The following is a 143,801-nucleotide window of genomic DNA, read 5'->3' on the forward strand; positions in this document are numbered from 1 at the left end:
TTTAGACCATTATGTTCAAAGAAATTATCAATAGTTACATTCAGGTCAACCATTTTATTGTTCTATTTGCCTCCTCTCTTTTGTTTCCCCCATGTCTCATTTCATGCCTTTTTTTGATTAACTGAATCTTTTTTGGTATCCCATTTTCATTTATCTGTTGGCTTTTTGACTACATCTTTTTAGATATATTTTTTAGTCGTTGCTCTAGAGATTATACAACAAAATCCCAACTTTTCAGTCTATTTACAGTTCATGTTTTACTGTTGCAGGTAAAATGGAAAAGCCTTATAGCCATGAAGATACTCTTAACCGCCCCCCAATTTTTGTTAAAGTTGTTTTGGGTATTATATAAACATTCATTGGGTCCTTCAAAGCTTCAGGGTTCTGCCAATTATCATTTTTCTTCCAACAATCTTTTTTTAAAAATATATATATATTTTAAAGTTTTATTTATTTGAGAGAGTATGAGAGGGAGAGAAAGCATGAGAAGGGGGAGGGTCAGAGGGGCAAGCAGACTCCCTGCTAAGCCGGGAGCCTGATGTGAGGCTCTATCCCAGGACTCCAGGATCATGACCTGAGCTGAAGGCAGTTGCTTAACCAACTGAGCTGCCCAGGTGCACTTCCAACAATCTTGTGTTTTTAAAAACTTAAAACGAAAAAAAAATTCTCTTCTATTTACCCTTCCTGCTTCTCTTTCTTCATTCCTGAAGATTCAAGTTTCCTTCTGGGATCATCGTCCTTTAGCCTGGAAAACTTCCTTTAGCATTTATTTTAACACCGTTCCGCTGGTGACGCATTCCCTCAGGTCCCTTCTTCAGAGAATGTCATTCTTTTGCTTTCATGAAGGAGATTTTCACCGGATGCAGAGTTCTAGGTTTTTCTTTCAGCACTCGAGTGATGTGGTTTCACTGCCTTCCAGCCCCCAGGGTTCTGATATGAAGTCCGTAGTATTTCAAATAGTTGCTCCCCCTGTACAATCTGTTGTTTTCCCTAGATGCTTTCCAGATTTTTCCTTTATCTTTGGTGCTTTTGCAGTTTGCTTTTGATGTGTTCTGTTCTTTGCTTTCACTGTGGTTAAAACTACCAGCATACCTTGTTTTATCATGCTTCACTAAATTACATTTTGCAGACATTGCAAAATTTTTACAGATCAGAGGTTTGCAGCAACTTTGCACCGAGAAAGCCCGTTGGTGCCTCTGGTACCATTTTTGCTATCGCATTTGCTCACCTTGGGGCTCTGTGTCACATTTTGGTAATTCTCACAGTGTTTCAAACTTCCTCATTATTTTATTTGCTGTGGTGACCTGTGACCATTGATCTTTGGTGTCACCTTTGTCATTGTGTGTGGGTGTCCCACACTGAGCCCATATGGGACAGTGAGCTTAATTGATAAATGGGTGTGTTCTGACGGCTCCAGCGACTGGCCAGTCCTCTCTCTCTGTCCTTGGGAGCATGGGCTGTGGATGGGAGTGTCCAACCTACTAGCGTAACACCTGGGGAGGGTTATGCTGGGCATTTTGACATGGCTGACTCAGCGATGTATATCTTCAGAATCATGACATCCTCACTTGGCTGTTTGATCACAGAGACACTTTGACATGGTCTAAGGAAAAACATTTTAAAATAAAATTAGAGCTTACACGGTTGATTTTATTACCTATTGAAGCGAATAATAGATGTCCCTGACTTTAATCCAATCGCTAAAATAGGAGGGTCTGGAATTGGGGAGCCTCTGGGTTGAGGTAGGGGTGAGAAAGATGTGATTGAATCTTTTACAACTTGTATTTCTTGGTGATAAGGCAGCCGTTAAGACTTGGCTGATTTCTTTTTGGATGTTGGGTGAAAACACCCTATATCTTTATGAAAGGCCACTCTTCATTGGGCATCCAAAGGGCAGGCCTGGGGGTCCAGGCACGAGGGGAAACCGAGACCAGGGTGGCCTCATTCTGCCAGAATGGGGGGCTCTGGACCCTCACAGCACTTGCCTTAACCCTCCTGCCCCAGGACATTTTTATTCCCTCCCCACCACCCTACCCCATGCCACACTCTTGGCTGCCTCTCCCCTTGTAGGTTTGCCCAGGAGAGCACCGGGGTGTGGTGAGTGGACACAGACACTGTGCTTTTTCTTTAGACTGCTTTTTTGATGTCTCAGGGTTTTCATGGGTCATTTTTGCCCTTCCTGGAGGCATGTGCTGCGTTGGCAGAAGCAGGAGCTCCGATCGGAAGGCTGCCTTAAATCCCAGCTTTATTGGCGGGAGATGTTGTCTACGGGAAATGTCAGCTTTTGAATCAGGTGGACAGGGGCTTCATGTGGCTCTTGCCACTTAATCGAGCAGGTGAACTTCTCTGAATCTTGGTGCTATGGGCTCAAATGTGTCCCAAATTCATATGTTGTAATTATACTCGCCTTAACCCCCAGTGTAATTATACTCACGGTGGGGGCGTGGGCTAAGGAAGGAATTTGGTTTAGATGAGGGCATGAGCAGGGGAGGGGGCTCATGATAGGATCAGTGCCCTTGTATGAAAAGACACCAGAGAGCTTGGTCATGGGCTCACCCAGCACCCCCTGCCCTCCACCCTGCTGTGTGAGGATGTGATGATAGACAGTTTGCAAGCCAGGGAGAGAGCTCTCCCCAGGGTCTGACCGTGCCAGCACCCTGATCTTGGACCTGCCAGCCTCTAGACCTATGGGAAATTAAACTGGCTGTTGAATACCACCAGGCTGCCGCATTTTGTTATCCTGAGCAGACGAAGATGCTTGATTTTCTTCTCCTGTAAAACGCAGGTTATGATACTTATAGACTGTAAAGCATTTGTACTAACTATATATTCATGACCAGTAACCTTCCAGTTACCAGGCGTTTCTTTCATTCATATCATCACAGTTATTGTGATAATTATACATAACAAGAATTTCATTTTGGGAAAGGAGATGTCCCCCTAAAATGAATGAATTATCAGGATTGACCCAAGTTTTCTTTCTTCGGCAACAAATTCGAAAACAAACTGTGCTTTTGAACTAACAACTTATATCACATGCTTTTCTGCCTTCTTAAACAGTAGTGTAAAGATAACACCTCAAGGTGCGTAACGTTGGTAAGGGTATGGTTTCGTGAACCTGTCTCATGAATTTGTACTTGGGATGTTGAACATTTCTTGTGTGTTATTTGCCGTCTGTGTATCTTCTTTGGTGAGGTGACCAGCTCTTTGACACATTTTTATTGGGTTGTTTTCTTTTAAGAGTTATCCCAGTCTGTGGGCTTTCTTTTTATTCTCTTAACTGTGTCTTTGAAAAAGCAGAAGTTTGAAATTTTACTAAAGTTGAACCCATCAAATTTTCCTTTCACGGATGTGTTTTTTGGTGTTGCTTCTGTGGTTTCAGTGCCGACCCAGAACAGCTCTACACCTGTAAAAGTAATCGATTTTGTTTTTAAAAACCTACAACTCAAGAACTTGAGGCCCAGGTGATTCCACTGGTGAATTCTATCCGATAGTTAAGGAATAAATAATAGCAATTTTATACTAACTCCTTCAGAAAATACAGGAAGAAGAAATACTTGCCAGTTTATGAGCCCAGCATGACCTGCTAACAAAACCTGATGAAGAAGTACGTAAACTCTCAGATCAATATTTTTCCTGAACAGGAGAACATAGGAGGCACATTGTGGAGACAAAAATCCTTCATGTAACTGCATCAAAACAAATCCAGTGGTATGAAAAAGGATACTACATCATAACCAAGCAATGTTTATTCTAGGAATGCAAAGTTGATTTAATACTTGGAAATCAATTATTTTAAGCCACCTTAACAGAGTAAAGAAGAAAACCGTGTGATCATCTTAAAGACATAGGAAAAGCATTTGAGAAAAATCAACATCATTATAATAAAAATGTAGCAAATTGGAAAGAGAAGGGATTTCTTCAATCCAATAAAAGACATTTACCAAAAACCTATAATTTATCTCAAGTCTAATGCTAAAACATGGAGCACTTTCTTCCTAAGATTAAAAATAAGATAATGTTGTCCACTCTGGTCACTTCCGTTCAGCACTGGGAAATCCTAGCCACTGCCAAAAGTCAAGTAAAAAAAAATAAATGAGGCCTACATATAGGGATGGAAGAATTAAAATTGTTTTCATTTTGGGGTAATATGATCATGTATGCATAAAAATCCTAAGGAACCTATGAAGAAACAACTAGAACTGAAACATGAATTGAGCAAATTCAGAGGATAGTTTCATTTGTGTATATGGATTGTCATCCATTTTTTTTTTTCCATATACCAGGAGCAAACAATTAGAAAATGAACTTCAAGAGAGAATTCCACTTGTATTAGTTATAAAAATCCGGGGAGCCTGGGTGGCTCAGTTGTTAAGCGTCTGCCTTCGGCTCAGATCATGATCCCAGGGTCCTGGGATCGAGCCCTGCATCAGGCTCCCTGCTCAGCGGGAAGCCTGCTTCTCCTTCTCCCACTCTCCCTGCTTGTGTTCCCTCTCTCGCTGTGTCTCTCTTTGTCAAATAAATAACTTTTTAAAAAACTTAAAGAAATTTAAAAAACCCATAAAATATATAAGGGGAAATTTAATGGAATATGTGTGAGACCTCTACACTGAAAACCACAAAACATTACTGAGGATATTTAAAGAGACTTAAATAAATTGAGAGAGGTGTCATGTTCATGGACTAGCACACTCAATATAGTTAAGATGTCAGTGCTCCCCAGTTAATGTAATTCCAATCTGTCATGATGAATTTTTCTGTAGAAATTAACAACTTGATTCTAAAATTCCTATGGAAACACACAGGTCCTAGAATATCCAAAGTAATCTTGAACAAGAAAAACAAATTTGGAGAATTTAAACTACCTGATTTTAAAACTTACTATTGAAGTACAGCAATTTCTGGTATGAAGGTTAAAACAGAAGTAGCAAAATCGATTATATCTGTAAAAATTGAAGCAATACACAGACTTAAAAAATATAAAATAGGATGTTAACTATCTAAAATATGGAGGGTGAAGTAAAAATGTTGTGCTTTTAGAATGTGTTTGAACTTAAGCAACCATTAACGTCATAAGGACTGCTATTTACATAGGAAGTTATGTAAGAACATCACGGTAACCACAACCCAAAAACCTAAAATAGTTACAGTTAAAAAAAAAAATAAAAAGGAAGGAACCCATGCATAATGCTAAAGAAAGTTGTCAAATCACGAGAGAACAAGAGAGGAAGAAAGGAACAGAAAACTACCAGAAAACTACCAAAAACAACCAGAAAACCAGGAGCAAATGGCAATAAGTAAATATTTATCAATAGTTACTTTAAATGCAAATGAACTAAATGTGCAAATCAGAAGAGAGGGTGACTGAACTAATAAACAGAACAAAACCCATCTTTGTACTGCCTTCAAGAGACTCATTTCAGACCTAGTGATACATACAGACTGAGAATGAAGGGATAGAAAAAGATACTCCAGGGAAATGGAAGCAAAAGAAAACCTGGGATAGCAGTACTTACATCAGAAAAAAATAGAGTTTATTTTATTTTTTTAAGTAGGCTCCATGCCCAGTGCAGAGCCCAGTGTGGGGCTTGAACTCAGGACCCTGAGATTAAGACCTGAGCTGAGATGGGGAGAGTCTGATGTGTAATTGACTGAGCTACCCAGCTACCCCTAATAAAACAGACTTTAAAACAAAGACTGAATCAAGAGACAAGGAAGGACATTACATAACGATAAAGGAGTTAATCCAACAAGAGGATACAATAATTACAAATATCTGTACACCCAGCATAGGAGTACCTAAATATATAAAGCAGATATTAACAGATGTAAAGGGAGAAATGGACAGAAACACGATAATAGTAGGAGACTTTAACACCCCACTTACATCAACAGATAGATCATTCAGGCAGAAAACCAAAAAGGAAACATTGTCTTTGAATGAGGATTAGACCAGATGGATTTAGCAAACATATACAGAACATTCCATTCCAATACAGCAGAAAGTACATTCTTTCCAAGAACACATGCAACATCTCCAGGATAGATCACATGATAGGGCACAAAATAAGCCTCAGGAAATTTAAGAAGATTGAAATCCTATCAAACATCTTTTCCAACCACGGCAGTATAAAACTACAGCTCACTTACAAGGAAAATTTTGGAAAAAACATAGACACATGGAGGCTAAACATGCCAGTAAACAACTAATGGGTTATCAAGGAGGTAAAACAAACAAACAAACAAAAAACCCAACCTGGAGACAAATGAAAATGGAAACATGATGGTTCAAAATTTTGGGGATGCAGCAAAAGCAATTCTAAGAGGGAAGTTTATAGTGATAGATGCCTGTCTCAAGAAACAAAAAAAATCTTGAGCAATCTAACCCAACACCCTTTACATCTAGAAAAAGGACAACAGAGTCCAGGATTAGTAGAAGGCAGGAAATAAATTAGAGACTTAAAAACATAATAGAAAAGATCAGTGAAACTAAGAGCTGGTCTTAGGCTTATCCTGGTGAGCACTGAGTAACATATAGAATTGTTGAATCGCGGTGTTGTACCCCTGAAACTAATACAAAATTGCATGTCAACTGTACTTCAGTTTTTTTTTTAAAAGATGCTACAGTTTAAGAATTCCTGAAATAGCACTTTCTTGTCCCTGAGGACTCTAGTGGCATATATTCCTGCATTCAAGAGAGTATGTATGCAATACCCAATAAAGATTATCATAGATTTTGCAGTCATTCACACTAAAATGTCCCAAGCATTACATTAATCTTCTGAGGAGACACAAGATGAATCATTAAAACAAAACAAAGATCTGGTTCTTTGCAAATATAAACAACCTTGATAAAGCTTTAGCCAGACTCATCAAGAAAAAAAGAGTGGACTCAAATAAAATCAGAAATGAAGAAGGATATGTTAAACCAACACTACAGAAATACTAAGGATTGTAAGTGACTGCTACAAAAAAAGGATATGCCAACACATTGGACAACATGGAGGAAATGGATCAATTTCTGGAACCATACAATCTTCCAAGACTGAATCAGGAAGAAATAGAAGATCTCAACAGACCAATTATGAGTGACAAAATTGACTCACAGATCGAAAACCTCCCAGCGAACAAAAGTCCGGGACCAGATGGCGTCACGGGTGAATTCTATCAAATGTTTAAAGAAAAGCTAATACCGATCTTTCTCAAACTATTGCAAATAAGAGAAGAGGGAGGAATGTAGATCAGTAGTGGCTGAGTGTTCCTGTTCATGGATAAGGGACCCAACTGCCCAGGGGCTCAGTGGGGGATAGAATTTTGGGGGACAGATGTGTTATACATCTTGATTGTTGACTGTGGTTGTATGATTATATATTATCACCAAAGTTAATCAAACTGTATCTGAGTGTTTTTGACAAACTGAGTGTTCTTGACTACGATTTATACCTCAGTAAATCTGCAGAATAAGAAAATATTTCAAATACACACACAAAAGCTGACCTTTCCAAGTGCTCTCGAGGATATGGATTAACTGTAAACCTCACACACAGTCAAAGTGTAGAATTGTGCAGCCTTTCTGGGAAGTGGGTTGGCAGCTTGTTTTAAACTCACATTCCCGCTTGACTGTCTTCCATTCCTAGGTATTTATTCAAGAGAAATGGAAACATATGTCCACCACCAGCTTTTAATATGCATATTAAGAGCTGTTTCATTCATAAGAGCCCCAAAGTAGAACGAACCTGAATGCTCATCAGCCCCATAGTAACATACAGGCTATAGAGGAAGAGTTGCAAACACAGTGTGCCGAGACAGAGACGCACATCTTTGTGATTCCATCTCCGTAAAGTTTTGCAAGAAGCAAAACTGGTGACTGAAGGACACATGTATCCTTGGCTGGCAGGGAGGGGAACTGAGTATAGAAGAGTACAGGGGAGTTTTGAGGGTGCTTGAAATAGTTGAGATATTGACTACAGTGCTGGCTACCTGTGTGTGCCAAAATGCAACAAAGTATACAAAATGGATACATTTACTTCACCTAAATTTTGTTTCAACAAAGAAGAAAAAAAAAATGCCAACCAAGAGGAACCAGGTTCCTCAAATCGTAGCCTGATACAGATATTCTGTTTAAGATCCTGCAGCCCGATTTGAGACATTCCTCATTAAAAACAGGAAAAAAAAAATGTAGAAGCTTCTTTTTTAGAGAGGGGAAGTTGGCAAATCAAGTCACACTCCTTAGGACTTTGCTTGCTACCATTTAATGGGAACTTTGTATCTCTCTAGAGTCTCTTTGCCTTGGCTCCCAGCACACAGCAATTTGTGAAAGATGGGGAATTGCGTTTTTTGGTTCTAAGAACTCATCATGCTTTCTGCAAAGGCGAGGTTGTCCTTACAATTTCTGGAAATATGAGCAGGGGCTGGCTTTTCCAAGAGGACCACTAAGTCCCTTGTTTCTCCATTCATATCTATTGTACACATAAGAAACTTGACGCTATTGAGATAATTTCCATGGGGGCAAAAGCCTTGTTATTTCAATTACCTAGTGACCGTCATTTAAAGTATTTATTTTATCTAGATAATTGATCCACCAGCCCGCTCTGGAGGTGGCGTAGATCTGCCACCTTTGGAAGTGGGCCCTATTACTGAGGACAGGGACGTGCCTGGCCTAGGTCAGTGTTTCACAAGCATCCTGTTCAAGGTCACCCTCGAGCCGGGCACCTGGGGGGCTGCCATTGTGTCCTTCTGTCACTTGTGGCTCAGGTCACCATGTGTGCGCGGCATGGCTCGTAAATGGGGAAATGGGATTCGAGCCTGGAGTTTGTGACACCTTGCTATGGAAAATAAGTGATGATCCAGAGACAGCCAGGGAAACAGTGCCGCTTTCCTTGTACCTCAAATGCTAGCATGCTTCATCTGCCCACCACAAATTGCTAGCCTGCCCCACATGTCTGTGTCTGGGGATCATGGCCAGGGACAGGCCACATCACCCTCCCACAGCAGCCGGCACAACCTGTCTCTGAAGTCCTTGAGAGTCTGGCCCAGTCTGGCTACTGCACGCCCCCCCCCCCCCCAGCTTTGTAGAAATTGTGCCTCCCAACCTCTCGGCCCACCTGGAAGATCCCTCAATTTTCTTGTGAAAAGACCAACCAAAAGTTCTCAGGGTTTCGGGAGCTTGTGTTACCCCCTCCTCTACCAAGCGCATTTTACACTGGATTGAATTTCCCCTCTTTATGCAGGAATTCAGCCCTGTGCACAAGAATACCACCAGGATCATAAATATTAAGAACAAATTTTTCTTTCCTTTTTTCTCCTGCTTTGCCCCAGCCGTGGTGCAGGCAGCCGAACAAGGCAGGTGTGTAGTTCTGCATGGCTCACGTGGGTTCTGTGGGCTCCCCGTGGGTAGGGGTGCTGGACCGGGTGGTACTTGCATCGCCGAGGCAGGAGAAAGGCTTTTATGCGCGTTCAGAGGCTGGGGTAAGGTTCACGGTCAGGTCATGGCGCCAACATTCTTTTCTCGGCCACAGCAGTCGCGATGGGCCCCAAAGGGAGAACCCCGGGCAGGGGGGCATGGGTCTCGGGAAGCAGAGCTCCAGCTGCTGTGTTTGGTTTCCCTTTGGTCCCAGGGATTTAGATAAAAGGGCTGCTTTTATTGATTGGGGAGCTTGGGGGAGGGAGGAGGCTCTCAATGTCAGCCTTTGCCTTTTTGCTTTTCTAAGCAAACATTTATTGAGCATTTACTGTGTGCCAGGCATCCTGCTAAATGCTTTTCAGGCGTTATCAGTTTGAATCCACAAGACACACCGTTGTTGGAGTCTCTTTTTGGCAGAGGGAGTAAGTACAGCTCAGAAAGTTTAAGTAACCTGCCCAAGGTCACACAGCTTATTAATGGGAGACACTGTGGGCCCTGGAGCCCTCTGTCACTGGGACTATTACACTTGTCCTCTCTCTGTTCTTCTCGCCCTCCCCACTCCATGCCTGCCCCATGCACCTGCTGTTGTGCCACCAGAGTGGTCTTTCCAGAACTCAGCCCTTCTCTGCAGTCATCAGTGGCCTCCCTTTTCCCACGGTGCAAATTCACACTGTGATATGAGCTCCACTTACCTTCTCCTAGGAGACCTACTGAGCTGGGCCCTTTCCACTCTGGGCTGCTGTCCCTCATACTGAGTTGCCCCTCAAGAATACCTGAGCCCAGGCCTCCTGCCTGGGTCTCCAAAGCCCCTCCTGGAAGGGCACTCCCTCCCTGCCAATCACAGCTCCTCTGTCAAGCCCCTGGGGTCCCTGGCAAGTGTGGCCTTGGTAAGATGGGTTTCTGGGGGGTAGGCGGTGTATATTGTTTCTTTCCACCCTGCACAGAGACTGGCCTGTAGGGGTGTTCTGCTAATGCTTCTTGTGCTAACTTGGGTGGGAAAACTTAATTTTAGCCTCTTTGTCGTTGGCATGCAAGGTGCTTCATGGTCTCAGGACTCCTGCAAACCCCTTCCCTGACTGGCATGGGCCCCATCCCTGCCTAGTAATAAAGGTAGAGGAAGAAACTGACCAGTGATGGGAGAGGAAGGTGCTGCTTCTCCGTGGGTGGGTGGGCTGAGGAGGACGAAAAAGATGATGACCTCAGGGCCCACCATCCAGAGAGTAGAATGGGGCCCAGGCCTGGGCTAAGGATCTGGCTGGCTCTGGACTGACATGGGAAATGCTGGGGTAAGATATGGGGATGGCCAGGGATTGACATCAATCCCATGCAGGGGCCCAGTGGGAGGGCAGGTGAGGGCCTTCTGGAAGCACAGGTGTTACCTGGCTCCCAGGAAACCACAGGGGCAGGGATTATCCCATTTAAGATCGCAGAGACAGATGCCATTTGCTGAAATGAATTAGGACCCCAGATGGGTATGTGAGTTGCAAAAAAAAAAAAAAAAAAATCCTCAAAGAGGTATTACTGGGGGATCAGTGTTACCCACTCTCGTTAATGAGCTGATCATGCTTCCACGGGAATGTTCTCACTGGGTCCTAAGGGGAAGTCTCCTGGACCTCAGCCTTCCTCCTCTGTGGCATGAAGTCCCAGCACAGCGACTGCCCGGCCATGCAGGGGATGTCCCAGAGAGAGACTCACCAGCCTGTGCTGTGGTCAGTGGTGAGGGGGCTGCCCCAGGACACAGTGTTCCCAAACCCCTTAACTTCTGCACTCACTCTGCAGGATGGGATAGAACTTGACCCTCCTGGCTCATTGCTTTCACATGATAATAGTTCATTCCCACTTACACCAATTCTGAGTCTTAATAAGAGTTTCTTGGTTGGGGGCAAGTCTCTTGCCATGCCTAACCCACCATGTAGGGTACTGATGGGTTCATTTTGCTCCTGACAACCTTTAGAGCTGCGCAGGGTTGAGGGGGGGAGGAGGTTGAAATTGTAATTTGTGAAATGAAGCAGCTGGGGCTCGTCCTAAGGTCACATAGGTGAGTGGCGGAGGTAGGGGGCAAGTCAGGTTTGGCTTACTGTGAGCACTGTTATCCCGGGCTACCCTGTCAGCCTTGATCTGACCAGCTCAGCCGTCCATCCTCCTTCCCTGGCTCTCCAAACATGCTGACCACAAGGTGTGCCAACCAGGTATTTCTGCAACCTGCTCTCGGTGAGGACCGGTAGATTGTGGCTGGGACAGCCCGACCCTTGCTGAGCTGAGGCCTGTGTGCGGCTAAGGGCACCCTCCTCCGGAAGGCTCTTGGTAGAGGCAGCTTGGGGCAGCCTTGCTTTGTTTATAGTGAGCTCCCAAGCTTGATGGTTCAGAGAAAAACAACAGAGAATGACCATCTGGGTGACGACACCGGCTTGCAGGTGTCTGTTGGGGCTGACACACCCTGGGTTATGTTAGAGGGGCCCACAGGCTGGCTTTTCCACTGAAGGACATCGGAAGGTCATCTGGAGGGTCCGTGGCTTGCTGGCCACTGCGGTGTGAGGGCCAAGGGGCAGGACTGGAGCGTGGGTAAGAGCTCCTACATCTGTGTCCGAAGGCCCAATCCGGCTTCTGATTCTGCTCCTCTCCAGTGTGGGAGCCTGAGGGTGCCGCTTAGCTCTGAGCACCGACGGTGAGGTTGGTGGTGACCGTGAGGACCTGCATGGTGACGATGCCGGGCGCTCCCAGGATGGGCCCGTGGGTGACGGAAAGCAGCCCCTCAATGCTACAAGGGCTTGTGGTTTGCGGGCTTATGGGTGGCTGGCGTGGCCTGGTGGAAGGGAGTCCTCCCAGGCCCCTCCGGCGGGGGTCGGGGTGTGGGGGGTATGGAGGCCAACTGGCCTGCTGACCCCACAGGACAGGTTCCTCTGCAAAGTGGACCTCGCGCCTGGCCTGAGCCCCTTCTGCACGGTAGACACACGGAGATCCTGTTAAGGCTCTGGCGTCCACTGTTCAATCAATCAGGCTAATCTGCCTGGCCCTCGATAAGGGCAGGGATCGGGTTTCAGGGAGATTTTCCTGGGATTACTTCTAGTAGCCGCTCAGTCTAGACGGGCCTCTCAGTTACAGGAGCACAGACAAAGGCGAGCACCGGGAGTGCCCGGCCACAAGGCTGCCCGGAGCCCTGCCATGGGCCGCTCCCTCCCTCCCAGCCCCTGCTGTCTTCCTGGGCGGCCGGGGCAGGGGAGAAGCCAGCTCACTGACTAGGGGCCTCATGGGTGCAAGGAGGGTCCTGAGCCCCTTCAGTGTGCCCAGCAGGGCCCCAAGGTGCCACAGTAATACGAGCAGTTGGTGTCTGTGGTGGCCTCACTCTGTTCCAGGTGCTGTGAAGGGCACAGCTCCCCTTTGTCTCCCTCAGCGGTCTTATGACGGGGTTACTCTTGTGCCCATTTAAAGACGAGGATAGTCAGGCAAGGAAGGTGGAGGTAGGCAGTGGTGGAACTGGGATGTGAATGGAGACTGTAGTTGGGCTTTTTCTGGGAACTCGGGCAGGGACTGGTGGGTGAGAGAAGGCTGCCCAGTGCTGAGGGCATGGGCAGTGACGTCTACCCACCTGCCTCGATTCTGGGTTATTGACCTGGTTTTGCTGCTTGCTCTGGGACTGGGGAGGTCGCTTTGGGATGTCAGTTTGCTCGCCTATAAAATGGGCATGGCAGACAGGGACAGTGCAGGTCAGTCAAGAAGAGCGTGTGGGAAGTGGTTTTGGGAACGGTGAGGGCTCTGCCGCTGCCAGTCCCTGGTTCCTGACTTGCTGTCTGGCCATGAGCGAATGAATGGATGAATCTGAACATCCTTCCTTGTGAGGGAGAATCCGCAAATCCTGCAGTTCCCGCCTCTCCCTCCCCAACTCCCACTGATCCTTGGAAATGTGGGGAGCAGCTCAAGGCTACAAGGGACGGGGAGCTGTGGGTACGATCCCCCTCTCCAGTTTTCCTAGAAGGTGAGCAGATGGCATGTGCCCCCTGACTGCCCTTCTGGGGACATGCAGGTGTGACCCCTCCCACTCAGATACTGCTGTGTCCAGATGGGGTGTGTGTGTGCGCGCTTCTAGGGCTTTTGGAACAGAGCCTAGAGAGGGAGCTTAAAAAAATGTTCTTTGGGGGCTGGAATAGACGCTTTGGTCATGTCTGTGGATAATTGAGGGAGAGGGAGACAGAAACATGGTAGGCTTACATGGCTCTCCATTTTATGACTTACCTGCCTTGGGTTTGAAAGTCTGTCAGTTACTTTCTGGTTCTCTGAATCCGCCCCCATGCCCTCCCACAAAGTTGAAGATCTGCCTCAGGAGAACAAAGCATCACTCACTTAATGGGTTAGCTTTCCCCAGAGCTACAGAACCAAAAATTAATACCTAATAAAGAATAAAAACAGGGGCGTCTGGGTGGCTCAATGGGTTAAGGCCTCTGCCTTTGGCTCAGGTCATGATCCCAGTGTCCTGGGATCGAGCCCCGCATCCGGCTCTCTGCTCAGCGGGGAGCCTGTTTCCCTCTCTCTCTCTGCCTGCCTCTCTGCCTACTTGTGATCTCTGTCTGTCAAATAAATAAATAAAATCTTAAAAAAGAAAAAAATAGCAACATTTGTAAGTTTGACGAGACCCTCAGGCATTGCTCTTCTGTACAAATGGCTTCTATCTCCAAGCGTTTTTTGTTATAAAAGGCCTCAAGTCAAAAATTGACCTTGTATATGAACCTTGGTGGGAGGAGGTTACACAGAGATAGCCTTGGGTGGACTGACATGTGCACCCCTTCCCCCAGTATGGTACAGTTGTCTAACATGTACACTGTGTTCTTCAGAGGGGAGTATACATTGACTGAGAGAGCCTAGCGAAGAGGGAAGAGGAGGTCTGTGTGCAAGGGACATAGGGACAAAGCATGAGGAGCTCATGGAACTTGGAGTTTCAGTGACCTGAGTCTGAGACGTGGATCCAACAGTTCAGCAGCTGCATGAGTTAAGCGGGTCATTTGGCCCTTCTGAGCTGAGCCTCTGCTCATTTCCCATCTGTGAAATGAGGAGAATGGTAGGACTGAGGTCGTCAGGCCATTGTGAAGATTGGTCTGAGATGGCCAGGCATGAAAGTGCTGTGTGAAGAGAACAGCCTTGCCCTTGGGAGGATGAGCATGGAGAGTCATTGGCAGAGCCATTGATCTAGTGGCTGGGCCTTTGTTGTGGGCTCTAGGGGTGTTTAATTTGCCCTGCATAATCAGCCTTGGGTGCCTCGACTCATTTCCATTTTCGCAAATGCATTTAAAATGCCACTGGGCTCAGAACAAATGCCAGTTTAACTCTGTAATGGAGTCTTGAGTTTTCGCTGAGCCATGCATGGCTGCTCCCAGCACGATGAGCAGAATTACAGTGAAATCAGCGTGTGTTCATGGACGTTGACTGTGTGATTAGCATCTCTAGAATTGACGAACCCTCATCTTTTCCTCGGTCCATGAGTGAGTGAGGTCAGGGAAAGAGAGGTGGGAAAGGAGTCTCTGGTGGAAACCAGAGACATGTGCTACAGAAAAGGGAAAATGGTGGCCTTTCTGCCACCCTTTCTCTGTAGAGTCTTGAGTGAATCACTTGGCAGCTCTGGTCTTCAGTTTCCTTAATCGGTCCGATGTGACCATTCCTGTGCTGTCTGTCCACTAGGGTTTTTGGAAGAGCACATGAACATATGTACTGAAAAGACGTTTAAAAACACAGAATCTTGTCCAGATGTATAGAGTTGTTATGGATGGAAGAATAGGGTGTGTGGGCAACACATGACTTGTCAGGTTTTGTAGTTCCAAAGATCGGCTTCTGAGATCTATGAGTGACTTGGAAAATAGGCCAACCAGGCAAATGTTTATATTTCTAGGAGCCCACGCTGTGGGTTTTTTATGATTAATTATACATTAGTCCATTTTCACAAATAGAGCGGTGCGGACAAAATGGTGGCTCTTAGAGGTTGAGCGCTGCATGTAAGCCTTGTCCGTGTCACCTCAGGCTCAGGCAAGGGAGACTATGTGCCCAAATCATTCAGTTAATAAGAAGTGGGATAGCATGTGAGCCCCTGAAATCTGTGGCCCTCTAGTATCGCCAGTAAGTCATTTACAAGTATTTGATCTTTTCTCCCTCCCCTCTTCCTCTCCTTCTTCCTCCCTTCTTCAATAATTGTGTCAAAAAGTCCTTGGGTGTTGGCTGGTCTGGTGGAGTGAGAAGCTTGGCAAATCTTCACCCCCCAGAATAGTGATAAAACTGGACGAAAGTGTCAAAAACCACCATTTAAGTGTCCTAGAAACTCACCAAAATCACACTTTTCTGGCCAGAACATAAAGTGATACATCCAGCTTGAAAACCAATATAAATTTGGCAGTGATTTACACTAAAATACCCCCCCAAAAGTTAAACATAAACTTATTTTCCAACCCAATATCCGCTCTTAGGTATCTGCCTGTATAGATCTCCTTCAACTCACAGTGGGTTGGGTATCCCAAGGATCTCATCCTAAGTTGTCAATAATGTACGTGGCAAGTATGCTTAATACACCTAGCCTACCAGACCGCCTAGCTTAGCCGAGGAGACCGTACATGTGCTCCGAACATGTGCTCCGAACACTAATATTAGCTTCCAGCTAAGCACGATCATGTAACACAAAGGGTCGAACCTCTCATGGCATGTTTGGATACTGCACTGAAAGTGAAAAACAGAATGGTTCTATGGGGAACAGGGTGATCGTAAATTACTGGTGGTTTATCCTCAAGATGGCACGGTGACTGGGAGCTACGGCCCCTCCCCCTGGCCAGCACTGAGAGAGAGTATCATACAGCATATCGATAGCCCAGGAAAAGAGTGAAATACAGAATTTGAAGTCCACTTCCTGATGACCGTATTGCTTTTGGACCATCACAGAGTCGAAAAATCGTAATGTGAACCATCTTAAGTTGGGGACCATCTGTGTTGGTTTTCCATTATTGCTATTGCCGATCACTACAAAGTAAATGGCTGAAAACAACACAAATGTATTATCTTATGGCTTTGGAGGTTAGAGGTCCAAAAGGGGTCTCACTGGCTAATATCAGGGTGTCACCAGGGGTGCATTTCTTCTGGGAGCCTCTTGAGGAGAAACTTGCCAGCTTCTGGAGGCTGTCCACAGGCCCTTGATTCATGGCCTCCTTCTTGCATCTTCAAAGCTGGCAACAGTGGGCTATATCCTTCTCATGGAGTATCTCTCTGACTTTTTCTGCCTCTTCTCCTTTGAAAGGACACTTGTGAGTACAGTGGGTTTGCCCAGGGAACCCAGGGTAATCTTCTTTCTTCGCACCAGCCGATTAGCAGCCTTAGTTCCATCTGCAACCTTAATTTCCCTTTGCTGTGTAACATAACATATTCACAGGTTCTGGGGATTAGGACATGGACTTCATATAAAATAATCCAGGATGACCTTGTTTTCTGAAGGTTGGCTGATGAGCACATTGGTCATCTTTGGAAGCCATTGTTCTGCCCTACCACACTACCCACAGTAAAAGAAAATATGTGTCCACACAAAAAGCTGCATATGAGTATTTTCAGCAGCATTGTACATGATAGCCCCAAACTGGTAGCAGTCAGAATGTCCATCACCTGGCTGATAGATAACAAAGTGTGACATATCTAGAAAATGGGGGTATGATGCATCAGTAAAAAGAGAGCAATGATACACATCCAGTCCCAGATGAGCTTCAGAAACATGATGCTAAGTGAAAGAAACCAGTTGCAACAGATACATAATTCCCTGTATATTTGCCTCTGAAAGAGGCAAATCCATGGAGACAGAAAGCAGAGTGGGCAGGGTGGGTGCCTGGGGCTAGGGAATGGGGCCTGGCTGAAATAGACAGTGGGAAGTTCGTTGGAACGATGGAAGTATGTGCTAAAACTAAATTGTGGCGATGGTTACACAGTTGTATGAATTTACTAAAAAATCACTGAGTGGTATTCTTTAGGCTGGGTTGATTTTATGGTCATTTACAATTCACTAAAGCTCGTTGAAAAAAGAAAGCACTGGGGGCGCCTGGGTGGCTCAGTGGGTTAAGCCTCTGCCTTCGGGCTCAGGTCATGATCTCAGGGTCTCTCTGCTCAGCAGGGAGCCTGCTTCCTCCTCCTCCTCTGCCTACTTGTGATCTCTCTCTCTCTGTCAAATAAATAAATAAATCTTTAAAAAAAAAAAAAAAAAGAAAAAGAAAAAAGAAAGCACTCATGCAGGGCCAACAGGGAAGCTGGCAGAAGTTAAAGGCCACATGAAGAAGGCAGCTCACTGTGGTGGCAGCCTCGTGGTTTGGAGAACTTGGTTATACACACTGGGATTGAGCAGATAAGCGAATACATTGAGAGTGAAGGAGGCTGGTTTTCCCACTGTTAGAGGAGGGAGTTACAGATAAAGGGGAAAGTGAGAATGAACACAGTTATATTGGACTGTAATTGGAGGTATTTGTGTAAACTTGCGGCTTCCGATATTGATAAATGTAGAAATTAGCATGTATGTAAATATTATCCATACATATGGATGTGTATCTACATATATAAATATTGGTGTGCTCTTTCCGCTAGGAAGGCCTAGCAACCAGGACAAATAGCACACTGGTTTGCCCAGATAATGGTTTCTAACACCATGTTCCACTAACGGGGACTAGGAATCCTTGGAGAAATGGCTGATTCCAGGGACAGGGCAGGAAAAGCATGCAACGTGCTAGAAATATTTTCTGCCAGGAAGTCAGGACATGGTTGAAGGGGCTCCCACTAGCGCAGTCTGGGACACTGGAGCATCAGAATAGATCATGATAGTAGTGATGGTTTAAAACCCACAAGAAGGCCATCCGTGAGTCCATTCTGGTGTAAATGATGACGTGTGGGAGAAGAGAAAGCTCACATCATAGTAGAACATCAGCGGACCAATATAGAAGCAGTAATGAGGTTAGGAAAATCTCCCTGCAGCAGTCATTATAATGATAATTATAATATTATAACAGTCATTATATAATAGTCATTATATAACAGTCGTTATAATAATAATTATTATCCAGGCAAAACTAAATAATTAAAGTAGTTTCACATTAAAAATGTTAAAATTTCATCTCTGTGTGAGGGTGTGCCAGGCCTTGTTCTTTGCTCTAATTCAGAACTGACTCAGATGGGAAGCGCTGTTTGATTCTGCCCTGAATGGTCCCAGGCCACTTTTCTCCAAATTTCTTTTCATCTGTGTGGTGCTGTGTTCCTTCTGTCTTCGTGTTCGGTGGGTAACTGTCCCCTTTCTGCTCTTGCCACTGTGTCACCTGCAGGTCTCCTACCTGTCCTAGGCAGTCTGCTCTGGCTGGGACACCACAGGAACAAGCTTGTCAGGGGCTGCGTCCCCTAGTCTTCTGGGACTTGCCATGTGGGGACAGGGCCTGGGCTGTCGTGCGTGGAGTCTGTGGTGTCTCGTTTGTCTGCTCAGATTCCTTGTGGCCTCTTGCCAGCTCCAAAATTGTTCTGCAGAGCTGAGAGTGCCATCACCTTCAGTTTGGGGTCTTTTTGCTTCCGGCAGCGTTGCCTGACAGGTCAGTGTGGGAATGAGCGCGCTCCACTCGACGCCGCAGCCCACAGGTTGCCGGATGTCAGTAGACTGGCCAGCACCAACTGTGGAGTGAAGCGTCCATTGACAGCCACTTGTGGGTGAACGGTGACCTCAGGGGTGCCTTCCAAGAAAACACTACGCAGTGATTCTTCGTTGTTACGAACCGAGTAATGGCCTGTCACACCTCTAGGCCCAGACCATTTTGCCGTTTCTTCGCTTGCCAGTCCACACGTTCCACAAGACTCTTCGTTTGCATGGTGGCTGGGCCCCTTTGAACCCCAGAGCTGTCTCTCTCCTTCCTTCTTGGGGCCTGGGAGGGAGGGAGTTGGGAGAGCAGATCCCCAAGACAGCTGTCCTCTCTGGAGACCACACTGCCAGGGGCACCTTTGGGCGTGAGGATTTGGGCAGCACAGATGGCCCTGGGCTCTGGGAAGCTGTCCCAGGAAGTCTGGTTTACCACACACACATAGATGTTCATCATTCCAGAGCTGGAAATTAGGTTTCTGGACTCATTTTTATGTGCTGTTTATGTTGGCCACTGTCCTTGGAACAACCTTGGCCAGCTGAGGGTTGAGGGAAATCATGCCTTGTCCACTTGGAGAGGGTCATTCAAAAAGGGATGGGCTGGCTGGCCAGGGACTTTTCTGATAGGGTCTGGCATGCCCCTGCTTGGCAGGACTCAGTTCTGATTCGGGCTGAGTGCTCCCTTGGGAGTGGTAGCAGAGGTATTCCCAGCCAGGAGAGGCCCCAGGAGCCTGCTTACATCATGTAGAAGGCACTTTTTTTCCAAGGAACAACCCTCATGAGCCAAGGAGGGTCTGTGGCCTATGGCCTATGGCCTATGCATCAGAGCCTTTGCAGGGCTCTTCTTGCTGCTGCTGCTTCTTCTTTTTTTTTTTTTTTTTAAAGATTTATGTATTTATTTATTTGACAGACAGAGATCACAAGTAGGCAGAGAGGCAGGCAGAGAGAAAGGGGGAAGCAGGCTCCCCGCGGAGCAGAGAGCCGGATGCGGGGCTCGATCCCAGGACCCTGGGATCATGACCTGAGCCGAAGGCAGAGGCTTTAACCCGCGGAGCCACCCAGGCACCCCTCTTCTTGCCTCTTTCAGGCCCTGTCACACGGACTTGAGAAGCCCCACTTTCTGTTTACACCCCAGTACCAGGCCCCGGCACATTCAGCCCTGTGTGAGAGAAAACACAGGCTGGGAGCTAGCGCTCTGGCCTTGAGTCTCGTGTCCGCCAAGAGAATGAGACAGTGTGTGCAAGCATTTCCCCTTTCCCTTTTGGAGCTCAGTGTCCTCATCTGTCATCGAGGGCGCCAGAGCAGAGGCCCTCAAGGTTTTCTTCCGGATGTCATAATACCTGCAGAGACACGTGCCTGGCAATTCTCCACAGGAAAGGGTATAAGTATTTGTTGCCACAGGGAGACCCCTTGGCCTGGAGCTCATCCCGGCAGGGGCTGCATTGCCTCTGCAGGCAACATGTAAGATCTTTCCTTTGTCTTCGGGATTGTGCAGTTTTATGTCTATGTGTAATTTTTGTTTTTTTAAAATACTACTTGGGATGCCCTGGGCTGCCTAGACTACTGAGGCTTCACACCTTTTACCCATTCTGGAAAAGGGTCTGTCAGGATTTATCTCTTCTCTCCTACTCTATTTAGGAAATCTATTGAGATATTTCATAAATAAAGTTTCTCTTTCTTCTATTTAATATTTCAGGGAAATACTGAAACCAGCACCATTTTGCTCATAGATTTCGCTCATAGATCTGTGTGTTGGCTCTGGTGGTTCCACTTCACGCTAAGGGTCAGGTTCAACTCTGGTCCACAGGGCACTCGTCTCAGGACCCAAGCAGAAGGGGCAGCAAGTACCTGGGAGGCCAAGACAGACCGCAGCAGTGCCTTTCACCTTGGCCTATGTCCTGTCTACTCAGATTCCACTGGCCAAAGTACCTTATGTGGCTCAGCCCAAATGAGCGTGTGGAAAGTCAACTTGACTTAAGGAGTGGTGGCTGTTGGCTGAACACTAATGCACTCTACCCCAGCCTGTCCTCTTAGGCACAAAGACTCACTTGAAGACTCAAACAGAAATCTGCTTCCTCCTTCCCCAAGACAGGATGGAAGTTTCATCTGGTCAGTCCAGCAGGCTCAGGATCTTGGGACTGACATATTTCTCTTGGTCCAGAGGCCTGTGAACTGAAGGGATGAGTATTTGCCTCCCTCACCCCTCAAAAAATCCCCTACACAAAATGCAGTTGAAGAGCAGGGACAAAGTAACCACAATTATCCTTCAGTTATCCCTGAAAAGAGGAGAAATGGGAGGCACCAAGCAGTGGTCCAGGGTAGTCTTCCTCCTGGGAAAATGCTGTGAGATCCTCTTATCATGGGCTTAGACAGTGTTCCTGGATGAGGTCCTGGTTCTGCTCTCTCGGTGTACCAGCTGGGTCCACAGCAAAAATACCTCCTGACTGGGGGTCTGGGTGGCTCAGTGGGTTAAAGCCTCTGCCTTTGGCTCAGGTCATGATCCTAGGGTCCTAGGATCAAGCCCTGCATCGGACTCTCTGCTCAGCAGGGAGCCTGCTTCCTCCTCTCTCTCTGCTTGCCTCTGCCTACTTATGATCTCTCTCTCTCTGTGTGTGTGTGTCAAATAAATAAAATCTTAAAAAAAAAAAAAACCCTCCTGATAAAATAAAATTTAAAAAAACAAAAACAAAACAAAAAACCTCCTGATAGCCTGATAGCTCCAGTGGCTCACAGCAAAAAATTTTTTTACTCAGGGGTCTACAGGTCTTCTGTTCTGCTCCAGGCTGTGGGTCAGGTTCACGTGGATGTACATGTGGGACCCAAGGTTGAAGGGCGACTGCTCTCTAGGGTATGCTTCTCTCATGCTATGTCCCAGAGTGTGAGCCCAGTTTACAGTTCTTCAAGCATTTCTCTCATGTCTCTGCCCCTGTTCCGTCCTATCTCTGGACCACTTTGTGAGCTCTTTCTTTACATCTTTTCCATTTGAGTAATTCTTGTACCAGCTGTAGTATTTACTGGGTTTCTGATTTCGTTTTTCATTTCTAGAAACTCTAGTTGATCATTTCTCAAGTATGCCTGGTCAGTTTGGAAATTTTCTTTTTCCATTGGGTTTAAGCTCACGGGCCTTATTTCATGTTTCGTTTGTGTAATCTGGCCCTTGGGGGTCAATTTTGCTGCCCTTCCTGCTGACTTTGTCTCATAGTGGCTTCTTTCTTTGGATATTGGGTCATTTTTCATGGTGAGCTCATATTTAGCTGATGGTCATCTGCAAAATTCCCGAGGGCCTGGGCTGAACGTGTGTGTGCTCTGAGAGGTCATGTGAATGCTGCTTCTCGGTGTCCAGCAATGTCACCTGCCTGAGGTCACTTGAAATCTACGTTTCCTTGGAGGTCCCCAGATGGAGGAGATGTTGTAAGTTCACCCGAGTGAAGGCAGGCTTGAGTCATGCCCTCCCATGGGACACTCCCTAGGTCTATCTCCCTCAGAGTCAAGGCTGGACATGGCCACGTTTCCTGATGGTCTCCTTTTCCAGTGAGTGGACAGGAGGGGGTGTAACTTCCAAAGATCTAGGTCCAGACAGAGGTTCCAGTTTAGACCTCCCCTGTGTTGTGGGCCAGAGGTTTTTCTGATTCTGGGATCAGCTGATGCCCCAGGGTAGCTGTGGTTTCAGCACCCACATGGCTCGGGCTTCTTCAGGTTGAGTTCTTAGCCCTGTAGGTTCCCTCCTCCCTCCCTCCCTCTTCCCTTTCCTTCTTCCCTTCCTCCATCCTTCCCAATGTTTCTTCTGTCCTTCCTCTTTCCACCTTTGATTAGTCTTTGCATTTAAATTTCTATTTATTATGTCTGACCCAGCATTTCTGGATGTTTATAGTGGGAGGGTGGCCTGGTGCATTGCCGAGAGCTGGAGGCCTCTCTCTAAAGTACATTCATCTCAGTCCTCCCTAGGCACACTGCATGCCCTGGTTTTTTTTTGTTTTGTTTTGTTTTGGTTTGTTTTTGTTTTTGAGGCCTTGGAGGGCTCAGACCTGAACTCAGCCCAGTGTACCTCCAGGGGAAGGAAAAGACCCAGTTTCTCTGTATGAGGTTCTTGTCAGAGAGAGGACAGAGCACACAGACACAAAGAGGTAAAGAGGAAATGACCACCATGCATTTATTGAGCACCAACTGTGTGCCAGATCCTGCATCAATCAGTGCCATGTCTGTCTCCTCACAGCATCTTACTTGATCAGCACAGCAACATTTTGAAAGGCTTGGAAATGTCAAGCAAGATACACACGGTGTCATATCAAGCCAGTAGCCCAGACTGAGAAGCCAGGTGTACCCCCTTCTCCCTGTGCTGTTCTTCTTCAGAGGACAAAGTACAGGTGGGCCTGACTGTCTAGGGCAGGTGCGTGGGAAGCTCCAGGGCCCTTCCAGAACCACTCTGCATGCCTGTGCCTGTGAGTGTGTATGTTGAACGTTGTGGTGGGCATCAGTGAGTAGGGGCTTAGGGAGGATTCCCCTTCCCTTTTCATAATAGTTGTAGACATTCCAAAGGAATAGATCTTAAATGGAGTGCAGGGTTACTGTATTATATGTGAGGGCAGAGGGCTGTGGTATGATTGGGGCTGGAGGGGCTATCAAGGTGCAGTCTTTGAAGCCTGCATCGGGAGCTTCTGGTGACCCAAGCACGCACACTTGGGTTGAAAGACAAGCGTGTAGGTGTCAGTGGGGACTTGGCCATGAGGCCATGTTCCAGATTCTTCACAGATCTAGCAGCTATGTTGCTGGGTCACTCCCAAACACTTATCCACCAGGACTCGCTGGACCCAGGACCTCTGGTTGGTTGTGTTTTTAATGCAAAGTCAGTCCCAAGGATGGCAACTTCAGCATACTAGTCCGAACTTCAGTCTTCTCTCCCAATCCAGTGGTGATTGCTTGCACATTTTCCAGTGAGAAAGTCCCGTTTCACGTCCTCTCCCTGGCACTGCCCCCGGCCTCCATGCAGCCACTGAGCAGTAAGACTCTAGCAGATGCTGGGGGCAGAACAGGAAGAAGCTCCTCCTCAGGGCACTCAGGGGCCTGGTGCCGTGTTCCTGCCACTGTCCCAGTCCACAGGGGCAGGAGACTGTCATGAAGGGGTGGGCTCTGGGACAACTCAGATGCCTCATGCAGAGCCTGGAGCTGACCATCTGTTGCAAAGGGCTTCCTGGCGTAGCTGCGTGCAAGCTGGGACCTCTGGGTGGGTTTCTGGAATGGGAGGGGACCCCCAGGGGAAGGTTGACAGCAGAGCAATCCAGAAAGTAGCCACTGAAGTCAGGCAGACCTGAATTCAGGTTCTGGCTCTGTCAACTTGCTTGTGATCTCGGGCAAGTTCCTTAACTTCTCAAAGCCTCAGTTTCCCCACCTGTGAGAATAGGAGTAACAACAGTCTGTGTTGCTGCTGAGGGCCTTGTGGACAGGGCCCAATGCATGGTGAGCAGACAGGAGAGGCTACCTGTGGTTGCCATTGCTGTTCATGTTGAAGGTACCCTGGAGTCCCAGGTACTGGGTGGTGGTGGCTCTGGTCAGAGTGACAAGAGGAGAGTCCGGATGAAAGAGCCCAGGCATTTTGAGTTTTGGTGTAGAAACTGAGCGGCTGGTGTTGGTGTGGTTGTGGCTCTCTCCAGCTCTGGGAGGAGGCCATCTGTAGGCCCAGGGGGTGGTGACTTCTCAGCTGAAGGGGAATGACCGCTCCCCCACAGCTCTCTCTGGAAACCTGGCAAGTGAAACCCATGCTCCCCACTCTGATTGGTTGGTGTGCCCTGTCCTGCCACATGAGTCTTCCTGAGGGGCCAGGGAGGCTGCTGTCAGGCACCCATGCCTCCATGTGACTTGGCTTTGTGGTCTGATGCTCTTCAGCCAAGTTTCTCCAGGGACTTCCTGCCTCTTCCCTTGCTACTGGCTGGCGCTTGAGGTGGTCATCTTCATGAGCATGCTTTCCTTCAGGATTATGTCTCACAGCACATCGGGAGCAAAAAGAAGGGCGGGTTATCGTGACTGACACGGAGTCACGACTTTTTCCTATGGAGTCACGACTGTGAGCTTTGTGGCCACACTTTCTCTCCCTTCGGTTGCTTGCTTCAGTAAGTTCTGGCTCTGAGTCCGTGTTCCAGAGAGCAGAAGCTTCCAGAAAGGTGAGAGCCAGCCGAGAGATGGGCACTGTGTGCCGTCGGGGAACCTCGGGGAGAGCTCACTCCACGTTAGTGACTGTATAGAAAGCCATACTGGCCACAGGATCTGTGAGTTTTTCTCAGAAATTCCTTTGGCTTTGGGGTCCTCATGGAGCAAGCACTAAACCACCACCTTCCCCATGGTTTACGGAAGTGAGCCTTCTACTGGCAACGGGCTTTGTTAAGTGGAACTATCTGGTTGTGTGGCTGCACAAGGAGGGGTGAGGGCGGAAGTGGACAGTTTGGGGGGTTTTGCTTTATTTAAGGTCTCAGGAACCTTCCATGAACAGGCCAGCCTTTGCCCATAGAGCGTTTCCTCCCAGGAATCCACACATCCCTGGAAATAACAACCTAAGAAAGCTAATCAGCTCTCTATCCAAAGAGGAACCGAGCACAGATAATTACCACAGCACTGAAGCATTTCAAGGCTGTTATAAAGAAGGCTAAGGCAGTGACAAGAAGGCAGATGAACTGAGACATTGCTGCCTAATCCCCAGCACAGACACAGGACTGGTCACTGCTCTGGAGCAGACCCTCTGTCCCCGGGCCTCAGTTTCTCTCTCTGCTACCTAGACATTGCCCATGGCTCCATCCACTCCAGACTTGTAGCATTCATCGACTCCAGGCTTGAACATGACTCTAGGCCCATGCTTCGCACGGCTTCCCACGGAAGAGTCCTTGATCCATCCAGAAGCAAAGAGAAACTATTTTGTGAATGATTGAAAAAAAATTCTCTTAGAGAGTAAGAATTCCATGGGGTGGTTAGTAGGCAGGCCTCGGGATTTGCAGAGAGATACCAAGCATCCAGATAACTCCAGACCAGGATGTGGCAGAGGGATGCCAGCTCTTTGAAGGGGCTGCCAGGCAGCCTTGGCTCCTGCCTGCACTCCCTCTCCACTCTACCCCTTCCAGAGTGCACAGCCAGAGGGCTCCTGTCCACCTGGCCTCCGCGGCTGGGGTGCTACAGGGACTGGCTTCTTGGGAGCCACAGTTAAAAACTACCCCTGCACTTGAGGGTTTGATCTCCCGCAGCAGATGATGAATTGGCCCCAGGCACTGAACCAATTCCCCAAAGCACTGGAAACATCATAGCCCAACCTCTGTCTGCCATCGCTAACTCAAAGGAAGAAGCAACACTCAGTCACAATGCTGAAATAAAAATAATTCTTTCATAGGTTTGCTGAGCACCAAATTCTAGGTAGGTTTCTGGACCCTAAGTTTTTCTCACTGATTTAGGAACCTGCTTGCCTCCCAGGCCTGGGATGCTTTGCATGCCAGTGTTGATGGTTGTGGCCTGGAGTCTAAAAGAGCTGGGACTGAATCCAGCTCCGTGACTGTCTCCTGTGGGACCTTGGGTAAGTCAATGAACGTTCTTGGTTCCCTTGTTATCAGAAAGAGGAGAATGGAATCTTCTGTGCAGAGCCGGCCGTTACGGCACTAAGCTGCCATTTATGGAGTGTTTGCTGTGTGCGGGGGACATGTACCGTGTCATTTAATATTTGCAGTAATCTCATGGTGGGGGGCGGTGGAAGGGTAGTATTATTCCTATTTTATAGATAACTTGTAAGCTCTGAGAGACCAGGTGACGCACCCAAGACCACAGCTGGTACACAGCACAGCTGGGACTGGAATCTAGAAGTTGACGTGAATTCCTGCCCTTTGAAGGCCTTGCACACCTTAGGGGCTCAGTAGGCACAAATGAGTGAACAAAGAGAAGAGAGCTGCGTGCGTTGTCTCTAACCCTGACTCCGAGGACCATGTCGGGCCTCGGGCATGAACCCAAGATTCCCGTGACCTGGACGCGATGGCAGGCAGGCTGACGGCCACTTGGGGATTGCTCCAGGGCAAGGCAGGGCAGGAGAAGGCCCTCGGGGGGTGCCCAAGCAGACTCTTCCTCTTCCTCCTGGGGCAGGCTCGCCTCTCTGAAGACTGAGCCCAGATCCTGGATCCTGGAGGCCAGCACAGGGTTGCTGAGATTTAAGGAGTAAGTTCAAAGCAGAAAGGAAGCTCTCTTAAAAATGAAGGGCAGTGTGAGTGTCGGGGGCCAACGGAGGATGGTTGAGAATTCCTAGTAAAACTTTACGGCTTCCGCATCTCTGCTCCTCTAAATTTTCCCATGAAAACTGCACGTCTGGGGGGCCGTCTCGGCTGAGTGAGGGCAGGAGCCACCCATCAGCCGGGCCAGGCAGGGCTTTCCGGCTTCATTAGTGGCCGCACACGGCCCTGGTGGACGGTGGCCTACTAATTGGGGGCCACACCACAGGCCCATGGTGGGGAGACACGGCTGGCCGTGCCGTTGGGGGCTGGGATGGCCTTCCTGTGGCCTGCCCGCCCTGCCGGCCGGCATCTGCTCAGAGGAAGCTCTGCTCTTGTCCCGTTTATGCATATTGACTTAGTGGAGTGCAAACACGTTAAAAGTTCACTTTCTCCTTTATAGGAGTCTATAAAAAGGCTCTTAAACTGGAGTCCCAGGGCTTGAGCGAGACAAACGTGGGATCGGGCCTTGGGGAGGGTGCCGTCTGTCCCCCGGCCTTCAGCACAGAGGTTTGAGCCCATTTTAGCCGTTGCTTCAGCTTGAAGTCTGGAAGCCCCGGCTTGGCTGGCCGGCTGCAGAGGACTCGTGCCCTCGGGCGCGGGGCTCCAGATGTTTGGCTTCTGGTGAGTCCCTGCGGAGGGCTGGCCGCCCTTGTGGCCCACTGGGGTGTAAGAGCCAGAGAGGTGGCTTGCCCGGGGCCTGTGGGGGTGTCTGAGATCCTGGTATCTCTAAGCGAGCACAGGAGAGGAAATGTCCCAGGTTCCCCGTGACTGGCTAAGTGAGCTTCGTGATAATTGTCCCTGGTGACTTGGATCCGAGGATGGCCTGCTGGGGTGAGGGAGAGGGCGGAGGCCCAGGTTGGAGTTGTGCCCCTGGAACCACAGAGCCCACGGCAACCCCCCGTCCATATAAAATATTCCCTCTAAAGAGTGACTTGGTAACAGGTCATAAGCCCTGGGGTCAAGCCTTGGGGGGCGATTTGCAGGCTTTGGGAAATGACTTTTCTCCTCAGTCCTTAGTTTCTCCATCTGTCAAGTTGGGAGCCTGTCCTTGCTCCACCTGCCTGCCTCTTGGGGTGGCCGTGGGGCTACAGTGGGAGAGGAGTGTTTGGGAATGGTGGGAGAGATCTGTAGAAGGTGGCCCTGGCTTGGGGTTCAGCACCTGGCGCTCCTTTGTTCGGTGCACAGCTGACAGATGGGTCAGTGAATGATGCTGTCTCACCCCAAGGGCCTAGCTGGTCACCCTGTCTGGCTCACTGGGTCTCAGTGTTTTCCATAGCCGCGGCTTTAGGCAGGAACTCAGGAGCTGGTCCTGCTCACAGGCACACACCCTGGGGTGTCCCCCTGACACCTGCCGTCCCTTTGGTCCTTGCTGACCTGATCCCTGCCTAGGGCTGGGCTCACTGAAGGCATTTGGTAGCACAGCTGAGGTGTCCATCCATTATCTCCCTACCTGGTGCCTAGGCCTGGTGAGCAGGTCCCTCTGGGCACTGAGGGTGGTGGGGGTGGGGTGAGGGCAGCCCCCAGCTGCCAGCAGCAGCCTTCACAGGCCTGTCCCGTGCAAGGAATTCCATACAACAACCAAGGGCGAGATGAGCCTCGACCCAGGCTGAGATAGGTCGGAGCTCTCCTGAGAGCAGAAAGTGTTCAAAGCCAAGGGAAAGGCAGAAGGGAAATGGAAACCTTCTGAAAAGAATAGCCAAACCTCTGGGAGCAAATCTCATCAAGGCATAGGAGGTTAACGTGGGTTCTGTCCCTGAGGGGCAGGCTGGCTTTGAAGTCCGAGCTGGTCTTGTCTCTCTACCTTGTGTCAATTCCTTAGTCTCCCTGAGTCCATTTTGTCATGAGTAAGTTGGGGATATGTCACTAACTGTAGAATATCTGGGGGGCTTCAATGCAAGAATGTGAGGCAGCCAGCACAGGGCCTAAAACAGAACTATCCAGGGGCGCCTGGGTGGCTCAGTGGGTTAACGCCTCTGCTTTCGGCTCAGGTCATGATCCCAGGGTCCTGGGATCGAGCCCCGCATCAGGCTCTCTGCTCAGTGGGGAGCCTGCTTCCCCCCATCTCTCTGCCTGCTTCTCTGCCTACTTGTGATCTCTGTCTGTCAAATAAATAAATAAAATCTTTAAAAAAAAAAAAAAAAAGAACTATCCAGTACATGGATATTACTGTTTCTGTCACCAAGATTAGCAATCACTGTCTTTATCACTTTTGGTAGCCTAGAACCATTTGCTGGTGGCCATCCCCGGTCATGCTTTTTGCTCCATACACTAAATTAAATGGTATGAAAAGCTTGGGGTGTCTTTCTGGAGAGCTTCACAGACAGGTTCTAGAACACTGTTACCCAATACACAAGCCACCCACCATGCTGAGCACTTAAAATGTGACAAGTGAAAATGAGGAACTGAATTTTATATTTTACTTCATTTTAATTTAAACAGCCTTATGTGGTTAGTAGCTATCATATTAGACAGCACAGTTCTAGAAGGTTTCCTGCAAACTTGCCTAGCTCTTCTCTGAGCCGTGTTAGTAGCAGATGGAGAAGCGTTTGTCAATAATTCCGGCACCTTCCACTACATACAGTAAAGACTGGGTTAGACTTGTACATGGTATCGATAACCACCTGGCCAGGGTCCCTTGAACTTGGCCCACATAGAGATAAGCTGGCTAACTCTCAAACGCGGACCACAGCCCGAGTTTGGGTGTGGACCTGCCATGGTTAGAAGTAACATTTATGGGAATCCAAGCATTAGAAAGAAGTAGTTCACATTTCTTCACGTTTTTGTCCCTGACACTATGCTGCCAGCTCTCTTTTACAGAGAGGAGACCACATCCCCAAGAGGTGGGGTGACTCACCTCGCCCCCGATCCCCTCCGTGTTCCTCACCCACAGAAACAGAGGAGCAGCCAGTTTTCACACTGGCAGAATGCCATAGTACAGCTCAAGGTCATGGGCTGCGGAGCTGTTCTCCCGGGCAGAACAGGGAGTAGCTTCCCATTTTATAGCTGTGAGAATGGAGGCGCAGAGGGGCCAGAGGACCTGCCCAGAGTCCCCAGAGCCTTGGTCCGTCCGCCAGGGGCAGGGATGGTGCTCAGGGCCTGCCGGTCTCTGAGCCGGCTTCTCCCGTCACCGGAATCCTTGCCGCCGTGTTCCGACTTCCTGCGGACGCTGCCAGAGTGGACAGGCCACACCGTAGGGCAAGTCTGCACCAATGGGAGCCCGGGCTGGGCCCTGAGTGGGGTGGTCCTGCCTCAGCAGAGCGGGTGTATTGGTGGGGGGGGGAGCTGACAGCTGACAGCCTTAATAGGCACATTGTCCCCTTGCTGCCGAGAGTGCCGCCCGGCCACTTCCTCACACGCGGTGCGCTGATGAGCTCATGTCTGAGGCTGCGGGCGGCACAGGGCAGCCGGGCTTGGCTGCAAGGAGGCCCGGGGCTGGCGAAGCCCGAGCGGGCTGGGGCCGGCAGGGTCGTGAAGCAGAACGTTGTAATGAGCGACGCCGGCTGGATTTATGGGGCTGCGCACGTGCGCCTGGCCTTCCTGCGAGGGCCTCCACACGGGAACAAAAACAAGTCCTGGCTCGAGCTCGGCGCGACTGGGTCTTAACAAGAGCCCACTAATTACTGGAAGGCCCCGGCCGGGTCCCCAGCCTGTGGTGGAGCAGAGCTCGGGGCTGGTTCCTGTGTCAGCGGTGGCTGTGCCAGGGTCCTGGGTCTCTACTAGGGAGGCCCAGCCAGAAGCCCAAGGCCTGCCACTTACTGACAATGGCATTGCATAAGCCACCGACCTCCTCCTCCTCGCTTCTCCTCATCTATAGAATGGGGAGTGTCCCCTTGGAGGCCACTGGGAAACAGCACTAGAGGACGAGCGAGAGCTGACTTCACAGTTTTCCATTCCTAGTTCCAAATCCTGGGTCTGCTAGCTTCTGCTGTGCGGCCTGGCCAAGTAACTTGACCTCTCTGAGCCTCGCTCCCTCACCTAGAAAACAGGGATCAGAATGCTCATTTTGTGGGGTTGTGAGGAGTATTTGACCGGTGAATGCACACTGACTCCTTAGTGAACCGGGCGCTCACGCTGCTGCAGCTTCTCCGTGCACGGTCCCATCTGGCTGTGTTGTGTCTGTTGTTTTCTGCCCTGATCGTGGAAACGGCAGATGGGTTCTTGAAGGCCCTTTGTTGTTGTGACTCTGCCACTGTCCCATGGTGTCTGGGCAGCAGAGGGTCAGACCCATTCTGTCAGGGACCTGTGTGTCCCTGGTGCTCTTTCTGGTGGTACAAGGGCCCGATAATATTTGAATCCAGGCCTTGGGCATAGCAGGCAGCAAGACTTGGCTCTCCTCTCCTGGGACTGGGGCTGTGAGAAGAGGATTCCTGACTTGGGCTTGTGTGCTGGGCCATCAGGAAATACCGCTAGGGGCCCACCAAGGACACCTGTCCTGGGCCAGTACTCTTGCCTGGAAATTCTGTGCGTCCATGCTCGCTGGCATGAAGGCAAGGAGCCCTTGGCTGCAGAAACTCAGAGGTCTCTCTTGAAAGCATTTGCTACCATTTTCCCTGTTTATTGATATCGTGCATTTAGCATCTAGCCAGAATGTTCCTGTGACCACTCCCTTTTTGAATCAAGAGCCAAAGAAAGCAGAAACACCAGATGCCATGAGATCCGGACTGTGGTTAGCAGTGTGGCAAGAGTGTGCTGAGCTGGGGCCTGGTGCCAACATCAGACTCCACTCTGAAGCCACCGTGTGCCCATATGAAGCCAGAGAGCCAGCGGGGTGGTACCCCTGGCTGACTCGTATAGGGCTGGAGTGTCAGCAGTGATCATGTTCTCCCCAGTCTCCTCATTGCCTTCTCTGGGTCAGGCGCTCTGCCTGGTGACTGGTCTTCGAGGTCCTGCCTGGTCCTTCGTGGACTCTGCTGGAGCGGTAATTCATGTAACCACTGAGAGCATGGCCCTTCCCATCCTAGGCCCTGGGGGCAAGGCGCTGAGGGTGCCATAGAGGGCAAAGGTCCTGATCCCTGGCCTCGTGGAGGGCAGGGTTTCCTTCACTTACTGCTACGTGCCCGGGACCTTGTATAGTGCTGGGCCCAGAGGGCTCAAGGGATCTGTGCGGATGAGTGATACTCCCTGTGTGTTGGGAAGACAGGCTTGTCAGCACTGGACAGCTGTCCAGGAGGCACAGGGCTGTGGCTGGGGAGTATGCGGAGTGCACCGAGAGAGGGCATCTAGCCCAGAGTGCAACGGGATCCAGGAAAGCTCCCTGGAGGAGGTGGCAGGGAGGTCTAAGAGCAGAGACATGAAAGGTTGAGCAGGATTACAGACAAAAGGTGTCAAGGCTGTTTCCAGCCTGAGGAACTTTCAGAGCCCTGAAAGGAAGATGAGAGTGGCCTGAAACAGAATCCGAATCGGTGGAAAGAGAGGCAGAGGTGGGCAGGTGAGGCGGGTGAGGCTGAGCTGCCTTCCTCGGAGCCTAAGCCCGCAGCAACTTCGGACGGAAGCCTCTGAACTTGCATGGGTCCCTCTTCTCTTATCCATTCTGCAGATGGAGACGCTGCACCATCCCCGCAGGGGATGGTGAGGACTGAGCCAGCCGCGTGCACGCCTGTGTCTTGCAGGCTGCAAAGGGCTGAGCAGGTGAAGGCTTTGGGTGCTGGGGTGACTGGGGCCCCTTGAGGCCGGGGAGGGTTCAGGTGAGGGTCCCCTGCCAAGCGATGTCCCTCAGGTGTCACGTCACCTCAAGGCAAGCTGTGAGCATCGCCACAGTTGTTTGGATTTGCCCGTAATTACATTGTAGATGCGCCGTCCGTGGCTGTGGACAAGTGTATCCTACGCACTTTGGCCAAGGGCAAGTTCCCCCCCATTGGCCCACCCCCTGCCCACGGTGGCATTGACCCTTTCCGGGATGGGCCAGAGGGCCTGGTGAGCTCTCTCTGGGGCTTGGGCGGTTGCATCGAAATGGACACCAGAGGCAGGACCTCCGTGGGACGTAACGAGGAGCTGCTGGGGTTCAATTATGCGCTGGCCCCGGCGCTGGGCCGTGTGACTGACAGCTCATTACCCCGCTGCCATTTTGGGCAGTGGAATTTAATCTCCCAGATGGGAAGCAAATCAATTTGTCCATCCACTGCAGCTGAGCCTGCTCGAAGTCTACCTTAATTTATTCTCTTAAGCTTCAGAAGCCTGGCCGTGTCAAGGCAGAGAAATAGCGGCTTTCCCGGCCAGCCCAGGCATGGAGTGCACAGGCGGGCATGGTGAGATGCTGGAGCCTGGGGCCTGACCAGACAGCCGTGGTGGTTGGTGGGGGCCGTCAGCCAGGGTCCTGGCGCGGGCAGCTGGGCTCGTCACTGGAAGAGGCGTATGTGGGGATGGGACTGGCATTGACAGCCAAGTCATCGAGACCAAAGTCACCTGCCCCCTGGGCTCAGGGACAGAAGGGACTCCCGCCAGCAAGGCATGTATGATGCGCTTCCGTGTGTCCAAGGGCTGGATTACCCTACGCTGTGGTCATGGGTCTCGTTTTAAGGCTTTGGACACAAGATTTGGCAGGTGTCATTCTGGGACTCTGCGCTTTCTGCCCTCAGTCAAGTGTGGCCAGATGCTTGCAGCCACAGTGGTGACCTTCACCTTGTGACGCTGGGACAGTTTTCAGGGCAATCGGAGGCCTCTTCCCCAGTGATTACATTACCTGTGGCATACGCTCTGGGACCTGTCATGGCTCCCCCTCTACTTTGTTTGCGTGCAGGGCCCCAGCAGACCTCGGAGGGTCTGGCGGTCCCTCCGGAAGGTACTCAAGGGGACTGTTAGCAGAGGTCTGCATTTACACGGCAAAACTGGCCTGAGGAGAAACGTTGGCAGCTTTGTGGGAGACAGATTTCGGGGTGCTCCCGTTCAAGGTGGATGTTTCTCTGCACGTCTTTCAGTGCTGCATTCTGCTGACACAGGGCTCCGGAATCTTCTAGATGTGTGTGAGCGCGTGAGAGAGAGCGTGAGTGTCAGGGGTGTGGGGGGGGTGATCCTCCCTTTGGTGGGAGTAGGGTGTGAGGAGGATGGTGGCTTCCACGGAGAGAGCACTTTCTTTCTGGAGTTGGACAAAGAAGCCCGGCTGAGTTGATTTTTAGAGGTCAGAGAAAGGCCAATCTATTTACACACCTTTGCTGAGGAGCATGGTGGGGCAGTGATGGGGGCCGGGATTAATGAGCAGGTTTATTACCTCCCTGTCAGGAGGGTCATGGGATATTATTTTGATATCAGGGGGCCCCCAGAAGCAAACACAACAGGTTAGATTCTCAATAGAAGAAATGCTGGAGAAAATGGGGGCCTCACCCCTGGCCATTGAGCGTTTCCCTTTCTTCTCAGCCTGGGCTGGGCCCAGGACCCTCCTCCCACCCCAGTGCTTTCAGGGGGATCCCTCTGGGGCCGCACCAAGGCCAGCTCCCAAGATAACGTTGGACGGTGGCGCCAGGCCTGGAAAATTAAACATCGCGGTTGCTAGTGAAGGAAGCAGCCACGCCAGCCCCCAGCCACTGAGGCCTCTGATGGGGGGAGCCGGCCTGCCCAGGGGCACTGACAACACAGCCTGAGTACCAAGTGAGGAAACTGCCTGAGGACTGCCTGCCCCCGGCCCGGCCCGGCCCGGCCCAGGCGGGTCTTCCAGCCTTAGGCCCCAGGGCTGGACCGGGATTGGCGAGGCACTGCACGACAGATTGAAATGACTGTGCATCTCTTGTTTTTCGGTCTTCGCTTCCCGCCTTTTCTCTGTCAGGGCAGACTGTGGCTGTGACCAAAGGTAGTCTGGCTGACCCCTGAACAGGAAGAAGGAATTCTGCCAAATGGACAGAGACACGGACAGAAAGCCCCACATGCCAGGGATAGGGCCAGGGAGCAGAGGCTGCACGTGGGGTTCAGGTCTGGGCTTCTCAGCCCCCAGCAGACCCTGTGGCTCCCCTAGCTGGGCCTGCAGGCCTATGTGACATCTGGCTACTTACCACCCATCCCTCGTTCCCTCGGCCTAGGAGACCGCGGCCCATCCTAGGAGGCCCTGGCGTCTAGGTCATCTGCTGCACAGAACCTTCCCTGCACGCTGGGCCAGTGAGCACAGCTCCCTCCTGAGTCCCTGCCTGTCCGGCAAGCATGGCTCCGGGTCTCCCACTCTGCTGGACAGAGGCACTGTCTAATCTGCCTTTACAAGAGGCCTCAATTTGAGGGCTCTTTTAGAGTAGGTACCCAGCAAATCTCGCTGGGCCCTAGATTGCTTTAACTACATTATTTCTCTTCATCTGTCCTCAGACACGTCTGTTTATGCCGCCAGGGCTGGCCACAAAGGACCTGTCAGTGTATAGGCAAGAAGGCCTGCCTAACCCGAGTGAAACTTCGTGGCGCATATCAAAGGAGAGGCCACCTTTGGGGGTTCAGATAGAGTGGGGAGAGCTTTGTAAAGTCTGACAGCTGGGTTCGAATTCCAGCTCCAGCCCTGAGGGTTGCGTGGCTTTGGGGGAATATGTGTCGCCTGGAGAGAGGTGTGTCGTATTTCTCTCATCTGTAAAATAGGGATAGTGTTACACCGTCGCGGGGTTGCGGTGGGAAGTAGCAGATATGGGTGGAGAGGACCGGTGTGCGCGGGGTACACACACAGGAGTTATTATTATGGGTCACTTGGGTCCCAGTGGGAGCCATGGAGCTGTGTGAGATCTCAGATGCGGGAGCTGAGGGAGGTGTCTGGATTATGCAGGGCAGAGCTCAGCTGCGGAGGGCTGGGACGGCTCCTCAGAAACAAATTGGGGGGTGTTGTCTGGTTGGTGCCACCACCAGATCGCAGGGCCGCGTGGCCCCCACGTTGCAGAATAATTTCATTTTTGGTAAATTTCATAACTGCCAACCAGTCTTGTGAATAGAGGCGCATGCACATTTCAAGTTTCCCTCCCAGTTACACCAACCTCTTTTTAAAGTAATGAGCTGTTTTCTTTTTTCCCTGTAAACATGAGGCTGACATCAGAGAACAATTTTTGATCCTGGTTTTAAAAGCTAACTGGGTGGTTTGGACATGATGGGAATCCCAGGCAGTTGGCTGGCCTCTTTCCTTCGTTTCACAGAAAAGAATTTCTTCAATGAGCCTACATCTCAGGGGCGAGATGCACTTTGGATTAGTGAAAGTTTAGAAACATTTAGGTGATTATGGTAAATAATTCACACAAATCCTGACAAATGCAACCTACTCTTTTGTGCATGTAGAAGGGCAAGCCGAAACCAGCCCCCTTCCTCTATTTGCTTCCCAGTCCTTTTAGCGCCATCTAGTGGAGGATCCCCGCTAAACACAAGATTTGCTTCTGTGGTCTGTCCTTCAAAGTTGAGGAAATGCAGTCCACATCTAGAAGATTTTAACCCTGAGATTTTTAACCCTGAGTGTTTTAGTCTCTGAGTTAGAAATACCACCCAAATTTCCAAGGAAATGTAGAAAAAGAAAAAGCTGGGGGCATCACGTTGCCTGATTTCAAGCTCTATTATAAGGCCGTGATCACCAAGACAGCATGGTTCTAGCACAAAAACAGACACATAGATCAATGGAACAGAGTAGAGAGCCCAGATATGGGCCCTCAACTCTATGGTCCACTAACCTTCAACAAAGCAGGAAAGAATGTCCAATGGGGGAAAAAAAATCTCTTCGATATATGGTGCTTGGAAAATTGGACAGCTATATACAGAAGAATGAAACTCGACCATTCTCTTACACCATACACAAAGATAAACTCTAAATGGATGAAAGACCTCAGTGTGAGACAGGAATCCATCAATATCCTACAGAACATTGGTAGTAACCTCTTCAACATCGGCCACAGCAACTTTTTTCAAGACACGTCTCCAAAGGCAAGTGAAACAAAAGCAAAATGAACTTTTGGGACCTCATCAAGATAAAAAGCTTTTGCACAGCAAAGGAGACAGTCAACAAAACAAAGAGGCAACCCACAGAATGGGAGAAGATATTCGCAAATGACACTATGGATAAAGGGCTGGTATCTAAGATCCATAAAGAACTCCTCAAACTCAACACTCAAAAAACAAATAATCCAGTCAAAGAATGGGCAGAAGACATGAGCAGATACTTCTCCAAAGACACACGAATGGCTCACGGACACATGAAAAAATGTTCAACATCACTAGCCATCAGGGCAATTCAAATCAAAACCATATTGAGATACCACCTTACAGCAGTTAGAATGGCCAAAATTGACAAGGCAGGAAACGACAAGTGTTAGAGAAGATGTGGAGAAAGGGAAACCCTCTTACACTGTTGGTGGGAATGCGAGCTGGTACAGCCCCTCTGGAAAATAGCACAGAGCTTCCTCAGGAAGTTAAAAATAGAACTACCCTACAACCCAGCAATTGTACTACTGGGTATTTACCCCGAAGGTACAAATGTAGTAAAAAGAAGGGGCACATGCACCCCAATATTCATAGCGACAATGTCCATAATAGTCAAACTGTGGAAGGAGCTGAGATGCCCTTCAACAGATGAATGGATAAAGAAGATGTGGTCCATATATACAATGGAGTATTATGCCTCAAAAGGATGAATACCCAACTTTTATATCAACATGGACAGGACTGGAGAACATTATGCTGAGTGAAATAAATCAAGCAGAGAAAGTCAATTATCATATGGTTTCACTTATCTGTGGAACATAAAGAATAGCATGGAGGACATGAGGAGAAGGAGGGAAAAAATGAAGGAGGGGAAATCAGAGGGGGAGAGGAACCATGAGAAACTATGGACTCTGGGAATCAAACTGAGGGTTTGGGGTGAGGGGATGGGTATTAAGGAGGGTGTGTATTGCGTGGAGCACTAGGTGTTGTCTGTAAACAATGAATCACAAAGCACGACATCAAAAACTAATGCTGTATTGTATGGTGACTAACATAACATAATGAAGGAAGAGAAGGGGGAGGGAGGAAGGAAGGAAAAGGAAAGAGAGAAAGGGAGGAAGGAAAGAAAGAAAAAAGGAAGGAAGGAAGAAAGGGAGAAAGAAAAAAGAGAAGAGAAAAGAAAAGAAATGAAATACCATCAGAGCAACCCGGATTCTCTCTAGCTGCTGATGACAGTGAGTCCTGGATGGCCGTGGTGGGCATCTTGGCATTTGAATCCGGTGGTGCCTTACAAGCAGTGTGATCATTGGCAGGTTCCGTAAGTCCTCGCAGCCTCAGTGTTCTTAGCTGTAAAATGGCTCTGATAACAGACACTGCCCGCAGAACTATCCCTAGGACAGAAAGGAAGGATGCCCACGTGGGGCTCACGACGGCGCGCGGCACGCAGTGAAGGGTCGCTCTTTCCGGCTCCCGTTAGCCCTGATTATTTCTTGTGGGGCTGCGCGCCGCGGGCTCTCCCTGCAGCAGTGACGCTCTGGGGCGAATGGCTGCGGTCAGGCTTGTCCACGCATTCTCATCAAGAAGCAGGAAATCTAGACTCCGTAGAGATCTTGGGGAAGAAAGGTAGAGGTCTTAATAACACCTTACTTTTAGGAGAAACTTGGGAAAAATCATCTTTCAGGTTTTCGTTAGTGGTAGTGGCTTTTTCACTGAAAAGCGTGGTTGTGTGATGGCTCAGAAGGTCTATTTTGAGTTCATTAGGCACAGTTTGGAAAGGAAAAATGGTCCTTTACCTCTGTCCATTATATGCGATGTGCTGCATATTTTCTCTTGGTTAAAGTCTGTTTTAGAAGCAGGCACGTCTTTTTAAAGAGAGAAACAGTCTTGGGGCGCCTGGGTGGCTCAGTGGGTTAAGCCTCTGCCTTCGGCTCAGGTCATGGTCTTAGGGTCCTGGGATCGAGCCCCACATCGGGCTCTCTGCTCAGCAGGGAGCCTGCCTCCCCCCCTGCTCTCTGCCTGTTGCTCTGCCTACTTGTGATCTCTGTCAAATAACTAAATAAAATCTTTAAAAAAAGAGAGAAACAGTCTTCTGCATTGTAGGCAAATTTAGATAAAGGCAAACATACCTTTAGAAGGAAACAGTGTCTGTGTTTTGCTGACCGAATATAGGTTAAAAAAAGTGTAGCTACTCTGGTCCAGCTGGGATCTAACTACAGCTGACCCTTGAACAAGATGGGCTTGAAGTGTGTGGGTCCAACTTAAGCAAGATTTTTTTTTTTTTAAATAAATGCAGTGCAGTACTGTAAATGTGGTTTCTCTTCCCTCTGTTTTTCTTACTAACATTTTTTTCTCCTGCTTTCTGTATTGTAGCAATACAGTATATACTACATGTACAGAATACACTCATTGGCTCTGTTATCAGCAAGGCTTCTAGTCGACGGGAGGCTACTGGTAGGTAAGTCTGGGGGAACTCATTAAGTGTGGATTTTCGACTGTGTGGGGGTTGGTGTCCCTGACCCCCATGTTGTTCAAGGATCAGCTGTCACCTGTATCACTAAACGATAACCCATGGCCTCAAGAAAGTGTTACAAGGTGGCAGCACATCTTGGGGACCTTGGTGGTGGCACCTTACCCTTAGAAGGTCCTCGACAGCAGGTCCAACACAGCCCCAGCAGAAGGCTCGAGGCTTCGGCAGCTCTATTTGGCAAGTGGCCCAGGGACACTGGGCCCATCCATGAGCCGGGGAGACCATCCATGGGGGGCGGAGGCGGGGGAAATGGCAGGAGAGAGTCGGGCTTAGAGTTTAAAGACCTGGACTCGAACACTAGTGCCATTGCTGTCCGCATGGTGTTCAGTATATCTGTTTCCTTATCCATGAACTGGGGAGAATACCCCTCCCCAGGTGTCACAAGGCTGGAAGGAGAGACTTCACAGGAGCTCCCCCTCCCAGCCATCAGGGACTGAAGATGCCCCTGTGTCCGGGCAGTAGTGGCCCTGTGGTGCTTCGGTGGAGGCGGGGCGGGAGGGGGGGAGGATTAGAGAGGTGGGAGGGGGTGAGCAGCTGCCTCGCCCCAGCCCCCCAGTCCTGTGATGAGAGGAGCCCACCTAGGGCTCAGGGGCACAGTAACTTGAAACAAGCCAGTCAAAACAGCAGTTTAACATTTTACTAAATCAATTCACACAAATTCCAAATTGCAAATATAATTAAGGACAACAGATTCTGTTCTGCCTTTTAAATCTTTCATTTTCAAATCCATCATTAAGACAAAAAGTAAACAAAAATTAAGTCGGCTGCAAATTCATGATTTTTCTTCTTGAGGAAAAAAAAAAAACATTATTGTAAAAAGAACGCCACTGGGTGTACAATAAAGCACCACGACACACGGTTATAAAACAGGCTTCCTGGATTCGGCCACAGATAGAAGACACTGCTCTCCCCGCTGTTCTGCGTCAAGCAGGATTTCATTAAAATAAAACTATAAAATCTCCTAGGTTACACTAAAGTCAGACACGGTCTGGAACACAGTGCTTAACAACAGTAATGCCAACTATCAGTGCTAACGTAAAAACATTTTAGAAGGTCAAAAACAATTAAACTGAAACCAAAACCTTATTTTCCCTAGATGAGCAAAATTGGAAATGAAAGGGTTCCCGCCTCCCAACAGGAGTGAAGGGGGATTTTCGTTCTTTCTTTCAGGTCGGAGGCAGGGGCACGGCGCGGGCTGGCTCTGTCGCTCCTCAGCCTAGTTGGCATCCAGCTTGGCCATTTCCTGTACGTAGATGCCTATACTCTCGCTGTCAAAAAGCACGAAATACACCGTCTTGATGGAAGAGGACATTGTTGACACGAAGTAGCTGGAGATGGCCTTCAGGATCAGCTGAGCTGCTGTCTGCTTTGGAAAACCATTCCTGCAGGAGAGAAAAGCGCTCAGCAACCAGAGAGATGATGACTGCCACGGCCCTGCCTCCGTGCTCCCTCCCTCCCAGAGGCCCCCGAGGCTGAAGCCATGTGCCGTGCTTTGCCTCCTGTTGCCTCAATGCCCCTGGAGGAGGACTGTGGGGTCCTGTGGCTGCTCGTACACAGGCCTGAGAAAGGCCCGTGCCTGCCACACCCCGGAACGGCAAGTGTGCAGAGAACTGTGACCTTCAGGAGGATGTCCCATGTGCCCTCAGAAGGGACACACCAGGCTTTCCGAGAGCAACCAGCAGACGGGCAGGATCTGCGTGTGAGGCATTAAGTCTCCCAAGGGTAGGTCGAGCTCCTGTTTCTCCTCGCAGCATCACTGTGACTAGTATGGGGCCTGGCGCATAGCTGTGGGTCACGGTCCGTGGGACAGCGGGACACTAGAGCTTCTCCGAGGGTGTGTGGGGGGGGGACTGTTCTTTATGCACACAGGCAGAAGGCCCCTCACATGGGCCTGAGACCTCACAGTGCCAGGGCTGCTGGCCCGGAATGCCTCCCAGGACACACCAGCTCACACCACCCAAAGGCCAGGGCCCAGGGGAGCTGCGGGTGCAGGGAACAACTCCTGGCCCAGGAGGCCTCTGCTTCTTGAAGGGCAGCATCCGAGTCTCCAGGCCAAATGGCTGTGAATTCACACCTATTTCCGCTTATGACAAATGCCCAGTGGCAACTGCAGAGATAGGTGTGCAGAATTCTCAAGAACTGCAAATGAGGTCTAAAAAGACTGACACCACTTGCTCCAAGGGTGCCTTAGGCTGTTCCTGGTCAACCCTGCAGGCACAGGACCCAGGTGACCCGGGACGGCAGCAGGAATGGAGCAGCTTGCCGAGTCTGGCAGAAGTCATGTGGGCTTTGGAGCCGGGGGCCCTGGGCTCAGATCCTCAGCAAACAGTACTTGGGGTGAGTCTGGAGCCGGGTTTCTTCTTTGGCAGGTCTACAACCTTCAAACGCCCCTGAGCGTGGGCACTGGTGGTAGCCTGAGTGCTGGGCCGGCCTGCCAGCTCTGGCTGCACTTCTCCTTCAGATGTGGAACCTGCTACCAGGTAAGAAGTTCTCTATTGCTTAAGGTGCGGGGTCTCTTGTAACGCTCTGAGCCTTCCTCACTCAGTGTCGGGGAGTTCTGAACCACCTTAGGACTCCGAGCAGCTCAGAGCCACTGGTGAAAATCACTCTGGTGACCCACTTTGCATCAAACAGGGCTTTGCCCAGCTTTGAAGATGGATCCCCAGTAACTTCTAGGTGCTTCACAATGAAGCTTGTTCTTAGCAGACAAAGGCTGTCTGTCACCCAGGGCACATTCCCAGCCTGTGCAGAGTGGCCTTTCGGTGGTAGTAGGGTGTGAGCGATCCCTCACAGCAGGGACCCCCGCCCCACGGTGCGCCCACAGGAGAGCCCGCACACGCCACCCCGCCTGCGAGGCTGAGGGAAGAGCGGCACAGGCGTGCCAGCCAGGGCGGTGCTGTCAGGCCCAGGTTGCTCTGGAGCCGACCCCGGGTGCTCGGGCGACCAGCAGGTGGGAGGGGATGGAGGGTGGTGGAGACCATGCGGAACGAAGGGTTTTGCTGGGAGTGGGGACAACTGGGACCCACATGACAGGTCATTCCCCTCCCACCCGTCATCCCCTCTCAGATCTACAAACTCATCTGGGGAGGCAGCCGTTCTCACACCTGACAGAGAGGCCCTGACAGTTGACAGTTTTCGCAGCATAGGTTGTCCCCAACAAGCACATGTTGGCAAGTGCTTGAGGACCTAAACTTAAGCTTCCGTTTGGGGGAGCGGGTGCTGGGGGCAGGCATCTGCAGGGAGGACATTGCCAGGGTCATGTGTCGACAGGAGTGTTGGGGCAAGTCCACCTCGCACCTGCTGGGGGTGCATGACTGCGTACGGGCTGCCCTTCACCCGGTCCTGCCGGCTTTTGTGCAGATACAGGGTCATGGGGTCACTGGAATAAGGGGTCACCCTTCTGAGTGTCTCCCAAAGAGCAAATATTTATTTTCCTATTGTAAATTCAGCTGCTGCCCAAAGGGGTTGCCAAATGACAGGCCCTCCGTTCATCCCTGGTGAGAAAAGCCTGAGGCAGCGGCAGCCTGCGCCGGTTCTGCAGGAGTGGAGAGCTCGCGGAAGCTGCGGCAGCACAAGGAGGAGCCGGGCTCCAGCCAGGGGAACACTGAGGGCTGCTGGACCACGCAGAGCTTCGTGTGTGGACATGGCTGGTGGGGGTGAGCAGGGCCACGAGGAGTTGATCTCAGCCCTGGAAGTCCGGCTCCCCACAGCAAGGGCTCCCTTCTCTCTGTCTCTACGTCACAGCCAAGGGGAAGCTGGGCTCCGATGAGGATCTGTAGAATGTCCCTGCAGTCTGCTGAGGGGCTGGATGGCTGCAGCCGCCCTCCTCTCACGCTGGCCCAGCCTGCTGGCCCGGGGGCACAGTTCTGTCGGCTGCCCTCACCAACGCTGTGGCTGCTGTGTCCGAGCTGGGTGACAGATGGGGCCGTGCAGATACTCTAGCTCCTTGGCTCTTGCTGACCAAAAGCACATCTGTCACTCCTGCCAGACTCCTGCCCTTTCAGACACAGGCCTTCTCCTCTAGCTTTCCGTCCCCTTCCGCTCTAGACTCCTGAGAAGGGCTGTGTGATGGTCAGTGAGGGAACATTCTTTTCCGTCCCCCTGTATCAACCGTTGTCCATTTTTGCTGGTCTCAGCATTGCAGTGGGCTTGTCCACACGCAGAGTGCTGGGCTCCCCCTGGTGAGTCCGACTCAGCAGGTCCAGGAAACGCGCTCTTCTCCTGAAGCCTACGTGGGCGTTTTAATCTGAGCTCACACGGTGGGCCCCACAGTGACGATCCTCTAAGTGGGGGAGAGAGGTGGGGGTCCGAGTTGTCAGGCCTGGCAGGCCCTACAGCTAACAGAACAGGGCTGCTGGCCGCTCTGAAGCTCACTGCTGGGTATGGGGGAATCGCAGTTGTTTCCAGAAACACCTCCCGTTGACACGCCCGTCTCTCTGTCGTAGGCAGCCATAGCCTCTAGAAGGACGCTAGCCACGGGACTGCTGCTGCTCCAGAATGCACAGGCCACCGGTAGGAGCTTTCCTTATGTTCTCAGGGTTGTGCAGTGGAGCCACAGTTCAAAGTATTTGTAGCAAAACAGAGTCAAAGCGGCTGCTCCCACAGGACCGCCACAGGCACCAGGTCCTGTGCCCACACGTTGGGGGCAGCTGTGGCCCCCCACTCTTCTGGGCCGAGCAGCTGCCCAGGGTGTGAGTCCAGGCCCTGCCCCTGGAGCTTGCTGCCCATCTAGGGCAGTGGGCTGGGGCATCCACGCACATGCTGGCCCAGGAGTCTGGGAGTGGTGAGCAAGAGCCACGCAGGAGGTCCTCTTTCAGTCCCGGTATCTAACCAGTGGGAAGTCTTGCAGGGACTTCAGGAAGGCTCACAGTGTGGGAAGCTGCCTTCCCCCCAGGCCCCGCAACAGTGCTGGCCTCTGCACCTTCCTGGGTGCATGGGGCAGCTCAGAAAGCTGCTGGCAGGTCTGCGATGCCTAGTCATTCTAGAGAGAGGAGGGTCCGCTGGCAGGCACAGTGTGGCAGGGGCCAGCTTCAAGAGACCAACAGCCCACAGGGTGTTGCTCCTCTCCTGGCTTTCTGGCTGCTTGTGTTCCCTGCTGGTTGTTTTTCTGTAATGGTCCTCCCAGCTTGGCCAAGCCTTTGGCCTCCTCCGCCAGCTCTGGCCTGTTGCCCCTGCTGACAGTCACTTTATCTGTCTTCTGGAAAAGACCAGAGACCGTCCCCCTCGCCCCAAGATACAGCAGAGCAAGAGGGGATTGGGGCTTCCGTTCTGGTGTCAGATTGGGGTGTGAATCCCAGCTGCCCTGGGGCAGGGGCATTAACCTCTCCAAGCCTTGTGGGTAGTTGGGTGCCAGCTGGTGATGCCCGGGGTGCTGCTGCTCCCCATAGGCGGGTGTAGCCTCCTGGCCCCACTCGAGCCCTATGGGGCCTGTTAGGGGCTGTGAGTCCAGAGAGGTCCTTAAGTTACTCTGCAGCCAGTGCTTTCGACCTGGAGCAGACTAAGGAGACGGCTGAGCTTCCCCTGAAGTCATTCTGATTGTCTCGGACAGCCCTTCCCAGTGTCCTGGGCGTCAGCTCCCCTAGACTGGGACAAGCGGACCACAGGGGCTGCTGTGATCTGGCACCCTTTGGGCCATCCTGGTCAGGGATGACAGGGGCTCCGTATTGGTTGTCTTTCCATCCCACCTGGACGGCAGGGGTTCTGGGCTCACCAGGGCCACATCAGAGAAGAGGGTTTTGTTCCTCCAGCACTGCCGAGCCCCCACCTTTGATGGGGCATCGCCAAGCATCCCTGTTATTGGGGAGCTCCCCTGTGGGGCTGGCAGTCACACAGGAAGGATTCTAGGCCAGGAGCAGTGGATGCTGGAGACTCTCGTGCAGAGAGGCTGTGTCCTGGGAGATGGAAAAGTCCAGGCCAACTTTCTGGAGGAGACCATCTGGGAGCTTGCCTTGGAAGGCAGGGTAGGATCAAAGGTGGATTCCAGATGGAGTCTGTGCTGGACCAGTCCACCAGTCTGTCTTGGCGGTCCAGAAGAGGGTAGGGCTGGATGGCACAGAAGGTTTGGTGATGCTGGGAAAGTGTGTGTGCCCGCGTGTGGTCACTCTGCTGCCAGGATTAGGTCTCCCGCACCCTGTGCTACTGGGCCATTCCAGGCATGGAGATGGGCCAGGAAGCACAACCAGCCCACTGTGGCCTGTTACTTCTCTCTCTCCAGGGTATTCTTGTTTGAGGCTACTAAGTAATTCTCCCCATTTGGTTTGGTTCTGTCCTATTTCTCTTCTAAGGCTGGTTCCTAGGTTGGAAGGAGGCTGATGTCTAGGCCCAGGCAGGTCAGGGAATTCCAAAGTGGGGTTTCCAAAGTTCCCTAAAATCCACTCCTGTAGAGAGTGCTCAAGCAGTGGGACAATCGTCTGCTGACCAACTGGGACAGAAGGAAGGGGTTCCATGTGCCTCATTTCAGCAGCACTGATGCAAAGGACTTCCCCTCAAATTCTGGCTCTACCCAGTCCAAGCTGTGGCACCTCAGGTACGTGTATTAACCCCTCTCAGCTTCCATTTTTTTCATTTGGTTTTGTTTGTCTGGACTTAATGCCAGTGCTCACCTGGTCGGGTTGTGGGGAGATAATGTAGATCAGGAGTTTTGCACAGTGCCTGGGACTCAAGCAATGCCCATAAGTGGGAGCTTGAGAAAAACAAACTGGCAGTTCTTTTAAGCTCATAAACCTAAGCAGAGTTTAATCTAAGCAGAGTCTAAGCAGAGTTTAATCAAGGCCCCAGAGTACCTCTTCTCTTTATACTACGCCCCCCAGAGATGGGTCGCCCTCAAATATCCAACAGACTGGGGGTATCTGTACATACTGTGACCACAGTGCCCACAGACAGGATGTCCAGAGGCCAGAGGTGGTGACCCTGAGGCCAGCCGTGGCCTCCAGTGGGCTCAAGTGCTTGGCAGTGGGGCCAGCGGGCTGAGGGTGGGCATGCACCGCTTCAGTCATCCTGCCCAGGCTGGGCCGAGGCTGAGAGCAAGGGTTCTTGCTGCTCTTTACCAACGTATTTTCATTTCTATACTGTCTTAATTCCACCGTGACTTTTCTGCCAGAGACCGTGGATGCCACAGACTGTTTTATTTCCCCTCCTGAAACCCACTGTGATTTACTGGCTGGCTGGTGTAATTCCAGTCTCTGCTCAGGAAAGACAGAGCAGCCGTCTTACACGGCTCCGTGGGGCCAGGGGCTGCGCACATGTGCTCGCCTTGGGCATTCTGCCCTCTTGAAAGCTTTCAATTGATTGTTTTTAAAAACTTTTTGCTCTGTGAAAATTGTAGAGAATTATTTTAGGCCTCAATTAAAAGTTCCCAATACCCACATGAAAGAACATGCAATCACTGCCTCCAGTAAAGGCTCCTACTGCTGCTTTCTTCGGAAGCACCTTTCATCAGTGGAGATCCAAGTGCGTCTGAAGCACTAATTGAGCCTCGGAGCCGTCTGTGAGGAAAGGCTGTCCCCAGAGCCCCTTCCCTGATAAGGAAGGCCAGAGAGGCTAACTCATTCAGCAAAGGTCCCACAGCGGCGCGGTGCCCAAGAACAGACCATTTGTCGGAGGGAGACACAGGGGGTCCCAATCTGAGGACACAGGAAGCCTGCCCTGGGCTAGCAAGCTCTGTCACTGGAGGTGTGGGACCCCGGTGAGGAGAGTGCCATTACAAAGCCTGCCAAAGGCAGAAACAGCAAACTGCTCTCTCTGTCCTCCTCGTGGGTTGGGAAGAGGAGTGCTCTGAAAAGAGGAGCTTTCTAGAAAAGCGAGGAAGGAGTCTGAGGAGCAATACTCGGGCTCTCCCGGCGCCGCCTGTGGGGCCCAGGGAAGTCAGCGTGGTGTCGTCACACAGTCCTGCCTTCCTGGGGCACTGGGAGGAGCTGACGGCAGACACCCAGGGAGCTGCACAGTCTGGATGGGATGCCCTAGGTGCAGCCATGGCCAAGACAAAGCCTGGGGTTGGGGCCTCTGTTGGGCCCAAGATATCCACCCTTCAGCCTCTGCAGGCCCGTTTCCCTTGGCCTCAGTGCCCAATCCAGACTGTGAGCCTTCCAGGATGACCCCGTGACAGGATGGGCAGCAGGGCACGACCTCTGCAGCCTGCTGTTACATTCCCAAAGCCCTCTCCCTTCTCAGAGTGCCTCTGATGCTACTAGTGCACACAGCATCTGTCGGGGCTTGCTCAGGGCTGGGCCCAGCCCTGTTTCACGGTTACTTAAGAGCCCACTCAAGCGCACCCCTCCTGAGCTCGACAGCAGGACAGGGAGGCAGAGTGCGCAGGTCTGGGGGAGGGGAAGGACACTTGGGAAAAAAAGTGAGAGGCCGAGAATGGTGCAGTGGTGGGAGGGCGCCCTCCGCACAAGCATCCCAGCATTCATACCTGCCCTGTCCTCCCCACTCACTCCACACCTGGGCCTCTGTCCTGCACGGTTCACTGTCTCAGCACACACTGAGCTCGCTTCCCATGCATCTACTATGATACTGAAAATTTTCTGTTGGCCTCAGGCTTTCTGTCTCACTGCGTCTCTTCAATTGCTGTTCATCATTGCTTCATGTTCGTGTTATTCCCTTCAGATCTACTCGACACATCAGGTGGCCTGAGGACAGCCTCAGCAGACCTTGCACAAGCCACAGCTCCAGGAGGATGGGCCACATGTGCAAATCAGCACATCCACTAACGGCATCACAAGCCAAGTGTCCTTACCTGCCACTGCCAATAGATGGGAACGCGATGGACTTGAGCTTCTTATCATCGGCCAGGGCCAAACAGTTCTTCACTGTCTTTTCCAGAAGTTCCTCACACTTGTCTGCACCCCAGACTGGACTGTTACAGTGGATCACAAACTTGGCCGGCAGGCCATGGCCCGCGCTGACAGCAGCTGGAGAGAACGAAACAGAAACAGTGAGCTCCATCCCTCTGCAAGGCTCACAGCACCTGATGCCTAACCCAGAGCCCTCTGGAGGCTGCTCCCCAACTAGTCGTTTTAAGGGAGACACTGGGCCATGGCCCACCCTTGGAAAGTTGGCGTCAGGATCCATCACCACCATGAATTTTAGCCAAGATGACAGCGAGCTCTCTCTGTACCTTCCCAGAGGCAGAGCCTGGAGCACCTCACTTGACCGAGTATATCAGCAGCCACAAATGTGCCTTTTGGGGTCTCCAAGCCCCATTCCTCCATTCCTCATGTACAGATAATGACAAAGTAGCTAGATTGCCCTGGCACAGTTTAGGAAAAAAGCAACAGGAAAGCAGCTCCGGTCCATGAACCACTAAGCACCATGACGGACAGCTCCAGAGGTGCCTCTTTTCCCTCACCGACCTCCTCAGTGTGGACAGAACTCAGCTCTTCTTCCACGATGCTATTTTCCAGTCCTGCAAGAGCCACTTTGTCTACCTCTCCATGTCCACGCCACAGCCAGCTCTTGCCCTCAGGCTCTCCCCCTTGTCAGATCCAGAGAGCCTGGCCTCCAGTGTGTTCCCCACCCCCAGCCAGGGTGGCATGTCAGCGCAGGGTCTCCCAGAGCAGGTTCCGCAACTCCCGTCCCCCAAGACACACCGCAGAGCCGGGGGTTCTGGGTCCACGGGTGCAGTGAGTACTGCCTGCTCTGTTTCCGCACGGGAGCAAAGGGAGGCCTCCACACGCCGAGGGACGTGGCTGACACAACCTGTCACGGTAGGTTGGGACACTACTAGAGACCAGGAGAGCATGATCTGTGGGTGGCATCTCACGGGGCAGTAGCAACAGTCCAGCCAAGTCACAGGTCTGCATCTGAGTCTTGGCTCTGCTCCCTGACTGACTGGAGAACTCTGGTAGGAAGCGCTGATCTCTGGCAATGAGAGACTGGGGTCTGTCCCTGGGAGAAGTCACAGCCACACGACGTGCGGGAAAAGACTGAAGAAAACATCCTGACAGGGATCACCTTTGGACAGTGGGGAAGGGCTGTGTTTTATACTACCTTTCTATGTTTCAAAGTGCCTTAAAACATCTTGTAAAATAGATGCTAATGCCAAGAACAAAAGGAGTTATTTAAAACAGACATGTCGTTAGCCTCGCTAAATGTAATGGGTTTGCCTCCGCTGTGTGTCAGGTGTCACTAGCTGACCTGGGTGAGTGGTAGCACCAGGACTGCACCTTGTCACAGCTCTACCCAAGGATCACCCAAGGGAAGGACCTCCAGGCTGGTGCAGAGAAGGGCCAGGAAGGGACTGAGGAGAGGCCAGGAGCCCCTGGCTGGGTAGTTAATAATGCAAGCTCCTCCCTTGTCCCATATGGCATTTTGGTGGCAATACCTAGAAGGGCTTGGAAATGCCCTGTACCCTGATGCCATCCCCCTTTGACCCCCTCACGTGCCAGAATCCAGACCAGCAGCAGGAAGAAGGACCTGGTTCTAGCTCTTAGCAATCCTTCTCCCTACACAAGATTCCAAGTCATTTTCTTACCCCCCTGGAATCAGGAGAGGTGGGACTGGCAAATGGAGAATGTCTCTTATCTTTCCCATCAGAAACACAGATGGCTGAATGGAAAGGACTCATTTGCATGTCTCCCTAGCACTTCTGCAGATGGCTCAGTATCACTGTCGACAAGTCTCAACTCTTAGCTTTGCCAAACTCGGCTGCTCTAATTCCTTAAAATGTAAGGTCTAGGCATCAAACATTCAAAAGCTATTTTGAGCAATAAGGAAAAAAGTGGAAGGGCACATTGTACAACCCCTAAGCTCCCCTTGACAGTTTGCATGTGCTAAGCCCACGTCGTAAAGCTGACAGGTGTCCCTGTGGCTCCGGCTCGGAGACAGGTGCCTGTGGTCATACACATCTCAATCCCAAGATGCCTCACAGCCCTGTTCTCCTGATGTGGCATGAACCACACCCGGATAAGTAGGGCGCTTCCCCAGCTCACCTCCAGCAACTTCCAAAGGCCCGTTCTTTTTTCGGAGCTCCAGAACCGCTTCCACAAACTCCTTGCCGCCTTTCTTCTCCAGCGTGTTTCCTAGACAAGGACAGGGCGAGGTCAGACAATCATCCTTGCATCTCGGGGCACAGACAGACACTCAGCATGTCAGGTGATTACAGACTTCAAATGATCTGACCAGCTAAATTTCCATATGGCTGCAAAACACGAACTAAGCCTTGGTGAGGTTATCAAAGTGACACTTGGAAAGGATCCACCACTGGCCAATTGCCCGAGTGGTCATTGCTGTCCACATTTTGACTTGGAGTCATCGGAGATGGGCTGGAGATAGGAGGGACATGGGACAAGCCTGCTGCTTGCAAGCGTGCCTGTCCTGCATGCTTTTCCTTGCTGTGAGAAACCAAATGGTGCTGGCTGTGGAGGCTCAGGCCTCCACTAGATTTTCCTGTCCCTGAGGAGAACCCCCCAAATAGGAGGCTGTAGGGAAAGCATACCGTGCTCCTGTGAGGGAGCCAGGTCTGCCCTTGGCAGCAGGCCCAGAAGCATTCAGACTTGGTCACCTCTGGACCGGCATTATTACCATGCTCCGTTCCTATTTTGCAGCTTTGGCTTCATATGTGAATACAAAAAAAAAAAAAAAATGGCCTCAGACAGTATTTCCTTCATCACACTCATGACTCAGAATCACTTTAGGTAAAGGAAGGCAACATCAGAAGCAGAGCTTAAAGGCGAGCTTGTACCCCATGGAAGGTGACTGCCTGTTCGGGGCCAGATCGCCAGGATTAAATCCAGTGGAGGTAGGCAGCCCCTTTTCTTGAGCTGGGGGTCCTGCTGAGCGTTCAGTTCCTGCTGTGAAGGCAGGTGCCCACACGAGATGGCCAGCGTCTACGTGGCCTGCAGCTTACAGGCCCACAGCGTTCTGAACGAATGACCACATCCTCCTCTCAGGTTTGGCCAGAATGGGGTCTCAGTCTTCCTTCAGCTCTGATTCATCAGTTTTGTACATTTTAAAGTACTTTTCCTCACAAGAGGATGAAATACTCCCCTTAAGATTCACCGTTTATCTTGGAAAATTCTCAGTTGCACTTGGCACGCTGTGATACGTGTCACTCGGCACATCAGAGTGCACCAGCCCAAATTCTCTTTGGATTCTTCACCCTCTCGTGACTGGGTCTGTTTATCTGAGACGAACCTGCCTCCCAGGCAGACTGGCCATGGAGGAGCGAACTAATCCCGGGAAGTATTGGGAAGGGAGAGCACACAGCCCGGGCACCGTCCCCCATCAGCACCGGGGCCAATGGCAGGTACTGACCGGCCGGCCACCAGCAGGTCTGGGCGGTGTGAATGCATATGACCAGCAGGCCGTCATCCCCTCCATCCCCCCAGGGCACTCTCAGATGTCCAGGAGAAGAGAGAGATTAGCATGTGGGATGCTGGGGAGGGAGCCAGCATCCCACATTAGCTAAGATGATACCCTCACGCCTGCGCTGGTCTTGGAAAGCAGTCACGGACGGATGCTTTAAATGGCAGAGGAATCAGGAAGGAAAATACATCCACTCCAAAGACTTCCATCCGCTGGCTGCCGCAGCTGCTGAGCATTTCTGGCCAAGACCAGCATCACAGAAGGTGGAGGAAGAGGCATGAGGGAGCAGGGTCGGGCCTCACAGTCCCTTCCACCCTACAGGAAGTGCAGGCTCTGAGGATACCCCCGGGGGAGTGAGGCCCAATTAGGGGATCACTCAGAAGATCATGCAACGAGAAAAAGGAATCTTTAAGTCTGAATCTGCTGGGTCCCAAACACTGCTGCCCACCGCACCCGGTCTGGCCTTCCTGCTGACCTGCTCTCCGGCTCCAGGGGGGGAAAACAAAGCTGCTCCAAGCGGAGCTATGTTAGGTCTACATTCTCTATCAGACATACTCTTTGGGGGAAAACTGAGAAATTTGGAAGGTAAAATAAAATCCGTACTATATTCAAACTAACAACTCCTTTCTAAAGCATATGGTCTTAAGAAAATGGGCTGATGTATTATTAAAGGTGCTTTATCTTAGGAAGAGTGTTTACTTTAAAATTTTTACTTGTAATTAAATCTGGCTTTAATTAGAAGTGAAACTTGCAAGTTAAAAATGCAATTCCCAAACTTAAAGATTGAAAACCCTAGGTTGCAGGCATTCACCGCGGTCAGGACCGGACCCCTACACACACATAGGTATGCACATGTTCATGTAGACACGCGTGTACTTTGTAACAAGAAACAGGCCCATTTCAAGTGTATTGTCAACACTCATCATGGAAGACTCTTGCTTTTTAGGCTTCACTTCAGGGTTAATCGTGGTAAAGCAATTGGCTTCTTTGCCCCCAAGCATAAACATGTGTTACTCCCATGAGAACAAGAACATTATTTCATGCTCAGAAAGCAGGCATAAGTATCAGTGTTCAAAACAGCCTCAGCGAAAATTTAGGCTTGGACAAATGTCAGGCTAAGCCTGTGGTCTATTTCACTGTTAGAAAGAACTGTGATGGGTAAGAGTTAATCACGGGGCTAAGCATTCCTGCACTGGCATTCCTTCTTCCAGCAGTCTCGGTCTCAGGAATTCACACCCGGGGAAGAAACGGAGCGGCCGTGTCCTAGCTTCTGCTTCCCCCTCACACATCAAAGTGGGAGCTGGCACGAATTGAGGCCATGGATGAATCTGGTTTGTCATGATTTTTGGAAATGTCAAAGGTAGATGGGTTCAGTACTAGTCTGGACTGGTTCACTAGAAACAGCACTGAGGTGGGCTTTGGAAGACCTGGGTTCTGGCACAGTCACTTGGGGTCCTCCTCAGCCAGTAAAGCTGTCTGGACCTGGTGAGGTGCCTGCCAGCTGTGACGGTGTTCATGAGCGATGTGCCACATGACCTTGGCTAAGCTCTGGGGGCCAGGTGACGGACAGGTCACCGAGGCTAATAGTGCCTCCCCTGCCTGTCTCAGTGGGTTGGGGGCAAGCACCTCACAGGGCAAAGTATTAGCACGGTCAACGATTCCAAGGACACCAGTTGTGATCACGGTTCTGGAAGGACTAGGTTCCTTGCATGTTACCCCAGAACTGGTTCCTGCCCCCATCTCAAAGCCCCAGTTGCACCTCTGGGCATCATGAATCCTGCTGACCACACACCTTCCACAGCAAAGAAAGTCCCTTTCCCTTCTCCTTAGGACTGGGGGAGATACTTCTGCACTGGAAGCTTATTTCCATCTCGCCCCAAGTCCTGGACGGCAGGGTGAACCCAGGTCTTAGTCACTCCTGGCAGAAAGATAAGCTCTTCTCTTTACTGTTTATTTTCCTCCAAATAAGTATTTCCCTCCCATCAAGTTTTCATTTGGTTAAGAAAAGGAGTATATTTCTCTTAAGCTGCCTGACTTAGGAGCTCTTTGACTCCTCCAACATCTTGTGAAAGTGGAGTTTAATTGCCTGCAGCCTGATTTCATTTTGGCCTGGAGGCCTTGGCGAATCCCGACTTCCCGGCCAGTGTGTCTTCTCCATCCATGTCCCAGATCCAAAATGCCCAGGAGAGTAATCAGCCCAAATCGCAGTGGCTAGGGCAGACCGGGAACGGCAGGCTTTGCTCGTGACGCTAAACAGAGCTGGACAGCCTCAGACTGCTAACACCGTTTGCACTTCAGTATCTGGGACACTCAGGAAAACCCCGGGAGCCTCGGCCTGCAGGCTGACTGCACTTTTGCCCTGTATTAGAAAGGGCACTGCTTTAGGAAGTGGTGTTCAAATCTACCACCAGCATGCTGTGCTCTGCTCGGGACAGGCACAGCTAGCTACTGGCCAAATCCTAGGTGCATGTGAAGGTGAGACCAGACAGAAAGCACCCATCATAGGGCAGGCACAGACCCAGGTGCCTCTCATCGTGATCACTCTTTCATCAATAGGGAAACTGAGGCACTGAGGACTTAAGTTCCTTGCCCAGCCCTCCTAACCACGAAACGGCAAGGCTGGGATTCAAGCCCCTTCCACCTAGCTCTAACCCTGTGCCTTCCTGCCAAAACATCCAGATGCCCGGACCTCACCGAAGTAGGCTTGGCAGCCTCTCGGCCCACCCCCACTGGCCGCTGAAATCCAAGGTGAACCCAGTCTCCAACAAAGCTGCGCCTCGTGAAGCAAATGCAGGAAGGATGCTGCTGAACCAGTTTCCAAACCAGAAGTGTGCCCATCTGTCTGGGAGCTGCGGGAGGCACCCTGGCGGAGAGCGAGCTGTCGATTTCTGGTGGTCACAGCCCAGGGACGGGGGACCTCGGGAAGGTCAGGACGGCTGGAAGTGTGAAATGAATGCAGCCCTGCATAGCTGTCAAAGGATCAAGCTGTCTGCGGCGGCCGACTGACCATGCACACACACACTGGGCAGCACCCGGCTAGGCATTACCTACTTCACCACCGGTGTAGAAGTCAGTGTTTGTCGGGTGAACGACAGCATCACTGTCGATCGAGGCAATGTCAGCCTGTACAACTTGCAACTATAACAGGTAAACAAATGTATATCAACTGTGTTGGACCGAGACCCACGCACAGGCACATTTACTAAGGCCCAATGGCAGGGCTGGCCTACCTGGTCGATTCCAACATATGAGCCCAAGGGGCAATCAGTCCACGAAGTGTGCGCACATGTGGATGGGGGTGAGGAAGAGGAGGAGGAGGAGGAGGAATATCAAATGTGACATGTTTAAATTAAACATTTGAATGACATGTCCAAAAAAAGAGAAACACACACATGAGATCATTTCCAAAGATTAAAAGAAAGAACAAAACAACGAATGCCCCATTTCACTTCGCAAAAGCCTCTAAAACTGGCACCCCATTGAGAAGACTACTAAAAACATGGCATCTGTTTTAAAAAAAATGTGGACTATCAGGCCAACCACAATGACAAGTTTCTCCATTTTGTCAGCAGCAACATTCAGAGCGGGGGTTTTAGTCTTGGGGCACGCATCGTTTTGTCTGCCTTTGAGGGCCATCTCTTGAAAACCAAGAAAACAGTATGTGTGCATAGAAAATTGCCTTTATCTTCCCCCTCAATGGGTAAAAATATTTTTTCAGGTCTGCCGTTTATTCTAGCCAATCTTATTTTCATGTATTTTACATATAAAAACATACTTTAGGTATGATCCCTGCCTTTTCTAGTTTATGGCTTTTTTTTTTTTTTTTTAAGAAAATATCTGCATGAAGAAAGTATATAGGTGGGAAATAAGTTTGGGCAGGGCATTCTTGAGTCCCGGTTCCCACGTTTCCAGCCTACAATTATATCTGGTTTGTGAGGACTGGGCCCAGGCTCTAGGATGAGCATCTCTGCTGGTAAGAGATGCTGCTACCTGACACAGGTGGCCAAAGGTGGGAACAAAAGGCTTTGAAAACATAACTAGGTCAGCATCAGGCAAGAGGCTGCCTCAGTGGGCATTAGTTCATCTGCTGCTACTGGCAAGGCTCACAGCTAGGAGGACAGGAGCCTTCACTGAGACCCTGAGTGGACAGTTCCTCTGTGCAAACATCAAGCCACAGACTGGGACACCTGAGCGGTACCTCTTCCCTTGCCCTGAGCTGGGCAGACACCATGGCTCTGGGGCAGAGCTTTCCTCTGTAGGAACTCCCTCAGAGATGTTCAATATTATCCTCTAATCAAATAATTATTCATGAAGTTGGCATGCAGTCATATACTGTTTTCGGTCATAGAAAATCCTGAGTAAGTGGTAAATTTGGGGGAAACCAATTTGCTGGTGGATTAAAGCCAATGATGAACCGATGCAGTTTAACTGGCTCTTCAAGTGCGTCTACGCTTTGTCATTTCTAATTAAGGCTTAAATGGAGAAACTATCATTTTGTAGCAACCTGAGATTTTTCAGTTCTAAAAAAAAAACAAACACATTTTTAAAAAATCCCTCCCAGGTAACCAGCAGTCAGTATGATCATTATGGAAGAGAATTTAGATAGCAGTATATTGACCAACCAGGGGAAAGTAGCCAATTGCACTTAAGGAAACATCATCAGATCATTTCCATTTGAAATGGCTTGGCATGAGTAAACATTCGGGGTCTACCCTCAAAAGTCCATCTTGGATTTGGGAATTTGGCTTGCCCCCCTGAAGTTTGAGAAGATGGATAGCCTAAATTCTGGGCTCCATAACTTTTCATCTGACAGCTGGCGGTGCCAAACCCCATCCCCAATTACCTAGGTCATCTTTAAGGTCAATGTCAGCATTGGTAGGATTGATTATGGCCTCCACCTCAAAGCCGGCTAAATTACTGATTTCACTGTGAATAAGGTTCAGCTGAAAAGAAAAGCATGAGGTGGGAAATAACAGGACAGCCGGGAAGTCACAGAGAAGTGAGCCTTGGGATACAGATGGAGGGCAGGGGACACTCCAGCTGCCTTGGGTGCAGAGGGGAATGGGGAGTCGCTGGCTAAAACGAATCCGTTTCAGACAAGACTCGAGTGCTGCTCAGGATGCTGGAAGGAAGCAGGCTAGGCTGAGGGGCCAGGATCTCCTGGGAGAGGCTTGGGGCAAAAGGGAGGCATAAGCCATATGGACTGGTAGATCCACTTCCCTTTGAAGAAACAAAGTAACAGCAGCTATCAGGACCCAGAATTAGAGTGTTCACTGCCGGGCATGGGAGGGCAGTATATGTGACCTCCTCTTTGAGCCCCGGGATGGTACACAAGTCCTAGCTGGTTTGGGAAAGACTTAGGAGCTCTGCCATTCTCCTCCAAGTGGTCACGGGTCTTTCAGGGTGTCCCCCTCACCCTGCCTCCTGGCCGGCCGGCTCCCCTGCCCTGCTCAGAGGTGGCCAAGAGCAAGATGGTCTATGGCTTAGTAACATCTAATTTTACATGCCTATTAGTCATGTAATACTGAAGTTCTAGTAAAGGACAGGACGAGAAAGAGCTGCTCTCCAGCGAGACGGTCGCCCTTCAAGAGTTGCACTTTGCTGAGCCCCTCTGGGTCAAGGATTTCCTCTACTTTCATGAGCACAAAACCAACTGGCTTTTTTTTGAAAAGCCACTGAATGGGTTCCCTCCTCACAGTTACCCCACCGCTATAGGAACCCCCTGGCTGAGAGAAGCCCTGAATTCTAGATTCAGTTGTCAGAAGGGGACGAGGACTTAGCTGGCCCAGGACTACTGTCCAGGGTCCTACTCTCTCCCTTCCTGTTCTTACATACCAGTGCCTGAAGCAAAGTGCGCTCGCTCACTTGCTCTCTCTCTCTCTCTCTCTCTCTAACGATGCTTATCTTTCAGTGACATGAATTCCCCTCAGCTGCAGCAAAGAGCGATGCCTAAGCAGTCCCCAGAGGAGCCGGCGCCTGGGATCAACTGTGCCCGGGGCTGGACGAGCAGCCCACAGCCGCAGGGCCCAGAAGGACAGGAGCTGAGGCGCATACTCAGGCGAGAGGGCCATATGCAGACGCTTGGCAGGGAGGCTCCTGGCAACTTGGCTTCAAGGCACTGAATTGCTGGGGCCAAATGTTTTGTTGAAAACAAAACCAAACAGAAAACCTGACACTCTCTAAGCACCAGAAATATAAACCCATATTTCTCATTCCCAGAAGCACTCAGTAGATTATTTAAAAAAAAAAAAAAAAAAAAAAAAAATGGACCCACTTAAGCCAAAACTCATCCTCTGTGAGAAAGCACTTGGGGAAATAAATCTGGTCCTATGCTAGGATGGGGAAAGACTCAGCCAGGCCCTGCCACAGGGCAGTCGGCTCCCTTTCTAGGTAGGCCTGGAAGGTGGAAGAGGAACAGGTTTTCTCCACAGGGACTTCCTGGGGTCTGGGGGGTTTAGGGGACTGCCAACATCCCCAAAGCTGGAGGAAGCCCACTGGTAGGGGGGGCGGGTCTCACAGAGCACAGCTGTCTGCTACAGCCTACAGGCTCTGGGGCTGGGACAGTGGCAGAGAAGAGACCAGCATCAGGGTGAGGGGGCTAAGTGCTGCATTCAGGGAGAAGGGGTGTGGGTGGGCACAGACAGAAGGGGGAGAGGGCGCTCCAGGAAGGCAAGTGAATGGGTCAGGATTCAGGATAAGATAGAGGGTTTGATCATGATATCAAGTAAATACTGCATCTTTGTATCTAACTTTAAGCAAATGCTGTTTACAAAAACTCAAGCTAATATTCCCTGACTCCCACCCAAAAAACTCCACCCCAAAATCCTACACTATGAAGTAGCAGGAGGTTGTTGAGGATGAAGGGAAAGGAGAAAAAAGGGAAAGCAACACTTGACTTGGTGTGGTATGGAGGAGTATACTTGAAAAGGATCTATGAGTTTGCTTTCCTGTTTAAAAATATGTATGTTCAAATCCTTAAAATTCACACTATTTTTAACCAATGGTATAGATGCTTCTGAACTTAATTTGTAAGCACCTCATTGGAAAACCAGCTATTTCCATGGGCTCTGATTCAGCTAGCAGCGAAGACCCCAGAAGACTATCTCTGACTCTGCCTGGGGAATGGGATCTCTGGAGAAACTTGGGGGGTGCGGGGAGAGGGGTGGCAGGGAGCTTCCGAACAAATTCCTTGGAGAATTCCCAGTTCCCTCTGGACTCCTCACCTTCCTGACAAGAGGGGCCCCACTCTTGGAAGTCCAGACCGCTGCGCCGCAGGGAGCCACCGCCACCAGCCAGGAGAACTCGCAGCTAACAGGGTACTGTCTCACTCTCCCTACGCCTGACTCTTGCTTTTCAACCTATGCTGGGCACCAGGCTCAGCACTAGTCCAGGCTGAGGGTCTGAGCCGCAGAACGGTTTTGTTGCGGTTCAATATATTTAAGTATTTGTTAAAAACCACCTCTGGACTATAAAGCATGTGTTTCGGGTGGGGGGGATTACTCTGTGTCTATCTGTGAGAGGAAGGGGTAGGGAGGGGAAAGGACAAGCCGGGGCAGGCACTCCGGAAAGACAAATGGGTAACCAGCTTGGCTTGGGCAGGCAGGCCCGTGGACAGAAGCCAACAGTGAAATGGTCAAGAACAAAGGCCACAGCTCCCATGGACAGGAGAAGAAACCCCGTGAGCATGACATACAAATAGGCCATGCGTGCAGCGGTCTGACAAGGATCCTGTGGTCTGGTGGCTATGCACAAATTGGCCAGCAGGACCAGGAAAGATGGCCTGTCCTAGGAAGTCCTATCCCCTCCTCGCCTAGAGACAAGATCTCTGCACAACTGTGCATATTCTCATATTAAGTCTGATTCTCTGAGAGGTGGGGCGTGGGGAGGAGTGTCACTGATGATTTCAGAATTTGAATAAGGTCACTACTGCTCTGTCTCACCACTGGAAATTATGGAAAAATAAGTTTTAATCCACAGTATGGGGAATTTAAAATATCCGAAGATTATTGGCCACTGTTGAGAGTGACCAAGGGGGACTTCCAGTTACAGAGCAGGAGAGGGTCCTACATGACTTTGGGACTGGAAGAAGGAGACTTAGCCCGTGTCCTACAAGACCCTTCCACTTCTGGGCCCTGATTACTCTCCACTGGCTCTACTACAGCCAGTGTCCCCCTCTATTATGGCCACATCTTCCCTCTACTGCTTATGTCCATGTCAGTCCTTGTTCTCTACTCATGACTGAACTCATTACTAGAAGCTCCTAGAAGGCAGAGTGTGGCTGACTCTTAGCCCCAAGTGCCACACAATGCCTGAGATGGTGCTCAGGTTGCTACAGGGACACAAACAGAGTTGGACTTGAATGTCAAGCCTCCCAACAACTCTGAGGTGAAATGGCCATGTCCCTTCTCTTAAAGTAGGGCTAACAGAAATGCCAGAGCTCAGGACCTGGGCCCTTGGCCTGGCTTGGACCTGAGGTGGCTCAGGGCCAACTTGGCCTTCTGGAAGGGAAGGCTGTCCCCCACCACTTATGGCAGGTCAGGAGGTGGCTTGGAACTACTATACAGACATGTGAGCTATGCCTTGACATGACCTACTTGGCTACAGGAACCATATATATATATATATATGGTTAAAAACTCAATTTTAGGAAATGAAGGTATTTGATAAACAGTATCTGAGTGACACGTCGGATCTAGCCTATAATTTTCAATTTTGGTGTCTCTCGTGGCCTCATGAGGGGCAAGAAAGGGAGAAGAATGACCAGCTGTATTTCCTTGTGCTAGCCTACAAAATGTCACTCTCGTCCTGTCCCCAAAGTCCATTTCAACCAAGGTAGATGGAAAGGGTGAGGTGTTCCACAAAACTGTTTGTAGCCCCTGATAGAGAACCACATTTTCTCCATGGCCCACGCCTGCCCTGCCTCTGGGATGAAGGGGCTTTTTTATCCGTGCTCTGCTGCCTACCCTGCACACATCCCCAGCTTGAGGTCTCCCAAAGGCCTCAGGTCTGGAGGTGGCATCTGGTGCGTCTCTGGCTAGAACCTGTCACACAAAGACAAGGACACAGAGAGGCCCTGCTGGAGGCCCAGGAGCTGAGCCAGCACTGTTCAGCCACAGGGTAGAAAGAGCGCGTCGACCCCTCCCTCCTCACTGCTGCTTTCATCACTCCCTTTCTCCTGACACTATGCCAGCCCCTGCGAGTCAGGTGTATGTGTCTGGGAGGGAGAACACCCATGGTACCCTGCCCCCCCGCCTTCAGTGGCCTAAGGGGCTGTGGCTCCGATCCTAACAGTCTGGGGGGCCTGGAGACTCACTCGTAGCCTCCTCATGCTGCCTTCCCTACTCCTTCAAATAATAATGACCCTTCCAAGAAAGCCTTACATCATTTACTGCCACTGACCCAGATTTCTAGAAGTACACCCTGGAAGAATTTTTTTTGGCAAGAAAACCGTCAGGTTTTTAAATCTCTGAAAGGAAGCTGTGAATCTCTGTTGAACCACAAAGCAAAAACATTTGGTGGATTCAGATTCACAGAACCATCTCCTTTTTTAAAACAACTCAGCAACAATGTGTGTGAACATTGGGTAAAAGCAGAGTCACGAGGACGATTACTCCTGAGACTTGATCATCAACAATAACAAGATCCCAGCCTCCTCAGCCCGGGGCTGGCTTCTCCTGAGAGTAGCTTAGCAACCGGGCCTGGCAGGGCCATGCAGGGCACCCTATCACCTTTCTCTACTGTCACTTGCTTGCAAGAGTCAAGCCTCAGTTTCACTGTCACAGATGGGAAAACAAGATTCAAAGAATACCGGGCACTGTATGGTCTTCGTTCTGGGGTACCCTTCTTAGGACATTTCCAAAAGTCTAAGTCAAAACTGTCGTCTGTAAGAATGACATTTTAAAATGTGCTTTGTGGGAAAAGTCACGTCAGTAGGACTTTTGCCAAGTAGGACTCTTGCCCCTTTTGCATTATATGCCATGACTTTCACCCCATGGTAACAGCCAATCAAGGGCCAGAAAGTACCGCTTGCAAAAAGCACTCCCAACAACCAACGCTAGCTGCACATCACCCTCAGGGGCCCAGGGTTCCAGGAAGGGCCGCCGGAACACTGCTGACGCTGGGACCCAGGCTGACCTGAAGTGCCACCTTATTCTGCAATGCCACATTTGGGGAGAAGGGCATGTGTGGTCCTGGATTTGGGGATGCCCTGTCCTGGATGGGTGGATCTCAGGTCATTAATCTGGAAGTACACTAATGTGGAGTGCAGCCTTGTGGGAGCTTGGTGCCCATTTTCCCTGCTGACCTCTGACTGTGGGATGTGGGAAAGCTGGTGGGTGGTCTTTCTAGGTCTGCACTCCGCTCCCTCTCTGACAGCGGGCCATTCTACCCTGGGTTCAGCTCAACCCATCCTCTCAGATCTCCCTTCCAAAGCCAGGACATCAGTAATGGGCACATGAGTTTCTCAGTCAAGTCTCCTCTTCCATTTTCCTGTTCTTAAAGAACACTAAAGGACCCCCCCCCACCATCCCCATAAGTTATTAGACAGTATCAGTACTTCTCTAGAGCTGTCTGGTCCCCCGCCCCGGAATGGAGTACTGTCAGTATTCGTGGAACTGGCATGGCTGAGTGTGGCTATTCTGGAAATACCTGACTTCATCCAGTCAGGGGGTGTGAGGAGGTCTGAGAGGAGGCTGGCTTTGGAGTGGCTGGTAGAAGGCAGCAAGAACCACAGAGGGAAGGGAGAGGCCAGGGTCGGGGCACCCAAAGGTGGGGTGGACGAAAGGGTGAGGGATGGTGGGGATGGTGGGAGGGACTGAACGGCTCTACCGGCATGGCAGGCTTGCCAGCCCAGCAGACGGTCTACACTGGGGATCTAAAGCACACCGGAGTGCCTCCTGAGCAGCACCAAACCCCAGCAAATGGGACGACGGTTCACGTTAACGTCCAATATATGACCCAAAGGACACATTAAAGGGCGTGAAAGCAGACCCAGGTGGTTGCCTTCACTGCTGAGTTGAAATTTTTAAAATAAATAAAAAATAATCTTAAACGAAAACTTGCAAAGCCCCAAACCTTAAGATGATAAGCGCTGCTTTTTTTTTCCCTTTGAAAAATGCATACAAAATACAGATAATGGTTATAAAATGTCAGCTGCGATGGTTATTTGCTGGAACACAGGGTCCACCACCGGAAATGCATCATGAGAGCCTGAGTGCAATCAGGACAGGAAGGAGGGGGGAGGGGAGGAGGAGCACTTGCAAGGCAGGAGCAGGAGGGCTGTGTCACTTGAGATGCGAAAGAAAATTGACAGTGAGGTTGTAAAAATGATGCAGCTTCAGAACCAAACTGTTAGCCACAAAGCAATTTACACGGAAGGTCAAATTCATGCCTTTCATTTTCTTTCATGGAGGATTAAAAAAATTAAGAGAAGTGGAATCCCCTCTCTCTCCACCCCCCCCTTTTTTGGGTGTTAATAGAGAAATATTAATTAACTCTTACTCTCAGGTCTTAAAAGCCTTTGCATCATTTTTATTTTCAACAAAAGTGAATCATCTTTTACAAAACCATGGCGTCCTGGCAAAGCTGCATCACTGGGATGGCTGAAAATACAGTGCCCACGGTTAAAACAAACAAAAGATTGGCTTGAGGAAAGTCGAGAGGTGGCTCAGTGTCCTGTTACCTAAGGACGTCTAGAAACAATCCGGTCCCTATCAGAGGCTCTGCCTGCAGGGCCCTCCACAGCGAGAGGGAGCCAGCGGGCTGCCTGCTAGACCTTTCCTTTTCCAAGACCCAGCTTTGACTTCAGGCTGTTTTTCTGGGCGGAGCTACATGACCCATTTATCCCACATTAGCAGCTCCTTCCACAGACTAACCCCAGGCTGTCACTGCCCACCCCCACTCCCACCACAGGAGCGGCCTTCCCTCTTTTTAGCCTTCCCTCTTTTTAGCCTCCTCTTCCCACCCTGGAGACAGTCTCCCCCAGTGCTCCTGCAGAGGCCCTCCCTGAGACCACCCCGCAAGTCTCCGCCACCTGCTCTTCCACCCACACCCACCAGGCCAGGAGCGGCCTTCGGGAATCCCCGGGCCTTCCTGCAGCAGAGGTGGCCTCCACCTGACTGTCCCAGGGCCACGAGCCGACTGAGGCCGCGCGTCTGCCTACCTTCTGTCCGAGGAAGAGGCTCTTCGTGGAGAGGACCGTGAAGCCGTCGGCCGGCGTACCCTCGGTGGTGCTATCAGCGCTGGCGGCCTTGCTGACTTCCCCCTGCTTCTTCTTGCACAAATACAAGAGTCACTGTGAGGGCCCACAGGCAGATACCCAAGGAATCTTGGCTTCTCTAACAGGGAGGTGGCTCCCGGGCCCTGCCCATCATCCTGCAGAAAATAGGCAACTACAGCACCACCAGGTTCTGGCCTTTCTCAAAGTAGGAGCCGCAGGCTCTGTGAAGTCCAGGAGTTCTACCAAGAGTAGTTTCATCACTTTGTAATCTCAAAATACTGCTACTTAAAGGCACAACTGTATTGCAGAGTGATAATCTACAACAATTACTTTCATTAACTTAGACCAATTAAAGTCTCTTATGTAAGGGTCTTCGTTTTCTAGATATGGACATACTGTGCAAGTCTGAGGGGGGAAAGCGAACTGTTTCTGATCATGAGTTCTCAAAGAGCCAAATGTCAGACCGAGGACCATAACTCTCTACCCTTCCCCAGCCCAGGAGGTAAGATACTCCCTGACTGTCCTTTGAGAAACCAGCTGTGGAGAAGAAGGATCCCTGAGGTGGGTGCTGGTGAGCCCTGCTGTCCCCGGGGACTCCCTACCCTCCTGGTGGGCACAGCTATCAGCACGCTCATGGGCCCCTTCCCCATCCCATCTAGACTCAAGTATGTATACCCTGGGGTTCCCAAGAGCCCTGCAAGCTATGTTGTCCCCAGAGGTTTAATTTCAAGACCCTCAACTTTCTAATGGACTTTTCCTGAAACTCATAGGCCCTGAGTGATACGCACTTGTGACAGAAGTCTCATGCCCCATCTCCTTATATCACCACCCTGGTCCCACTTCCCATTACTGGCCTGGCAACCCCCTACCCCCAGAAGTAGGGCTACAGGGCTTTACAGAGTCTTTCATGCATTTCTGTTAAATAGGAGGACAGTATTAGAAATGGGTATTTTGTCTCACTGGGGGATGTCCACCTTCAGATATATCATAGACTGAGGATGGTGGGAACCATAGTAGTTTGTGTTTAGACACTCTACCTTTTCCCTTCCCCCCAGTTACTATCAAAAAGTACATCACTCAGGGCGCCTGGGTGGCTCAGTGGGTTAAAGCCTCTGCTTTCAGCTCAGGTCATGATCCCAGGGTCCTGGGATCGAGCCCCACATCGGGCTCTCTGCTCAGTGGGGAGCCTGCTTCCCTTCCTCTCTCTCTGCCTGCCTTTCTGCCTACTTGTGATCTCCGTCTGTCAAATAAATAAATAAAATCTTTAAAAAAAAAAAAAAAGTACATCACTCTTGAGGGGATGCTCCTGTGCAAGCAAACCAAGAAGGCAAAGGCTGAGAGGTATTCCAGAGCCTTCCTAAAGGAAGGCTCTGGACCCGAAAACTCAGGGCAAAGTCTGTGCCTGTTTAGGGATTCACATTCATTCACATATTAACATTTTTGCTTACACTGAAAAAATAGTCTAGTTTTATGGTCTGCTTAACAAGAAGGGCTGCTTTAACATTTAAGGTCCACGGCCGAGCTGGAATGTGTTCTGTGAATTCAGTGAGCTAAATCTAAAGCTCCAAGGTTTGGATATAAATGCTGAGACAAAAGGCATTTTATCAAGAAACAGGGCATTAACAAAGCTATGTTAAAATGATCAGCATTCTGGTTGTCCTAATTCTTTCAGCATACCAGATCTGACCAGTGAAAGGAAACCCAAGAGTGCAAGGTATAACCTACAGGGACACTGTAAGTCTTAGTAAGCCTTTGTTGATACACTTTCCAGGAAACAAGAAAGGGAAAGGCTGGATGACAAATGCTTTCACTACTCAGATGTTTCTAATTCTGTGCTTTCACCAAAATGGGAGAAATACCAAACTGAACAGCTGAGAGACCATTAAAGAAAAGGACAATGGACCGCACAGTTATGGACCATGGCCAGTTTCTTAGTTGTGACCAGTGTACCGGGGCAATGGAAGATGTTACAACGGCGGAGCGTGGTGAGGGGTATTGAGGAACTCTCTGTACTGTCTCCGTAACTTTTCTGTCAATCTAAAACAACTGTAAAATAAAACATGTATTAAAACAAATTGATGACAGATTACTAGGTGGCTGTTGGCACTTAAGAGCTCAGAGGACTGAGTGATGTTGCTTTAACAGAATCCTTTCCGTTTCCTCTTACTTTTGGTGAACAAGACGTTCCCAGTACTTATGCCTGTAAATTTACAAATATGGGATGCTGAACACTGCTTCGTTTTAACAGTAAGTCACTATCTTATGAACTTGAGTTAATTGTAAAAAATTGCTATCTCGATCTCCATCTATCCCACAGATGGGATACAGTTCCCAAGACACAGTATCCATAGATACAGTTCCATGAATATTTTCTCCTTAATAGTTATTAAATTTGTAAAATATTTATTGGTTTGATCAACTGTATGTTAATAAGTGTGATAACTGTCTAATCCTGTAAAACCCGTAACATTTAGTCCTTTTATGATCACAAGAAATTTTTTCCAAGAATATTTAAATTTATATACATTATTTTTGTTGAGAAGATCAATACAATATCACCACCAGCATTAAATGTGTGGCATTAGGATAAAATTTTGTGGGACAAGTGAAAGGGACATACAGGCTCAGGGAGAAAAGTGATATAAATTTTCTACTTGTTAAAAAAGAGCTTGTCTACATTTTTTTTTAAATGATGACAGTATTCCAAATCAATGCAGTGTTTCGATTTCTTTGGATACATTTAAATGAGTGATGAAATAATTTTTATACAAATTCTAAATGTGTGAGATACAAAGATTTTCAAAATTCTTATGAGGTAGGCAAGCAAAAAAGTTTGAGAATCACTGCTCTACCCAGTGAATACCATGCATACAGGAGGTGCTCAATAAATGCTTGGGATTGGGATGCAGTTTTTAAGTAGCTAACGATTTAGTGCTTATGCCCAAAAACACTTCGACTTTTTTTTAAAGGTAGAATAGCCTTAACTAACAGAATTTCAAGCATTCAACAAATGGAGCTGGTTGTATTGGGAGGAAGGGGCTGCGACAGCTTCCCTGTGCCCCTGGTACAAGTCAGCAGCTGCCTATGAAGCCAAGCTATAAGGCTTAGCCTGTGTTGTTTAATACTGGAGATTTTCAGCAATGGCTCATTTGCTCATGGCCTCCTCCATTAAAGCTGATGCCCACACTGTAAACTGGTACGACCACTATGAAAAACAGTATGAAGCTTCCTCAAACATTTAAAAAAGTAGAATCCAAATGATCCAGCAGTTCCACTTCTAGGAATATAACCAAAGGAAACAAAAAGCACTATGTCAAAGAGGTAACTGCACCTCATGATCCCAGCAGCCTTATTTATGACAGCCAACACAAAGAAACAATCTATATGTCCACAGTCAGATGAATGGATAAAGAACTGTGGAAACATTCAGCCATAAAAAATCAGTAAATCCTGACAGGAAACCCACAGAGATCCAAAAAAGATGAACCTAAAGAGAGCCACGGCAAGACACATTATAATTAAAATGTCAAAAATTAAAGAAAAGGAGAGAATCTTAAAAGCGGCAAGAGAAAAACAACTTGTTAAGTACAAGGGATCTCCCATTAGACTATCAGCAGATTTTTCAGCAAAAATTGGCAGGCCATAAGAGAGTGGCACAATATATTCGAAGTACTGAAAGTAAAAAAACTTCCAACCAAGAATATTCTATCTGGCAAAAGTGTTCTTTGAAATTGAGAGAGAAACATTTTTCCAGACACACAAAAAGCCAAAGGCTTCTAAACTGGCCATACTAGAAATGTTAAAGGGACTTGTTTATGCTAAAAAGAAAGAGTGCTATTTAGTAATAGGAAAACATATGAAAATGTAACTCTCACTAGTAAAGATAAGTGTATACTAAAGGTAGTGACTTAATCCCTTATAAAGCTAATATGAAGGTTAAAAGACAAAGGTGGAATAAAAATTAGTACAATAACTAATTAACGGACACATGAGATTAAAAGACAAAGTGTGACACCAACAACATGAAGGGAGGGTAAAAACGCAGAGTTTTAGAATGTGTTCAAACTTGCACTATCAACTTGAAACAAACTGAATAGGTTGTTATAAATCAGCCTCACAAATTGAATTCAACAATACAATAAAAGGATCATATACCATGATCAGGTGGGATTTATTCTGGGGATGTAAGGGTAGTTTAATAACCATCAGAGTGATACACTATATTAACAGATGAAAGATAAAAAGCATATGATCTCTCCAACAAATGCAGAAAAAGCATATGACAAAATTCAACATCCATTTATGATAAAAAGCTCTCAAAAACTGGGTATAGAAGGAACATAACTAAACATAATAAAGGCCATAAATGTCAACCCAAAAGCTAACATCATACTCATTAGTAAAAAGTTCAAAGTGTTTCCTCTAAGATCATGAACGACACAACAATACCTAAAATTCTTGCCACTTTTATTCAATATAGTATTAGAAGTCCTAGCCAGAGCAATTAGGCAAGAAAAAGAAATAAAAGGCATCAAAATCAGAAGGGAAGTAAAGCTGTCACTATTTGCAAACAGCATGATATTATATATACAAAACCCTAAAGACTCCTCCAAAAACCTGTTAGAATAAATGAATTCAATAAAATTGCTGGACATCAGATTAATATATAGAAATCTGTTGCATTTGTATATGCTAATAGCAAGTTGTAAGAGAGAAATTAAGAAAATCCCATCTACAATGGCATCAAAGAAATAAAATGCTTAGGAATTTAACCAAAAAGGCAAAAAACTACACATTGAAAACTATAAATTATACACTTAAAACTATAATACATTAATGAAAGAAACTAAAGAAGACACAAATAAATGGAGAGAGCTCCTTTGCTCATGGATTGGAAAGATTAAAATTGTAAAAATGTCCAGACCAACCAAAGCAATCTAAAGATTCAATATAATCTCTATTAAAATTCCAATGGCATTTCTCAAGGAAACAGAACACTCCTAAGATTTATATGACATCACAAGAGATTCTGAAAGCCAAAGCAATGGCAAAAAATGAAGGAGAACGCATCATGCTCCCTGATTTCAAATTATATTACAAAGATATAATAATCCAAACAGTAAGGTATCAACATGAAAACAGATACATAGACCAATGGAACAGAATAGAGAGCCCAGAAATGAACCCATATATATATTATCAATTCCTGACAAAAGAGCTAAGAATATACAATGGGGAAAGAACAGTCTCTTTAATTAAATGGTGTTGGGAAAATGGGACAGCCATATGCAAATGAATAAAACTGTACCAACATTTTACGTCGTATACAAAAATTAACTTAAAATGGGATTACACATATGAATGTAAGTCCTGAACCCAGAAACTCCTAGGAAACAGATGGACCTTGTTAATGGTCTTGATAATGATTTTTTGGATATGGTATCACAAAAAGGCAACAAAAGTAAAATAAACAGTGGGACTACACCAAACTGAAAAAAATTCTGCAGAGCAAAGGAACCATCAACAAAATGAAAAGTCAACCTTTAGAGAAACTTGCAAATCATATACAGACAGTCCCTGACATCCAATGATTTGACTTTGAATTTTTCAGCTTTCCAATGGTGCAAAAGCTACACACACATCACAGAAACCATACTTTGAGTTTAAATTTTGATTTTTTTTTCCCTAGGATAGCACAGTGTGGTACTATACTCTCTAGTGATGCTAGGCAGCAAGAGCTAGTCACAGTGCCCAGTCAGCCACACAACCATGAGGATGAATGACTAATATAAAACCATTCTGTACCCACAGAATCATTCTGTTTTTCACTTTCAGCACAGTATTCAATAAATTACTTGAAATATTCCACACTTTCTTACAAAATAGGTGAAATGGCTTTGTGTGCGATGATTTTGTCCAACAGTAAGCAAATTAGTGTTCTCAGCACATTTACAGTAGGCTAGGCTAAGCTATGATGTTTGGTAGGTTAGGTGTATTAAATGTTGTTTTCAACTTAATAATATTTTCAACTTACAGTGGGTTTACCAGGACACAACCCGATCATAAGGCAAAGATGATCTATAGCTGATAAGGGGTTAATATCTAAAATATATAAAGAACTCATACAACTCATACAACTCAATAGCAAAAGGAAAAATTTCTTGATTAAAAAATGGTCAGAAGAGAGAAGGGCATTAGGTATATTGCAGCAAATTATAATAGAGAATTTCCCTAATATGGCAAAGGGAACAAGCATCAAAATCCAGTAGGCAGAGAGAACTCCCCCTCAAAATCAATAAAAATAGGTCCACACTTCATCATCTAATAATAACACTTACAATCTTAGGGAAAAAGAGAAAATCCTGAAAGCTGCTTGGGACAAGAGGTCTATAACATACAATGGTAGAAATACTAGATTGGCAGCAGACTTATCCACAGAGACCTGGCAGGCCAGAAAGGACTGGCATGATATATTCAGAGCACTAAACAAGAAAAATATGCAGTCAAGAATACTACACTCAGCTAGGCTTTCATTGAAAATGGAAGGAGAGATAAAAAGCTTCCAGAACAAACAAAAATTAAAAGAATTTGCAAACACCAAACCATCCCTACAGGAAATATTGAATGGGGGTCCTCTAAGCAAAGAGAAAGCCTAAAAGTAACAGATCAGAAAGGAACAGAGACAATATACAGTAACAGTCACTTTATAGGCAATACAATGGCACTAAATTCATACCTTTCAATAGTTACCCTGAATGTAAGTGGGCTAAATGCCCCAATCAAAAGACACAGTGTATCAGAATGGATTAAAAACACAAGACCCACCAATATGCTGTCTCAAGAAACTCATTTTAGACCCAAGGACATCTCCAGATTTAAAGTGAGGGGGTAGAAAAAAATTTACCATGCTAACGGACATCAAAAGAAAGCTGGGGTGGCAATCCTTATATCAGTTACATTCGATTTTAAGCTAAAGACTATAATAAGAGATGAGGAAGGACACTATATCATACTTAAAGGATCTGTCCAACAAGAAGATATAACAATTATAAATATCTATCCCCTAGCATGGGAGCAGTCAATTATATAAATCAATTAATAACAAAATCAAAGAAACACATCAACAATAATACAATTATAGTAGGGAACTTTAACACACCCTCACTGAAATGGACAGATCATCTAAGCAAAAGATCAACAAGGAAATAAAGGCTTTAAATGACACACTGGAAAAGAAGGATATCACAGATATATTTAGAACCTTCCATCCCAAAGCAACAGAATACACATTCTTCTCGAATGCACATGGAACATTCTCCAAAAGAGATCACATCCTGGATCACAAATCAGGTCTCAACCAGTACCAAAAGAGTGGGATCATTCCCTGCATATTTTCAGATTACAATGTTTTGAAATTAGAACTCAACCACAAGAGGAAAGATGGAAAGAAAAATACATGGAGGCTAAAGAGCATCCAACTCAAGAATGAATGGGCCTACCAGGAAATTAAAGAAGAATTGAAAAAAATTCATAGAAACAAATGAAAATGAAAACACAATTGTTCAAATCTTTAGGACACAGCAAAGGCGGCCCTGAGAGAAAAGTATATAGCTACACAAGACGTTCTCAAGAAACAAGAAAGGTCTCAAGTACACAACCTAACCCTATACCTAAAGGAGTTAGAGGAAGAACAGCAAACAAAGCCTAAACCCAGCAGGAGAAGAGAAATCATAAAGATCAGAGCAGAAATCAATGAAATAGAAACCAAAAGAACAGTAGAACAGATCAATGAAACTATGAGCTGGTTCTTGGAAAGAATTAATAAGCTGGATAAACCCCTGGCCAGACTTACCAAAAAGAAAAGAGAAAGGACCCAAATTATTAAAATCATGAATGAAAGAGGAGAGATCACAACCAATACCAAAGAAATACAATTATTAGAACATATTATGAGCAACTATACACCAGCAAATTTGACAATCTGGAAGAAATGGATGCATTCCTAGAGAAAAAACAACCAAAACTGAACCAGGAAGAAAGAGAAAACCTGAACAGACCCATAACCAGTAAGGAGATTGAAGCAGTCATCAAAAATCTCCCAACAAACAAGAACCCAGGGCCAGACGGCTTCTCAGGGGAATTCTACCAAACATTTAAAGAAGAATTAATACCTATTCTCCTGAAACTGTTCCAAAAAATAGAAATGGAAGGAAAACTTCCAAACTCACTTTAGGAGGCCAGCATTACCTTGATCCCAAAACCAGACAAAGACCCCATCAAAAAGGAGAAGTACAGACCAATATCCTTGATGAACACGGATGCAAGGATTCTCACCAAAAAACTAGCCAATAGGATCCAACAGTACATTAAAAGGATTATTCACCACAATCAAGTGGGATTTATTCCTGGGCTACAAGGATGTTTCAACATTCCACAAATCAATCAATGTGATACAATACATTAATAAAAGAAAGAACAAGAACCATATGATACTCTCAATCAGTGATGAAAAAGAATTTGACAAAGTACAGCATCCTTTCTTGATCAAAACTCTTCAAAGTGCAGGGATAGAGGGTATAAACCTCAATACCATCAAAGCCATCTATGAAAAAGCCACAGCGAAGATCATTCTCAATGGGGAAAAACTGAGAGCTTTTCCCCTAAGGTCAGGAACACACTAGGGCTATCCACTAACACCACTGCTATTCAACGTAGTACTAGAAGTCCTAGCCTCAGCAATCAGACAACAAAAAGAAATAAAAGGTATCCGAATAGGCAAAGAAGAAGTCAAACCCTCACTCTTTGCAGATGATATGATAGTTTATGTGGAAAACCCAAAAGACTCCACTCCAAAACTGCTAGAACTCACACAAGAATTCAGTTAAGTGTCAGGATATAAAATCAATGCTCAGAAATCAGTTGCATTTCTATACACCAACAGGAAGACAGAAGAAAGAGAAATTAAGGAGTTGATCCCATTTACAATTGCACCCAAAACCATAAGATACCTAGAAATAAACCTAACCAAAGAGGCAAAAAATCTGTACTCAGAAACTATAAAATACTCACAAAAGAAATTAAGACACAAAGAAATGGAAAAACGTTCCATGTTCAAGGATTGGAAGAACAAATATTGTGAAAATGTCTGTGCTACCTAAAGCAATCTACACATTTAATGCAATCCCTATCAAAATACCATCAATTTTTTTCAGAGCAATATAATAAATAATCCTAAAATTTCTATGGAACCAGAGAAGAACCCGAATAGCCAGAGGAATGTTGAAAAAGAAAGCTAAAGTTGGTGGCATCACAATTCCAGACTTCAACCTCTATTGCAAAGCTGTAATCAAAAACAGATACACAGATCAATGGAACAGAATAGAGAGACCAGAAATAGACTCTCAACTCTATGGTCAACCAATCTTTGACAAAGCAGGAAAGAATGTCCAATGGAAAAAAGACGGTCTCTTCAGCAACTGACACTGGGAAAGTTGGACAGCCACATGCAGAAGAATGAAACTGAACCATTTCCTTACATCACACACAAAAATAGAATCAAAATGGATAAAAGACCTCAATGTGAGACAGGAATCCATTAAAATCCCTGAGGAGAACACAGGCAGCAACCTCTTCAACCTCAGCCGCAGCAACTTCTTCCTAGAAACATCACCAAAGGCAAGGGATGCAAGGGCAAAAATGAACTATTGGGACTTCATCAAGATCAAAAGCTTTTGCAGAGCAAAGGAAACAGTCAACAAAACCAAAAGACAACTGACAGAATGGGCAAAGATATTCACAAACAACATATCAGATAAAGGGCTAGTATCCAAAATCTATTAAGAACTTATCAAACTCAATACCCAAAGAATAATCCAATCAAGAAATGGGCAGAAGACATTTCTGCAAATGAGCAGACATTTCTGCAAAGAAGACATGGCAAACAGACACATGAAAAAGTGCTCCACATCACTCGGCATCACGGAAATACAAATCAAAACCACAGTGAGATACTACCTCACACCAGTCAGAATGGTTAAAATAAGTCAGGAAATGGCAGATGTTGATGATGCGGAGAAAGGGGAACCCTCCTTCACTGTTGGTGGGAATGCAAGCTGGTGCAGCCACTCTGGAAAACAGCATGGAGGTTCCTCAAAAAGTTGAAAACAGAGCTACCCTACAACCCAGCAATCGCACTACTGGATATTTACCCTAAAGATACAAATGTAGTGGGACACCTGGGTGGCTCAGTCAGTTAAGTCCCTGCCTTCAGCTCGGGTCGTGATCCCAGGGTCCTGGGATCGAGTCCCGCGTCAGGCTCCTTGCTCGGCAGGGAGCGTGCTTCTCTCTCCACCTCTGCCTGCCACTCTGTCATAAAATCTTTAAAAAAAAAAAAAAAAAGGTGCAAATGTAGTGATCTGAAGGGGCACATGCACCTGAATACTTATAACAGCAATGTCCACAATAGCCAAACTATGGAAAGAAACTCCATGTCCATCAACAGATGAATGGATAAAGAAGATGTGATACACACATACACACACACACACACACACACACACACACACACACACACACACACAATGGAATACTATGCAGCTATCAAAAAAGAAAGCTTGCCATTTGCAATGACATGGATGGAACTAGAGGGTATGCTAAGCGAAATAAGTCAATCAGAGAAAGCCAATTATCATATGATCTCTCTGATATGAGGAATTTGAGAGGCAGGGCAGGGGGTCATGGGGGGTAGGGAGGGAAAAAAATGAAACAAGATGGGACCGGGGAGGGAGACAAATCATAAGAGACTCTTAATCTCAGGAAACAAACAGAGTTGCTGAAGGGCAGGGTGGGTGGGAGGGATAGGGTGATTGGGTGATGGGACACTGGGGAGGGTATGTGCTTGGTGAGTACTGGGAAGTGTGTAAGACTGATGATTCAGAGACCTGTGCCCCTGAAGCAAATAATACATATATGCTAATAAAAAATAGTTACCATATGATCCAGTAATTCCATCACTCGTTATGTACCCAAAGAAAAGGAAAACGCTAATTTGGAAAGATGTATGCACCTCCATGTTTATTGCAGTATTATTTACAATACCCAAGACAGAGAAGAAACCCAAGTGTCCATCAAGAGATGAACACACACAGAAGTGGCATGTGCATATATTATACACATGCACACACGATGGAATATTAGTCTTATAGAAGGATGAGATCTTACCATATGCAACATGGATGGACTTAGAGGATATTACGCTAAGTGCAATAAGTCAGAGAAGATAAATACCGTATGATTTCACTTACATGTGCGATCTAAAACTCTGAAGAGATGACGAAAACAAAAAGCAGAAACTGAATCATAAATACAGAGAACATCAGGCTGCCAGAGGAGAGGTGGGCGGCATGGTGGGCAAAATGGGTGAAGGGGTGTAGGAGGTTTAGGCTTCTAGTTATAGAGTGAGGCACAAGGATAAAGGTCCAGCACAGGGAATAAAATCCATGGTATTATAGTAAGGTTGCAGGGTAACAGATGGTAGCTACACTGGCACTGGGTGCCGTGAGATATACAGAGAAAACAAACTGCTATGTTGTATGCCCTGAAACTAACATTGTAGGTCAACCATACTTTAAAAAAATACTACAAAAATAGATACAAGCTTTCAGTTCTGAGATAAGGAAGTAGAGGGGATGTAATTCACAGCTCCCAGCTACAGTTAATAATGCTGCATGGTATATTTGAAAGTTATTAAGAGCAAATCCTAAGAGTTCTCATCATGAAGAGAAATGAACTTTTTTTTTCCTAGTCACGAGATAATGAATGATTTGAATTTACTGTGGTAACCACTTCACAACTGATCTAAGTCCTTGTGCCATACACCTTAAATATATGTAGTGCTGTATGTCAAAGATATCTGGATAAAACTGGGAAACAGTGCTAGAGAGGAGAGGAGGTGGAAATTTTAAGCAGAGTATGTATCAGGAATGCACAAATATATTCAATGAGAGTCCAGGATGTGTTATTTAAAACAAAAATGTTTGTAAGCTGTTGGCCCCACTTGCCTCCAGCAGAGAGCTGTCAGCCCTCCACCTACAGAACAGGGGGGCTCTGCCAAGGCAAGTAAAGGTTCCGCGGTCACAGGACACATGAGGGGCCTGAAGTCTGGGCTCTGAAATTCTGCATGTGATTTTTGGTTCTACTACTGACTACTAGAGCATGCTGCTTAACTTCCCTCTCCCTTCGATTCCTTGTGGGAAAATGGAGTCTAAGCTGGGAGATCTGATAAACCAGTGGCCTCGAGAGAAAGCTGCCAAAACCTGTCTGTATAAGACAAGCCATTCCTTCCCAGTTCTCTCCAGTCTGGCTACTTGGCACACAAGCTGAGTCTCTTGCATGCGAAGATCCCAGCCCACGACAGGGTAGCTGAGGTACACTCAGATGCCTCCTGAGAAGTCACTACATTCAAATCACAGTAACTGTTCCCCTAAGCTGGGATTACTTCCCTGCCCAGCCTTTCGGATTCAAATACCATTTTATGAAATGGTGACAGCAGGTGGTAGATTTTTTTCAGATCCTGGCAGGAGGGGGAAAAGCTAACAAGCAAAGACTCTTTGTCAGTCTCCAAAAGGATTGACTTTGGGGAATTTCATACTGTTGTACAAATCCACAAGCTCCCACATATCATACCTGCACCCAGCTTCATTCTGAACAGCACACACCTATTCGATCAGAGTCAGGGGGAGACCTATTTAAGAACACGCAGGGCTGAGTATGCAAAGAGCCTTATGTGAAATCGCCAACCTGAGATGACCTCTGCCCGAGCTCTTGTACCCGGATGTCTGACCTGCTAGGAATCTCATTAAAAGACCAGTAAGATTTTGCAAGGACAGCAGCATTGGTTCTTCTCACAAGAACCAATGTCTTTCTTTGGCATCCCTTTCCCAAACATTCATCATTCAATTTTCAGTTTAAATTTTAATTTCTCAAAAAAGAAACGGGCGTCCTCCTAAACTCATCATGGGCTCCTTGCTAGGCAGTGAGGAGCAAGCCTATCTTCACGATTCAGGGGGTGATTTCCACATGGGGGTGGAGTGCAGTTGGGGGTTTTGCGAGTTTGTTTGGGAAAAGTCCTAGGTGAGACTGAATCACTATACTGTACACCTGAGACTGCGACAATGCCATATGTTAACCAACTGGGATTAAAATAAAAACTTAAAAAAAAAAAAAGGAAACAAATCAGGTGAGAGAATTTTTTAACCCAGATTTTTTTTTTTTAAGATTTTATTTATTTATTTGACAGAGAGAGATCACAAGTAGACGGAGAGGCAGGCAGAGAGAGAGGGAAGCAGGCTTCTTGCTGAGCAGAGAGCCCGATGTGGGACTCGATCCCAGGACCCTGAGATCATGACCTGAGCTGAAGGCAGCGGCTTAACCCACTGAGCCACCCAGGCGCCCCTTAACCCAGATTTTTGGCAAAAACAGTCTTCTTAGAGATTATCCTATGGCTCTCAGTGATCTTTCTGACAAGGGGTCTTAACCTGGAAGACTGAAGCCTAAATGGCTTCCTTCGAATCTTCAGGATTTTAAGCATTGGAAAACCTAATCTTAAGAAGGGTTCCTAGACCCTCCAGCTGCCAGAGGTGTGCGTGTTATGGAAACGTCAGGAACCTCACATCCAAATCCTGTCGGGTGCTCTCTAGGAGGAGGCAGGCAGGCTGGCTGGCTGGTCCTCTGCCACAAGCGCTCTCCCGTCAGTCACTTGAACCCCCAATACCCTCCTCTCACAGGCCTCTCTTCCAGTGCCACCTGACCAGAGAAGCCTCACCCGATGGCCTCTGAGGGTAACGCCACCTCTGGTGTCCCTGCGGTGTTTCTGTCACGGCATCCTCCTCCCCACACCCCTGTAAGGGCTCTGACCCCCTCACTAGACCAAAGCTCAGCAAGGGCCTGCATTCACTGCCGTACCCTAAGGAGCAAGAGGAATGAGGAGCATGTGCAGGGGCGGTAACTGTCGATCCAACGGAGGCATCTTCTTTCAACAACTTTGGTGTTCGCTATTAAGAGGAGGAGGCAGAGTCTGAAATTTCTGAATGGGCTCAGACGCTCTCTAGGTGAGCAACAGTCACCAGAAATCATGTTCCCCTTGGGGACTTTGTCCTGCAGACTCGTGAGCACAGACACCTACATACGATCTGGTCGGAATGCTCAGAACAACAGCAAGTCCGTTCACAGAGACCTAGTAAGGAGAGTGGTGCTTCCTGTCTAGGGCACTAGAACCACACCATGGAATATTCCAGAGCCAGCTCTCTACTGAGCGCTGCGGAAGAGCAAGGGAGTAAGAGCAGCGGCAAAGCTGTGCGTCAGGCACCACTGTAAGGATGCCACGGCGTTCTCTCCTCAGGCTCCCAAGCCCCATGTTCGAGCTCCATTCCACTGATGAGGAGACCATGACACCAGAGAAACTCAGTCACTTCCTAAGGTCACGCGGCCAGAAAATGGCTGAATTAGAACACAAAGCCCAGCAAGCCGGCACCCCTCACCACTGCGCCACCCTGCCAAAATGGGGGGTAACATCTTTTACGTGTATTTATATTTAAAGGAAGGGACAATGAGGAGAGCTTTACAGATCTCTACGCTTTTCCATGCATAGACTTTCTGAAAGGTACATCAACGTTACAGAGACTGCTCTGGAGAGGCGAAGTGGTGGGGGCCTATGGTGAGAGCTCTTATAGCATCCTCCTTTGAACCATCCCCACCCTTACACATGCTACCTAGTCAGAAACACGGTGCACACATTCAGGCATTGAAATGTGAGGTTGGAATGGATGCCATCATTTTATGGGAGGGGGTAAACTGAGGCACAGACTTGCCTGAGGCCACCCAGGCAGGCAGGAAGAGTCCCATGGTACCATCAGGGCCCCGGACTCCCAGTCCCAGTGGGTTTTGTGGCCTCCGCTCACTGGATCCATGACAGCTGATTCAGCTGTCACAACTGGAGACTTTCAAAACCTCCCAATTACATCGAATTGGGGGGAAAATTATGATTTGGAATTCAAGTGTTGACACTTGAAAAATACCAACTCTCTTTTCCTCCAAGTGCTTTAGCATGTTACTAAAGCTTTCTCTGCATGTCTCTGGAAAGGTTATTTTCAGAACATTCCACTTAAACCTAGAGATGCAGGTTTTCTGCTGTTTCTGGGAGCTGACACCACAATTTACATTAAACAAATGTTTTGAAAATTAGCTGTTCACGGTTCCAATTTCAGCTTCCCCCAGGGTTTAATGTTAGCCAAATACTGGTACAGTAAGCAGACAATGTGTTTTATTGTGTGGAAGAAAAACAGACCACCATAACAGACTTCCTGCTTTTGTAATCAAGGGGAAAGCTGAGTGTTTGAGTGATTATTGGCATATGGTTATTAGAAACAGTGAGTTCCAAATATAGCTACTAAAGCTAAAGACACACACACACACACACACACACACCCTTCATTTCCAGTCCAAAAAGAAAGAAACAGCGTTCCTAGTGTTTAGTAAAGTGGAAAGGCCAGAACGTCGTCAGGCAGTAACTACTAGGGGAAGACCGGGGTGATGGGAGCAGGGTTCAGCCCAGGGTTGCCCAGGGCACACAGTTAGAGGGGCTGCTCTGAAGTCAACGAGCAGTGGGTCTGCACGAACAAAGGCCACGCTCGGGCCATAGCTGGAGGAACGCTAAGCCAAGCACCAAGGGCCCTGCTCTGTGGGCGGCCAGCTCCCCGGGGCCCGTGATCCAGAGATGATGGTCTTGGCATCTTCATCATCTCTTTTAACGTTTAGAAAGGCATACACAGGCGCTTTGCCCCTGCCTTCCCTGTCATCCTGCTCCTCCCCGCAAATGTGAATATTGAAAGGGGAGACAGAAACAGTTCAAACTGCTAATTCTATACTCGGCAGAAACGAGTAATGGAGCATTCTGCGACATTCCTGCCTGGCCAGGAGCCTCCCCTAGGACTTGGGAGTTGAGTGGAGCATAAGTGCCTGGAAAATGCTTCCAGGATGCTCTTCAGTAACATGTTTCCCTCTCAGAGAGCTGGGCCTGATTCTCAGCTAGGTGGGGTGGGTCAGGGTGATGGCCTGCGGACAAGACAAATTCAGATTTTTGTGTTTTGGGGGAAGCATTTGTTCATACCCACCAGCATGGACAAAGAGTACAGCCACGTCCACCTCAACTACCAAAGATGGGCAACAGTGTAGACAGAAGTTGAGGGCCAGAGGCCTGCTCTGTGGACCCACTCAGAGCAGGGTACATGCTGGGAGGGTGGACTGGAGAGGGGCACAGTGGCAGTGCTCCTGCACCCTGGCCTGGTGGGTGTCCTCCCCATCTCATCAGGCCAAAGGCTTTGGGTTCTGGTGGGAAGAACATGCCGACATGGCATCTGACCCTCAAGGCTTCTCCAAGGAACTACTACTGAGGGTTTCACAAAACAGGCAGGTCACCTGCCAGAGGAAATTTCCTCCTATTCTGGCTAGAGACCAGAAGGCTCACACCTGAGGGGGTGCCCCAGGGCAGAGCAGGACAGCTTAAGATTCCATTTTGTTAAGGAGGAGCTCTGACTGCCCGGTCACTAGCTGGTTGGCCCCAGAGGCCGTGACAAGAAGCCCAGAGGCCGGGTCCAGGGAGGAAGAAACATGGAACATGTGTTTCAGGTGCTTTGGGGCCTCCCGCTGATGCTGAGACAAGGGGGGTGCAAACTCCCACACGCCCAGACCTCCCGAGGGTGGGCTGCGGCTCCTCCACTGTGAGGATCAGGGCTGGGGATTAACTGGTCTGTCCCCCCCACCCCCATGAAGACGTTAGGTCCCACCCTGAGAACGCTTCACTTGCCACAAAAACATCAGCACCTGGGACCTCATCTCGGGCCAAGCTGGGTCTGGCAGGAGCATCTGAATAACACATCTGTTTTCTTCCTTAACAAGGCAACCGTTCTGAAGAGCGAACTGTCTGAACCATCCTCCCTCAAAGATGCTCAGAGGAGGACATGCAGGCATGGCAACACAGTGAGAGTTCTGAGAGCATCAGGGGCAAGGAGGCAGCCAGTGCCTTTAGGTAGGACTCGATGGCAGCTGCCCCAGCACAGGAAAGCTCTGGCATACCCAGGTCCCTCTGCAGAGGTGTGAGCCTCTCCCTTGCGGGCCAGGAATGGGGTCCTTGCAGCCTAGGGCTATCTGCCCCGGCCTCCTCCCCACATCCCCCTTGCCTGCAGGAATGCGGGGTTTTTACTCAGATTCTAGCTGCTGGAGCTGGGCTAGCCTCTCTGCAGGTTCCTCCTTTGTCCCTGGATAAGCCCTCAGCAGGAGGGAGCCACTCTGGACCTCACCTGCATGCACTTGTCCTGACCAAACGCACACAGCCCTGCCCCATCGTGTACCTTGGATTTCCGGGCCCCTTTCTTGCCTCCTGCTTTCTTAGACACGGGCTTCTTCTGGGATGGAGACTTGGCCTTTTTGGCTGGGGGTGGTGTGATGATGGCTTCCAACTTCCCTTTGGATCCTCGTTTCTTTGCTAGCAACTCTGGGTGGATGTTTGGTAACACTCCCCCGCTGGCTATGGTGACTCCTTTTAGCAGCTTGCAGGAAAATCAAAGTAGCAGATGGTTAGCCTGTCCACCAGGCCCCTGACCTTCAAGAAGTCTGCCCTCCCCATTCACATTCTTGCTTTGCTCCATCGAACTCCTTCCTCCAGGGCATCTCCAAGGATGCTGACAGGACCCAGGCTCACTATACAAGGGAGAAAGGCCTCAGAGTCCCTTGCTCCAGTGGAACTTCACTACCTTTCTTACAGGGAGAGCCAAATACCTTGATCCATTCCCTCCTGTCCCCAAATAAAGCCTCAAGGAAAAACTGGCATGGGGCACGTGGGGGAGGGGGAGGTCAGAGAAGCTGCTAGTAGTCCAAAATGCAGAGCACACCTCTGACAGCCAGCCAAACACCAACCTCCCTGTGTTTCTCGGGCAGAAGGACTGCCCACCCAAGCGTCTGGCAGGGGAGGGAGAGAAGCACCCATACCTGATTCAGCTCCTCGTCGTTGGCCACGGCCAGCAGGATGTGCCGGGGTGTGACCCGTCCCTTCTTGTTGTCTCTTGCAGCATTGCCCGCCAGTTCCAGAATCTCAGCTGTGGGGAGCAGAGGGGGAGAGCATTGGTCATGTTAGAATGTCAGGGGACCTCAGGCGTCCTCCCAGGTCCCACGTTCATGGGCCTGGGCACGGCCAGCGGCCTCAGGAAACAGCTACCCCAAGGCATGAAGCTGCAGGCACTCTGCCCTGCCACACCTAGAGCTGAGTCGGCTAGTTGCAGATGTGCTCAGTGGGACCAGGAGACCCCTCCACTCCGTCCCCTTTGTTTGGGATATGAAAACGTGGAGAGAGAAGGGACCAGCTGAAGGTACCCCAGTAAGAAGTGGGGGAGTGGACAGGAGACCCTGTTCCCCAGAACGGGCACCCTGCTGTGTGGCTCTAGAGGGAGCTCTGCTTTCTGAGTACTGGGTCCTGTCGGGGTTCAACATTGAACACCTACACATTCAGACTCAGAACTAAAAGGGTAGGACGGGACTCCACCAAGTCAACATCCCAAGAACATAAACCAAAAGAGGCAGGATGCAGAAGAAGAGGCCGTAGAGACCTAACAACCAAAAGCAGTGTGTCAAACCTATCAATGCTTGATGGGATGCGGATTACAAAAAAAAAAAAAAGAGAGAGAGAGAGAGAAGAATGAGAGAGAGCTATACACGTCATTCTGGACAAAACGGAGATCTGAACACAGACTGGTATTAGACACTAAAGGATTATTGATCTTATTGGGAGTGACTATAATGTCACTACTCTGTAGAGAACACGGTTCTCTACAGGAGATACAGGAGTATGTACTTGGGGGTGAAGGAGCTTGACGCCTGCAATTTACTCTCAAATAATCACAACCAACTCCACGGAGTAAATGTGGTGGTGCACTAAGTGCTATTAAATCTAGGTGTGCAATCAGAGTGCTCCTCTTTCAGCATAGTGTATGCTTGACACTGGCACTTTAAGATTTTATTTTTTTGAAAGAGAAAAAGAGCGAGCGAGAGCACACACACAAGCAGGGGTGGGGCAGAGGGAGAAGCAAACTCCCCACTGAGCAGGGAGCCAACTCAATCCCAGGACCCTGGGAGCATGACTTGAGCCGAAGGAAGAGGCTTAACCGACTGAGCCACCCAGGCGCCCCAGCACTGTAAAACATTTTATATCCTAGACAGCTAGAAGCCCGGACCCTCGTTGGTGCTTGGGTTCATGTGCCCATCTTTCAGGACAGACCCTCGCTGGACAGGACGATGGTGCTTCCATTGCACCCAACATGGGCCGAAATCGCTAATGCCCTTGGCAAGAGTTTTTTTCTCCTCCACAGCACAGTTCTCTTGGACGATGTCAACATCATCGCTTCCTCATTTTCTAAACCCAGACTGTCCTGGAACGTATCTTACACTCCCCTCCCCCATGTCTGCAATTCTGCCCAGGCCACGGCCCTGCCTATGACCCTGGCTCAGGCTGGACCCCCTCTGGGTACTGAAGAATTTCTAGTATTCTGAGTTATGTTATCAATACTAGAGATCTCCAGCAAAGTCAGAACTCAGATCATTGTAAAGTAAGCGGGGAACAGGTCCTGTGCTTAAACTTTATGATATTCCATGGTCCACATGAAGGAGGGCTAGCTGCTGGACCCAGGGCGGTAACTAGGGCATAAAATGCTGAAAAAAGGCCTGGCTCCTCACACAAACTCTCCTCCTGGGAGCGGTGGAAAACTAGCCACAGCCTGAACAAGTTTCCACCTGGAACCCAAGGCAGGAACTCAGAAACTCAGTAATCGAGTCACTGAAGATACATCCCCCCACACCCAGAGACACCATGAGACCCCTACCTACTTGATGCTCTCAGGCATCTCACCTTGAATTTCCCATTTGAGAATCACTACAGTGAGGTCCCATGAGGACCTGATGAGAACCAGCACATTTCCCACCCTTAAGCATTAATCTCAACGGGGCTGTTCCCACCACAGCCTGAGGGCAAATGGTGGGGGAGAGGGCCCACCTTCCAGTTTAGCTGAGGCTTCCCTGTACATGACGGTGGCAGTGGGCTCCAACGCCCAGCAGAGATGGACCTATCTCAGCCAAGCAGGAAAGGGGGCCCGGGAGGCCCAAGGGACCCTAAGCCCCACGTGCCATGATAAGAAATGGGCCCAAGCTTGAGCTTCTTCCTCTTCCACTCCTGAAGGAGGCACCACACCCTCAACACTCTGGTCCTGCCCGTGACTGGGGAGGAAGCTCCCATAGGAGCCTCAGCTGATGCAAGCACAGACTCTAGGGTAAAGAAAGGAGAGCTGGCCAGAGCTGTCTCTGGGGGGAACCCAAGCAGCGAGAAGCTCAAAGAGGAACAGCTGGTACCAGAGCAGTCCTTAGCCGGCATTCCTCCTGGTCCCCATTATCCCCGCACCTCCTCACCATGCCCTGGTTTCTGGGGCCACAGGGAAACATGGGGCAAACAGCACCCGCAGGGCCAGAATGTACAGAAGGAGTCTGGTGGATTACAATCTTTCCCCCATAAGGTGCTAAGAACGATTTACCTGGCCTGCATTAGGCAGAGACCCACCATGGTGCCCTAAGCCCACCCCTGTGAAATTATGGTTTCTCAGGCAAGAGGACATGGCTTATTTCTTCCTCCTACCAGGAGTGGTAGTGAAAGGCTCTTCCCAAGAGAAGGGCAGTGACCACCATGGGGAGACCTGAGGTCTTATTTTAGGCACTGCTCCTTTAACTTCTGGGTGTGCAGGTGAGGATGTGATGATGTGAGGAGACTGGGGAGGTGGGGAGGGGTCACCATAACTCTTAGTGGCCTTGGGCCGCTCCTTTGGGTGGGACACAGGCAGCCTGTGACACAAGGATATAAAGCACAGCAGTGGCCTGTGAGTAGCTCCCACGGCTCAAGGATCTGGAGATCAATTCTCCAGCAGCTCTCCCTCGCTTCCAAGAACTTTTCTTCCCCGCAACTGGCCCAGCCCCCAGGCTCTTACTCTGTGGCTGAAACCTCCATGGGCAGAGTGACTCCACGTGGGAATCTCAAGGGGTGCGCTCACCTACTGTTCACTCAGCCTGGATCCACGTGGGAGTGACCCTGAGGGGCAGGTCTGTCCAGTGGGATGAGGAGCACTGCAGCTCCTTGCTAAGAGCTAGCGTGTGTGTGTGTGTGTGGGAGGGGTGTCTCATTCCTCTGCCTGTCTCACCAAGGAGCAAGAAAATTCATGGCTCTTCTCTCCCCCACAAAACCCAGCCCGCCTTCCATCTGCGCATGCCCAGAGGACTGGCCCTCCCACCCTCTACCGCCCAAGGGTGGGCCCTCAGTTCCACCTGTGGGGAGGGGTTGTCAGGTGGGGACAACTAAGTAGGCCACAGATTCATGCTGCAGCTAGTTGAGCAAGAGCTTGATCTTGTTTACTCCTGCATGTTTTCCAGAGGGTAGTTACCATAGCAACTCCTTTGTCAAGGGACACGTGCGTGCGAGACGAAGCACCTCAGAGGTGAGATGAGAAGCATGTTCCATGCCCATCCGTTCCCCGGGTACATGGCAGCTGACAGAGAGCTGGGACAGTTTAAGCAGCCTCGAAAGATGTAGGCCTCAACTGACAGCGAACAAAGGCAGGAAGCCAGAGCACTAACTGAGCCCTGGCCAAGTCTTCATGAGCGCCCACCCTCTCGTCCTCGGCCTGTTTCGGCATCAGCCATCACAAGAGGGCTTTCCTAGCCAGGAGAGGGCTGCCAGCTGCTTGTCAGGTTGGAACAGATCCCCTTGACTCTGTAGGGGCAGAGGTGCTGGCTTTGAGGAACGGGGGCAGGGCACAGGTCCCCGAAGGAACTTCCTCATTCACTTCTCTTCCTTGTAACTGATCCTCACCCTTGTGAGTGACAGCCACAGCAGGATCATGGAAGACCAGGCTCAGGGCTGTACACAATTCCGGCCATGGCCCTGGGGAATCAGAGCCGGCTTCAGCTCTGCCTCAGCTTGCATGGAACCCATGCCTTCCCGCAAAGGAGGGTTGTCAGCACCTGATTCATCTTGAATTTTGGAAGGACTTATGCAGCTCTTAAAAGTTTTTTTGTTACCCCCCTCACCACCTGGGTTAAAGGGAAAAGGATTCTGGGAAAGAGAAGAATCGGGAAAGCACCACACCTACAAATGCAAGTCCTGTTCACGATTTCCAGAGCTTACTGCTTGGATCCTCCCTTGGAGGGAGTTTTCAGGAGCCATGGCCCTGGGGGCTATAACCAAAACAAGTGGAATCTGCAAGAAACCACAGGAGGAGACTGGGCAAGAGCAGTTACGAAGAGAAGAAACAGACCCCTCACCAGGTTCTCCACCGGCTCAAGCCAGGAATTCCTGGCCAGCAACAGGAACAGCTTTGTTACCAAAGACCAACAACAGGTTGGGACGCCAAGCACGTGGGCTTGGCTCTGGAGAGGACTGCAGGTGCAGTAAGGTTCCCCATGATTAGCATTGCATGGGGCCAAGTTAAATGGTGAGCAACACTGGCCAGCTTTTGAGCTACGTTTTCATTTTAAAGATCTTTTTTAAGATCTAACTTGCAAGACACCCCAATATCTCCTATTCCCACTCCTGGCTAGGACCAATCAGACAAGTAGTGAGCCCCTAGATCCATCATCTCTAGTGGCCGGGCCCAGTAAAGAGACCTTATTCTCTAATCCGAGCAGCGAGCGCTGCACAGACAGCCCTGGGCCCACCATTCCCCAGGCTCACAGAGCACGACTGCTTTAAGGCCGCTTGACAAAATTCCCACAGCTGTGAATAATGGCATTATTTGGCAGCCTTTCAGCTACAGACCAGCTGTCTGAACGTGAATACCTTTGACAGGTCTCCTTTCCAAGTTCATCCGGAGACCAAAGGCTTAGTCTTCCTCCCCTCCCCTCCGCCCCCCACCCCAAACATCTTGAACTGAACCATATCTGTTGGAGGGAAGCATTCCGTCTATCTTCCTTGAGGGAGATGAAGTCATGGCTTACAGAATTAGAGTCCTAACAGCTAACAGGTGACGTGTGCAGGCTGCGCCAAACTCTAAACACAATCCTTGCAAAGGCAAAAGGCGGGGGCTTCCCCGGAGCTGTTTGAAGCATCTCCCCTAACAAAAGAGATTGAAAAGAACAACCAGAAATCAAAGGAAAGCAAATGTTCACGTAATCCCAAGGAGAAAACAGCTATTTGCTACAAAGCCAACAACATGACAGGCAATCTGTTTATTGTATTTCTTTCAGTTCCTCGGGCTTCCATCAGCAGTTCACAAGGTTCAGAACTGTTTTACACCATTCTGGAAAGCCTTAACCCAATCAACCCCAATCGGGGAGTGATTGCTCAGAGTTTCCTGCATCCTGACTGCAACGCACTTTCCTCTAATGCCCCCGGGGGACCTAGAATCCACTGGCCCCCACATCTCACCTTTTCAGATGAGCGGCAGAGTCTGAAACCCGCCAACCTGTCAACCCAAGGCTTCAGGGCCTCACTCATAGGCCACAGCAAAGCTCTCCAGTCTGCTCATCCTGGGCCTCAAAGGAGCCAGGGATTCCAAAGAGAAAAAAAACAGCAGTAACAAAGTAGCAATTGTGTGTATGTGTGCAGGATACAAGGTATTTGGTAACAATAAGCCTTTCTGTTGCTTTTCTGCAGATGTTCCAAGTCTGACACACACTTGTCCCTTGCTGTTAAGCCCATCTTGCAGACCCTCCTAAGAATCCAGGAGCATCTGCTCTAGTCTCCCACCTTCCCCACGTCTCGAAGTAGGATAGAAATGCAGTGTAATTTGGGAGTTTCTAAAGTAAGCTGTTTTTCTGATTTCAAAGTAGAAAATAAGTAAATCTACATTCTACACATTCACAGAAAAGAGGGAGGATTCTTGACCAACACTACCTTCCTCTTACCCAGCACCCCAGCCCCGCACGCAAGTCCCTTCCCTTTCTGCAGAGCCTTCCCATGTCTTCCCCTGAGTCTTCTGCACTTCTGTCAGCTCACCTTCTTGGTATGTCTTCGGGGGGCAGGCGTGGGGTGGATGGCAGTCCCCTGGGGCGCCGTGGCAGAGCTGGGATCTGCGGTCAGACAGCCCAGTGTGAATCTGAGCCCATGCACTTGGCTGAAGACGTGCCGGTACACACCAGAGGTATGCGTGCCCTTTCTATGGAAGGGGGCTGATTGTGAGGTCACCTTCAGGCAGGTGAGGATTCCTGACTTGGCAAGCTGCGGCGTGGTTACCATGGTGGCTAGGTGTCAGCTGCTGTTTCAGGGGCTACAATCACACACTTCGTCTTCTGCAAAGCCCACCAGGCTTGATTTCTAGGGAAAGAAAACTATCCTTTCTTTTCCTTGGGTTCCTCCATCAAAATAATGGGCTGGCTAAGTGCATAGATGCTCTCACGTGGGTGAGAGCCAGGAGAAGGAAGCAACACAGAAAACCTGGTGTTTCCTCATCGACAGTCTACTCTGTGCTGTTACACTTAACAGTTTACATATGTTTGAAAAATGCACTTGAACCCGATTAACCTTGGGACTGCCAGACTTACCTTGATAGAATGCAGCACCCAGAGCGGCCCCACAGGGGGTCTTTGCCTCGGGATGGGGCCGGGGGCTTTCGTCTGACCCCCGTAGGGCGTGTGCCAGGGCAGAGGCAAAATCAAAGCCAGCTGCCCAGAGAGCACGAGTCAAGGCCCAGGACGGAAGGTGGAAGGACGCCATGCTGGGGTGGTCCCAGAGAAATCTGCTCTCCCCCAGGCCCTGGTTGACAGCTGGGCAGGACCCTCTGCCCCGCCACTCACTCCTTTTCAAGGACTGTTAATTTATAAGGAAATGGTGAGTATGTGTGTTTGTTTGGATATGGAAAATCACAGCCATTTGCTCTTAACTCCTCTCAGGAAGAGATGGACATTCAGAGAGCTCTGATGAAATGAAATGATTTGAAAAGTGTCACGTAAAGAGGAAACTCTATTAGAGAGCCCTGACACAGTGCCATTTCCCAGACAGACTTTTACAGAGGAAAATGAGGAGGAAGGCGCGTATAACGGACAGCCCTGGTATGGGGGGTGGAGGCGACACCTATCCCTGCACTCACTACCGTGTTCCCCAAGATGGGGTACCCTGGTGCCTCCTCTGGGTGGAATCGGGACTCCATCAAAGGGAGACAGTTGACCCTCTTTAGTGCTGTTTCCCTTGTGCACAACTGTCTTTTCAAAATGTAAGAAATGAAAACGCGGTGTGAATGAGAAGCGGCAACTACGGTGTGTGCACCCCCTCACCTTTGAGACACTATGTCGCCCTCCTGCCCTGACATCTGTCCCTGCCTGCTTAATCCTGCTTCTCACAAGGGTTCTGAGCGTGTGGAGTTTTCAGGTTCTTTTCATGACTACTTTAAGAGTATTTCAAGTGTGTCACAGCAGAGGAGGCGCTGGCCCTATCTGCCCAGGTGGCTTCCCAAGGCTGAGGGCCACAAGTCCACAAGTCCTCTTCCCTAAACGGAAGATGAAGGGACATCGGGCAAAAAGCCATCAACCCTCCAGTCTATCCTCCATGCTGCTGAGCCATATAATCTCCTCATGGCAGAGAGGGCGCTACCCTCTCCTCTCCGAGGACTCTGTGGCTCCCCTTCCCCCCAGAACTTCCCTTGTCCTGCTGCTTATGCAGCCAGCGCTCCCAGCACTGACCAGACTGCCCCTTCTCTATGGCCCAGCACATGTCATGCCAACAGCCATCAGCCCTCCCGTGCTCAAACCCATCTCCTTCCTGTCAGTGACTCCTTGTCCCTCCAGGCCCATCCCTGCAGGACCCCCGTCCCCTCTGCCCAGGCCAGACCCCAAGACTGTCTCCAGCCCTCGCACATCACCTGCAACTGCTCAGGGTCTGCCCCTCTCAGGAGGCTTTGTCGCCTCAGCCAGGCTGTGGCTCCACTGAGGACAGCCCTCCAGGACTGGGCACCTAGCATCCTCCCACAATGTCCACTGGAGACACAGGAGATGCAAAGTGGACCTAGGGATCCTGAGCACCTGCAAACCAACCCCCCAACCTGGCGGGCAAGCTCTCCTGGTAATGGCTAAGGCCTGCACTCCTAAGGAGAGCCTGCAGGAGGCGCTCTTCTCAAGGGGGGTTATTACGCAGAATGGCCTTGCAGAGAGAGATTTCTTAGGCGCTAAGCCCCAGTCTTCTTCTAGGCCAAACAGGCAGTTTGAGGATTCCACGTGTTACCACATGTAAAGCAGTGAGCCAGTGCCTGACACATAGTAAGTGCTCACTAATAAGGCAGACGTTTCATTACTTATACCGGCCAGCCTCTGCCTAGTACTCAAAGCACTGGCCCCCATGCCCCTCAAATGAACATAACCACAAGCCACATTCTCCATCTGGAATAGGGACCACCAGGGCCTGGTGGGGAGGTGGAAGGGCGAGGAAACCGACCCTGCTCAAGGTAAGTGTCCTCATTTTCTGATGCTGACTTCCAGCAGTCAACCCCCAGATTTACAGAAGCTGCGCACAAATGTGGACCACAGACTACCTCAGTCACCAGTTACCACGAGGGGCATCTCTCAGGAGAGCCATGGCAAGGGAGGCCTATGATTAGTCTTTCCCAGAGGCCCTGCGTTCTCACACGGTTCCCACTGTCCTACAGACAAGAAATGTGAGCTCTGGCAAAACAAGAGCCTCCTTCTAATGCGGATGACACCTCTAAACGTCTTCTATAAAGGCCACTCTACACAGCATATGCGGGGATGACAGCAGTCCCACAACAGGACCCCTGGGCATCAGAAGCCACCACAGGCCTCTGAGGTACCAGGGAGACATGCTTCCAAGCCACCAGCTGGAAGGCACATGCCTCAAAAGGAAGGTGGGATATGAAATGAAGGAGGAAAGACACTGAGGAAGGGGGGATGGGAGGCAGGGTCAGAGCTGTAGGTGGGATGAGCAGCCCAGCGAATGGCAAATCCCAGGCGAGGCCCAGTTATCTTCTTGGCAACCAGCACGGGAGGGGGCGGTGAGGAGAGGCAGACAGGGAGATTGGGGGTGGGGAGGCTGACTGTGGTTAATACCCTTTGGGTCTGTCTTCTTGCTACAGTGTATTTATAGCTCTGAGGAGTGACTTTTTGCTTTCACCATGTTTTATTCTGGCTTGACTAGACCTAGAGAAGCCTTCAGGCAAGCAAAGAAAGCAAGGGAACTATAAATATGTTCTATTAGTTGGTATCTTTCTGTTCAAATATCAGCAAGAGAGAAGATACCTGTAGAATTCTTATCACTTCCTTCTCCTCTCAGTAGGTGAGTGGTGCTTTAAAACCATTCTTGCCAATCATTCACAGAGAGACCCTGGGGTACGGCTAGCACCCCTCCTGGGATGTTGCTATTTAAATCAGGTGGCTGGCTCCTGGCTTCCTCTCCTTTTCAAGGTACAGCTGAGACATCCTCAGTGGCTTTTGCGTCAGAGGTGAGAGACCAGTTCTTGATAAAGTTCCCATGCCTTCCCATTTGCCACATACGTGCCCTGCCCACACGTGCCCTGCCACTTCCCTCTCCTCCAGCTGGTCCGGCTGTGCCCCAGTGTCATTAGCACAACCCAAATCTGGCTTCGTTTACAAATCCAGGGGGCAGGTTCAGCTCCCATCTCATCAACGTCTGGCAGCATCTGCCATCACCAACATTCTGTCCTCCTGAAATTCATCATCCTCTAACTGAGTTTCTGATCCTTCAGCGAAAAACTACTTACGAAGCAGCTGCACAACGTGAGCCCTTGTGCTGGTAGCTGAGCTCACGGTGCTGAGGGAGAAGTGGGGAAGGCACGTTCCCAGGCCTGCGGTCGGGAGTACGGCCTCCGATAGGGCTGACCCACCAAAGACCCTCACTACAGATCTGTTGAAATGAACACTGATCCCTTTGACTCTCAGCAGCCCGCATGGCACCTTGCACCTGGCCAGAGCCTGGTACCTCTTTCATAAATAGGTCATTGCAGATGGATCGCTAAAGGAGTACACCAGGTCCTGCAGCATTCAGACCGTGATTCAGGGTGGAAGTGTGGGCACACTCTCCAAGGCACTGGCCTGGTTTCATGTATTAGAGCCGACGCTCAGGCTCCATGGCAGGCAGTGTGAACTATAAAGCAGTCATCCCAGGGGAGGGCAGCCCCAAGAGGGCCCAGGGTCCAGGCAAGCCTCCGCTCACAGTCTCAAGTCAGGTCTCAGGGTTGGCAGAGAGGCCTGGGGGTTCTGGGGAGATGTTCGGGGCAGAGCAGCAATCCCCAGATCCTCCCAACCAAGATTCGGGCTCAAATATAAATGTCAGTCACTGAGATCACATGTACCCATTATCCTGATTCATTAGTCCTTGGCATTTCATTTTTAAGATTGATTTTGAAATGAAAAAGGAGAAGAAAAGTATCTTCAGAAAGAAACAGAACACACATAAGAAATTAATGCTGTCTCCTGGGAGGAGAACTGGGTATGGAAAAAGAGGAGAAAGGTAAATGCAGGTCTTACTGTGTGTCCTGTGGGGAGGTGCGAGTTTTACCATTGGTATACATCACTTACTAAAGAAAATAAAGACTATGAAAGACCCACCAAATATGAGAAACATAAAGTATGTAAGTACACAGACCAATGAAACAGAAAATAAAGCCCAGAAATAGCCCTAAATATATCTAGAAATTTCATGTGTGGTGAAGGTAGCATCTCACATCACCAGGGAAAAGATGGGATATTGAATTGATTGTGTTGAGATAACTGGGTAACCAGCTGGAACAAAATGAAGTCAATCCCTATCTCATACTATGTATCAGGATTAATTTCAAATGGATCAAAGTAAAAATGTAAAAAATTTAAACCATAAAAAGACTAATAAGCAAAAGCATGAAGGAGTTCCTTTGTAACCCTGGAGAGAAGTAGACTTTCTGAACAATGATTCAAAATCTAGCAGAAATAGATAAGAGACTGCCACTATTAGGATTATTCAGAAAAACCTGGTAATTATTCCACAACGTATAGGGATATAAAATCATCAGGTTATACACTTTAAATATATACAATTATATGTGTCATTTATTCTTTAATAAAACTGAAAAAAAACCAAATTATTTAAGTAGATGTTATTATATATAATAGAGTTAAAGAAAATTTTGAAAATGAAGAGAAGACAAATTATCAAGAACAACCAAGCAGATTAAAAAAAATTCCAACTTCTAGAAATAAAAGTTTCAAAGCTGAAATTAAAAATTCATTGGGGGGGCACCTGGGTGGCTCAGTGGGTTAAACCCTCTCCCTTTGGCTCAGGTCATGATCCCAGGGTCCCGGGATCAAGCCCCGCATCGGGCTCTCTGCTCAGTGGGGAGGCTGCTTCCCTTCCTCTCTCTCTGCCTGCCTCTCTGCCTACTTGTGATCTCTGTCTGTCAAATAAATAAATAAAATCTTTAAAAAAAAAATTCATTGGGGGACCTAAGTGGCTCAGTTGGTTAAGTGTCCGATTCTTGATTTTGGCTCAGGTCATGATCCCAGGGTCGGCAGATCGAGCACCAAGTTGGGCTCTATGCTGGGTGTACAGCCTGCTTAATATTTTCTCTCCCTCTCCCTCTGCCCCTCCCTGCTACAACTCAGGGGCCTGCACAGCATTCTCTCTCAAAATAATAATAATAAAAATCAGTGACTGAATTAAATAGTATATAAGATATAGCTGAAGAGAGAATTAGTAAATGGGGAGATAGTTCTAGAAGACAGAGCAGAAATAATTATCTACAAATAAGTTCTGCAAGACAAAAATGAAAACTATTACTGAGATGAACAAATATGGAAAAAAGAATGAGACACTAATGTGTTTGACTTGTGTTTTATAAGTAGAAAGAGCCTAGAATAGAGACATTGAAGAAATAGCAGCTAAAAAACTTTATGGATGTGATAGAAGCATGTTCACGGATGCCTGGGTGGCTCAGTCCAGTGAGCATCTGCCTTTGGTTCAGCATCTGCCTTTGATCTCGGGGTCCTGGGATCGAGCCGGCATTGGGTTCCCTGCTCAGCAGGGAGCCTGCTTCTCCCCCTCCTTCTGCCTGTCCCCTGCTTCTGCACGCTCTCTCAAATAAATACATGAAATCTTAAAAAATAATAATAATAATAAAAGAAGCATGTTCAAAACCACAGCCTGAGAAAATTTATCACAAAAGGACTCAGAAAATGAAATTCTGAACGATGTATTTCAATCACAAATAAAGTGATCCCAGACGGAAGACCTGAGAAGAAAGAGGCACACTCAGTTTGGGGCATACCTTTTCCCTTGCCTGAATCCAGAAACAAGTTTGGTCTTGCTGTGGGCTTTTCTACTGGCCCCAGCGAAAACAGAACCCTTGCTAGGGAACTTGTCTCTGCATCTACAGACCCAGTGGCAGAAATGAAAGTGGCATGTGACCCTTCATGGGGAAATCGTGAAGCAAGAGGGAGCCTCCATGACCACTGGGTGTTCCCAGGCAATGCAGTGCATCTTCAAGGAAACAGGTCGGAACAGCTGCACGCCCACATGCAAAGTCTAGACACAGACCTCACATCCTTTGCAAAAATTAACTCAAAATGGATCGCAGACCTAAATGTAAAATACTAAACTATAAAACTCCTAGAAGATAACATAGGGGAAAATCTGCATGACCTCAGGTTTGGTGATGAGGTTTTAGATACAACACCAAAGGAGCAAAACATGAAAAAAGAAATGATACGCTAGCCTTCATTACAATCACAGACTTCAGCTCCGTGAAAGACACTGTTAAGAGAATAAGAAGACCAGTCACAGACTGGGAGAAAATGATTGCAAAAGAAAGCAATGAGGCCTTTCCTTTCTCTGAGCCCAGTGCCAGAGTCCATGCCCCCAGCTCTGAGAAAGCAGGGGAAGCAGGGCCGCTGTTCCAGGAAGTGGGTCCAGGTCACGCTGACACTGTCGTGGACCCCCTCAGGGACTCCTCGGAAGGACTGGGTGGCGGACAGATAAAAACTCTGTGTTTGTGCTCCGCGGCAGGTGCACATGCTTCTGGGATCCCCGTGCTGTCCCGCCGTCCTCCACATCTGCGGCAGGGGTAGCAAAACTCTGGGAATGCCACCCCTCCCCTCGGAGGTTTCTGGGCTCTCTCCTCCAGCCTGAGACCTGTCCCACCTAGCCATCGGACACCACGTGATGAAGGAAGTATCAAAGGTGTATTGTGATAAACCACTTCTCCGAGCACTCCTCCTATGTCTCCCACCATGGAATCATCTCCTCCCCTGGGAGGCAGAGGGAGGACTGCCCGTGCAGCATCTCCTGAATTACCTCGCAATTTGCTTTGTGAGATGGATGGTGATGATTTTCTGTGACTGGCTATCAGTGAAGCTCATCAAGTAGCGGATATTAACAAAAACAAATAATTGGGCTAAAATCTAACTCCCTTTCCTGTATGTATGCATGAAAGGCGTCCAGTGCCGTAGCTACCTCTGGGCAGTGGAATTATGAATGAGTTTCAACTTCTTACATTTTTAAACACAAGTTGCTCCTATAACCCGGAATGGGAATAGGCATTTAAGCACTGTCTGCATGCACTGGGTACGTAGCACATTAGTTTCAACTTCGGTGTTTCCCACTTTTTTCTAGCTTCAGCCCTCTGGCTCATTAAAATCCCCAGTCCTCTCTCATGTGTGTGTGCACACGTGCACGTGTGTGTGTGTGTGTGTGTGTGTGTGTGTGTGGTTTGTTCAGGGCTATGAAGCTAGTAAAGCGCTTTGAAGAACAGGGAGCACTGTGGGGGGCTGAGAGCCCCAGAGCAGCAGGAACGCCCAAGAAGGTGCTCATGAGAGCTAGCTGGGCCCTGGCCTGAACTGATGGCCGGCACTGAAGGGGTGATCCGGCAAACACACCAGAGACTCATGATGAACTCAGGGGGCCTCGGGGCATCAGGAGCCAGTCTGGGTGTCCTCCTCTTCCTGCCCTATTTTTAGCTGCATGAGTACAGGACACACTCGGGTGTCCTGGATAGGAAAGTGCTAGGCAGTCCAGGTAAGTGACAGAGCCAAGTGCAGGTTCTGCCTACCTCAATGTGCCAAGCCTGTCAGGTCCTTTCCCAGGCCAGACCGAATGTGATGGATGTTTGCTGAAACGAGTATGTGTATCAGGGCGTGCTGTGGATGGGGAGGGCTCCCCCTCCTGCACTTGGAGGACACAAGGTGGGGCCAGGTGCAGCCCAACCCCTAATACCAAAGGGATATGCAACACTTGACCCACTTATGGATCAGAAATCAAGCAAGCTGAAACCTGGGCAGAAGATAATCATTTCATCAGCCAAACCAGACAGTAAGGTATATTCTTAAGAGCCATCCCTCTTCCTCGGGTTTTTGTTGTAGGATGCAGTCAGGTACAAGGGCGGGGCCCCATTAGTCTGCAAAGTGGCTGTAAGGTCACCCAGGGGACCCTGCTTATTCCCCAGGTCAGGAGCTGGCCCTGTGAACTTCACCACAGCAGCTTCCCATGACAGCATCTGCCAGAAGAAGGTGCCAGGGGCTGACTGGACAAGGGGGAGGCTCTGGTCCCTGACGAGACAAGAGAGGGATGACCAGGTCTAAAACATGGACTCTAGGGGGGACAGGGCTTGGGAAAATGGAAGGAGTGGGGGATTAAGAATACAAAAATCTGGGGTGCCTGGGTGGCTCACTTCATTATGGGACTGACTCTTGGTTTCAGCTCAGGTCATGATCTTAGGGTCATGAGATTGAGTCCTGCATCAGGTTCTGTGCTTAGTGCGGAGTCTGCTTGGGACTCTCTCTCCCTCTGTCCCTCCCCACGGCCCCCCCAACTCTGTCCCCCTTTCTCTCTCTCTCTCCAATAAATAGATCTTAAAAGAAAGAGAGAGAGAAGAAAAGAATACAGAAATCCAGAGGTCTTCATTATTTTGTAGATTAGATCCAAAGAAGACAGAAAAAAAAAAAAAAAATCTAGCCACAGCCTTATCTTGTGAGAGTTGGGAATGCAATCCTACAACACTGGGTTTTTAAACGCAACACAATTTAGGAACCCACATCAGTGGCTATCTTGGGAGGGTCCATACTTATCACAAGGTATCCACATTCAGTCTTGAGAGCTTTCCATCCTCCTTAATGTTGAGAAACCCTCTGAGAGTGGACTGGATTTTTGCAACAAGCCTGAGTACTAGGAGGGAAGCTGAAGCACGAGGTTTGTGATCAGGCTATGGGATAGGGTTCTTGCATGAAAGAAAAAAGAAAAGAAAAGAAAAGAAAAGAAAAGAAAAGAGAAGAGAAGAAAAGAAAAGGAAAGAAAAAGAAAAGAAAGAAAGAAAGAAAGAAAGAAAGAGGAAGAAAGGAAGAAAGGAAGAAAGGAAGAAAGGAAGAAAGAAAGAAAGAAAGAAAGAAAGAGGAAAGGAAAAAAAAGAAGGAAGAATAGAAAGAAAAAGATGTCACTGCCTATCTTTTTGGATCTGATGAACAGGAGCCAGGCCTGTTCTCTCAGGGGTTGGTTGGGTAAATGGCTCCAAAGGTGCTTCCCTTCTAGGGAGTCAGTTCCTTGGGCCGGACTTTTGTCGGGTAAGTCACTGTCTGGCACAGGGCCTGGGGTCTAGTAAGCCATCGCCAAGTTAATACCTGAGCAACTCAGCTTAGTGAAATACATGCTACGGGCTTCCTGAGACACCACCTCACCTAGGGAATGCTGATGCGCCGCCGCCGGTGCGTCCGGCCCCTCTGAGCCAAGCTTTGCGCCTCAATGGAACAAACCAAAGCCTGCTCTTGGGGAGGTTTTCGGTTTTGTTTCTTCACTTAGCCTGCCACACGGTGCTGCTGTCATGGGGGTAAGCCGTACCAGGGTCCCCCACACTGCACCATGCAGGGTATTGTAAGGTATTCCTTGAGAGACTTCTGTGACAAAAGTTTGGGAACGAATGTGGATGACAGTTCCTTCCCATGGGGATTCACGGGGACACCCACATGTTAAAGGCTCTGAAGAGTCCTGCAGTAAACACAGCGGCTTCTTGGTGGTTTCCAAACTAAAACAAATTCCTTCGCTGAGAAACTCCTCTGAGGTTATTCATACAGCCATCTCAGAAGAGGAGATGTGAATCTAGCTGTCTTCCTATCTCGGCCATGGAGCTGTGTTTTTTTGGTAGAATGCTTCTTAAATTTCATCACTTAGGTTCTGCTACACACAGCTGGAGCAATGCTGACCCACAGCGCCTTGACCCATGATTTAAGACCAACAAATAGGGGATGCTTGGGTGGCTCAGTTGGTTAGGCATCCGATTCTTGGTTTCAGCTCAGGTCATGATCTCAGGGTTGGGAGATCGAGCCCCATGTCAGGCCCATGCCGAGGGTGGAGTCCCCTTGTGATCCTTTATTCCCCCTTCTTCCTCCCTATCTGCTCCTCAGCACATCCTTGTGCTCTCTCTCTACAATAAATAAATAAATGAAATCTGAGGGGGAAAAAAAGAGCAACAAATCACGGGTGCTTGCTCTCTGCTCTTCCATGCACTTTTTAGTTACCACCCCTCCCCCACAACAGTAGGACTCAAGCACCTTTTACTTCTCCCTTTTTCTGCCCTGTTCCTTTATTGGTCTCTGGGATGATGTGTCCCAAAATCACTGGACATCTCAGTGGGGCAAAAGCCACGCCACAAGTTGCTCATTTCACATCTCACATCTATACCTTCCAGTAGTGCTACGCGGGCACATGGGAGAGATTCCAGAGGCTTTCAGAACCGACCCAAGTCAAGTTCCCTATTCCCTTAAATGTTATCATTTAAATGTCATGGAAGAGACGAACACCACAGTACCATGGGGTGAAGGTGATGGCTGGGCAGGGGCTGCCCCAATGGACAGCGTCACATTTCTTGGGAAGAACTCTGGAGAGCCCAGCAGGGAAGCAGAGCCAGGCACCCACGGATCTGGGGAAGGAGCTGTCTGGTGGCCAGGCTGAAGCATGTTCTAGAGGTTGCCTTTGCCTTTTAAGTACAACAGATGATTGAGCTCTGGACCCAAGAGGAGAAACAGAAGCCAGCTTCACATTTCAGAGCAAGATGCTCCTCCCCACAGCTACTCCAGCCTGGAGCAGGCCATAGGGAGGAGAATGGGGTCCCTCACCCATGACAACATGATCTGCATGGTTGGGGGGTGTCACTGGGCTCTGATGGCTCCTGGCCTGAAGGTCCACTCTTGGCTCCGACATTCTGAAGGTACGCCTCTGCTCTGGCGTGCCCAGCTCCTGGCTAACTAAAAAATCCTTCAGGTAAATGGACAATGCATGTGCCGGGTGCCCAGGTTGGAAGGGGCCTCCAACATCAGACAGATGATGTTGCTAACAGGACATCTTGGTGTTGAGGCTCGCACAGGCTTTGGGGGAGGACTTAAGTGCTGCTTGAAACAAACCAGAGAGAGCAGGACTGAGGCCGCCAAGGCATCCTCTGCAGGTGCCAGTGAGGCTCGCTGGGCTCTCAGCAGCTGAAGGACCACACGCATGAGTGGGCAGTGACAGCCCCCATCACCATCCTAAAGGAAGTAACGTCAACTGTCAGAGTGGGGGTGTTAGGGACTTTCTCCTCTCTCTGCCTTAACCCCAATGCTAAGGGTCAGATGTGGGCCCTTACACTGTGTGTGTGGGGGGGATGAGCCCTTCCCCTGCGTCCCCTCACTGCAGCCTCTAGGACAGTCCCCGCTAGCCCCAGGGTACAGATAATCAAACCACAGCCCAGAAATGTGAGCAACCGGCCTGAGGTCACAATTATGAAATTGTGGACACCTAGGTCCGCATCTTAACCATCCAGCTCTACTGCTTCTATGTGACATCCACTGAACATTGTGGCGTCCCATTTGGTCCCCAGGGCTGGACACCAGGGAGACATCAGCTCCCCGCTCTGCAGCCACCTAGTCCCAGCAGGACCCTGGTAGCCCAGCTGTCCTATTAGCAACCTCATGCAGATCCCTCATCTCTCCACTGGGGCCTGCTGAATGCTGGAGGCCCGGCCCAGCCATGCCAAAGGGCATCAGCCACGCACTTCCCTCGCTAGGCCTGCAGCTCTGTGCACCACCTAGAAGAGTCTGGGCCACACAGAGAACACAGTCCCTCTACAGGGCCCTTTGGGTGACAGCTAGACCGGCAGGGGGGCTTTGGTTAACAAGCCTCCCCCATCTAACACAAACCCACAGCTCTGCCTTCTTCTTGCGTGTACCTGTCTGTGGACAAAAAGCTCTCTCGGGGGAGGAAGCTCCGGCTTCAATCCCAGGGCCAGAGACAAGTTCAGCAAGGTCCTGCTGATTGGCTGGGGCTTGGCTCACACGCCTCATGCTGGAGCACCACGTCTGGGCCACACCCTGGTTGAGGCCCTGAGCTGCTCGAGGGCTGGCACATGGGCTCCTCCCTCATCCTCGATCTTCCCTGAGCTCTGGGTTGAGGCTGGCACCCAGTAGGCACCTGGAGCACAGGTGAGTGAGCACAGGTGAGCACAGTGGGAGTGGCCCCACTGCCAGCTCTCATGGGCTGACGGGCCCCACCTCCTTCTCTAGATCTCTGCTGAGAGCTCCTGGTTCCAGAAGCCTTCCTGAGCCAGTTCCTCTCCAGGCGCCCAGGTGCCTGAGCCCGGGTTTGGCAGATTCATGCTCTCCATGGCGTCTATCCCAGGTGGTGACCATCTGGGCTGCTGGGTTCTTTCTCCAGCCTTGACCATGGGCGGCACAGAGCAGAGACCATTTCTGCCGCAGTCACTCCTGTGTTCTCGTACAGAGCCTAGCATGGGGCCTAATACACGGCAGGTGCTCAACAGGTTGTAGAATGAATGAGAAAGTGTCTGGAGGGAAGCAAAATCAAAAAGCAGAGCAGAGAGAGGGCTTGTCCACCTTCCCATCACACTCATGGAACAAAACCAAAGTTCTGAGGGGGCGAACACTCAGGACTTCCAAATATGCACATGCTGTCACATTGCAGGCCAAGGTGCTCAGCGCCAGTCCGTCAGTGCGGGCATGCAGTGCTTTTCCGAGGCCTGGAACAGTGTTTTCATTGGATGTGGCCCCAGAGCTCAGCTACTGGCTACAGGGCACAAGTGACCACAACAAGACTAAGCACAGCACTAATATCGCAGGAGGTCTCCCCAAGTGTTTGTCATGTGGCCAGGGACCACGGTGGGGCAGGCATAGGGCAATGGTCAAGCCAGTGACTCAGCACTGTATACAGGCAGAAAGAAAAATGGCTCAGAGTCAGTGAACTATAGCTCTGCCAGAAGGACTTGGTAAAATGTAAAAATATATATTATTCTTTAATATACAGGGGTTAACATGGCTGACACCTGAGTAAAAGCTTGCCTTGAGTTACTGTCCAGTGCTAGTGATGGGCAGCCCTGGCCATTCCCACACCCCTCTGTGACCACTACCACACACCCACGAGAGCTGGGGAGAGGCACAGGGGGTGTGGGTGCAAACAGAAGCAAAGTCCAAGAGAACGGGCCCACTGACCTCAAAGTCATGAGCACTGTGCTCAGCTCCAGAGCCAGCCAGCCACAGATGAGGAAGACATCCAGATTTTCTGTGCAGCACAAACAGTACTGCCTTGGATATGCTGGAGCAATGGTAACCCCTCACCCCTGCCCCACACCCTGCCAACTAAAAAAACAGAAGCTTGAAGGAAGAAATGAAACCGATCTGATACTTGACTTAATGACAGCATCTGTGGACATCTCAGTGACAGGGACATCATGGCCTTCGGGACCCAGGAACCACCGCCTGACTGGGTATGCCAAGCATGTCAGCTTTCCCATCATACTCAAACAAAGCCCTCTGGCTGTCACAGCAGCCTGGAGTTGGTGGAGCACGGCCTGTTGTCAACATATGAGTTGTAAGGAAACCGGGGTCCAGAGAGGTTAAGTGAATCACTCTGGGTCACACAGCATGTAAACTGACAAGCCAGAATGAAACAATGTCCTCTGCCTCCTATCTAGTAACTTCTCCCCTGACTGCCAACATTCCACATGGCTTTTCTGGGCATGTCGCAAGCTCTGGGCCTCTGGTTCCTCATTTCTAGAATGAGAAGAACCACACCTAGCTCATGCTACCAGGTATGCTGCCTCTGAAAGTCTGCGAAGTGGAGGGTTAAATGTCCCAGAAGTGCGGACGCCTCCCAACTATAACCCACCAGTGATTTCTCATGCCTCGTTGCTTTGAGAAGAACACAACAACCTCATGACCATGTTTTTAGGGAGGAACCCTTGGTGTCGCCTCACTGAGAAACGGGAGAAGCAAGAAGTGATCCAGCATTCCTGGTGCGTGTTATCACTTTGGAAGGAGCACCATGTCTTGCTGAGTCCCCTTGTCTGGCTGTGGGAGAGGTGGCTGCAAGATTGCGGGTGCCCTTCCTGCCACACACCCCAAGGAGCATGAAGCACTAAGCAGTAAAAGCATTACAATGACCCAGCAGGATCTGGGTCCCTTCTCAGCTCCTTACTTGCTCTGTGAGGCCCCAGGCAAGCTCTCTTACACTTTGAGGCTGGTTTTCGAGTCACTACAGATGGGGGTGATATCCCTTCTCAGCTGGCTTCCCGCAGTGGCCATGGAGCCACCAGTGAGACCAATAAAGTTATTTTCAGTAAAAGGACCACCCCTGACCCGAGAGAGAGAGCTGATTTTGAGACTGGGGCTGGGGAAATTCAGGGTGAGACTAGAACATCTCATTGTGGGGGAAAGCAAGAAAATGTGTAAGAATGGAAGAGGCCACCACAAAGGACAGCAGAAGCGGCCTGAATGTCAAACGTGAGACAATGCGAGCCCCATCCTGGGTGATGACGCGTAGTGTATAACCCAATAAAGAGATCCATGAAGCAACGCTGCGAGTCCAAAGAAAAGAAAGAGGGAAGGGCAGGAGGAAAGTAAATTCTTTACAGAAGAATGCCAACTAATACAAGCAGAAGAAATGACAGAAACAGAAACAGCATTCTTTTATAACCACTACAGCAATAACCGATTCAGGTAAGAGCATCCAGGAATGCCAAAGCCACTGGGGGAAGACTGTGATTCAGGCTGTGCAGAAATCCTTAACCATAGGACCCCAGTGAATCACCGAGAGCAGGACAAACCCACGTCAGGTGGCTCCTAGCACAATACTAGACGGGGACACAAGAGCTCTTAGGCGATCCCCCCGTCAAAAGTGCTCAACCCAAATGCAAGCATGAAACCAGCCCAGGCTGACTGACATTCTGCAACACAACTGGCTGCACTCTTCAAAAAACGTCCATGTCATGGAAGATTTAAGGAAAAAAAAAAAAAGTAAGGAATTGTTTCAACTTAAATAAGACTAAAGAAACCTGACAACGAAAGGAAATGCAGGATCCTGAAATGGATCTTGGATCAGGAAAGAAAACAACAACAACAAAAAACCATACACACAAAAAAACTACAAAGGCCAATGTTGGGAGATTAAAGAAATTTCCAAATGGATGGCTAACAGGGCAGAATGTAAACAACTGGGGCACCTGGGTGAAAAGGTCCATCGTACTACTCCTGTAGCTTCTCTGCAGGTTTAAAAAGTCTCAAGAGAAAAGGAGCCACACGGTCGACTCAATCCCTACAGGGTGTCCGGACCGCCACGAGGCAAATCCAGGGGTTCCCCCAGGGGGACTCGGGTGTACTCACCCGTCAGGTACTCCAGGACGGCGGCCATGTACACGGGCGCCCCCACTCCGATCCGGTACTTGGGGTGGCCTTTCTTGATGTACCTCAGCATCCGCCCCACCGGGAAGATGACTCCCGCCTTGGCGGACCTGGAGGTTTTGGTAGACTTCTTCTTCCCACCCCGGCTCGACATGGCGGCAGCCCTGGAGGCGGATCAGTAAAGCACACTGTGGAGGCAAGAGGCACAGATGTCAGGACCATGGGAACGGTGTCTGCCCCCTGGCCCACGCTCCCCGGCCCCTAGGGGAAGGGTTACCACCTGCAGCCACTGAGCCCCCACCGAGCCCAGCTGGGGCCCTCTGCTGGAGCACCTCGCCCCTGGAAAGAGAACGGCAATGCTTTTCACCTTTGATACCGTAACATCCATTTCAGCGGCCACTCCGCTTCAACACTACTCTGACAATGAGTGCTCTTAAGTGCCTTGCCTTTATGCCCCATGATGTAAAAGGCAATGGGATTTCTTGGCGACGTCCTGCATACTTGTTCAATAATTGCATTTTCATATCCTTGAGACCAGAATGGACACATGTGGAAGCCTTCGTGAAGGGAAACTATGGCACCTGCCCCCAGCAATGATGGAAAGCCTGCTACCTAGGTCGTCTGATGAAAGCAGCGTCTCTACCTCACGATCCTTTCTCCGTGGGGCCAAGAACAGCTCACCAGAGTTCAGCAGGATGCTGGGCTGTAATCACAGGCCCTCAGAACACTTCCAGTCCGCTAGCTGGGCCTGTCCTTAAAGAAGACAGAGAAGTGCTTGTCTTTCCTTGCTCCTCCTCCCCATCCCCATCCAAAATGCTACTTGAGTCCAGAGGATACTCTGTCTCCATCAACTCTCAGAAGGCCTCTCCTGTCCACCCGACTGTGACTGAATCCAGGCCATCACGAACATCTCCTGAAGAGGTCTCTCCACAGCGGGCCATACTCTCCAATCGCCCTGCCCTCCAGGCTGGTACAGAAACGTCTGAATGGTTAATGGCTCTGATCTGAAAGCCTTCTCTGGCTGCCACATTCCTGAGGAAGAATCAACACCCCTGGCCCGTCATGGAAATGTCCTAGAAATCAAGGCCTGGCACATCCATCCACCCTATACCCCTTCACCCTATACCCCTGGTGCTCCAAACTCAGGCACAGGGGGAGTCACACACAGCTCCCCACAAATGCCCTCCCCTGCAGGGCCCCTGCCCTTTTGCCAGGACTGCCACTATCCCTCTCACTTGAGTTCTGCCAATCCTTCCCCAAGCGCTCAGATCCAGCCGCTCCATCCCTGGGCTGCCTTGCACATGACACCACGATGATGTGGCTATGCCCCCATCTCTCCCGTCAGAAGGCAGGCTCTCAGAGGGCAGCCCCTGGCTGCACTCCTAGCAGAGCATCAGTAAGGTCTACACGTGTGCTAAGAGGATTCAAGGTCTCAAATGTTCAGTGAGAGCATTCAAGTCATTCGTGCACTCGCTTCAAGAACTGTGCTGGGGAATGGAGACAGCAAGGCACAAGGCTGGTGGGATCTTCTCTGTTCTCCTGGAGCTCATGAGGCAGAGAGAGATGAAATAACCCTACAGTTATTTAAGTGATAACCATGAAAGGCAGCGAAGGTGCTGGGAGAGGGGTTGTGAAGAGGCCTCAGCCTATCCTTGGACCCCAGGCAAGCATTTCCCAGAGGACATCTATGTTCAACTGAACATTTCTTCACTGAACCAAATGGGCAGGACTCTCTACTGGTAAACTGAGGTCAGGCTGTGGGCTACGTAGGTCACTCCAGCTCCAGCAGGCCATGCCACAACACCAGCGGAGGCCACGGAGTTAGGAGTCCTTGTTACTGATGCCCAACCCTATATTCGGAACACACTGTGGTCCATATAACATCAGGGTGACACATAAGGTCATCTCAAGTCTTCTGCCTGACACAGATAGCCAAAACTGCAGACAGCAGATTCTTGAGCACTCTAATGGGGCAGTGGAGGGGGTGGCTGGACAATTATGATGAGAACCTTACATTTCTCATCAAGGGGCACCAAGTCTTAACTGATCACTGCGAGCTAAAGAGAACCCCAGAAGGGCCTGAGTTTCTCTGAAACAATTAAATAGCCCCATTTCTTGCTGCGATGGGCTCCATTTTGAAAGAGTCCCTGCAAACAGGTGTCCATGCTGACTCTGAGCAGGAAGTAATATACATACACACGCGTGCACATGTGTGTCTGCAGGGAAACTGTCATGGGGCTTCCCAGCAGTCTTTTCTTATACTACAAATGTGTTTCACGGACCAACCCCACACCTCTGGACTAGGAGTTTTCAGATCTGAACATTTCCCTTCCTTTAGCAGGAGAGGCCTACAGTCAGTGATGATTAATGCAGCTCAGCCCTGTTCTTCCCAGAGCCCTGATATCAGCTCCCATCCCCAGGCAGAGCTGTCTGGGTATGTTCGGGGCTGCCTCTGTGGCAAATAGCCAATGTCCTGTCCCAGAGAGGAGCCATTAGCATTCACGAGCCCGATGGACCCTCAAAATGCTCCTGGTACTTCCCTTCCACTCCAGCCTTTACATGGACGTGCTGGGGCCTCCCAGGTACATACCTGGCTGTGGAGCCCCAGGGCTCTGTTCTGACTGCCTGTGGCAAGGACCCACTTGAAAGTCCCATGGGCACCTGGAACTCCCTCCTCTGGGTTTCTCAGTGCCAGCAGTGACAACCTCATGTACCAAGTCACCAAGCAGCAGTCAACCTGGGCCCTACTTCTCTGCCCATCTTCACAGTGCCCAGCCACGAGCCAAGCTCTGTTGAACCCACCTCGTAACATCTCGGGCCTCTTCCCTTCTCTTCAGCCTCCCTGTCTTGATTCAGCTCTCTCTCCTCGCCTATCATCCTCAGCTCCAGTCTCTCTCCATGGAGGCCAGAGGATGTGTGCCCCCCTGCACGTTCCCCGTCCCCCTGAGCCAGCCACAAACAGCATCCTTCACCTGCTTCTGCGGCACTGCTTCCCGCCGCCCCTGACTTCCTGCCCTGCAATGCAGGGTCCAGAATATCTCCCCCACCTCTGATGCCCTTTGTCCTCTTGCCAACCCACTGCGCTGGCACTCATGCCACCCCTGTCCTCAGACCCGACCGCTGACTGGTGTCACTCGCTGCTCCCTGTTCCCGAAGCTCACCTTCTGGCACCTATCTGTGCACCTGCCTCCCCAGCTGGACTGCACTACAAGCGACTTGGTGCCAGGTGGTCAGCTCGTCCCTAAGTCCCTGGGTCCCAGGCAGGCCCTTCAACATAATGGATCCCCAAGTGTCACTCTGCTGAGAGGAGAACATCTTCACACCTAACTTTTGGTCAGGTTCCTGATAACACAGCCCCACGTCTTCATCCCCCAGGGCTGACCCTGCAGCTCCTGCTCCTCATCCCTCCCCATGTTCTTCCCGCACTTCTAACTGTAGGTCTCCAAGCTGTAGCCACAGTTCGGAGAGACTTCTGGTGAAGCCATGCAGCCTCCAACATCCAGTGATACGTGCTAACTTTAAAAATATTTTTCAGAAAATCGCCTTGTAGCTGGGCAGTCTCCAGATACACCCACAAGTCTGCCTGGTCCATTCCACTCTTCAGGGGTCTGTGGAGACATGGGTGGCCATGGCCAGGCACCCACATGGGGAGAGAGTGGCTGTGATGGATGTGGCCAATGAGCACTGGGGTTAATGACAAATTCCAAAGTCAGACTGGCTTCATTCAGGTTGTGGCTCTGCTGCTTACTGCCTATGTGTCCTTGGGCATGTGACATAATGTCACCCTCAGAGCTTATCTTACCATCAAGCGGGGATGAAGACAGAATGGACACCGAGCAGTTGGTGGGAGAACAGAACAAAAAACATGAATATACAGGGCTGACAAGCACTGACGGAGTGAGTGCTCAGGACAGTCAATAAAAATAACAACAACGTGTATAATTTGAAAAGAGGCCACCTCCTGGAAAGATGATGTGGGTTATTCATACTGGCAAGGATGGCACCAGCTGCTCTAACAAACAAGCCCCTACAGCTTGTTTCTCCCTCGTGAAAGTCCAAAGTGGGTTTCCATGATTGGCTGGTGCTACTGCACATGAGTCATAGGCCCAGACCCCTCCCATCCCTCACTGAGCAATTCCCAGGGTTACCACAGAAGGGAAAAGGCCATGGAGGATAACGCATGGAGGCCTTCAAGAGCCAGGCCTGAGGGGGGAAGGGGGCATACCACTACTAACCATGATTCACTGACTGGAACTTGGTCATATGGTCTCACCTAACCTCAAGAGCAGCTGAGAAATATCTTTTAGCTATCCAGTCAGCAGAGAAAACAGCCAGCTCCATCACACAACAAACCAAGGTAAAAATTGACCACGAAACCAGGGTGTAAGCAGCCAGCCAAAGCCTGTTGGGCCCTATGTGACCTATGTCCTGCATCCAGCCTCTTCTGAGAGTTGGATGGTCCCCCGTCACAGAAAAAGTGGCTTCTAACACACTCGGCTCCTCAAGGCACTGATGTTGCTCAAAAGAGAAACAGCTCTACTATCTTGTTAAACTGACAAAACTGTGTGCTTCCTTCCTGGATTAATCATCCAGGAGGGCACCCCATTCAAGAAAGTGGAAGTTTCTCACCCCTAGGGAGGGCCCCCACATGCTTTGACGATGGTGACATGGCTTCAGGCAACCTTGGCATTCATTCATCATGGCACATTATCTTAGCTGGGTCTTTTTTGACTGGAAATGAAGGTTCTGTGGTTGATCCTGAAGGAATCTCTGTGGTCTTTACCTCTGCCACCCCTCTGACTACAAGTCAATCACAATAGACACAAACCTTGCTTGCAGAAGCCCAAAGCTTACCCAGAGTCGCACATTGGTGGAGAACGGCTGTATGGAGAAGTTAGCCAGGCTTGAGTGAGCGGCAAGTCTCTGACCACAGGCCTCCCACAAACCGAGATGGGACAGGGCATGTGATCTGTCCTCATGGCACAGGACTAGGAAGAAGGCTGGCTGTGAAACCAACCTCCTCAACCTTAGCAGTTGCTACACTGTATCACCACCGCCAGCTCCCTTGTCTGTGGTGAAGGGATACACCAGTGGGCTCTGCTTACCAGGCCCCCACCAACCTGTGATCTGGTAGGCTCTAAAATGCTGGCTGGATGGTAACTGATCAGTTGGCATTTACAGTAGATGGGGTTCTCTTGACAAAGATGAGGGCAACATTTCCAAAGGTCATAGGCCACAGGACTCAGAGATATGGCAAGCGGGACGCCAGTCAGGCACCTTCAGTGAGACCATGCATGGATACATACCTGGCCAATCCCTGTGGGAACTCATATCCTCAAAATTCTGGAAGCCCGTACAGTCACCTTAGGGATTCCCAGGAAGGGAATACCACAACTGCACCGACAGCTAAAGTGGGAGCCACGAAGGGGCCTTCCCACTCCCTGATAGTTCTATGGCTCCCGCCGCCTCTCTTTTGCCATGAGACTAGCTTGGTAAAAGATGAAAGAGACCAGAGGGAAATACTTAGCTTCCTCACATCTGTAAATGACTGGCCTCCGCTAAGGCTACAGCATAGACAACTCTTTATCAGGGCACTTACAAAACCACTGTAACCAGCAGTTGTGAAGTCTTTTATTATCCAAGCAATGAAATTCGTGGATATTGATCCTGAATGAAATATTGACTGGAACTGCTGGGGAGCTGCTAGTCAAAAGGCCCTATCTCCAGCACCCGAGGTTGGGGGAATCTGAGCAATCAGTGGTTCAAGTCACTGCTGCCGCGGGAGGACCGCACCATCCACTCCCTGCAGCTGGATAAATGCCCAAGTGTCCGCATGCATTTGTCACTTCCCATCAACTCCAATCATGACAGCCAACCTGAGGCCCTTAATTGTGAAGCGTGGGACACTAATCCTGTTGACGGCATTCTCTTCCATTTACTCCCATCATACCAGATGATTAACGGTGTCACTGCTGTCATGTCCCCAGAGGCACAAGGATCTACTCCACAGCTATCACTCACAGAGCCGGGCTTCAGAAACAGCCCTCTGATTGGCCGAGAAGAGAGACTTGCTCTGGTACACTAGCCAATCAGAAGAAACATATCTCTCCATTCATAAAACACTACATCATCAAGTGAGCTGGATGATCAAAGGACTTACGGTCCACCTTCAGTGAGCCAAGGGATTACAAACAAGGAAAGAAGGACAAATTGGGATAATAAATAAATCCTAAACTGCAAATTTTGTTCCAGCACATGTATCTTCCTTGTGTGTCAGGTTTTTGTGGTGGGGTTAAAAACAGAAGCCAAACACAAGTATTATTTAGGAAAGAGTTTCCAGAAGGCTAGTCTGGAATTAAAACTTCACCTCTGTAAACCCCCAAGCTCGTAATCTGTGCTAAAGGAATTGGCACTACCTTTCAATAGCAAGGCACTGTCTTCATGTTTCAAGAGGAAACTTTCCTTCCCACCTCCTCTCTCTTTTAAAGGTCGTGCCATACTTTAAGATAGCCATTTCAATTGAAGGCTATCAAAGGAAAAGTTTAATGTGAGCTTCAATAGAGGAGGACCCTGGTTGGATGGGGTTGGCATCTAGAAGCCATTCAGTATTTGCTGAATGGTTGAAGTATTCCCAGTAAGAATAAAGAACATCTAGCCACGTCTCTCTCCTGCTCAGAGCCTTCGATGGTTTATTCTAGCTTCACCTAACTCCCTCTAGGATTCAGCCATTCTGAGCCCCTGGCAGTTCCCCCATATGACCTCTACTCTCACTGTTCTAAGACTCAACACATGGGGCTCCCCAACCCTCAAACACTTATCCACATCTGCCCTCCTCTGCCCAGCCAATTCCTACTTTGCTTTTCTATACCCAGGAAGGGCTTGCTCCTGCTTATGTCACTGTTCTGGGGACTACCATGAGAGTTACTGTGGCCTTCTGCACCAACCTTACAACAGCCACTTGCCTGTCTTCTCTTTGCATCACCTTCCCAAGGATGAGGACTGGGCATCTCTTGATCATGCTCCTGACCCCAGCACCTGACTCAGAGGTGATTCTCAGGAATTATTTATTGAAAGACAGTAAGATATGAATCTGGCAGGCTTGATCCAAGCAAACAAGCTATACAACTCTTCAGAACCCACTTAGGCTCTCTTGTAAGAGCTGGAATGGCCTCCAATGTGCTTCTAGAACTATAGAATGTGGGGGAGGACCCACAGGATTGGCATGGGCCTCCCAACCCCTGCTCCTTCCCAGCTTATGTGCCAAGAACAGAGCTCTGAAAAACCTAACATAAACCCAAAGACACAATCCAACAAAAAGTGGAAGCTGCTGTAATTCTGATCAATAGCATATATAGGTTCCTACTGTGTCTTGACAGCTTGGGGTTTGCACTTTGGTTTATTTTAATAAATCACCTTGAAATGACCAGGGACAGCATTAGCTCTGAACATATTAGAGGCAGGTCCCAGAAGATATGTACTCCAAGCCTCTCTATGGGAAAAGGATAATGGGTCTCTGAGTTCTACTGTCACCAGGACCAGAAGAAATGGCAAAGATGTCCCACTCCCTGCCCCTGGTCCCTTGGGTACAGACCACGCCAGTAACTTGGGGCTGTGTGTTAGAGTGTCACAAGTGGTAGTCCAGACCACTCCTCATTCTAAAGGCCCTACCTCAAGTAATTTTCGCTTAAACTCTTCCCTCCTTCTTAATGCCTTCATCTAGCTATCAGCATTGGTAGGCTAAAACAAAGTAACAGAATGAAGAGATTTCCTGCTCTCCTCCTAAAACTAGAGGGGGGAAGAATTTTAAAGACTCAAGGGTCTTCTGGTTTGGGTTGGCTTTTTTTTTTATTTAAATTTTTAAAGCAAATCTATCCCCACTGGAGAGGCTTTTGTGCAAGACTGGGATGACACTGTCCGACATTAGTCCGTTTGTACAAGGGGTATAATTTCCAGTTGCAGGCATAAAGTGGGCATTTCAGAGTCAATAAGTGCTCTGAGGGCACCTGCAGCAGGTGGATTCCACCTAACTTACACCTAGAGTGTCCCATTAAAACTTAAAGCTCTTTGAAACTCCCCTAGTCCGCTGAGCAGGAAGCCTGGGACAAGGTACTTTGCCCCCTCTTTAACGGTAAAACCTCAAACCACAAAGGTGGAAGAAAAAGAGAAGCCAGCAGGAAGGCCCCTCTAATTGTCTATTTTTATATGCTGTTTATTGGATCATTAAAATCTTACAAGGATTTCATGGTAATTGTAATTGCTGAATTCAAAGTTTGCCTTAGCTGTTTGTACAGATGTTTCTCGCTTTCAAACTGTGCAGTATTTTCCCTAACATCTTGTCTGAAAGAATCTTCCAATCTACTGACCAGATCCCTGAGCGATCCGTGGTCCCAGGAGTGGAGGCGGGGCGCGCCACCCCGCACACCTGTTGTCAGGTGACACCGCCCGCAGCATCCAGCGCTCTCACCTCCCCACCCCTCCCCACCCCCCAGTGAGTCCCGTCCCTCCAGGCCTTCTCCACCCTGGGAGCCTACAGCCTTCCGGAGTTACCTTTTAAAAAACTCCCAGCCACGAAGCAAACAAAAGGCCTATCAGAAGATGAACGAGGGCAACGGGGGGAAAGGGGTGTCGATCCCGCGTTCCCTCTCCAGCCACTCCCTGGACAACCCCCTCCTGGGCCCTGCCTGGCTCCGATCCCACGAGTGTATCCCCCCAGCCGCCAACCCTCCCCTCTGCGCAGAGACCGAGCCAGACGCCTACACCGCCGCCACCTGGCTCTCGGGCCCGACTTATTGTGCAGGGGGCCGGCAACTCCCGGGCCGGCGGGGGCCTCACCAAGTACAACTCCGCGCACCGCAGCTCCCGGCCGCCCAGGCTGGCCGGCTAGCGCCGCGGGGCCTCCCCGGGCCTCGGGCTCAGCCCGCTCGCGCGCCCCGGGAAGGGTCGCCGGGAGAGGGGCCAGCACTGTTGCCTTCCCACAAAAGCGCCCAGGCGCGGGCAGGAGGACGCGGTTTGGAGAGAAGTTGGCTTCCGGGTTTGCTGTTTGAACAAAACCAGAGAGAATCCCGCGCGGCCCGGCAGGGCCTGGGAGGGCGCCGTGCGCGCGCGAGGCCCCGCGTGGGCCAAGTGGAGCGCGGCGACCCGAGCCCGGCCGAGCGCCGCCCGTGCGAGCCAGGCCCGGCCGCTCCCGGGTCCCCGCAGCCGGAAGAGCGGCGACCGGACCGGGCGGCGGGGGACCGGGCGCGCGGCGAGGGGGCCCGCGCGGCACTTACGGGGCGGCTCGGCGGCGGCGGCGGCAGCAGCTAGGTGTCCGGCCCGTGCCCTCTCGGCCGCTCGCGCCTTTTCTCTCCGCGCTCCTCGCTGGCCCGCCCGCCCGCCTCCTCGCTTCCCGCCCGCGCGCCGCGCGCTCGCCCCCTCCGCCCGGCTCCGCTGCCGAGTGAACTGGAACCAGTAGCCGCGGCCCCGGGATTCCCACAATGCACAGCGCGCCGCTCGTCACATCCCATGCCGCCCCGCGCGTCCGGCCACCCCTTCCGCGCCACCCGGGCGCCCGGGCCTTGACCCCGGTCCCGCGGCTGCGCGCGCCGGGGCCTCCGCGCTCCGTCGCCGGCAGGTCTGCCGGTCTGTCCGCCGGCCGCCCCGAGGCCCCGCGGACACCCCGGCTGGAGGCTGGACGCCGGACGCAGGGCCGAGCCCCGGGCGCGCCCTGAGCCCAGTGCTGGGAAAGGCTCTGGTCCCCCGCAGAGAAACTTCTCCCGCGCGCCTCCCAGCCTCTGTGTCTCCAGCGACACTTACTGAGCACCTACTGTGTGCCTGAGCACGGCACCGTGGCAGACTCAACCCTAGAAGCTTTCCCGTTAGCCGGGGGAAGGGGAGGCATAACTGCTGTTACCAGCCAGCAGTGCACACCGCCCGCACACCTCAGAACTTGCCGCTGTCTTTTGGTGCAAGCCCCCGCCGAGCCCTCTTTGGCTCCCTTGGGCTTCTTTACAGTGACCCCCGGAAGTCTGGACCTGCTTTGTCCATGGAAGCGGTTAACTACTTTGATTCATCCAACCTTCACTATTGGACCCAAGTTGGGATCTACTGCCATCAAAAGTGATTATCACGCACACATTTTTGTTTTTTAAACCGCAGACAAGCAGAAAGAGAAGGAACCACTACAAAGCCCATCTATATAGTCCTAAATTGGTTTCTTACTCGAAGGCGTTAGTGCCCCATTCAGGGTACCTAAATAGGGCCTTTTCTCTACTTCCTTGCCTTTCTTGGCCAAATTGCGACGGTGGAAGCCACCTCGGCACCCAGCTGTGGACCAAATTTAAATAATAATACACACCCGCCAGTATGAATGTGAAGTTTAGTGTACCTTGCTGAAGGTGATGGGAAGAGATTAGAGAATTAATTCAAAACCACTCCCGGATTTCAGGCTGTCGTGGTAGCAGCAGTGGTAACCTCCTCCCCTCGATGTGCTGCTTTCACATTACACCTTAAAAATTTGCAAAGCGGGGGCCACTGGGTGGCTCAGTAGGTTAAACCTCCAACTCTTGATTTGGGCTCAGGTCATGATGTCAGGATCCTGAGATGGAGCCCTGCCTTGTGGGCTCTGGATTGGGTGTGGAGCCTGCTTTCCCTCTACGTCTGTTCCCCACCCCCGCTCTCTCATAATAAATAAATAAATAAATAAATAAATACTGACATATAACAATGTGTAAATTTAAGGAATGGGTTGACTAGATACATTTATATGTTGCAATATGATTACCACTTCTATTACATCACATAATTACTTCTTTCTGTAGTCAGAACATACTAGTCCTTGACCACCTCACAGACACTTCTGCCTCAGGGCCTTTGCACTTCCTCTTCTTCATCTTGGAACACTTCCTCCTTCCCCCATCTGCATGGCTTACTCCCTCAGGCCTTTGCTTAAATGTCACCTTCTCAGGGAGGCCTTCTCTAAAATTTGAAACGCCATCCCATCTTACACTCTCCCCCTTCCCTGCCTTATTTTTCTTCATGGCAGTTACACTATCTGACAGGTCAACTCTTTAGCCTCTTGTCTTTATTTCCCTACTGGATTTCCAACTCCCAGAGGTCAAGGATTTTTGCCTGTTTTTTTAACTGCTTAATCTTCATCACCCACATTGGTGTGTGGCACAAAGTATGGCCTCAGTACTTAATTGGATTACTGAATACATAAATGGCTTGTAGTGAACACTGTTTTGCAAATTTTTTTCATTTTTTAAATTTTTCAACCCTGAAATCATGACCTGAGCTGAAATCAAGAGTCAGACAATCGACTGAGCCACCTAGGTGCCCCATATCTCAATTTTTTAAAAAAGGGAATAATGAGTGCAGAGTTGGAGTGAAATGAGTCAAGGGGAGAGTAACAACAGATGAAACTGGAGAAATGATGATTCTTTGGGTTCCCCATAAAAGCATTAAGGATGTGTGAGACTCCCTCAGGGAAGCTACAGATGGTGTCAGGGAAGGTGCAGAGACTGCCTCCCTTGTTCTTTTGTCCTTCCCCGGGTCCTTGGGCAGGCCCCTCGGTTTTGCAGAGATCAGGCAACAGGTGAGGTTTCTGTGGGCCACAACAAGTCAGAAGGATGCCAGACTTTGTTTATTCAATCTTTGTGCTGAGCAACTACTTTGTGCCAGGCCCATGCCGGTGTGTTGCCACGCTATCCAGACCCTGGTCCAAAATGTAGGAGGTACTCCTGGAAACCTTAACAAGAGACAACACTGCAGCTGAAGGGAAGGCCAGGCCTGTGTGGAGAGGGGAAGGCTCCTATAGTCTGCTGGTGTCCTGGCAGCAGACAGACCTGGGGGTTTTTCTTTCCCAGGTCCACAGCAATGGCCAAGGTTGGACACAGAAGATGACTGTCTAACAGATGCCAGTCTGCAACCCTAGGAGGCCAAGAAGTAATTCATAAGTAATTCTGCAACCCTAGGTGGCCAAGAACCATCCACCCCAGCATCGGTTCTGTCTTAGTGAAGAGTATGTATATCCCATAATTTGACCCTCACCATAGGCAGGCTTTCTCATACATTTCTGTTCCCATTTTACAGATAAGGACACTATACATTTGCGGGGGTGGGGGGGCAAGAAATCTGCCTGAGATCACAGAGAGGACAGGCAGTGAGGTTCAAATCCAGGTTCATCCAGGACCTGAGTTTTTGTAACTTGCTCCTGAAGCATACTTCTTGGGGGTTGGTTTCCTCTCGGTGCTCATCCAGGCTTCCACGCCCCCCACCCAAGGGCAGAGTGGGTCTTTTTGTCCCCACTCAGTCCCACACCACCATCCATGAGTTAGAGTCTATACCCCACCCCCAAGAGGTGATCTCAGCCATCTCATCCCCAATACTTCTCTACAGTGCACTGTTCTCGTAGAACTCACCAGCAATATTGTTCCCCACAGCTGTTCAGGCAGAGGTCCTCTCTCTTCTTCTCTCTCTTTCTCTTCTCTCCTCCTTATTTCATATGCCTTGTTCTTTCACCTCCTCGGTGACCTGTCCCCTCACCTAATCTGGCTCGGGGGGTTCACCAGCTTTTTTTCCTCCAATTGCAAAAGAAATGCATGTCTGCGATGTGGAACTTGGAAAATCAAAATGCGCAAAATATGAAAATCTCCTTAGTATCCCACTGGGAGAGAACCACCACTCTTCTTCCAGCTCTTGTATCGTATCCACTTGATAGTAAATATATTTGGATTTCCACTGCATTTACTCCTTGTCACCAGCTTTTCAAGCTTAGTGGTCTGTTCTGAACATTTTACCAGGTAGTTATTCTACAATAGCAACTCTCAAACTATTTGGATTTAAAACGCTTTTATCCTCTTAAAACTTAGTGAGGACTTTAAAGAGCTTTTGTTTATGTAGGTTGTATCTATCAAAATTTGCTGTATTAGAAATTAAAACAGGAAAAATTTTAATACCTATTAATTTATTCATTTCTAAATATACAAAAATATATGATGATTTGTATGAAAAACTATTATATGCTCTAAACAAAAAAAGGAATGAGTAGCATTGTTTTGCCATTTTGCACATTTCTTTACTGTCTGATTTAATAGACAATAGCTAGATTCTGATAGTTCCTGTATTTAATCAGCTACTGCATGTATTGAAGTATTCTTAAAAAAGAAAAAAAAATCCAGCCATAGACAGATACGTATTTGGAGGGAAAAGCAGAGGATTTTAGGGGCGTCTGGGTGGCTCAGTCATTAGGCGTCTGCCTTCAGCTCAGGTCATGATCCCAGGGTCTTGGGATGGAGCCCTGCATCAGACTTTCTGCTCAGCAGGGAGCCAGCTTCCCTCTCTCTCTCTGCCTGCCGCTCTGCCTACTTGTGATCTCTGTCTGTCAAATAAATAAATAAATAAATCTTAAAAAAAAAAAGAAAAGAAAAGCAGAGGATTTTAATAGCCTCCTAAGATTCTTTTGCATGTTCTTCTTTGATATTACAGCAAAATTCAAGAAGTAGTCATTTCTTAAAGGTTAATTGCAATGCAGAATCTAAAACTGAACGATAAACTCGGTAACATAAAAGTCCATTAATCTGTCTTATACCTTGAATGGATGTTTTAGCCATGCATGATTTAGAAAAGTCATACCTTGGTCATTTAGAAAATAGTTGTTTCAACGGGGTTATATAGCTCTTCTTAGCTTCCAAATATGAGCACCTTTCATTGTACAATATCAGAAAAATCACATTCCTTTTTGTAAAAAAAGAATTTATTTATTTATTTGACACATGAGAGATCACTTGCAGGCAGAGAGAGAGGGGGAAGCAGGCTCCCCTCTGAGCACAGAGCCTGATGTGGGGCTCGATCCCAGGACCCTGAGATCATGACCTGAGCCAAAGGCAGAGGCTTAACCCACTGAGCAACCCAAGCACCCCAGAAAATTACATTCCTTAATAGCAACAGTTTTCTGATACCATCAAAAGACTCTAAAGTATTGTTAAGTTGTGAAGCTTATAGCAGCAAAGTACAAGTATCCCAAAACTGTAATTTTTGCTTGAAAGTTCAAATTTATCATTGGCAACATAATGTTAGTTACTTTCCTTGAAATGACAGGTTCATTTCATGCATTTTCAAGAAAATGCCTACCATATACGCAAGACTGAATTATGATCTCTGTGGGTGTTAGGCATTTTGCATTCATTGGGCCCTTCCTCTGTTAAAACAAAACATAAACCAAAAAAAAAAAAAAACCAAACAAACAAATAACCTCCATTGATTTAAATACAAATATATTGGGGCGCCTGGGTGGCTCAGTGGGTTAAGCTGCTGCCTTCGGCTCAGGTCATGATCCCAGGTCCTGGGTTCAAGCCCCACATCGGGCTTTCTGCTCAGCAGGGAGCCTGCTTCCTCCTCTCTCTCTGCCTGCCTCTCTGCCTACTTGTGATTTCTCTCTGTCAAATAAATAAATAAAATCTTTTAAAAAATAAATAAATAAATACAAATATATTAACACTAGATATTTAAATTGTGCCTTATGGAGAATTCGGCCCTGCACATAACCAGGTCTGAACAACTCTAGTTTGCCAGTCAGGCCCAACTTCTCCAACAGGAACATTGCTAAGGTTCACAGGACTTTATGGGTCCACAGAAAAATTTTCTTTTAAAATCAGAAAAAAGAAAATGCAAGTTAATTCTTTTAGATAGAAGAAAAAATATTTTGATTAATAATATTAATTTATCTTTATAGCAGTGTGGTCATAAAATGTAATTTTTATATCTTCTATACAGAGAAAAGGATTCACAAAGGCAAAAGTATTCCAGGCCCATGAAAGTATAAACAGAACCCTGTGGTTGTTTGGTCATTGTTTCAAGTACAAATGATGTTTGGTGGGGCGCTTGGGTGGCTCAGTCGTTAAGCGTCTGCCTTTGGCTCAGATCATAATCCCAGGGTCTCGAGATCGAGCCCTGCATTGGGCTCCCTGCTCAGCTGGAAGCCTGCTTCTCCCTCTCCCACTTCCCCTGCTTGTGTTCCCTCTCTCACTCTCTCTGTCAAATAAATGAATAAAATCTTTAAAAAAAATGTTTCATGTTAAAAACAGCTAGGTTAGCTCACAACTCTATCACACAAAGGCTTTTTCTCAAGGCAACCGTCTTAGTTTGTAATATGGTAGAAGTGTTTTATCCACACTTCTCATTTGGTCACCTAGAATGTTTAGAAATGTGTTCTAAAGGATCAAGATTCAACTAATACTTTTTATTGCCTCATCAAGGATGTTCTTAAGTGAAACTTTTTTTTTCTTTTCCTGCAAGTGCTTGGCAATAAAGAACAAAAGGATTATCAGCGCAGTTCGCGCCCTTGCCGATCTCTACTAAGTCACCAACAGTTCTACCCCCCATCGTGTTTGCATCATTGGTGCAAAGATCAAGACTGTGAAATGTCTAAATAATGACTTAGTATTATCATGAGAAACTGTGACTTTGCGGACCCCCTGGGAAGGGTGTCAGTGACCTTCGGGGCCCTGCGGACCCCATTTTCTGAACCACTGTTCCAAACATCCTGGGGCTGTTCCATCAACCGTTTAACCCCTTTCCTTACTGTTCTCCCCCCCCCCCCCGCCAGGGTGTTTCTAACTCTATTACAAAGACACAATGAATCCCCTTGGAGATACACCTCTTGTGCACATCTGATGGCTGAGGATAAGTTCTCACAAGCCGACTGTTGCATCAAAGAAACCACAGCTTGGAGCTTTAACACAGGTAGCCGAATGGCCCTCCAGGGAAGGTGGGACAGGATGTCCTAGTGCGCAGGCCTGAACATTCTTGTATTGCCCAGCGCCTCTTTGCCCCACCCTGAATGTTCTCCAAGACCTCTGATGATCTGAAGGTCAAACAGTGGGGGTCACTCTTTCCCTTGGTTCCCCTTGATCTTGTTTGTGGAAGGCCAGCCAGGGAGTCTCCAGTTCATTCCTAAGGTTTTGTTCAACATGTATCACACTAAGGACAATGTGTGTGTGCACTCGAGGCAGTTGGGTGGGGCGGCATCCCAGGAAAGAAAACCTCTGGTAAACCCCTCCCCCACCATCGCTTGCCCCCGCAAATGGACAGATGGTCTCTTTTCCATCGAACAGGTGTATTTGTCATCTCTGCTGGCTGGAGGCTTTCTTCCTTGCTCGATTACTTCCGAGATAAGTCCTCTCTTTGATCTGCGGTCAGCGGCAACATCTGACACTTTCCCTTGTTTGCAGCAACCCACACCCCATCTCTTCTTCGTTAAGCATTTAATGCCCTTCTCCAAGAGGAGTACAGGTGAACGTTTACCCTCAGTGACGTTATCACTGAGGAAAACCATTCTAGGGTGTACATCAGAAGGAAGAAGGGCTATATTCCTTCTTTCTGGGCATCTCTAGATTTAATATAGTTTCCTTGAAGTTAGTGCTGAATTGAAAATGCAATGTGAAAAATTTAGGCAACCTGTAGAGCGGTGGTCTTCCAAGTGCAGCCCATGGACCCCCGAGGGGTATGTGAGACATTTTAACAGCATCTGCACATCACAAGTACTTCCATAATAACACTAAGGCCTTGGGGTGCCTTGGTGGCTCAGTCAGTTAAGCTTCTGCTTTTGGCTCAGGTAGTGATCCCAGAATCCTGGGATCGAGCCCCATATCAGGCTCCAGCCCCATATCGGGCTCCCTGCCCGCTTCTCCCTCTCCCTCTGGCCCTCTAGCCCTCTCCCCCTGTTCGCATTCTCTCTCTCTCTCTCTCTCAAATAAATAAATAAAATCTTAAACAAAAATTAATGCTAAGGCTTTACTTGCCTTTTCCACCATGCTGTCTTTGCACTGGTGATAAAAAAAACATTTGTGGGTCAACTATTGGCACCTCAGTTGCATCCAGGCAGTGGCCCCAAACTGCTAGCAGTCATGGGGTTCTTCAACACACACACACACACACACACACACACACACACACACACACACACACACACAGCGAGCTCATTTCACTTATTTAAAAATTTCCCGAAAGAAGCAGATTTAAACATTTTTGTAACTGCCACCGTGATTTGACAGCTTCCCAATATTTAAAAACTTTCTGATGAGATTGGTGATGGTATTAACAAGTATGATTTTCTGATATTGTATAATAAAATCTGCACACATTTGGAAAGGTCTTTTATATCTGATATATGATAGTACAACTTAGCGAACTAGCATTTTCCAAATGACTAATGTATGATACTGCAGCATCATGAGTAGGTTAAAAAGAAAATCCGCTCAAAGCACAATGTCACAGAGTATGAACAGTTCACTGATGTTTTAATAATCTATGCAACTTTAAGAAACTACTGCTTGTAAAGTTTGGGTACAGAATTAGAGAATGACTGCACAATTATTGGAAAGGTTATTATAATACTCCTCCTTTGACACATAACAAATAAAATAAAACTTCCACGTGGAAAAAAATCCAACATAAAGTCAAAAGATAAATGACACACTGAAAGAAAATATTGGGAAAAAAATTTTTTTAAGATTTTATTTATCTATTTGACAGAGAGAGATCACAAGCAGGCAGAGAGGCAGGCAGAGAGAGAGGAGGAAGCAGGCTCCCTGCTGAGCAGAGAGCCCGATGCGGGGCTCGATCCCAGGACTCTGAGATCATGACCTGAGCCGAAGGCAGCAGCTTAACCCACTGAGCCACCCAGGCGCCCCAAATATTGGGAAAATTTAACACAGGTTAAAAAGTATTGTTCCCACCTTAATCTGTCTGGGCTGCCATAAGAAAATGCCATCGACTGGGGGACTTAAAAAATAGAATTTTCTCCGAGCTCTAGAGGCTGTCAAATCCAAGGTCAAGGCTCTGGTTCAGTTCGTTTCTCTTCCAAAGCAAAGTCACTTGCCCTCACATGACCTTTCCTCTGTGTGCCTGTGCTGGGGGTGAGGGTGAGGGCAAGGGTGCAGATGGGGGTTAGGGGTACTCTCTGGTGTTTCCTATTGGATTAGGGCCCCATCCTTCTGATCTCATTCAATGTCCATTACCTCCTAGAGGCCCTATTCCCAAATATATTCACAATGAGGGTTAGGGCTTTGATATGAACTGTGAGTGGACATAATTCAGTCCCTAGCAGTCATATATATGTGTATATATATCTCTTGTGAAAATTGTGGGAGAGGGGCACCTGGGTGGCTCAGTGGGTTAAGCCTCTGCCTCCAGCTCAGGTCATGATCCCGGGGTCCTGGGATTGAGCCCCGCATCGGGCTCTCTGCTGGGTGGGGAGCCTGCTTCCTCCTCTTTCTCTGCGGGCCTCTCTGCCTATTTGTGATCTGTCTGTCATATAAATAGATACAAATATTAAAAAAAGAAAATTGTAGGGGGAAATTAAAACTATTGAAAAAGTGCTCAGAAGTTGTGAACAATTAACAAAAAGATATAAAAATGGCGCTTACAATATGAAAAGATGTTCAACTTCACTCACAAGGAAAGTACTAATAAAACTATACCAAGGTATCGCAAAATTTCAAAAGCTGGAAATGGTGCTCTGTTAGCAGAGCTGTAGGAAACAGGCTCTCATATATTCCTGGCAGGGATACAAAGTGCCACAGCTCTATGGAGGGGACTTCCACAGTATTTGATAAAGCTATCTCTGAGTTTACCCCTAACCAAGCAATACTGCTTATAGATTTTACCCTGAAAATACACCCCAGTGACAGGAAAATACAAACCCACAGAATTATTCATTGCTTCATTATTTGTAGTTGCAAAATATTGCAAACACTTACATATCCAAGCGTAGGAGATAGGATGTGTATACACACATATGTGTGATACAACGTGTATACACAGTAAGGACTACACACGGTAAAAATGAGTGATGAAGATCTTTATAAACTGATTATGGAGTGATTTCCAGGAGATAACATTAATTGAAAAATGCAGAGTGTGACCGTATATGGGATGCTGTATTTGAGTAGGAATATAAGGAAAAGAAGAACACATACATATTGTCTCTACAGAGGACAATGCGGGGGGTTGGGGTGGGGTAAACCAGAAAACACTGAGGACAGTTACCTATAAAGGGACGCAGAGCTATTTCTCTGAGTATATTGTTTTGCATACCTCTGGTTTTCGGAAGCAGGTTAGTGCTCTACACATTCAAAAACTAGCCTTTCATCTGTACTAACAGGGAGAAAATTTTTAGAACTGAGCCAAAATAAAACCAATGAACCCAAGCATATCTCAGGTGAATGTCATAATCCTCCTGAGGGCAAGGAGAAAGAAGTAATATGCTTTATTTTTTAATACAGTATTTGATACTTTCAGTTGGTGATGAGAAAGGACATCAGGGAAGAATTACAAACAAATCCTGAACCACTTTTACTGACTTTGTTTTTCGTAGTGGCATGGGAAAATCATTTCTAAGACATCTCTAGGTCTATTATGATTTTAGCAAATGAGTAAATATTGTTATTAGGAGTCCAATTATCACTAGGGAAGAAGGGACATATATATATGGAATGGAGGAGGGGTGTCTGTGTGGCTCAGGACGTTGAGTGACCAACTCTTGCTTTCAGCTTGGGTCATGGTCTTAGGGTCGTGGGATGGAGCTCCGTGTCAGACTCCAGGCTTCAACAGCTCTGGCTTCAGCTGGGAGTCTGCTTGGGATTCTCTCCCTCTGCCTCTAAAATAAATAAACAAATCTTTAGAAAATATGGAATAGAGGAAGGTAAGATGGAGCTGTGTGAGAGTGAACTGGGGTTGGAGGTGTGAACTCACTTCTAAAAATACCAAAATATGAAACTTGATCCATTAAGCATCTGACTCTTGGTTTCAGCGTGGGTCATGATTTCAGGGTTCTGAGATCGAGCTCCTTCTCAGACTCCTCGCTCAGGGCAGAGTCTCCTTGTCTCTCTCCCTCTGCACCTCCCCCTCCTCTCTCTATTTCTCTCTGGGATAAATAAATAAAATCTTATTTTAAAAAATAAAATACACATAAATGTGTATGTATATGTGTGTGTGTGTATATGTGTACATACATTCATATGTTTCCTAGCTCTGGCTGCTGAAAGGGCTAAGAAGCAAAGACCTCCCTTGCAGCAATAAGCACATCTAGGACCCTACTTCCTACTAAAAGAAGGCAGAGCTTCTTGGAGAAATGCCTGAGCCTAAGGCTGGAACAGAAAGTATACAAGATGAGGCTGAGATATCTTATTAAGCCAGAAAGTAAGAGAAATACACAAACACACACACACAGATACACACACACACATACACACACGAAGGGGTCAAGTCATAAGAGCAAAACAGCCAGTTTGAAAAGCACCCATGAGCCAAATCCGGGACAATGTGAGTGATTCTTGAGTTCATACTGAAAATAAAAAGATCTCATAATACACATATGCACACCTATGCATATATACTTATATATAACATGTATGTTTAAAAATACATACTTACAAAGAGGAGGGGAAGACGTTCTCCTGCTTTAGTAGAATGCTGAAATAACAAGCAAACGTTGAGAGAAGGTTGGAGTTGGAAAATCAGCATTTCACAACCGTGATTATAGAGATTGGTTTTGGCAAACACTCTCAGTGGATACTATATTAGTTTCTGATTACTGTTACAACAAATTGCCACATATTACAATGTGTCCTTGACATTTTACCAACAATTTGTTTTTTTTCTATCTTCCCAATAATAACACGATCCTAGACTATTTTCACCTAGAATACTTTAGCTCTCAACTTCTCATTATTCTCATGAATCTCCTACATATAATCTAAACTCCACTCCATTTCTAGGATTACTTTGTACGGTTCTATTCATTGATGTTTACCCACATATTTACCCTCCGTGATGCTCTTCATTCTCCCCTGCCTATCTGTGTTACCACGTGGGTCGTTTTTATTTTTCCTGAAAAGACTGCCATTCGTGCTGGCAACCACTTCTCTGCTTTTTCTACTTGAAAGAAGTCTCAAAACTTTATTGCAGCTTCATTAACAAGAAATTCCGTTATGGGAAAATTCAAACATTTACAAAATAAGAGGAGTGTACCAAAGTCCCGTGGACAATTATCAAATTTGGCCATCCTTGCATCTTCTCCCAACCACACCTCACCTTGATGGTCATGATGATGATAACGAATTTTTTTTTAATGAGGAATTTTGCACAGAGTTCTTCAATGTTTTTTCTTTAAAAATAAGAAAAGAGAGGCCCCTGGGTAGCACAGTCGGTTAAGCATCTGACTCTCAATTTCGGCTCAGGTCATGATCTCAGGGTTGTGAGATTGACCCCGTATGGGGCTCTATACTCAGCACAGAGTCTGCTTGTCCCTTGCCCCCTGCCCCTTCCCCACCAGATGTATAGAGATAGATATAGATATAGATATAAATAAAGATGCTGTGGCTACAGAGAAAACGGTATTAAAGGAAATGCACAGGAAGGAAAACTTTCATAAATCATGGAAAGCACGAGCCTGACAGCTTGACTTGTCAGTGCTTCTCAGAAGATGGAATGTGCAAACCAGAATGACTGTTTTGTCTAGATCGGTTGGAAAAGGAGGCAAAGGCCACCTGATACTTCAGAATCTCTCGTACAAAATCAAACATGGAAGAATCCAAACCTCTAAAAGTAAGTATCAGGATATGTAGAAAAACAAGTGTTTTGACAAGCAAAATGAGTTTTCTGTTGGTGAAATTAGTTGTTTTTCCTCAGCTGCTTCTTTCTGGTATAGACGAATCTGACTGTTTTCTAAGGAAGGAAGTTAGGAGGTACAATTTCAACGGCTGTGTAGAATACTCCACTCCGATCTGATATAATCTGGGAACTCAGAGCTCTTGACCTGAAGTTTTGGTTGGTGTAGATGCCCAGTTTAAACTGACTTTTAAAAGATGGGCAGTGGGGTGTGGCCTGACCCATCAAATTGATGAGGATAATAATCTTTTATTTTAAGTAAGTAAAACGTATGTATATGGAGGTACACACATTTTACCTGTGTCATTGTGACAAATGGATATCTCACTGGATTATCTCCTTTATCACAATCACAACAGTTTTATCGCCCTTGAGTTCCTTCCCAGTGAATCTCTACCCCCAGAGACAACTAACGTTTCAATGTTTTTTCACCTCAGATTGGTTTTGCCTGTCTTAGAACTTCATACAAAGGAATTATTCAGTATACCTCTTTCATGCTCCATTGTTTTTGTTCCTGGATCAATACATTTTACTGTGTGGGCTAATACTTCATGAATTTTTATTGTTGAATAGCAATCAATACATTGTATAAATGTATCATGACTTGTTTATTCATTCTCTTATGGATGGATGTTTGGTTTGACGGTTTTTTTGTGAGTAAAGGTGTGATGAACATTTTTTAATAAGTTGGGTCACAAACATGTTTTATATCTCTTGAGTAAACCCCTCGGATTGGAATTGTTGGGTTCAAATGTAAGTGTACATTTAACATGCAAAAAAATTGGTGGAGTTTTTCCGAAACAGTTGTACCCTTTTTTGTGCCTACCAGCAACAGAAGAATTTTCATTGCTCCCCACCCCTGCTACTTTCCATTCAAATATTTCCTTTGTGAAATGTCTGTCAAGTCTTTTGCTTGTTTTTGTGGGACTGTTTGTTCTTTTAACTGTTAAGTCGTATATATATTCATATATATTCTGGACACTAACTATTTCTTATATATCTTGCAAATATTTTCTTCCAGTCTGTGGCTTGCCCACTTATTTTATTTATAGTCTTTTGATGAACAGATGTTTTTACTTTCAATAAATTCCATTTTATCAATGATTTCTTTTATAGGTTTGTCTTTCCAGTTTTATCTAAGAAATCTTTGGCCCCAGAGTACGAGGATATTTTCCTGAATATCTTTATGGTTTTAGCTTTTACGTTTAGGTCTACTATCCAAGACAAATTAAATCTATGTATAGTGTGAGGTGGGGAAGTAAAGCTTTGCTTTCCCTCATTCGGACCTTCAGTCGTTCCATTGCCAGTTGATGAGAAAATCTGTTTGGTTTGTTTTGGCATCTTTACTGAAAAGGAATTGACCATATATATATACATCTTTCAAAAGGAATGTATATCCTGCCGTCATTTGTGGAAAGATCGATCCTCAATGAAATCTTACTTCCTGTAATTGCCTCTGTAGTTCTCTGATGCTTTTGAATATATGATTTTTTATAAGTTCTCTGAATTTTCTAGGTTTTCTCAGTGGGGACATTGCCTTGCCACAAACTACCTTATTTACCTGGAGGGGGAACTCTTTGAGCTGAATTTGCTGTCATTATTCTAACTTCCTGCACACAGATGCTCTTTCCTTTCATCACTTACGTGAATTTCAGGGTACAGATTTCCGTCTAAGCCCAGACTGACCATATTCCACAGTGTCTCAGCCAGCTCAGGTGGCTATAAGAAAATTCCATAAATGTGGGTGGTTTAGACAACAAACATTTACTGTTTATAGTTCTGGAAGCCGGGAATTCCAAGATCAAGGTGCTAGGTAAGGACCTGTTTCCTGGTCTGCGCACAGCCACCTTCTTGATCTAGCTTCACATGGTAGAGAGAGAGAGAGAGAGGAGTCTGGTCCCTTCCTCTTCTCAGAAGGACATTATTCTCATCATGGGAATCCCGCCAGCATCACCTCAACTAAACCTAATGACCTCCGAAGTGTCCCACTTCCGAATGCTGTCACATTGGAGATTAGTGTTTCAACATAGGAATTTGCGGGGGAGGATCAAGTCCTCCATTCCATTGCACACAAGTTTTAGCGGGCTATGTCTTCAATGCTATTGAGTAGGTTTCTCCTCTCTATTGAGATTTCTTCTTTGATCCGTGAGTTATTTACAAGTATATCACTTACTCTCGGAATAGTCAACTGTTTTTCTAGTAATTTTACTGTTCCTGATTTCTAACTTAATTCCACTGTGGTCGGAGACTATCTTCTGTAGGATTTCAGTTCTGTGACATTTCTTGAAATTTGCCTTATGGCTCCACATGTGTTCAATTTGGGCCAATGGTCACATTCCCTTGAAAAGAACATATATTCATTCTCTCACGTTGGGAGGTAGTAGTCTATGTATGTTAGTTAGGTCAACATTTTTTATTGTATAGTTTAATTCTGTTCAGTCCTTACTGATTTTATTCTGCTCGTTCTGTTACCAAGAGAAGTGTATTAGTGCTTCCCACCATAGTTGTATGTTTGTCTCTTTCCCTTTTCGTTTTTTCAAGTTTTGCTTTTTATATTTTGAGCCTCTGTTGTGAAGTGTCTACAGATTTGGAATTGTTACATATTTCCAGCAGATTGACCCTTTTAATATACACTATCCCTCTTTATCTCTAGTAATGCTCTGTTTTAAAGTCCATTGAGCTACACCAGCATCCTTTTGATTACTGTTTGAATTGAATGTCTCTTCCATCCCATTACTTTTATTTTCAGATTTTTATTATATGTCATTTTATTATCATTTAATTTAAATTTTAGTAGGATCCACACCCAACATGGGGCTTGAACTCATGACCTTAGACCAAGAGTCACACATTCTACCGACAGAGCCAGGCAGGACCCCCCATCCCATTAACTTTTAATAATGCTGTATCCTTATAGTAAAAATGTATATTTAAAGTAGCATTTGGTTAATGCTGTTTCTAAGTATGCTCTTAGACATCTAATTTTTCATCATTTATACTTAATGTTACAGCTGATATTTGGGGCTAAGCATTGCAATTTACCATTTATTTTCTATTTGTCCCACCTCTTTAAGTTCCACTTCCTTTCTTACTCTCTTTTGTATCATATACTTTTGTTATTCTATTTTTTCTGTGTTAGTTTTGAGTTCCATATTCAACAGCTATTCTGTTAGTGATGAACCTAGAGATTATAATACGCATTTCTTATTTATTAAAATCCAATATAAATGAAAATTTTTATAATTTTCTGGATAATACTAGGATTTTAGAACTTCTTAACTTCACTTATCTCCTTCCTCCTGCTTTTTCTGCTATTGCTATCTGTTTTAATTATGTACCTAATAAAATATAATTATGTGTGTTTATGTTTATTAATATTTAATATGTGTATGATTTAATTACAAGCAATGTTAAATACATATTTACAATCCCACAAGACATTATTATGGGTGTTTTCAAAGTGAAAATTTATTTGGTTTAAACTACTTGTTTTAAAAAAAAAAGAAAAAAAAAGAAACTACTGTTTACTCTTTTTTTAAAATACAATTTTGTGTTAGTTTTAGGGTGACAGAAAAGTTGCAAAGATAGTGAAGAAAGTTCCACATACTTTATACCCATTTTCCCCTATTACTAAGGGTTTACATGACCGTGGGGCATTTACGACCAAAGAGCCCACACGGGTACATGACTCTTCCCTAAACTCTGTACTTTGTTTGGATTTCATTAGTTTTCCCCTAACATACGTTTTCTGTTCCAGGGAACCACTTCGTGTTCAGTCATTTTGTCTTCTCCTGCTCTGGTCTGTTATTGGCTCCGATTTTCCCTGACTTTGAGGGGAGTGCTGAGGAGCACTGGTGTTCTTTGGGGCTCAGAGTGCCTTCCCCTGCACATGTGTTCCCTTCTGCTCCGCCTCACTTCCCTTTTTCCCTCACTCCAGCCTCTCTGCAAGTGCCTTTCTTAGTAAAGTGTCCACATGCAAGCTTTTGCTTCTGGCTCTCTATTCTAGGAAATCTGCAGTAAGACTCTTCTATTCTAGGGTATCAATCTTTGGGACCCCGACGGAAGACCTGAAGGCTCATCACACCCTCTCCTGATTGGCAGGTCTCCAACTTCAGCCCTCACTCCTGCAGAATGATGAGAGGCTGTCGTAAGTTCTACTCGGCTTCTCAGCTGCCACTTTCTGATAGCTTTTCAACCTGAAAACCTGAGTTAGCTAATATCTCAGGAGGAAAAAAAGAACACCATATATCCGGTTCAGATTACTGGGCTCCCCTTCTCTCTGAGATCTTGCTTCTAGAAATCCTGTTTTGTTCTTTACTGCCATTAAACTGTTTAAAAGATATATATTTTTGTCTTTTTTTTTTTTTCTAGCTTTTTTCAGCTAGAAGCTTGGTCTGGGCAAAAGCTAGTTCTCCATTCCAAGAAGCAGAACTCAAGCCTGGGTTTTCATAGGAAACCACAGGCTCCTGCTAGAGAAACTGGTGTTTCCTTACAGAGTCTGGTGGGCCCCCAACCCAGCAGAGACAAGAGTGGGCTTGCCCCTCACATGCCTCTCGTTTTATTTCTATTTTTATTCAGTGTCTTTGTTTTCTAACTTCTTTCCACATTTGAGTGTGCTGGTGGAAGTTACCTTTAGTACAATTTTCCTTGCTACCTGCAGTTTATCTTTCAGCTGGGGAATCTTATTTTATTTTATTTTTTGCTAATATATATTTTCCTAGAAAATTGTCAAGGTTTTGAAAAATCTTGATGGAGGATCAGACATAATATTCACTTATAATTTTATTTTTTATTAAGGTTATAATTTTAATTCCAGTATAGTTAACATACAGTGTTGTATTAGTTTCAGATGTACAATGTACTGATTCGACACTTCCATGCATGACCCGGGGCTCTTCACAAGTGCCCTCCTTAACCCCATCACCTATGTCACCTGTCCCCCCACCCATCCACCCACCTCTCCTCTGGGACCCATCTGTTTGTTCTCTATAGTTAAAAGTCTGTTTCTTGTATTATCTCTCTCTCTCTCTCTCTTTATTTTTTCTTTGTTTTTTTTTTCTTAAATTCTGTATATAAGTGAAGTCATTTGGTAGTCTGGAAAACTTTAATACATGTGGGAAAAATACAGAGAGCTAGTCCTTGGAACAGTTGCAAGGGAGATAGAAGTCGGGGGGGGGTGTATCTCAAAGATGTTTTCCTCACTGTGCTGCATTCCATCACCCACGGACCTTTCCATGATTGTGGTATCTGCCTCCTGCCCTTTCCATAGATGTTGACTCAAAAAAAAAAAAAAAAAGTTCGGGGATGCCTGAGTGGCTCAGTGGGTGGGTGGTCCACTCATGATCTCAGGCTCCTGGGATGGAGCCCTGTAACGAACTCCAAGGTCAGCAGTGGGGGGTGCTTCGGATTCTCTCTCCCTCTCCCTCTGCCCCTCCCCCTTCCTCACTCACAGGCACTCTCTAGCTCTCTCAAATAAATAAATAAATCTTAAAAAAAAAAAAAAAAAAGGCTGACTCTTACTCTCCCTTTCACAATGGTTCAGTTACCATGGTGTACACCAGCTGTTCTAGCATTGCCCCCTGGTGGTATGGAGCCGTTAGCCCCTGAGTTGAAGGGCTGGAGAATGCTGCCATTTTGAACTCTGTCAGCGAAGGAGGAGGAGACAGAATGATTAGAAGAAAAACAGGACTGCCAACTCTCACACCTTGTTACAATGAGTCTTTTCCTCTGGTCTCCTGCCCTAAACTCACCCGGAACTGGTGAATTGTACCTGTTAAAACTGTTTCTGCACTAAGAATCCATAAGTAACAGGCAAGACTCCACTTTGGCCTCTAGGTTTTTAAAAAATACTCTGGGGCTGGCTCAAGGTTGAGAAGGTAGGGGTGATTTGGAGAATTGGATTTGCTGAATGTCAAAATGACTCGTGTATTTTTCAGGGTAGGTTAACTGGGGAAACAAATAAGCAGCACGTTTCACTATACAATAAAGTGTATCTATTGCTTGTGCAGTGTCCTAGCAAAGGTTTTTCTGGTCAGGGGACTCTCCTACATGACTCTCCTCCTCCTGATGTCACAGGAACTCAGGTTCCTTTTGTCATGACTCCACCCTCTTCTAGGACCTCAGAGAACTCTCTAATTAGCCAGTAGCTGGGAAAACGTAGTCAATGGTTACACATAAGAAAGTTTATGGACCCGACTTGGAATTTATATCTATCACTTATACCGACTTGGAATTTATATCTATCACTTATACCTACTTCAGGTATTTCATTGGCCAGCATCCAGTCAAATGGCTGCACCTGCTTGCAAAGGAGGCTGGGAAGTAAAGCCTGGGGGTTGCCCAGGAGGAATAGGTAAATGGTCGTGAACAGCTCTCAAGTCTCTGCCACAGGTCTCATCTGTTTCTGCCTTCCAAAGGAAAATAAAAAGAATGTCTCTGCTTTTGCAAAGAGCCCCCAAACCTCCTTGGATCATCCACCTCCTCAGGTTATTCAGATCCTGAGTTGACAGCAACACTGCATATGATTTTTTTCAGCCTCTTAAGATGAGAGGAAACTTGCTTTTCAGCTAAAATGTGGAATATTTTCTTGGTCCTAGGGGAGATCTAATTGGTCAATATTATTTTTAAGTAAGCTTTTTATTGAAGTTTGACGTAATCTAGAAAAGTAAAAACGAAAAACAAACAAAAAACCCCTGTAAGAAAACCGCTCAATGGACTTTCACAAGGTCGGTGTAGTCATGTGACTATCACCCGCATCAAGAAATAACACATTATCACTACCTTAGAAACCAACAAGTAAGGGTGGGGTGGGGGAGTTCTTGGTGCTGAGGGAGGATATTCTGAGGGTACTGAGTTGCTAGTATGTCACTTGGGTTCTCCTTTAAGTGTTAGCTCCAAAGGTGAGGAAACACCAAAGCGATCTGGGATTCTCCCTCCCCTTGATTGCAGCATCTGAATTACCCCTGGCAAGTTGCTTCCTCTTTTAGAATCTCTGTTTCTCTGTGCGTACAATGGGAGGTTTGGAACAGCAAGCCACCAGGGTTTGTCAACTTGGAACAACTTGGTTTTAGGAATTGCCCCCAATCCTACAGGATGGGGTGCAGTGGGAATAATATTTAATGGACTTGTAAAGAATCCCTTGTGTAGAGCGTTGCCCTAGCCCCAGCTTGTGCCCAGGCCTAGGTCTGTCTTCACAGAGTTCTCCAGATTGGGGTACCAGGCGTCGTTCCCCAGTACTGTGCCACAGGTAGCGTTCGCCTAACTGGTGTTCCATTGTTTTGGCTTAATCCAGCTCTGTGTGTGCTGTGAAGGGCTGCCAGAGCTTGTAGAGTCAATGGGGTATATGCATATCCAGGGGCGAAGGACGTAACATATGGACTTGGGCAGACTTGAATGCCAATTCTGACTTAGTCACAAACTGGCTGTATGACCTTGAGTGGGTCATTTAATCTCTCTGAGACTCAGCCTCTGTGCCTATGAAATTCAAAGGAGGCAGTCACCTACCTTACAAGTTTTCATGTGGATGCAGTGAGCTAAACCTCGGTGCCTGGCATCTAATTGTGAGTAAGCAGTTGTGAGTATTGCCTTTCTGTGCTAATCCTTCAACAACAGTGCCACAGGGCTCTTCCAGGCCGCCCGTGGCAGGGGACCAAGGACCCGTAGCTTGGAATGGGAATCTAGAGGGGAAACAGGTTTACCCTGCAGCTAAGTCCCAGCTAGTCCCATATCTTTTTCTTCCACACACGCCTTCTTTATCCTCTCTCCTCTGAAACTGAAATGCTTCATTTCTCACAATTGCCAGTATCATTATCTTTGTACAGTTCAGAGTAATCTCCTGGCAATCTAATCCGAAACGTAATATTAGCTCCCAGTGTAATTATAATTAATAGAAATGCTTAGAATATGTAGAGTGCTTTCCCCCCTAATTGTTCAGAAATCTATGGGTAAGGATGGACTTCACCGTCCCGTGAACTTGAGCTCCCGTCATGGTTCCACTACCCACTAGCTGCGTAACCCCATACGAGTGATTTAACCTGTCGGGTTGCAACTGAGTGATGGGAACGGGAGGTGCTTTCATTCTTCATCCCACGCTCCTCCTTCAGGGAGCCCGGAAAACCCCCAGACTCACTTGTATCTGGATTTCTGTATGACAACTAAGTTCTACCAGTTGATGGTGCTCATGGGAGGTCTGGAAGGTGGAGCTGGGGAAAGCTTTCCTACTTCTGCTGAGGCTGCTGGCAAGCTTAGCCTTGGTGAGTTGAGGAGTGGACAAGGATGAGGTCACCAGCCTCAGGCTGGGAGAGGCAGTTGTGACGGTGGCTACGGTGGCAGCTCTAAGAGCTTCCAGAAGTCTCAGCTAGGTGATGGGTCCTTCTAGCGGACAGCTAGCTGTCGCTTCCTTGCATGTGCTCCTCCAGCCCTTAACAGAGTCTTGGAAGCATTTGATTCCTGGTACAAAAACCCCCTTTTGCTGGAAATATCTAGTATGACTTCTGTTCCTTACACTGAACCAAATTGACAGAGGATGATGGGTACTGCTAATTTTTTAGAATCACGGGATTAGGCAAGCTATTAAGTATAAAATGCCTGTCACGGAAGAAGCCCTCAGCCCATGGCAGTCACTGATGATTGCAAGAAGGGTAACTACATAGCTGTTGGAAACTCGGGCAAACCAGTTCTGTAAATTGCATCTTGCCGCCCACTGTTGCTAGCAGGATTTTTTTCCCACTTTGGTTTTTCCAAGCAGTCAGCAGGCATCTATAACAAGAGGAAAATGATCCTTGGCTAATGTTGCTTTCCCCTTATGTTCTCGCCAACAATTCATGTTGCCTTAAGAGATTAGGCCTTTTTATTGCTTGCCTCATTGCCCTGCTGTCTGCACCGGAGTTATGTCTTGGCTGGCTGGGCGTATCCTTCTGATGGAGTCCAGGCCTGTTGCGCGGAGAGCAAGGGGGTTATTTGATCTCTTGACTGTGGCTCTTACAAGTCCCATTGAGAGCGAGCTTACCCACAGAGCTCTGCTATGTTAATTGGGCCGGGGTTGCCGAAGAAGCAAAATTCTACCTAAAGCAGCGAGTGTTTCTTCTGGCAGGACTCGACATTTGGGAGAAGGCAGCCTCTGCGGGGGCTCGGGGGTCAGCCCTGGGTCCCACCCCACCCTTGCCAGATACTCAGCTAATGGGCAGCTGTCTCTTGATCAGGATGATGGAGGGCCATCAGGGGCATCCCCGGCCTCCGGAGAGATTTTCACTCAGCCTGGACTTAAATCCTGGAATGCAAGAAACCTCCTCTGATTGTCAGCCCCAAAGCCTGATTCCTTGCCCACCAAGTTCTATTCCACCGATGTCTCGGGGAGAAGGTGGAGAAGTTTGTCTCCCCACCCCTGACTCAGGTGGCTTTTTATTAAAAGCTGCATGGAGCTTTTCCCGCTGTGCCTTCTCATGGCAGCTCTTCCTAAAAGGCAGAGTGATTGTACAGAGCCAACAAATAAAATCATCAGACCCTGGAGAGAGGCTCGGACTCAATCCCTTCCCTTGGCAAAAGCTTATTAAAAGTGGATCCCCGGCGGTAAGCTTCCACAGCTCCCTGGTCACCAAGCCCATGGCTCTGCCCCCAGCTGGGTCACTCTCATCTGTCCAGTCTTCCCAGGGTTACCCCCACCCTGGCAACCCCCAAACCCTTCAAATTCTCTTCAGGACTCTGAGGTGCCCTTGATGGGTCATGGAGCTGAGCTTAGTCTGAGGAGACAGTGTTTATTTGCAAAAGATAAAGAAGACTCATTCTTTGAAAAGTGACCCAGATCCCCCTCCCCTTTATTGTGAGTCCCTGTCTCTCTCTATTGAATGTTGAGCAGAATTACCCGAAGGGAAACTATGTCACACCTACGAGGATGGTTATAATAAAAAACACGGAGAATAACAAGCATTAGTGGGGAACCAGGGTAGCTCATCGGGCTAAGCGTCCGACTCTTGATTTCAGCTCAGGTCATGGCCTCAGGGTCCTGGGATGGAGCCCAGCATCAGGCTCTGTGCTCAGCAAGGAATCTGCTTGCAGATTTCTCTTCTTCTTCATCTGCTCCTCCCCCTGCTTGTGTCTGCTCTCTCTTTTGCTAAAATAAATAAGTAAACCTTAAAAAAAAGGAAGAAAACAACAAGCGTTAATGAGGACGGGCATGGAATCATCACGCACACATTGTTGGTGGGATATAAGATGCTGCAGCTTCTGGGGAAGATAGCTTGACATCCCTCGAAAAGTTTAAATATAGAATCATGTGACTCAGCATTTCCACTCCTGGGTACATCCACCAAAAAAAAAAAAAAAGGAAACCAGGGACTTGATATGATACCAGCACACCGGTGTTCACGGCAGCATTATTCACAATAGCCAAAAGATGAAAGAATCTTAAGTGTCTACCAACAAAAGAACGGGTACACAGAATGTGGCACAGCTATACAATGGGATGGTCTTCTGCCGGAAGAAGGAATGGAATTCTGATACATGCTACAACATGGATGAGTCTTGAAAGTATTTATGCCAAGTGAGATAAGTGAGACCCAAAAGTACGATTCCACTTACACATACCATCTAGAATAGGCAAAGTCATAGAGTCAGAAAGTGGATTAGGGGTTTCCAGAGGCTTGGAGGAGTTACTGGTTACTGGGTACAAAGCTTCTGTTTGGGGTGGTGGAAAAGTCTGGGGAGCAGTGGAGAGGATTATACAACAGTGTGCAGGTATTTAATGCCTGCCACTGAATTGAACATTGGAAAACCGTTAAAATGGCACATCTTGTGTTGTATATATTTTACCAGAATTAAAAAGAATTACCGGAAGAGCTTGCTACAGTGCGGGCTCCAAGGACCCACTCCTTGACTTGTTGAATCAGTAAGACTGGGTTGGGGCTCTGCAATGTGCCTTTCTAGCAGGCTTGCCAAGGGTCTCCGATGTGGGTGAGCCAAGGGCCTCCTTTAGCATGCAGCTGTGCAGCCGGTCATGCCACCTGCCTTGCTTGGGAAACACAAGGAAGCAAAAGAGAAGGGCCTGCTGCAGTTTCCTGAGGCAGGACACTCAAACCTTAAACTTTGGGCGGAAGGAAGGTAGGCTACTCCATGCACCAGCTGAGCGAGGACGGGCACACAGGTCTCCCCAGGCTGTACATGAAGGTGGCAGTCTTGGGAGCAGAAGACTGACAGGGATCCCACAAGTAAGCCTGTGGCTTATGGTGGGATCTGCCCACCTCCATGCCAGCCCTCGGAGCCCTGGCCCACAACCTTCTCCAGCCTGCCCCTTCCCAGCCAAGCTTGTCTGTTGGCTACAGCAAAGGCCAGAGGCAGGAAGTGGCTTGGGGTTCTGGCCCCTTCTGGAGTTGGTCCTTCTGTCTTCTTTGTCTCTGATTCTCCCAGGACCAGGGTCAGGATTGCTCTTTTTTCATCAGAGGGACATGATCTCAGTTCTGGCATTCTTCTCCCAGTGGCTGATGCAATTTACTCTTATTTATTGACTCTGCCTTTCTGTGCATGTAAGTAATCAGATTACTAGCAAAGAGAACCACCCTGAGCAATTACAAAACATTTCTGGGCTGATATTTGAGAGTTTGTGCTTGTGTCCTTATGTTGCCTGGCAACTCAAGTATTCTTTGAGATTGGTTTACACTTCTACTCTGAGTTCCTGAAACTCATTTTCAGAAACGATTCTAGTCATGTCCCAGGCAGAGAACAGCACAGAAAAAACCTAGCCTAAAAAACTCAAATGTAATTTTTGTTCATCTCCGGGAGGGAAAGAGGAAGAAGGAAAAAGATTCACTCATTCACTCCTCTGACTTCCACTGAATCCCAACCAAGTTCTGGGAACACACCAGTCTTGGAAAGTGGGAGTGAGCAAAACACAGCTCTCCCCCAGACACAGCTCTCCCCCACAGGGAGCTCAGTCCCCAGAAGGGTGAGGGTGGGATGGGGAACATAGGACAAGAAGCCACTATGAAATAGTTGATCAGTGGACAGGGCAAGGTCTTGAGAGTTGGCCCGAAGGGTTAGAGACTGGAGGACACCGGGAAGATTGGAAATGATGGAACGTTTTGAAGAGATGCTTGGAAATGAGTAGTTTTGTAGGCAGAGCAGACGGGGTTAGTCCCCGTGTTCTCCACACAGTGAAAGGGATCATCTGTCAATGTGGGGACAGATGAGGGGACAGGAAGCTGGAGAATGGAAAGTGGCCTGACCCTTCAGGCTGGCATGACACATTTAAAAGTCTGGACTGGATCTTCTAGGATCTACTCTAGAGATTCCTGGAATATTCTGAGCAGAAGAGTGCTGTGATCAGGTTTGTGGGGGTTTTTGAATGTATGACAAGTTCCATAAAAAGTGGGGAGCAGAGTATAGTGAACCTCCATGAGCCCACACTTCAAGTGAGCAATTATTAATGTTTTTCCAAATTTTCTTAATGTATTTCTTCTTTGCTAAAATATCTTAAGGCAAATCAAGTCACACTCTTTAGAGGGAACATCTTTTATAAATTAGTTTTGTTTGTTTGGTTTTTGTTTTGTTTTGTTTTGTTTTTATACAACTACACTACCATTGTTATCCCTCCTCACATAATTAACAGTAATTTCTTAAAATCTGAAACAAGGTTCATAGCCAAATAACCCAGTCTCTCCAAAATGTGTTTGTTTCCAGGTTGATTTCTATGAATCAGGATTCAAAGCCAATCTACATATTGCAGTTATGATTTTTATTTTAGAAAGCTCACCCAGAGAAGGTGCGATTTGGAAGGCTCAAGTCTTCTAGCTCCAGAATGAGGCCAAGTTACATTGTTTCCATTGGAAACAAGGGTCTGGAGTTCTGAAGAGCAGGCTAGGCTAGAATTCCCTCTGCCCCTGGGTGAGAAAGGGTGATGTCTGAGCCCTGGGATGATGGCCCCTGAGAGGTGGCGGGCTTGGGAATTTCTGGCAATCTTCTCAGAGAGTTGGGGAGTGGGGAGCTCGCCAATGGCTGATGGGCTGACAATTGGGTACACTGAGCGTGGAAAATCCACCTTGTCATTTGGCTTAAGGGGGGCCTGTGGTACTCTGAGGACAGTGGTGGTAGAGTGGGGGGGGGGGTCAGAGGCTTCTGTGATGCCCTGAGGGGTGGATAGGGACAAGGGTGAGGGGAGAGGGATGGGGACCGCTTTCTTAGGAAACTTTAAGAGAAAGCAAATGGACCACAGTGAGAGAGGACAGCCCAGCAAAGACGGGTAGGGGAGGTCTGTGAGTTTCTAAAAGACGAAAAGTCTCTAGTTTGTCACTAAAGGCATAGAGGAAGGGCCAGGTGTTGAGTGTAAACTGAGGCCGATTTCAGGAAGATAGCCCAGAAGGATAGATCAAGCTCTTTCAAGTGGCCATAGCATTGAGTTTGCCCACAGAAACGGATGCTAAGGAGAAAGAGTTGCACAGAACGGTTTATCTGGGAGCTGTGCTATTGCTTCATTCATGACAGGAAAAGCTGAAAGTAGCCTGTAGGTATGACAATAAGGACAGGATTATCCAAGGATTCTCAGCCTCAGCTGTGGACATTGGAGGTCAGATAATTCTTTGTTGTAGGAGCTGTCCTGGGCATTATAGGATGTCTAGTGGTATGAAGGGCAAATCTAGATGACTAGATACCAGTAGTCACTACCCACCGCCAAGCTGTGACCACCAAAAATGTCTGCAGACTTTGCAAAATGTTCACCCCAGAGGGAGTGGCAACTTCGACCACATTTGGGAACCAATAGGTGAACACATGACGTGCCCACACAGTGACGCAAGACAGCATCCTAGAGATCGCTTCCAGGAGTGATTAGAATGCATGCAAGAATCCGTACAATATGATAACAAGGGGGGAAAAGTTGTACAAATAATTTCCTATACAAGAATAATGCTACATGTATAAATAAGCGTGCCTCATACCTGGGAAGAGGTAGGAAGGGGAAAAAATACTGAAATATTAGAAGAATTAACTCTGGATGGTAAAATAGGTGAGCTCTTTCCAAGTTTTCCCTTTTTAGGAAAGAAAACCACCACATTTTCTACCCTGATCATGAGTGTTTTCTATCTATTTATTTATACACCCAGTGTCACCACTGACCCACTAATTTATTTTCAGGAAATCTATTATTGATATAACATACATGCAGTAAAGTTTATAGGCATATGTAGCTCCGTGGAGTTTCACTAAGTGAATATACTTGTGTAAACCAGAGCTCTGATCAAGAAACAGAACATCAGCAGACCTCTTAGAAGTCCCCCTGTGTCCCCTTCCAGTCACTCCCACCCCCAGGATGACCCATTTCCTGACTTAAACCCCAGTTTCCATTCGCCTGTTTTAAAGCTTTGTGCCGATGGACTTGTGCATGCAGTGTGAACGCTTTCGTATCTGGGTTCTTTGGCGCAACGCTGTTGGTAAGATTCGCTTATGCTATGGTGTGTAGCTGTAGTATATTATAATGAGCCTATATTATTTTTAAAACCATAAAGCTATTTTAAAGAAAGATGGCAGATGGCGGCTATTAAAAAGCTGGGATGCTTTCCACTTCCCAAGGAACATTCTGCAGTTCTCTGCCAGGGAGACAGTCGTGGCCTGCAGCCCCTGGCGGCTTGCCCTAGAGGTTGCTTCTCCAGATCTAGGAAGGATTTGTGCTGATCTCCCCATCCGCTGGCTCACCGGCCCTCACCAATGATGCATCTTCTTGTCTGACCTCCTTGATGTGGAGACCAATCAGACGAGATGGGAAGGGGGACCTGTGCATCTTGCACATGGGGCTGAATGAGAGGTAGGGCCTGGGGTGTCCAGAATGGGGCCAGGTGCTCCTGAAGAGAGGGTCTTCACCTCTGTTCCCTTGGTGACTATCGCTGATCTGCCACCAGCAGAGAGAGAATCAGATGAAGTTTGCCTCATCTGGTCCCCTGGCTTTTCACATTCTGGGGGCTTGAAGCACCTCGCGGGTGCTCCTTTCAGGCTCGCAGTCTTACAAGGAGGGGCTGTCGGGATTCCCTGGTTGAGGCACCAAGTCCCTGATGCTGAGAGAAGTAACTTGTTAAGGGCACATGCTGGGCTAGGAGACCAGGTCTGCGTGACCTCAGTGCTGCCTCTCCAGGCCACTCTCCCGCCCCTCCCATCGCTGGCTGAGATGGGGGATAGAGAGTCAGGACTCCATCAGGGCATCCTTCTCAGTCCGCTGACCTGTTTGCAGCCGGCCATACGGCCGGGAAGTCATGATCTCAGACACCGCCTGGGTTGGTTTAACCATGAAATGGGAAGCTCAACACCGCCCTTCTTCTTGCCCCAAGCTGCCCTCCTCTCTTCAGCAGGAATCGCTGGAAAAATGTTCTGGAAAAACGGAGGCATTTTTACGACTCTCTCCTCACCTAAACCCGCTGGGCCAGGACAGAGCGCAGACCCTCAGGCTCTGACCGTTATCCTACACTCCGGCCCCGGGCACCTTGGGCTTTGATGTTGTCTTGGTAAATGTCCCTGAGTCACTGGTGGCCTCTGATCTCCCCAGCACCTAATAATTCAAACAGCCCCGGGGCAGTGAGCTGCTAATCAGCTGGGCAGCCTTTGCAGCTGCACAATGAGGTTGAGGGGAAAGGGGGTCCCTTTCATTCTTAGGGTCTCATTCCACAACCTGAGGGCCAAGGCAGACGCCACCGTCCCCGGCCCAGGGGGGAGGTGAATTCCTGCAAGGACCTGAGCGGGCATCTGCCTGGCCGAGGCGGCCGGGTGCCCGGTTTGAATCACGGCTGGCCTGGCCAGGCCATCGGGTGGGAATTAAAATTTAATTTAGAAAGTCCTGTCTCTGCGGCCCTGGTGGCCGTCGTCTGGGTGATTGACTGGCTGGTTTCCTTCACCTTTGCACGCCTTGGGTTTTTACTGGCGGAGGAAATGAAGGCTGAACTGGGGCAGGAAATTCCATGTACACAGGTGTTTCTGGTTAGCCCCGTGCACCTCACCCAGGGGCACAACTGGGGGCCAGGGATGCCTGTGAGCCCGGGGCTTCTGTGGCCCAGAAGCTGCTGTGGTTTCGCCTGTAGGGAAGGCTGGACAGGGCACTCAGGCCATGGCAGGGCAGATGGGGGGAACTGGCGAACAGTTCCGCAGGCTGGCCCTTGGAGACCCAAGACTGCCCAGCTGTGCCACAGGATCACGCAGGGGACTTGGCAGGAGGCACCCCAGCCTCCAATGCCTGCAGTGGGCGCCCGGCGGCACCAGGACCTGACCTGAAAGATTAGCAGCGCCCCCAAGGTGGGTTTACACATTGTCGCCAACGCTTCATGTGGTTGACCCACCCCCATTTGCACATCTTCTGAAGGGCTTAAGGATCCACAAAGCACTCCCTCCCTTGCTTAAAAGGTCTCTGGAGGGGCTGGGGAGGTAGCCTGGGGCTTGGTCAGAGACAGCCATCTGCAGGGTTTGTTCCAGAGCCTAAAGAAGCAGCCTTCTTCCTTCCATAATACCTTCATGCTGCCATCGGGGCATTTCCATGGGTCACTCAGTGCGTGGGGAGAGGCACTCGGGGCTTCTGCTCCCACGGCACGGGGAGATACACTGGGGGCTCTGGGCAAATGCTCACTCCCACCCCTCCCACCTCGGGGTTCCGATGTGCATCAGAGGAACGAACTCTGCTGTGTTGGCGCGCAGGTTAATAAGATACCCACGGTCCGCGATGGGCGCACAGAGAATCTTCACACGGCTCTCAACCGAGCTTCCAGCTCCTGGCAACATCCCCAACAGATGTCTCAAAAGGAAAAATATTTCTTTGGACAGTGTAGAGTAATTTAGACATAACAAAAAAATTGTAACCAATGAAAGTGTCCATCAATTGGTTGTAGACTGAGGCGTGTCATTGATGCAATAAGGAATAGCCCGTAAGAGCACTATGACAGGTATGAAGCCATGTAAAAGGCCCAGGAAGCAAGCGAAGACAAGAAGCCCACGCTCCCTGAGTACAACGGTCGGAAGATGTGTACTTTGGGGAAGATCGGAGGGCGATGCAAGTCGTTGCTTATGCAAATATATTTAAGTCATTCGATATATACATGCATAATTTCAAAATGAAAATGAAATAACAGAGAGAGAGACGAATGCGTGTCAGTTATCAAGGTCCTACTAGGATGAGACCTTGTGTCATCAGTCCAGGGCAAGATGTATGTGATCTTGAAGAATGGAGAAAAGCCTGTGATTAGGGCTCAGCCCCTGCGGGGGCCATAGGTGCGGGGTCATCAGAGTGAGTTGCGGGCACCCTCGGGAGGTTCTGGCATTGGGTAGGGTGTCCTGGGCAACTTGGGGGAAATGGGGCTAAGTCTCTGTCAGGACACCATGTGGGCCTAGGCCCCCCGAGGAGGGTGGGGAGGTTCCTCAGGGATGTCCTCAGGGCTCTGACTGACACAGGGCTGCCCCTAGCTGTAGGGGGTGAGAAATGAGCTTTCATGGCGGTGAGGAGCTCTACGGCTGGGTACCTGAGCAGCACTGGAGACAGGAATCTCTTGCTCTTCATGAAACACGAATGAATGGCTGCCCCCAAGAGGCTGTGTAGGTTGAGGGCTAGAGGGAGCCTAAACTGAGAGCCCTGAGAGCCAGCTGCCTTGTCCTGGGACCCCTGCCTGGTGCACTGCAAGGCATGGAAGGTGGCCATCTCTCTCATTCAGTGTACTTCCCATCCCTCAAGGCAGTAGCTCCATCCTCTGCCTCCTAGGAAACTGTTCTGACCAGCTCCGCCCTTGCCAGTCCCTGCTCAGCACACTTCTAGAAACTGGATGTGACCCTGAGTCCCCAGAGGGCAGGAGCCAGGCCTCCCCCTTTCTGGGCACCTCCCTCTCCCCTGGGGCTTTTAGAATGGCTCTCCATTCCTTCTCGTTGAGTTGTCCCAGGTGCAAAATAACAGTTGGAATGGCAGCAATGACTGTGAATTTCGATTCCTCTTTTAAAACCACTTGCAGATATTTCTGCTGCTTTCCTCCACTCTCCTATCCCACTTCTTCCTTCCCCCCAAGACTAGAGTTATGAAACGGTAATCCACACCCCCTCCCTTGCATCTCCGTCTCCTCCTGTGGTTATCACTGTGGCTACTTCGTGGGTAAGCCTGAATGTGATCTACCTCCCGGCACCCTGGGCCCCGGCGAGAACCATCACACAGGGGGCTGGTGATCTTGGAGGGAACAGCAAAGGCAGGTAAGTTCCAAACCCTGAGCATTCACTGTAAGTCAAGCTCTGCGCTCAGCACCCTGCATGTGTCATCCGGTTTCATTCTCCCGAACACCCCACAAGACGGGCAGTGT

At 48.5% G+C, this 143,801-nt stretch overlaps 1 protein-coding gene across 5 annotated transcripts; it reads right to left on the bottom strand.

Annotated features, from left to right (window-relative positions):
* Positions 1-40,242: 40,242 nt before the first annotated feature.
* LOC125099795 (core histone macro-H2A.1) lies at positions 40,243-113,300 on the bottom strand. 5 transcript variants are annotated; one of them, XM_047729237.1, is made up of 9 exons: positions 113,133-113,300; positions 103,846-104,051; positions 82,186-82,292; positions 81,549-81,746; positions 64,087-64,197; positions 54,974-55,064; positions 50,552-50,641; positions 48,358-48,532; positions 40,243-41,002 (listed from the first exon to the last, which is right to left on the bottom strand). In XM_047729237.1, exons 2-9 carry the CDS (start codon positions 104,015-104,017, stop codon positions 40,837-40,839), a joined length of 1,110 nt encoding a protein of 369 aa, XP_047585193.1. In that variant the 5' UTR covers positions 104,018-104,051; positions 113,133-113,300; the 3' UTR covers positions 40,243-40,836. The 5 variants fall into 5 exon arrangements, with proteins under 5 accessions (XP_047585193.1, XP_047585194.1, XP_047585190.1 ...); XM_047729238.1 differs by having other exon boundaries at positions 64,087-64,194; positions 113,133-113,298; XM_047729234.1 differs by lacking the exon at positions 54,974-55,064 and adding an exon at positions 56,770-56,869 and having other exon boundaries at positions 113,133-113,298.
* Positions 113,301-143,801: the final 30,501 nt, after the last annotated feature.

Source organism: Lutra lutra, chromosome 5, assembly GCF_902655055.1.
Source record: "Lutra lutra chromosome 5, mLutLut1.2, whole genome shotgun sequence".
NCBI lineage: Eukaryota > Metazoa > Chordata > Mammalia > Carnivora > Mustelidae > Lutra > Lutra lutra.

Coding starts and splice junctions, on each gene's coding strand:
- LOC125099795 (XM_047729234.1), bottom strand. CDS start 104,017: ATGTCGAGCCGGGGTGGGAAGAAGAAGTCTACCAAAACCTCCAGGTCC. Junction 81,747..82,185: donor ACGACGAGGAGCTGAATCAG/GTATGGGTGCTT, acceptor TTTTCCTGCAAG/CTGCTAAAAGGAGTCACCAT. Junction 56,870..64,086: donor GCCTCTTCCTCGGACAGAAG/GTAGGCAGACGC, acceptor TTTTCTTTTCAG/CTGAACCTTATTCACAGTGA.